This window comes from Oncorhynchus kisutch, linkage group LG7, assembly GCF_002021735.2.
Source record: "Oncorhynchus kisutch isolate 150728-3 linkage group LG7, Okis_V2, whole genome shotgun sequence".
Taxonomy (NCBI): Eukaryota; Metazoa; Chordata; class Actinopteri; order Salmoniformes; family Salmonidae; genus Oncorhynchus; species Oncorhynchus kisutch.
The window spans coordinates 48,387,047-48,512,524 of record NC_034180.2 but is presented as its reverse complement, the minus strand read 5'-3'; the positions used below and the strand labels follow the sequence as shown (position 1 = coordinate 48,512,524).

Sequence of the window (125,478 nt, the reverse complement as noted above, 5' to 3'; positions counted from 1 at the left end):
GTTATCTGTGATGGTTTAGTGTAGTTTCTTAATCATTGTACCTGAACTGTATGTGTAAACATGTATAAGCAGTGCCCAGCTTTAAAATAGACCTTGGTCTCAGTCTGTGCTCCTTGTGAAATAAAGATATGATAATCATATCCACATAATTTCCCCTCCTCATGATGGCATCCATTTTGTGAAGTGCACCAGTCCCCTCTGCAGCAAAGCACCCCACAACATGATGCTACCACCCCCGTGCTTCACGGTTGGGATGGTGTTCTTTGGCTTGCAAGCCCCCCCCCCCCTTTTCCTCCAAACATAACTATGGTCATTATGGACAAACATTTTCATCAGACCAGAGGACATTTCTCCAAAAAGTACAATCTTTGTCCCCATGTGCAGTTGCAAACTGTAGTCTGGCTTTTTAATGGTGGTTTTGGAGCAGTGGCTTCTTCCTTGCTGAGTGGCCTTTCAGGTGATGTCGATATAGGACTCGTTTTACTGTGGATATAGATACTTTTGTACCTGTTTCCTCCAGCATCTTCACAAAGTCCTTTGATGTTGTTCTGAGATTGATTTGCACTTTTCGCACCCAAGTACGTTCATTTCTAGGAGACAGAATGTGTCTCCTTCCTGAGCGGAATGACGACTGCGTGGTCCCATGGTGTTTATACTTGCGTACTATTGTTTGTACAGATGAACGTGATACCTTCAGGCGTTTGGAAATTGCTCCCAATGATTATGAACCAGATTTGTGGAGGTCTACACATTCTTTTCTGAGGTCTTGGCTGATTTCTTTTGATTTTCCCAAGATGTTAAGCAAAGAGGCACTAAGTTTGAAGGTAGGCCTTGAAATACATCCACATCCACAATACCTCCAATTGACTCAAATTATATCAATTAGCCTATCATTTTCTGGAATTTTCCAAGCTGTTTAAAGGCACAGTCAATTTAGTGTATGTAAACTTCTGACCCACTGGAATTGTGATACAGTGAATAATAAGTGAAATAATCTGTCTGTAAACTATTGTTGGAAAGATCACTTGTGTCATGCACACAGTAGATGTCCTAACCGACTTGACAAAACTATAGTTTGAAATGTGTACAAGAAATGTGTGGAGTGGTTGAAAAACGAGTTTTAATTACTCCAACCTAAGTATATGTAAACTTCCGACTTCAACTGTGTGTATATATATATATACTGAACAAAAATATAAATATAAACACAACATGTAACGTGTTGGTCCCATGTTTCATAAACTGAAATAAAATAGCCCAGAATTAGCCCAAAAACTGATTAAACAGCATGGTCATTACACAGGTGCACCTTGTGCTGGGGACAAAAGGCCACTAAAATGGTCAGTTTTGTCAACAATGCCACAGATGTCTTTAGTTTTGAGGGTGTGTAGAATTGTCATGCTGACTGCAGCAAGGTCCATCAGAGCTGTTGCCGGAGAATGTCATGTTTATTTTTATACCGTAAGCCACCTCTAACGTTGTTTTAGAGAATTTGGCAGTATGTCCAACTGGCCTAACAACCGTAGACCATGCCAGCCCGGGATCGACATCCGGCTTCTTCACCTGCGGGATCATGTGAGACCAGCCACGCAGACAGCTGATGAAACCTAGGAGTATTTCTGTCTGTAATATAGCCCTTATGTGGGGAAAAACGTTTTCTGATTGTCTGGGCCTGACTCTCCGGTTGTTCGGGCCTAGCTCCCAACTGGGTAGGGCCTATGCCCACCCAATTGTTGCAAATTGCGTTTATATTTTTGTTCTGCATAGATAGCCAGCCACTGTACCGCCTCAATCACACGCAATTTGGGACATCAGAAGTACATTAATTTCCAATGGAACGCTGCGTGTGCTTTGCACTATTGCGTTACAGAGGACTAATCTGTACGTTCTGTGTACGTTGGATGTTTCTAACTTGCGTAGACGGTTTGATAAAGATGGTAGCAGAATGTTATTAATGTTGAACTTTTGTTGCACACATATCCAAATTGTGCCGCGTACCATTTTTAAAAATTCCTAGCAATGTCGGTGTGATCGAGGCGTAACCATTGTAACGAGACAAATTTATTGTTTTCAATCATCCACCTTTTAGGTCAGAGAGTTGAGGGTGCGGTGTGCCTGGTTACCAGCTAACATGGCTACCTAGAGCAGCGAGGCGGTTTTTTCTTCTCTCTATACAACCTTTCAATCTTGGGGGAGCTATCTCGATCAGCCAACTAGCAATCTTTTCACAACACGGCTGTTCCATGAAATTATCGCAATGTTTTATTTAAATATAGGACTAGTATGGATAATCTACTTCTGTGCAGTGAACACTTTGAAGAATGGATAGTACGTTACTAGCTATCGTTAGCTAACCTTACATTGGCTAGGAAATATCGTGGCATGTTAAATTCTGTTCCAGGGAACTTTTCATATTCTCATATTTATACAGCTAACGTTAGATAGCTGCTAGCTAGAGCTGCATGTTTTTTATTGTATTATTATTACAAGAGTAACGTTAGCTACATGTCTAAACGATGTTTTGTTATGCAGATTACAAGATAATCAACAAAATTGGAGAAGGGACATTTTCAGAAGTGGTGAAGGCTCAAAGCCTGAAAGATGGGAAATATTATGCGTGTAAAACGATGAAGCAGTCACTCAGCAGGTAACTAACGATCAGGTGTGCTGCCTTATAATTGTTCTGCCTGCTGTTTGCCTTGAGCTGCTCTACGTCCTCTGTGTGTGTGTGGACCCTTGCCTTGAAACTTGAGCTAGCCTGCCTATCCAACTGGAAGTCACTGTCAACATACCCTGACTGTGACCTTGCGAGGTTGAGTTCGGCTAGGGACAATGTTGCTTTTTAGAACCGATTTTTCTAAGCCTGTACATTAACCTGTATAGCTAACTACTCTTAACTCTCAATTTTGTGAATCGTCTTTGAAAATAAGTCATGACATGATGATACATGTTCTGGTTATCAGTCAGTTACAGAGTTAATAACAGGTTTCGCTACATGGTTTTGTTTGTTGCTCAGCCTGGAACAGGCCAACAACCTGCGAGAAGTCCAGGCCATGAAAAGACTAAACCCTCACCCAAACATCATTCAGCTGCATGAATTGATATTGTGAGTACAATGTTTGTCCCTGTCTTTTGAATTGTTTGTGCGAAGCCTCAACTGAACAATAACATGATCATTTTTGTCTGATTCATTCAATGTGTTACAGTGACAAAGAGTCAGGGACTCTGTCCTTGATATGTGAGCTGATGGAGATGAACATCTATGAGTTCATACGAGGTCAGAGACACGGTGAAACTGCTACTGTGAATGACATAAAACCTCTACCACAACTGTAACTACAGCACATCAAATTCTATTCCCCATTCAGTTATCTTGTGCATTCCTAACTTGTCTCACTTGCAGGGAGGCAGCAACCTTTGCCAGAAAGTAAAATCAGACATTACATGTACCAACTTTGCAAGTCACTCGATCATATGCATAGGTAAGAATGAAAATATGGAGTCGGGATCTTGTCCGTGTATAAATACATTTCCTACAGACCTTTTCACTGGCACAGAGGGGGTTTTAAGGGTCTGTTTTTGTTGTTGTTGTTGCTTCCCCTAAAACTGAACAGTTGTACTGTGTTGTTATCTTGGTACAGCAACGGGATCTTTCACCGGGACGTTAAACCAGAGAACATTCTAATCAAAGTAAGTAAACATTTTTAATTTTAATTTTAAATTATGATGCTAAAAACCTTGCCTGCTGATTTGGTAAACCAGAACTGTTACATTGTTTACCATATGTTGTCCATGACTTGGTTGGTTGCTTCCATAGCATGACGTGCTCAAACTTGGAGACTTTGGCTCGTGCAGGAGTTTGCACTCCAAACCTCCCCACACAGAGTACATCTCCACCCGCTGGTACAGAGCCCCAGAGTGCCTCCTCACAGACGGCTATTACACACACAAGATGGACATGTGGAGTGTAGGATGTGTTTTCTACGAGATCATCAGGTACCTTTCATCTATCATCAAATCGGATACAGAACTGCTTATGTCCATTCTAGTAGGAGACTTTGGTTATGGCCTTAGCGTTGTGTTCCTCTACGGTCGACGCCACAGACATTCGTGAACAGCTGCTGTCGTGTAAATAGCCTTGATGACATCACAGACGATCATGTTTGTGTATTTCAGTCTCAGCCCTCTGTTTCCGGGAAGCAATGAGTTGGATCAGGTGACCAAGATCCATGATGTTTTGGGTACACCTGACAACAGTCTCCTTCAAAAATTCCCTCAGTACGTTTGTTCGATACACTTATCATGTAATAAAGACCAAAGACTTACAGTATGTTCAGTGGAAACTATTGTCCTCAGTGTACATACATTTTTTGACAGGTCTAGGGCGATGCGTTTTGACTTCCCTCTGCGGAAAGGCAGTGGAATATCTCAGCTCATCCCAAACTGTTCGGCACCCAGTCTGTCGTTGCTCTACCAGATGCTGACCTACGACCCAGAGGAGCGCATTGGCGCAAGAGCGGCACTACAGCACATCTTTTTTAGAGAGCTACGGTAAGCACACAAACTGTACTGTATAAAAACACATAGGCATACTGTGCTTTATAATTGTAGTATGTGTAGTGTGAGAGATAAAGTATTTAATTTAATTCATATGGTAAATGCTATCTTCCCTCCTGTCCTTGTCTCAGGCTGGCGGAGAGGAGAGCTGATAGTTTGCGCAGGGCCATTGTGACTGTAGAGGGAGGAGAGAGCAGTGGGACCCCCAACTCTGTGGATCACCTGCGGCGCATGGCCAGACAGGGCAGGAGGCAGGTAAGAGACAGACACATCTCCTAAAAACGTTGACCCTGCATCACATTTTGAGTAATCAACCACATTACAAAAGGTAGGATAAAATGTCTTAATATGCTACATACTGGGAAAATGACAAAACATTCCATAATTTGGATGTACTTTGCCCTACTATGATGGTAGGTCCCTTATGATGGAATAATATTCTTCTGTTTTTCAGCACAACATAAAGCACGTTGCCGAGCCTCTGATCAGACGCAACGCCCCACATGTGGAATTACCAAAGCTCAATGTGGTAGTGCCTGCACCCCAGATTACCTACCCTGTTAGCACAGTGCCAGTTCTCACCATCACTCACCGTGGGTCCCTCCCAGCCATCACATCAAAAAAGTGCCACTCCCGGTTGGCTAAGGTAAACACACTGTATTACGGTGTACATTTTAGGACATCCCTATGGGAAAGGGGGATACGTAGTCAGTTGTACAACTGAAATGTGTCTTTTGCATTTAACCCAACCCCTCTGAATCAGAGAGATGCGGGGGGCTGCCTTAATCGACATCCACGTCTTCGGCGCCCGGGGAACAGTGGGTTAACTGTCTTGCTCAGGGGCAGAACGACAGATTTAAAATAAAAATGTATTACCTTGTCAGCTCGGGATTTGATCCAGCAACTTTTCGGTTACTGGCCCCAACGCTCTAATCACTAGTATGTCTACTCCCTTCGACAAAATGTCCTGTACAGACATGACTTTATTGCCCATCTTAAATAACATCGGAGGCTGTATGTGTCAAGAATCTCAGAGTAGGAGTGCTGGTCTAGGATCAGACCCCATCTGTCCATGTAATCCTATTCATTATGATCTAAAAAGCTACACACATCCTAGATCAGCATTCCTACTCTGAGACCCTTGATTTACAGCCTCAGGACTCAATAGAATAGCGTGTTGTTCATATATTTCTTTTAACCCCGTTTTTTTCTCTCTACCCAACAGCCAAGGGATGAATCCCACTGCTCTGCTTTCAAGACCTACTACATGCCTCCTCTGGATAGGAAACCTGGTGGCTACTGAGAGCCCCAATTCTTAAGAACTGTTGCTGTTCAACAGACCTGTTGTACCTGCTGTACATACTCTGATCTGATTCTTTTGATTTGGTTAGACATTGTTGAACAAAGCTACTTAGCTACTTCAAAGCCGGCTGCTTTCTTGTGAGCAATGCTAACATGGTGTTGGACAAAGGAATGTCCCATAGCAATAATTACCAGGGTTAATTTGTATAAGTCATCATTCTGGCAGATGAAATACAACATGATCCACAAAGTATATTTGACTCTGTCATCAGTGTTAGGCAAATGAGAAGATGCCTATTGACCGTTAATAACCTAACCATTTCCTAACTAGTTGTGTCATGTTCTTAACGGTTGTTGATAAATTTGCTCAAAAGTGAGCAAATGACTACTCACATGCAAAGCAGAACTTCAAGGACGAGCTCTGATATACTGAATGTACAAAACATTAGGAACACCTGCTCTTTCCATGACAGACTGACAATGTGAATCCAGGTGAAAGCTAAGATCCCTTATTGATGTCACTTGTTAAATCCACTTCAATCAGTGTAGATGAAGGGGAGGAGACATGTTAAAGAAGGATTTTTAAGCCTTGAGACATGGATTGTGTATGTGCCATTCAGTGGGTGAAGGGGCAAAACAAAATATTTAAGTGTCTTTGAACAGGGTATGGTAGTAGGTGCCAGGCGCACCAGTTTGATTGTGTCAGGAACTGCAACAATGCTCGGTTTTTCCACGCTCAACAGTTTCCCGTGTGTATCAAGAATGGTCCACCACCCAAAGGACATCCATCCAACTTGACAACTGTGGGAAGCATTAAAGTCAACATGGGACAGCATCCTTGCAAAACACTTTCAACAACTTGTAGATTCCATTCAATTAGAAATATGAGGCTGTTCTGAGGGCAAAAGCAGGGGCTGCAACTCAATATGTTCCTAATGTTTTGTACACAGTGTATTTATTACAAATCTTATGAAAGATCAGGTGTTAGTTCCTTGGTAAGTTCATTGATTCAGCACAGTGCATTGTATCCCAGTGCTAGATCAAATCTGATTTTTGGAAATTCTCTTTTTTTTTGCTCACAGAGCATATCTTCATGATCCAATTAAAATTGTAGATTTCCTACACCACCTGCGACTTCCAAAGCAATAGTCAAGTACATTGTTTAAGTATCGCCCCTGGGTCTGGAGGGCCGCAGGCACGTCATATTTTTGATTTAACCAAGCCGGAAGACCAGGTGGGTTGAATTATATCACTAAACTGATCAATTACCTCAGTTGATCAGGTGTGGTGCCTAGTTGGAACAAAATCCTTCAGTTCCATCAGAAACAGGGTTGCCTACCCCTGTATGACTGCATTGCCATAAGAGTATAACAAACTATTGAGAAAAAGCAACACATTTTGTAAGTTCTGTGAATGCTTTGCCTTTTGTTCTATGACATATTACATAAGATTTTCCAATACCGTGACAGACTGTTTAAGTCATTTGAGACAGAGGTATTATTGTACATATGCAATGACAAGGCATATACAGTGTACGCCCATACTTATCCCAGCACGTATTGTATGGGAACAAGCAATGTGAAAGTGTGTTTCATGATGTGTATCTTATCTTTACAACCCAAATGTAAAGACATGTACTTATAAAAATCAATCTGCACAATAAAATGGACAAACAAAATCAGTAACAATACAAGTGTAATAGAATATATACCTTTTTAATGAAGAATAAAAAAATGTGTCATGTTAACCACAATCAAAAAATATATTTACTTCACCATTCGTTCCTTCTGTGGTTAGTGTGGAGTCACTTAACTCTTTAAATAGGTGTCACAGGGAACAAGGTCCTACTGTGGGTCTTTTGGGACACATAGAAAAGCATTGCTGATGGTAAGCAAAATATATATTTTCTTTATCATAGTCTAAGACTTCCTGAGCTTCATAATATTTGTGAAGTTGACAGCAGCTTTGTCTGACTTCTGCACATTGTGATTATTTTAAGCGTTTATTTCGAGCATTTAATACATTAATCTCGTATATCAAAATACATCTGGATTCATTTTGTACAAGAGAAAAGAAAACTGCATACTCAAGATTTTAATATAATGTATATTTTTCTGCATTAGAACGTACACTACAGTAATAATTTGCTATTACCCCGATCACTCACTGAATTCCAATAATACGATAGAGCAGGTTTAAATTTGAAATAATTACAATAAATGCTTAAAGGAAAACCCTACACAGAAAAAAATATTTTGGTATTTGTTTCATTAGTCCATTGATGATATAGTCCGAAAATGTTTTGCATGTTAAGATATACAGTACCAGTCAAAGGTTTGGACACACCTACTCAATCCAGGGTTTTTCAGATTTTTTAAAACTATTTTCTACATTGTAGAATAATAGTGAAGACACCAAAACTATGAAATAACACTTATGGAATCATGTAGTAACCAAAAAAAGTGTTAAACAAATCAAAATATATTTGCGATTCCTCAAAGTAGCCACCCTTTGCCTTTGACAGCTTTGCACACTCTGGGCATTCTCTCAGCCAGCTTCATGAGGTAGTCACCTGGAATGCATTTCAATTAACAGGTGTGCCTTGTTAAAAGTTAATTTGTGGAATTCTTTCCTTCTTAAGTTTGAGCCAATCAGTTGTGCTGTGACAAGGTATACAGAAGATAGACCTATTTGGGAAAACACCAAGTCTATATTATGGCAAGAGCAGATCAAATAAGCAAAGATCAAACATTACATCATTACTTTAAGACATACGGAACATTTCAAGAACTTTGAACGTTTCTTCAAGTGCAGTCGCTAAAACAATCAAGCGCTATGATGAAACTGGCTCTCGTGAGGACCGCCACAGGAAAGGAAGACCCAGAGTTACCTCTGCTGCAGAGGATAGGTTCATTAGAGTTCCCAAATAAATAATTCACGGAGTTCAAGTAACAGACATCAACATTAGGGAAAGGAGGATACCTAGTCAGTTGTACAACAGAATGACTTCAACTGAAATGTGTCATCTGCATTTAACCCAAACCCTCTGAAATCAGAGAGGTGCGGGGGGCTGCCTTAAATTGGCATCCACGTTTTCTGCGCCTTCCTCAGGCAGAATGACAGATTTTTGTTTTTGGTCTACCATCTGCCACACTGATTTTTTACCTTGTCAGCTCGGGGATTTGGTTACTGGCCCAACGCTCTAACCACTAGGCTACCTGCCACCCCTTGCAGCAAAGAAACCACTACTAAAGTACACCAATAAGAAGAAGAGACTTGCTTGGGCCAAGAAACACGAGTAATGGACATTAGACCGGTAGAAATTTGTCCTTTGGTCTGATGAGTCCAAATGGGAGATTTTTGGTTTCAACCGCCGTGTCTTTGTGAGACACAGAGTAGGTGAACGGTCTCTGAATGTGTGGTTCCCACCGTGAAGCACAGAGGAGGTGGTGTGATGGTGCTTTGTGGGTGACACTGATTTATTTAGAATTCAAGGCACACTTAACCAGCATGGCTACCACAGCATTCTGCAGCGATACGCTATCCCATCTGGTTTGTGCTTAGTGGGACTATCATTTGTTTTTCAACAGGACAATGACCCAACGCACCTCCAGACTGTGTGAGGGCTATTCGACCAGTAAGGAAAGTGATGGAGTGCTGCATCAGATGACCTGGCCTCCACAATAACCTGACCTCAACACAATTGAGATGGTTTGGGATGAGTTGGACCGCAGAGTGAAGAAAAAGCAGCCAACAAGTGCTCAGCATGTGGGAACTCCTTCAAGACTGTTGGAAAAGCATTCCCGGTGAAGCTGGTTGAGAGAATGCCAAGCGTGTGCAAAGCTGTCATCAAGGTAAAGGGTGGCTACTTTGAAGTATCTCAAATATGTTTTGATTTGTTTAACATTTTAGTTACTATATGATTCCATATGTGTTATGTAATCGTTTATGTCTTTACTATTATTCTACAATGGAGAAAATAGCAAAAATAAAGAAAAACCCTTAAATGAGTAGGTGTCTAAACCTTTGACTTGTACTGTATAACTTAAAAGTACAGAAATACAGCCAGGAAATATTTAATTTAGAAAGTTACACATCTTGAAAACTTGATTGCTGACATGCAAAACATTGGGACTATATAAAACAAAAATACCAAAATATAGTTTTCGGGTAGGGTTTCTTTACTAGATATAAAAGGTTTTTAATAATTTCTCCTAACAGCTGTCAGAGTTATTGCACACCCAAAATGTAAAGCCATTTTCCTCTAATAAACTATACTGAACAAAAATAAAACATAACATGCTACAATTTAAGGATTTTTACTGAGTTACAGTTCATAGAAGGAAATCAGTCAATTGAAATACATCCATTAGGCCCTAAACTATGGATTGCACATGACTGGATAGGGGCGCAGCCATGAGTGGGCATAGGCCCACCCACTTGGGAGCTAGGACCGGCCAATCAGAATACGTTTTTCCCCACAAAAGGGCTTTATTACAGACAGAAATACTTCTGAGAATCCCCCACCCTTCCTCAGATGATCCCACAGGTGAAGAAGCCGGATGTGGAGGTCCTGGGATGATGTGGTCAACCTACGGTTGTGAGGCCAGTTGGCTGTACTGCCAAATGCTCTAAAACCACGTTGGAGGCAGCTTATGGTAGAGAAATGAACATTACATTCTCTGGCAACAGCTCTGTTGGACATTTCTGCATGCCAATCGCACACTCCTTCAAAACTTGAGACATCAGTGGCATTGTGTTGTGTGACAAATCTGCACATTTTAAAGTGGCCTTTTACTGTCCACAGTACATGGTGCACCTGTGTAATGATCATGCTGTTAAATCAGCTTCTTGATATGCCACAGCTGTCAGGTGGATGGATTATCTTGGCAAAGGAGAAATGCTCACTAACAGGGATGTAAACTAATATGCGCACAAGATTTGAGAGAAATAAGCTTTTTGTGCATATGGAACATTTCTGGAATCTTATTTCAGCTCATTAAAAATGGGACCAACATGTTGCGTTACTCACCAGACATGTCACCCATTGAGCATGTTCGGGATGCTCTGGATCAACAGCGTGTTCCAGTTCCCGCCAATATCCAGCAACTTCGACACAGCCATTGAGGGGCAACATTCCACAGGCCACAATCGACAGCCTGATCAACTCTATGTGAAGGAGATGTGTCGCGCTGCATGAGGCAAATGGAGGTCACACCAGATACCGACTGGTTTTCCGATCCACGCCCCTACTTTTTTTGTTTGTTGGCATCTGACCAACAGATGCATGTCTGTATTCCCAGTAATGTGAAATCCATAGATTAGGGCCTTATTGAATTTATTTAAATGGACTGATTTCCTTATATGAACTGTAACACAATAAAATAGTTTAAATCGTTTCATGTTGTATTTATATTTTTGTTTTGTATTGACCGAGCTACAGACGATCACAGGTTTCGGTGTGCCTTGTCTTCCATTCAGAAGAGTCTGTCATCGTAGGTGTGGTTTTTGCAGTCAATGTAACTAAATCTGTGCAAAGTTCTCAATGGGGAGATTCTATAAAAATAAATAAAAACACATGTAAAGAATTTGGTTAGAGGCAAATCCTTGGATGCTAACGGAAGGCAAGGCACACCGAAACCTGTGATCGTCTGTAGCTCGGTTAACAAAATAGTTGGGACTCTAGCAACTTAAGATACCTTTTGACAGTGCACATCTTCAAAATCATAAAGGCTAAACAAATTGATTTTTGTGTGCAGTTTTTAGACTATGGTTGGTAAGCAACTCATGGAACTCCATTACTTTACTGTTTTGGCTGGTGGCAGTCACTCCTGGTCCATGGACCACTTGCATAGGAATTATAAAAGTTGGGTGAACTCTCATTTTAAAACACAAGCATAATTTGATTGGTTTGCATCTAACTAAGCCAAGCTCAAAGTCCAGATGTGGGAGCGAAAAGAGAAAAACAAAAAAAACATTTAAAAAATCCAGAAAATACATTAGAATTACTGTCCAAAATGTCTCCACACTCTTTCAATTTCTGTATTCGAATACTTCTACCATCTAGACCATGTGAATGATAACCAAAAAATAAAGAGAGAATAGAAAAAGTAACAAGAGAAAGGAAAAAACTTGCAATGCATTGTGGGGTGAAGAGCAGCACCAGGCTCTGGTGTAAATGCAGGTTTCTTAGCAGCAGAAATAGTGTTGGCTATATTATCGTTCCACTGGGAGAGACTGCTTGCTTTTGGGATGACAAACCCTGGAAAGGAAAACAAGGAGATTTGACACTGGGGAAAGTTTTCAAAGCATCAAATGAATCAACCCCCCCATCTTCCTTCTCCCACTTTCCTGCATTCAAATGGCCTTTGCACAGCAGTTAGTGAGTGCACGATGCAGTGAATATAATGCATTAACGTAGAAAGCTGAAAGAATCTGTGTAGTGGGCGAGGGATGGATTGTGGGATGGTAATGAGTCAAAATGTGTGTTTTCGAGCCGATGCACACAAACACCCTCAGTTGTGATCAATGTCTTCTTTCCACTGATAAGGAGGGCTGCCTAAGTGCACTTACTTATCCACCAGGTGACTTGATTGTACATAATACAAGTGTCTAACCATTATTCATATTTTGAAAATGTATGGGCTTTGCATGGGGTGGCAGATGAACACAAAACTTACACACACACATACAGACAGATTTGAGATGGGATCTCCTACACATGCAGTATGTCACAACACAATGCTGTCCAAAATGTTCACAAATATACGAAAGTTTTCAAAATGGATCCTTGCAGTGCCCAAACTAACCACAAAGAGAAATGCATGGGTATTATGCAGAACTTAAATTCTATTCAAAAAGAACTTACCACTTTTCCAGGCCTCGCCCATGTCCAAATAAATCCCTCCTGACAAGCTGTCACTATACAGTCCTCAAGAAATATTAAGACAGTCAGTCTCTCATGTGCTATCTTTTTACAGATAAGAGGCTCTAGTAGGGGTAGGTCTTCCATGCGGGGACAGAGCGGTGTCCCCAGAGTCTTTGCAGGGTCTGTTCTGGATTTGGTGAGCATGTTGAGCTTGTCACTGCTCTTGCTGCTAATGTGACCCATGCTGTGGTTCCGTTTGTGGTCAGTCTCCTGGTGCTGCTCTTTGCGATCGTGAAGGGAGAGCGTTGCGAACTTGCTGACACCCGAGGCGATGGCACTGCTCTTGTTGTTGGCAGTCATAGCTGGCGAGTGCGGTAAGCTGTTGGAGCGTGGCAGGGGAGAGGAGAGGGAGTTACTGGGGGTGTTGGCGCCGCTATCGTTCGTGCTAGGGTTATTACTCACATTGTTCACTATGTCACCAGCGACTTCACCTCCCGCCGGGGGGCTGGTAGCGTTCATCACATTGGTGTGTGTTCTTGTCCGGGAAAGCGGGAGGTGGGGGAAAAGTATATCTTCTGTGAGGTCCCACAAGCACAGCTGAGTGTCCTGGCCCACTGAGCCAAACCTGTACGTGGTGTGTACTGTCCGACTGTCTGTGGAGTTGCGTTTGGAGAGCCGGGACTGTGTACTGTTGGCCCGGTCGCGACCAAAGTGGAGGCCCTGGAAGTCCTCGTCGCTGCCGTTGAACTCCATAGGGTCTGCATCCTCCACACTGGTTGTGTAGTGGTCAAACGCCACCACGCTGACCCATGATTTATGTCCGTGTCCGCGCGCGATAACCCGGCAGTCCACAAACGACCACACGGTCACCAGATCATCCTCGCCCCCGGCGACAATGTACTTTCCGTCCGGACTCCAGCACATGCACAGCAGACCCCCAAAGTAGCTTTTCATGGTCCCGTGCAGCTCCACCGCGTCAAAGTTGAAGACCCGAAGGAAGCCGTCCTGGCTGACACACGCCAGAAACTTCCCGTCGGGTGAAAAGGCAAACTCGTTGAGCGCTCCCTCGCCCACCGTCCATTTGAGCAAAGGGTTGCGCGTGGATTTGCTCTTACACGTGTGCACCGAGTAGTTCTTGCCCTGTTTGAGCAACTGGTAGTGAGGCGTCGTGGTGCCACACGTGTTTTCTACGTTGTACAAGTACATGTTTCCACTGGAATGAGCGACTAGGAACAACCTCTCTAAGCCGGGCACCCATTTTACACAAGTTACTCTGGATTTGTCTATTAGTCTCTGGGGAAAGCATTTCGGGAGAGAAAGGGAGGAGGGAGAGAAGGAACAAAACATGTTCAAATGCAAATGTAAGCAACAATGGCTTGAGTTATGTCACAAAATGTACATTTGAAGTCAGTAACTAAACACCCTTTCTCTCTCTACCCCAATCTATGGTGGTTTTGGACAATCACAGCTTTATGTGCCTTTACATTTCATTTGGAGACTTTCATGACAACTTACTTCCTCATTGAAGAGCTTGCTGGTCTCCCTCTTGATGGGGTCGATGAGCTGCACTTGGCCTGCCGAGAAGCCCACCAGCAGGGAGACGCTGTCCGCCGTGGCCGTCAGGTGGTTGAAGTCATGACATGTGGGTTGTGTTCCCTTGTATATCCTCTTGTCGATAGGCTTGCTCAAGTCAGCCGCCTGAAAGAAAAGAAAAAAAACAGTGAGATACGGTTACTGCCCTAATCTTTTCAGTGTTGTGTGTATTCGGCTCCTGGTCAAATCGCAGATCAAAGCATCAAGGGTGGCATGCAAAAGCAACGAAGCCAACCTGAGTAGAGCGCTCATGACGACACAGAATTCTTTGAACATGACAGCAACCACAAAATGCCTTTTGAAGTGGTAACTAGGTCTATGACGCGGCGTTTGAAGTCAATAGTTTAATTGCGTTACAGTACAATCAATTGTAATAATCAGAGGACATCAAAAAGACACCCTTAAAAAAATATCTTCCTGAAATAAAGGCCTAACATAACAATGTAGTGTCTCGGGGGGGGGGGGGGGGGGGGGGGGGGGGCTTGATGCGGTGTGTTATGAACAATACTGACATAAAGAATCAGACCAGGGCATGCAACTCTAGCCTTTTAAGTTTGTGCTCTATTCAAAATGCCTCAGGGGCACAGTGAGTTTACTAGCACAACAGTCACACACAGCAGATCGGAAAGTTTTAGAGTGGAAAGTTTTCTTGTGACTCCAGACAGCTCAGCTGTTTTTCCAACCATAGGCCCATATGGCATATTCCAGTTAGGGAATGCCAGAAACGTACACGTTTTTAGCATTGTAAAAATATAAAATTACTTTATTTAACTAGGCAAGTCAGTTAAGAACAAATTCTTATTTACAATGAGGGCCTACCAAAAGGCCTCCTGCCGGGAGGAGATTATTATTTTTTAAATAATAAAATATAGGACAAAACACATAGCACGACAAGAGAGACTTAAGACAACAACTTAGCAAGGCAGCAACACATGACAACACAACATGCTAGCAACACAACATGGTAGCAGCACAAAACATGGTACAAACATTATTGGGCACAGACAGCAGCACAAAAGGCAAGAAGGTAGAGACAACAATACATCACGCAAAGCAGCCACAACTGTCAGTAAGAGTGTCCACGATTGAATCTTTGAATGAAGAGTTTCAGATAAAACTGTCCAGTTTGAGTGTTTCTTGCAGCTCGTTCCAGTCACTAGCTGCAGCAAACTGAAAAGAGGAGGGACCCAGGGATGTGTGTGCTTTGCGAACATTAAACAGAATGTGACTGGCAGAACTGGTGTTGTATGTGGAGGATGAGGGCTGCAGTAGATATCTGATAGGGGGAGTGAAGCCTAAGAGGGTTTTATAAATAAGCATCAACCAGTGGGTCTTGCGACAGGTAAACAGAGATGACCAGTTTACAGAGGAGTATAGAGTGCAGTGAAGTGTCCTATAAGGAGCATTGGTGGCAAATGTGATGGCCGAATGGTAAGAACATCAAGCCGCTCGAGAGCACCCTTACCTGCCGATCTATAAATTACGTCTCCGTAATCTAGCATGGGTAGGATGGTCATCTGAATCAGGGTTAGTTTGGCAGCTGGGGTGAAAGAGGAGGGATTACAATAGAGGAAACCAAGTCTAGATGCAACCTTAGCCTGCAGCTTTGATATGTGCTGAGAGAAGGACAGTGTACGGTCTAGCCATACTCCCAAGTACTTGTATGAGGTGACTACTTCAAGCTCTAAACCATCAGAGGTAGTAATCACACCAGTGAAGAGAGGGGCATTCTTCTTATCAAACCACAATACCTTTGTTTTGGAGGTGTTCAAAACAAGGTTAAGGGTAGAGAAAGCTTGTTGGACACTAAGAAAGCTTTGTTGTAGAGCATTTAACACAAAATCCGGGGAGGGGCCAGCTGAGTATAAGACTATCATTTGCACAAAAATGGATGAGAGAGCTTCCTACTGCCTGAGCTATGTTGTTGATGTAAATTGAGAAGAGCGTGGGGCCTAGGACCAAGCCTTGTGGTACACCCTTGGTGATAGGCAGTGGCTGAGACAGCAGATGTTCTGACTTTATACACTGCACTCTTTGAGGGATCTTTGGCTTGGTTTACTAACTACCTCTCTCAGAGACACTAACACTCCTTAGCCGGCCCACAAGAATGGAATGGTCGCCCGTATCAAATTCAATAAAAATAGCAGCACAACATTGCTTAGAATCAAGGGCAATGACGACATCATTAAGGTACCTCTTGAAGCTAGGGTGCACTATTTTTATGTTTGGAAAAATTGCGTTCCAAAGTAAACAGCCTATTTCTCAGGAACAGATGCTAGAATATGGATATAATTGACAGATTGGGATAGAAAACACTCTAAAGTTTCCAAAATGGTCAAAATTGTGTCTGTGAGTTAAACAGAACTGATATTGCAGGCTAAAACCTGAGGAAAATCCAATCAGGAAGTGCCCCTGTTTTTGAAGTCTCTCAGTTCTTATGCATCCCTATTGCGCATTTAAAGGGATATCAACCATATTCCTTTTTCTGTGGCTTCCCTAAGGTGTCAACAGTCTTTAGACATAGTTTCAGGCTTTGATATATTATCGAATATATATTTTAAAAACTACCTGAGGAATGATTATAAAAAACGTTTGACATGTTTATGTGGACATTATGGAGACTATTTGGAATTTCCGTCTGCGTTGTCGTGACCGCTCTTTCCTGTGGATTTCGGAACATAAATACCGACGTTTGTTTGTCGCGTTTGGGTATAAAAATAATCTTTATGGAACAAAAGGAACATTTGCTGTGTAACTGGGAGTCTCGTGAGTAAAAACATCCAAAGATCAAAGGTAAATGGTTAATTTGATTGCTTTTCTGATTTTCGTGACCAAGCTTCCTGATGCTAAGTGTACATAATGCCATGCTAGGCTATCGATAAACTTACAAACGCTTGGATTGCTTTCGCTGTAAAGCATAATTTCAAAATCTGAGACGACAGGGTGATTAACAAAAGGCTAAGCTGTGTTTTCCTATATTGCACTTGTGATTTCATGAATATGAATATTTTCTAGTAATATTATTTGACTGTTGCGCTATGCTATTCAGAGTTGCTGATGACAATTATCCCGGATCCGGGAGGGGTGGTTCAAAGAGGTTTTAAGGGACATTTAAGGTTGCAGTGACACAATCCATAACCTGAGCGGAAACCAGATTGCATACCAGAGAGAATACTATAGACATCAAGAAAGCCAGTCAGTTGATTATTGACATGTTTTGATAAACAGGGCAAAATAGAATTTATGCACCTGTATAGTCCTTGTGAATATTGTAGATGTTTAGATCTGTTTACACACTTGGAAGAAATGAAAAACTATAGACTTGGTCTACTATCTGCCACACTGAGGAAAATAGGATCAAGCACCTGTAGTCCTGCATTATCAACTTGTCATGTCCAAAAGTTCACAGCAACTTACTCACGAAGATGCCCCTCTGTCTGACTGAACTCCAGGAAGCACTTCCTGTCACCACACTGACACATCATTGGAAGTTAATGCAAAACCATTCAATGGAAATCTTGTATGCAGATTTAGATTCGGGTTATATAACATCTTCATATGTATGTACATTTCAAGTAATTGTGCAAATTAATTCACAACAACACCTTGTTCTTGACGCCACAACTGTTGTTTAAGCAGTCATGTAGCTAGCTTAACACCTTTCAAGGCTAGATTTCCTAGGTCACATCAGACAGGGCATCCGTGCACTGTAAGTCATCACCCAAGTGGAAGTACAAATAGAGGTCACACTTGTGATTTCACGAGCATGCATTCACTGCCAATATTGGGATTCTAGCCAAATGTCCACCATGTCCATGGTGCGTTGATAGGTGTTACAACCTAACAGTGACTGTCAGATTAGAGTTAGCCAGTCTGCTAGCTGGCTCGCTGTGCATACCACAACACTTTTGGACGAGGTGGACTGTGCAGTGAGAACAGACTGGTGGTGCTATTAGGACACAGTGCTGTGCATTAGTCATAAACCATGAAAATTGGACAACACTGACCTGTGGTCATCAATTAAGACACATGAATTATAAGCAAGCTGTCATAATAATGTTTAGCTACCAACCTTTCTAACGCCTTTGTAGATGTAGAAGTACAGTTCCCGGCCCACATTAAAACATATTCTGTCGCCGTTACCAGACTGATCATTGACGTTGACGAAGGAGACTTTGACGGGGTTTGAACCCTGGGAATTAAAAGGCACCCTGTTGGGGCGGCTATATTCGGAGTGAGTGAGGAGTTTATAGACGCCTTCCCGTGTATTGAACTGAGTTTTAATTTCGTTCAACTCCTTCCCTCCTCCCTCCGCCGCCATCTTTAAAATGAACAATAACATTCATCCTTCCTCGAGCCCGGATCTTACGCATGGAGCATGCGCATAACCGTTCATGGGTAGCTTGGAGTCGACTCGCGCTAGTGAGTGTGACCTATTCAAATGGCCAGGGGTTGAACAGATGAGAACCATTAAAACATGTTTTTTGTTCCAATTGAAGTTTAATACTGGCAAACTCACGTTTATCTCCTTGGTAAACGAGGCATGAAGGTAAAATTACCTGTTTGAAATGAACCAATGAAAACTAATAAACTAGTCAATCAATTCACAGCAGTCAGCTGAGATGCTGACAAGGCGCACCTGCCCAAATCTGTGAAGTTGGTCAATCAAAGAACCATGGCGACAACGAACCGGCAGCAGCAACACTCACTTCCAGGTAATTTTGGATGAATTGAGTGTCAGTGTTTACAGATGATAGTGAGCAATGTAAATCAAATGCATACAGACTTATGCACACTATGTTTTCATCCGAATAGACGTGCGTTTCTATAGAAAAACCTAGTTTTTAAACGTGACGAGTTTAACCAATGTTTTTACAAAAACGTGGGTCTTTTATCACAGAAGGCCAATTGAGGTGACGTTATGAATTGGGATGACAGAAAAAAAAACTAATTAGGCCTACTGATGGTTTACCTTAAAATATACATATGGATTTATTTTATTCGCAGGTTTTCCTGATGACGGTCTTGTTGAAAGTGGCCCCAGTAGTATGGATACGCTTGCATTCAAATACATGGTGAGGAAATTCAAAGATGCAGTTGTATGCACATTTTGTATATTCTAGACGGTTAAAGTCAACGCCTGTAGCATAGGTAAACATTATTGTGCCACAACTTTGAGGTGAGTAATATGTAATAGCTCTTTCTTCCCCTATTTTATTGTAGGAGCTGTGTAAAGTGGAGTCCAGTACTGATTCCGAATCAGATGTCAGTCCAAGATGGTCTGATACCAGCACCATGGTAATAGTCTCATTGTATGTCCTTTTGACTGACAGTAAGTGTTATGGTAGGCAGTCTACAATAATTATGAGGATGCATGCCGTTAACTCTCAAACTCTACCCTTATGAAAGACTGCAGTCTTTTTTTTTTGTATGGATAGGCAGCATTCATCCACGAAATGACTTCCGCTACACTTTGAGTTACGCTGACGCACAGGTGGTGGCCTCTTGTCTTCCGTAAACAAACGCAATAACATGGAGATATGACCGTGTGGGAACACTAGACCTATCAATGTGTATCAAATCAACTTTTTTCTTACTGATATGAAAGTTAAGTTCCTTATGCTTCCAAAAACTTACGCAAGTGACTCATGTCAATGTTCAGAGCATCGTGCTCTTAAACGCCTTTGTGCAATGGAACTGAGTCATGACCAAGAACTAGCATGCCCTCACCTTTGATACAAGTTAAAAACCCTTATTTATTTTATAACATTTGAAGTTACCAGACTACAAAGTTATGAACTTTAACTAGTTTCTACAATGTTACTCTGATCAGGGATGTGGAAGTAGTGCGGCAGAGAGCAGACAACCCATTCAAAGGATGCTAACATGTTCACACAAGCCGGTGGGACGATATTCGTGGCTTTCTTTGGTAAGTAGGATTGCAATTCACAAGCATTGATGAGCAAATCACTTACATTCATACTATACTTAACAGTATAAAATACCCGTCTCGCTTCAGTCCTTGGACCCATATGACGGGAGCTCAGAAGATTCGGACGAGTCTATAGCTGGCCCCAGGCGACCGAGGCAGGGGAGCTGCAGGTATTGGGGCAGGAGCCAAAGAAGGAACAATCCCACTCCCACTCTCAAAGAAGTGATCAAAAGTGGTGGTCCAACAGAGCCTCATCTCATTGATGTCCAGATGAGGTCAGCAAGTGACTCTGAGCTATGGACATGCAGCCACATGGATACCATGTCATCCTGCAGCCACAGCAAGGGGCGGGGCCCTGTGGCAGAGACATCTGCAGACTCAGTGCTCAATACTAAATCTTCACCTTGCACACTTGTGTTTCCCACTTTTGTGGGGGCAGCAACCTTAGTCCCCAAAGTCCAGATACCAGAGAAATCTCCCGACAGTACTATCCCCCTCAGGGGTGTCTTCAAAAGGAAGTTAAGTCTTCCAGGAGCAGAGGCACTACAAGATTGTTACCACAGGAAGAAGCAGTGTGTAACCAAAATGGAGGCTGGGGATTCTCCTCCTGAGGTGAGCTGGTCCATGACCAGAAACACCCCCCTAGCCTAGAGACACTATTGCTTATACTTGCTTATCTACACAGGTGGCTAGGAGCGGTTTCTGGACAGGGTCATGACACTGGGAAAAACGGGGACACTTGACCTTTCTCTGCAGAACAAGTAGACTAGGTGATAATACATTGATGTTGAGGCTATTCAAGTTAACTAGGAGAATGTGTCACGTTATTTCTTCACTTAGATACACTTTTTTTTTACACTAAATTTAATAACTTCATTCTCACGCATGTAAGGAATAACATTCCATATTAATTTGCATTGCTATATTGTTCATTGGTGCTGTATATTTTGGGGGACTGAATAAATCATGCATTTGTTAGTTCTAGTGTATGGTAGTGGTAGACAGATTTGCTTTAGACTAATATTAAATAAAGCTGTACTACCAAATTGACTACATTTTTATGAGTCCTTAATTATTACAAGGCATCTCTCCAGACAGCTCCCCTCAATGTCAATTCATTGGGTGCATTCCAAATGAGAATGGCAGACTACAAAGAATCATCTGTAGATATGAAAGGCTTGAACAATTATCCTATTGAGAAAATTCCACATTCCAAGGGGCTAGTGTGCATGTAATTCAGCCTACAGAATGCGGAACGATGAATCTAATCCCACAGTGGAAGTAAAATGCTCGGGTTTAGCTGCTATGCATTTTAAAGATCATGGACCATAGTCAAAAACAAACTATACCCAGTCTGTTAGCCATGTTAAACCATTGATACTTTATTTTCCATGTCCTTTACGCCATCATAACATACAGAATCCTTCATATAAAAATTGTTACCTCTTTCCAACTTCCCTTTCACAATCCAACTGACCACATTACTCAAGACTTTCTTCCACTTACCAATGACTTAATGTTACTTCTCCAACTAGTTACTTGACTACATTACCCTGTGGACTACACTAGGAATAAGTGATTAATAGGAATGATGAATAAAATAAATTTCCAGAGTCTACTCTGTGCAGAGCACTGCCACTCCACGCTCGTAGAAGTTGTGAGGGTCTTCCTTGGTGGCGATGTCAAAGTCCACGGTGAAGATGAGATCAGCTCTGGTGAAGTTCAGATACACGGGGAGAGTGACCTGTGGGAATGACAGATATACAAGCAAGTGGTTATTAACAGTACAATGTTCATGGTGTTTGGAGAATGACAAACTCCCAACATTCTATGAACCATCTATTGAAGGGAATTGTGAGGTCTGGTCTAGCATCTGTGGAGAAAATTGATATGTAGTCTAGCAATACCCCCGAGGGGATATTGAAAGTGTTGTGCTCAAGCTTCACATTTGTATGTGGCTCAGACTATACCATGTGCTTCTTCTCGGCGCTCAATTGCTTCACCCAACGCAGCTGAGTCAGTGGCAACTCCGTGGAGATGTCATTGGAGAGAGACAGCTTGTTGTTGCCGTGGGTGGCTCCCTGCAGCTTCAGACCTGTCGGGGAGAAAGAGGGATTCGTAAAGGTCACTTGGGTTGATAATGTATACTGGATGGATAAATAATCCAGGCCCTGCAGGATCACAGCCAGACCATAACTATTAAAAGTAGCTTTGGTGTTAATTCTTGCTTTCTGGTACTGTATACTAATATAGATGAGAGTGACTGGTGAGCTGACCTTTGATGCCGAAGCTGCAGGCATCAAGCGCAGCCCCCTGGGCGGTGGTGACGTTGACCTCCAGACACAGCTCCTCCAGGGACCAGCTGTTGGCCTGGGCCACGTACTGACGAGTGGCCGTGATGTAGGCCTCAGGGACAAACAGGCTGCCTAGGCACACATGGATGTTCTGGACAGGAAAAGACACTGATTCAGAGTTGGTGGAGAGTTATGGGTAACACTACTGCTAAAAGTCCAATACCTTGTCTAATGTCAAGTTCCCGGGGTCAATTATGGTATAATTTCATTGCAAAGCACCCCCATTAATGGGCCGGCTTTATTTTTAACTCTTAAAGTGACAACTTGTTCATGGACTTTACAGTAGTTTGTCATTCAGAATTAAATGAATAAAATCCAATGGGATGCTAACATTAGCAATATTCCAACCTAACGAATTAGGTAAACCAGCTGTCTACAATCATGGAATCATTTTAAGGCAACACCAAATCCACTTATGTCTTCCTATCTCTTTGATATAGGAGGTCAGATGAACAACCCCTTTAATATAGGTCAGATGAACAACCCCTTTAATATAGGAGGTCAGATGAAGGCACCTTGAGCTCCTTAGCGCCCCCGCTGGCGGCTCCCTGGGAGATGGCCTGCAGCTGTTTGACACGCTCGCTGAAGTCGGCCACCCACTGGATAACAGTCATGGACGCAGGCACGGTGTAGCGACACCAGCTACGAGGCAGGATACCTGGACGAGACACACCGTTAGCACTGGGAAGCCTTGTAGAAACTACATGCCAAATCTTAACTCCTGTTGCATGAGTATAACTTTTGACCATTAAGTAGAAACATCCATTGATGTCAATGGAAGACTTGTATAAAAACAACAAAGTACCACACATGGCCATTAACTATTACTGTAATCCTCACACATTGTCACGATGCAGCCATATTAGATAATGAAACCAAGAGCTTGTGTAGAGAATGAGAGGAGAACCTTTGACGAGGTCGTTGATGAGGGTGCGCAGGTCGTTGGTCTGTTTCTTCTTGCCCTCGCACACCTGCACCACGTCAGTCAGGTCCTGACGCACTTCCTGCAGCATGCGGGCGCCCATCTTCACCTCACGTTCAAAGAAGCGGAACAGAGGATCCTGTGTGTGTGTGTGTGTGTGGGGGGGGGGATTAAATATATAGAAGTTGATTAAACAATATATTTTCACCTGTATAGTCCTTGAAGACACCCACACAGTGTTTGAATTGCATATCAGAAGTCAGATCCATATGAGTTTCATTCACATGAAATCAGGTTTGGGATAGATTCATCACTTACTGCATAAAGGGGGAAAAAAGCATTATGTAAGAGAGATTGCAGTGTGTGTAGGTTGTGAATAATTTTTTTTTTTAAAGGCATCAGAATGCTCATCAGATCCCAGGCGTCACACTGACCAGATGAGACGTTGCCGGGACATTACCTTAATGTTCTCCACGGTGCGCTTCAGGTGGTTGACCACCTGCGGGATGAGCGTCAGCCAGTTGGTGGCGGTGGTGAGCAGCGTGCGCATCCATGCGGGCTGGGCTTCAGCCGAGGTGGACGCCGTGCGCTCGCGCTTAGTCTCCTTCTCGTAGGCCAGATCATCCTCATCCTCCAGCATCTGCATTTTCAGCATCTTACCCATCATGTCAGTGCCTGAAGCAGCCAGCAAGGGGAGCAGGAGAGGGGTAAGGGAGGAGAGAAGAGGGGTGGAAGAGGAGGGGGAGAGGGGTGGAAGAGGAGGGGGAGAGGTGAGACAAGCCCGGGGGAGGAGTGTGGGAAGAAGATATCAACGGTGGACCAAGAACATAGCCTTGTACTGCCTCATCCTCATAGACGTGTTAATGAAAGGGTTGTTGTGTTTCACAATCAAAAACAAGGGATTACAAGTCAAAGACAGACACAGTAAAACAACAAATCAACATCTGACAAAAACAAGTCAGTACCAACAAAATGGAGGGAGACCATGCAATAATTCTTTAAGGAGGACCTATAGAAGTGAACACATTTTCTGGGGCTCTCTGAGGAAAAATCAGTTGTAACCAAAGGATGGATGAAGAGGATGAGAGGATGGATTGAGGGGTGGATGGGAGGGATGGATGCATCAACAGCTGGGAGTTGGAACTGGAAGCCAAGCGAGACACGATAAATGTGAAATACAGCTGCTGGAGGGTGAGAACACCCCTCTGCTGGACAGAACACTCCCATGGGTAAGGCTACCACACGGGGGGGCCTTCGGTTAGAACACTGGAACTGCTATGAGGAAAGGAATAAGGAAAGGAAAAGGGGCCTACAACCACGTTACTGGAAGCAGTGAGAGAATATGCTCTGTATCAATGGTAGTCATCAGGGCATAAAATGAACACCTGTCAAATGCAGGTAGATCTAGGCGTTGGTGGGTAAGAATACCCATTTTACTAGCGGGTAGGAGCACAAGTGCTGGTTGTGATTTAACACACAAAATAAGCTGCAGTAGCTGTTTTCAAAGTACTGCTGCCATTTTGTTTCATAGCTGCTAATCTCACCTATCAGAGCTGTGTGCTCTGAGGGAAGTGCTGATAGATTCATTTTAGGAGGCACTGTGCACAGGCATCAAAGTTTGTCTAATTTACTCTAAAGTCTACAAGGTGAGACTTCGTCCTTGTGTTTCTTGGCCATTTCAATTGTTTTGTTCACAAGCTTGGTTGTTTTTCAACGTTAGTTTGACTCTGCTGCTTCAACTGATAGCTTAGAGACGCCCTAGTCAGATCCCAAATCTCTCGCGCACACAGACACGACTCAAGTGGCCAAAGTGGGTTAACAACCCCCCTCTGCCCTTAAAAGGGGCAGCTGAATATTTTGTATAATCTGATATTTTGGTTAAAAAAACTCAAGTCGTTACTTCTTACTAAAAACATTATTTGTTTTAGAAACATGGTCATCAGTTTATTATTTATGTCATTAAGGTGAAAAGATATTTGGGCTGGTGGACCAAACCTGCCACAGTCGCTGGTGGACCAAAAAGTACATTTTAGGCCCTGGTAGTCCTTCCTGCAGTTCAGATGAAGGCAACCCTGTTCCTGGAGTGCCACTGCAGGACTAGGATCCATACAATACCAATGGAGGTAATTAAATCAGTGATTTCCTGAATTCAACACACCTGGTCTTCCAGGTCGGTTAAATAAAAAAAACATGGTGCCTGCGGCCCCTCCAGGGCCAGGGTTGCCTATCCTTGCCCAAGTTAGAATATGCTCTACACCAAATGGTAGTCATTTCTCTAGTTAGATGAGAATGAGGCCTGTGGAAATAAGATGTGTTACAACAGATATGGAGAGAGGAGAAACCAAAGATGAGTGATGAATTTCGGCAGTCTCCTTCGCTGCAGACAAAGGATCCCACAGACCAAACCGGACAAGCCGCTTGAGTGCAGCTGCAGCCGGGGCCAACCAGCTGTAGCCAATAGCATACCCTGAGTGGTGAGCAGGACCTTCTCAGCGTTGCTAGGCAGGCCCAGCCAGGACGGGGTCTGGGTGTCTGGCAGCATCTCCACCCAGTGCATGAACTCCTCACGCCTGGAACCAAAGACAGAACAGTGTTACTGAGAGAGGAGGGAGGAGACAGAACAGTGTTACTGAGAGAGGAGGGAGGAGAGAGAACAGCATTACTGAGGGAGGGAAGAGAGAGAGAACAGCGTTACTGAGGGAGGAGGGAAGAGAGAGAGAACAGCGTTACTGAGGGAGGAGGGAAGAGAGAGAGAACAGCATTACTGAGGGAGGAGGGAAGAGAGAGAGAACAGCATTACTGAGGGAGGAGGGAAGAGAGAGAGAACAGCATTACTGAGGGAGGAGGGAAGAGAGAGAGAACAGCATTACTGAGGGAGGGAAGAGAGAGAACAGCATTACTGAGAGAGGAGGGAGGAGAGAGAACAGCATTACTGAGGGAGGAGGGAAGAGAGAGAGAACAGCATTACTGAGGGGGGAAGAGAGAGAGAACAGCATTACTGAGGGAGGAGGGAAGAGAGAGAGAACAGCATTACTGAGGGAGGAGGGAAGAGAGAGAGAACAGCATTACTGAGGGAGGGAAGAGAGAACAGCATTACTGAGGGAAGATGTTAGAAAATCACCTGAAATGCCTAAATGTGTGAATTTCCCCTGAATTTCTTTATGACAAACATTTGACATGAGAATTGATCACAATATATTTTTTTGTATGTACTGTATACTACACCTTAGTTTTCAGTTGATACACACACGAAAAACATAAACGCAACCATTTCAAAGATTTTACTGCATTACAGTTGGATCTATGGATTTCACATGACTGGGCAGGGAGCCAGGTCCAGTCAGAATTCGTGTTACCCCACAAAAGAGCTTTCTGACAGAAATACTCCTGTTGCGTTTATATTTTTTGTAATATCACTAAAGTAAATCTACCACCCCAACCCCAGCCACTGACCGGATGCCATCGGGCATCTTGATGTCCTTGTGACCGTCCACCTTGAAGGCCAGCTTGAACTCTGAGTCGAAGCTGCCCGTGGTGAAGATGCGATCCAGGAAGGTGTTGAGCAGGCGCTGGTCAAACTCGTTGTCGATGCGGCCGCCGTAGATGGACTGGGCCATCAGGGTCTTCAGGGCTGCCCAGGGGATCTTGTCAGGGGAGATGTTCTGACGGCCCTGGGGGTTTGGAGGAAGAGGAGAACAGAAGGTTACCACCATAGAATACCTGTTCTATTGTCACCACACCCATCCAACTTAGACTAGTACATTTTTAGTTTTTATTGAGTGACCTTCAACTTCATTCCTAATTGCAAGAATGTATATATTATGTGTGTATTGCATATCAGCAGTCAGATCCGTCTAAGAGTTTCATTCACATGAAATCAGATTCGGGATAGATTCATCATGTAATGTAAGAGACGTTCTGCATACAGAAAGAACCCAACCTAAGAGTCAACAGCGTGTGACTGACCTTAGCGGTGTCGTCCAGCCAGGTGTCCACGGTGTCGCAGGCCGAGCGCAGGTCCGACTCTCCGAACTCGTACTTCTTGGACCAGCCCAGCGGAGCATAGCGCAGACGCTCCTGGATGACGGCGTGGAACCAGGCCAACAGGAAGTAGAGGCGGGCACGCTCGTTGGGTGCCTGCAGAGGATGACAGACAAGTAGAAGAGTTTGTTTTTATAGGGGCAATCTGAAGTTCAAACAAAGTGGCCACTCCACCACTGTTTCGGTAAATAGCTGAGGAATGGGTTTGGAGCTCTCAAATTCAGACAAGAGCTATGCATGCAAGGACTGCCCATCCACAATAATAAAATTATAGTTTTAACCATGTTGTTTCAAGGTGAGACAACGTTAGTTTTCAATTACATTGTTTACAAACAATGGCGTAAAACATGCTTATATCTTGGGTTCTTGATGGGGTAGGACACTTAAACTAAGCTCAATAGGCCTTAGTTATACTCAATAGGCCTTAGTTATAGAACCTATGGGTATATAATATAAATATATAATTAATTTAACCTCGAGTGTAGGGGGCAGTATTTTGATGTTTGGATAAAAACATTTAAAAAAAACATTCCTGAAAGCTCTGTTCCATTGCCTGCCTTCGCTCCATTTAAAGGGATATCAACCAGATTCCTTTTCCTATGGCTTCCCCATGGTGTGAACAGTCTTTAAACATTGTTTCAGGCTTTTATTTTGGAAAATGAGCGAGAAAGATCACATCGCATCATTGTATGGCTGGGTGCCAGCAGCGTTTTGCATGCGCAACAGCTTGGAGCAGACATTACTCTCTCTCTCCTATTGAAGAAGCTACAGTCCCAGTTGTAATATTATCGATTATATATTGTAAAAACAACCTGAGGATTGATTATAAAAAACTTTTGACATGTTTCTACTAACTTTACGGATACTATTTGGAATTTTTGTCTGCGATGTCGTGACCGTTCTGAACGCGCCAACCAAATGGAGGCATTCTGGATATAAAAATATTCCTCATGGAACATTTATTGTGTAACTGGGAGTCTCGTGAGTGCAAACATCTGAAGATCAAAAGGTAAGAGATTCATTTTATTGCTTTTCTGACCAATCTACTTGGCTGCTAGCTGTTTGTAATGTTTTGTCTACTGAGAGAGATGTCCTTACATAAACGCTTGGTATGCTTTCGCCAGGTGGATTAACAACAAGCTAAGCTGTGTTTCGCTATATTGCACCTGTGATGTTTAGTAATTTAATTAGAATTTGGCGCTCTGCAATTCAGCGGATGTTGATGAACCCGCTAACGGGATGGGTGCATCAAGAAGTTAAAAGTCCCCCCCAAAAAATAGTCACAATTGCAAGATTGACCCTTTAATAGTCAAGGTAAAAATAAATAATTCATCCAAGTTTATGGAGGAAGAAGGTGTGAGACGAACAGAGGGGCAAAAATTGACAGGAGAGAAAAGGAGCGAGAGAGTAATCAGTTTTCATATAGTTTTGTTGGTCACCTTGCACATGCGAGCCACAGGGATGCTGCTGAAGGTCCTCAGCATGTTGGCCTTGACACCAGGAGGAGGTTCAAACACAAAGATACGTCCAGCACGCAGCAGGTTCACTGGCACCTGAGAGGAACAGAGAAAACACATTTAGATCTCTCAACAGTCAAGACATTCATAACTGTGCCACATGGCGAGAAAAAGCTTGAGGTTAACCAATCAGTGATAAGTTATACTTCAAGTAACAACGTGGATATTTTTTAAATCACCGTTTTTAAAAACATTTTTTTTAGTAACAATTGAGTGAGCTTGAACTTTCTTCAAAAACCCCTTTCTAGCACTCATTAAGTTTACTGTTATGTTTTTATAGTCCTCAATACAGAGTAAAACATTGTCATACTCGCTATCTTGTTTATTTTTTCTAAGGAAGTTGAAAGTGTAATGTGACCTTGGGGTTGATCTCCATGGTGAGGAAGAGACGGAAGCTGGCGTGGGGCTGCATGGAGTGGAGCTTCTTCTCCAGCTGCATCAGCCAACCAGGAGCCAGGTGTACGTTCTCCAGCATCACCCACCTGCCGGACTTGACAGCGGTGTTGATGTCGCGGTCGGCCTTGTTGAAGCCCTCAGCAGAACCTGAGAGAGCGAGAGAGAGGAACCAGGTTTCTAAGATGCCAGTAGATGTTTCATACTTCCTCCTGGGCTGTTTTCAAACTAAACTGACTAAACCCTGCTGTAGGCTACCTACCAATGGAGATGGAGGTGATGTGTTTGTTTTCCTCAGCTGCCAGGTCCCGGACCAGGCCGCTGGCGTCGTACCCGGGTACGGAGCACATCAGAACAGGGGTACTGGGTTTCACCTAGGCGGGTAGGAGAACAAGTTTCACGAGGAGATGAGCGGTTGTAATACGCAATGGTACGTAGAACAGTGACCCTTAAAAACACTGTACAAATAACACACTATATCCGAGATTGTCGATTCAGGGATGTCCAGTCTTCTGTACCATAAATATGAAATGACTACGATGGTAGATTCTATTTCTATGCTCTGTTACCTCGCTCTCCACGATGTTGCCCAGGTCAAGGGGCTGCTCGATTATGGCCATGAAGGTGTCTCCCAGGACCTTCGATACAAAGATGTGGGCCATGGCCAGCATGCGGTCCGGACGGAAGGCTTGGATCAGGAGCAGCTGGTGCACTGCCTGACCGATGGAGGCTGTCGAGGACAGACAAAGTACATTTTTGACATGGACTCCATTGCAGTCGGGACTGCACAGAATCCCCGTAGCACTCTTTACCACCACCACCACCACTGAACCACAAACTACCCATATTCTCTACATTCATTTTGTATTTTTAATGCAAATTCTATCAAGAGCATAATTGGGATCTCGACAATGCATAGCAGCCTCTGAACGTCATGGGTTTCTATGCTTCCCCTAAAGTAAATCGGATTGAAATACTCACTTGACTGTTTCTCCTCTGTCCACAGGTAGGGCACGGACAGCTCAGGGGAGTTGCTCTCAATCCACATGAAGAATTGCTGCAATGGTAAAAAAAAAAACAACAACATGTCAACCTTGACGACAACTTAAATATTCCTTTCTTACCCTTTTCTTCTAAAAAATAATTGTAACGCTCTTCTGCTTAACAAACAGTTTAGTAAAGAGTCAGTTTAACAAACGGTTTATTAAAGAGCTTCACATTGCTAGTCATTTTCTTCCCCTTCTTTCCCTCCAAGTTTCTCACCTCATCAGCTTCCACCTTGGAGACCAGGTCCTTGAAGGCGGGGAGACGGCTGAGAATGATCATGGCCTCACACTGCTCCGTGGTCAGGCCCTTCACCTTGGGCACCGCTGTACCCTTCAGCACCATCTCCGCACCACGCAGGAAGTGCTGGAACTCCGCGTCGTAGGACGGCTCGCTGAGGGCAACAGGAAATGGTTATCAATGACATGCAGGGGCAACGCCACAGTGTCCACACTAGTATATCACTTAGAATGCATCCTCAATACATTGTGGTAGTGTAGATTTTGGAGCTGAACCATGGACCTTATCCTTCACATTATAACCTGGAATGTGTAGAAAGTTAAATACCTTGTCATGCCTTTCAGGTTGATCCTGGCTAAGAGCATGGCGAAGGTGATGTGATCCTGGTTACACATGCCTCTGGCCACTCTGTTGAACGCCCCCTGAAAACGAGAAAATGGGATTGGTGATTTTGCACTAGAAAACCTCCAAACAAAAACCCATAAACTTAATATTTGAAGAAAACTCCAACTCTAGATGTGAGTTTTTTTAGACATTCTAGGTTCTAGTGGGTGTTTGAGAAGTGCGCTTACCTGAAAGAGGTCCTTGGTGATGTGGGTGAGGCGCTGGGTGTGGTCGCTAACACTCTTGAGGTTAGCGTTCTCGTACAGCACCGTGTGGTAGATATCCAGGAAGAAGTGCAGCGAGTACTGGTACAGGAAGTGCATCTGGAGACGGACAGGTACAGTACTTTTTGGTTCACTACTAGAAGGTTTTTAAGAGTGTCACCACCATAGAAACAGAACTAGAAGAGACTTGCATATCAGAAGTCAGATCCGTATAAGAGTTTCATTCACATGAACTCAGGTTTGGGATATATTCATCATTTAATGCAAGACGCTGTCTGCACAAGGGATAATCTTTATAAGAGATAGCAGTGTGTGTACCTGGTTCAGGGCCTCCATGGTGAAGTAGATGGAGCTGCAGGCCGAAGAGAGGGACAGGTACTGCTGCGACACCGCCTCCACCTCAGCCATCACAATGTCAGTCTCCTCCACCTTCCTGGTCACCTCCGCCGCCTCCTTCTTCAGGTTCTCCAGGGTGGTGATGATGGTGTCGTCGTCCAGGATACGACCCTTGACCTCGTTCAGGGCCTGCAGCAGGGACTTCTCCAGTTGGCGCAGACGCACCTGGAACTCACCTGGTGGAGGGAGGGAGGGTTAATGGATAAAATAGGACTAAGAGTAGAGAGTAGATACTTTCGTGTGCATTGCATATCAGCAGTCAGATCCGTAAACGAGTTTCATTCACGTGAAATCAGGTTCTGGATAGATTCATCATCTAATGCAAGAGACTGTCAGCACACGGAACAAGAGTTGCGCAAGCAAGCGTCTCACCTTGCAGTTTGAGGAGGTCGGAACGCTTCTCGTCCACGTCGGGCCTCTCGGCCTTAAGCACCTCGTTGAGACACTGGCTCTGCAGACTGCTGCGTGTCACTGTGAAGTTGACAAAGGTCACACGAGAACACAGGTCTGGAGGGAACTCCACTGTGGGGTCGCGTGTGGAGAGGAAGATGACGAAGGATGGCGACAAGTCAATGTCCTGGTCGCCAAGGGTGATGAGCACGCGTCCGCCGGTCCTGCGCACCTCTCTGTTGAGCACCGGGTTCAGGATGGGGTCGTAGCTCTCTACATCCTGGGGGAGACATTGTTACATATTACTATTAGTTACATGGAAGCTAAATGGTTTTATCCAAATGAACCAGGGTTGGCTAGCCCAACAGTAATCTTGGAACACAGAACCAAACGTTGCATTCGCTAGCTGGCTACTGGACCTAACATTTACGTTAAAGCTTATGCTACATATAGTTACAATGTTACCAGTCTCAAGGGAGATCATATTTCACGGCAGAAGCAGAGTACTACCTCCCAATGTATTCAGATTAATAGCATGTGTTACTAGCATGCTATTATAGAGGTACACATGGTCTGGAACATGCTGGATCGACCTAGAAGTCTGTTCTGACCTGCACAAGCAGAGGGTTTCCGAAACGCAGGGCGCTCTCCAGGTTCTTCCGGAAGGCGTCGTCCAGGAAGCTGGTCCTGGTGATCTTCCGGTCCTTGTACTCGTTCATGATGAACTCTGTGGCCTGGCCGGATGGGTCGATGATCAGTGGATACCTGGGAAAGGTTTAATTTTTTGATGTATTAAGAATCTCATTTAGTCCAAAGAAATGGACAGCTTTTTTTTTTTTAAATAAGTCTATCCATCACACTCTTGGATGCACCATGGAACTAGGATAGGCATTCATTATACAAACATTTCCATGGTAAAGTTTTGTATCTTCTGACAGGATCCGCAGTGAAGTGTTTAGCTTTCTATAGAGGTTTATGATAGAACTATCATCCTCTACCACTCTGTGTTGGTCATTTAGAACACTTAAACTCCTAGACGTGGAAAAAAAGTGGATGATATTGTGATTCGGATGGACACACTCACCTGTTGAACCTCTTGAGCATGATGGCGTTCTCGGTGCAGAGGTCGTCCGCCGGGAGGGAGTTAGCCTGCCAGCGCAGCCTCTCGTCCGCATTGGACAGGTACTCAGTCCTGGCGATGTCCGTACGGAACTAGTGGGGGTTACAGATCTGCTTAGCCATACAAAATGGAGTCTTGAACATTACATAGAATAAGGCCTTGAGTTATAGATGACTGCCAGAGTAGGCGTAAAAGTCTGGGTTTCGAACTTGGGTTGTCCATGCGACTCAAAACAGTTAGCCGTCTGAACTAAAGCCTAGGAAATAGTTGTGGGAGCCAACACAATTCTCCACATCTCCGGCAAGGTCATTTATCATTAAGGCCAGTATTTTTAATCCTCATCATCCCTCATTTGACATGGAAAAACTCATGGCCCCTCCCCTTCTCATGATGTCAACGAAAGCCTAGTGCTGAGAACTAAACCCATTACATGAGCCACTGAACAACCCACCCCCCCCAGTACCAAGATGTTAGCCTGCTACAGGTGACCTACACCCCCCCAGTACCTGGATGTTAGCCTGCTACAGGTGACCTACACCCCCCCCAGTACCTGGATGTTAGCCTGCTGCAGGTGACCTACACCCCCACCCCCAGTACCCGGATGTTAGCCTGCTGCAGGTGACCTACACCCCCACCCCCAATACCCGGATGTTAGCCTGCTGCAGGTGACCTACACCCCCCCAGTACCTGGATGTTAGCCTGCTGCAGGTGGTGCAACCAGGTAGTGAAGAGGTTCTGCCTCATCTGCTGCTCGAAGTAGCCCGCGTAAGCGATGAAGGCTGCGGACAGCAGGCAGTCCCCAGCGATGGTAGCCATCTGGTTCTTGAACGTCTCGCTGGACTTCTCCCAGCGCTCGCTCTCGGCAGACAGGCTCTTGAGCAGGGCTGTGCTGCGGTTCACCTGCAATCACAGAAGACGGTCAAGGTCGGACTTAACAATGAGAACAATGATGGATTGGATTGATACAGCGCTTTTCCACCTAGTCTTCAATTGCTTTACATTGGAATGGAGTTTTAAACTGAACACTCATCCCATTGGGCAACATTCTACTGTCAAGTCTAGGGCATTGACTTTCAGAATGTTCATAGTTGAGATGCCACGCCTTTTTCTTTGAAAAAACACTATTTGCTCAAAAACGTATTTCCTAAATCTCTTGCTTTTTCCTAAGGTTATGGAGAAATGGTATCTCTTGCTAATTCCTAAGGTTATGGAGAAATGGTATCTCTTGCTAATTCCTAAGGTTATAGAGATGGTGAAATGGTTGTTTTAATGGGTGGATGGACTTCCCTACCTTCGCCTCGACGGCAGCCAGATCTGCCTTAATGGCCTGGGCCTCAGAGATGAGCACGGCGTACTCCTCCTTGTAACGGGCGATGCTGGACTCCAGGTCGTGGATCATCTGCTCCACCTCCTCTGCCTTGGACTTGTTGTCCATGGCATCGTCCTCCAGCTTCTGCAGCTCGTTCCTCAGCGGCTCCACTCGCTTTAACATGTCAGCGTAGTTCAGCTAGAAGAGGGGGAAGAGATGGGTCAATATAATTGCAGGCTATAATTGCAGGTTATAAGTACGGTGCAGATTTGTATTATTATTATTATTTTTTACACATGGTAAGGAAGAATTTACTCCTGGGACTCATTAGACATGAATCTCAAATACGTCCTCTCCAAATGCATTGGAAGATCCAAGAATCCTCCTCTATGACATTCTCCTCCAATGTGTTTTGAGAAGGAGACGAGGAGAGAGGATGCAAGGAATCGAGGAGAGACTTTAGATTCACCCTTACACTGTTCCCATGGTGCGGCAGGGTAGCCTAGTGGTTAGAGCATTGGACTAGTAACCGAAAGGTTGCAAGTTCAAATCCCCGAGCTGACAAGGTACAATATCTGTCGTTCTGCCCCTGAACAGGCAGTTAACCCACTTTTCCTAGGCAGTCATTGAAAATAAGAATTTGTTCTTAACTGACTTGCCTAGTAAAATAAAGGTAAAATAAAAAGTCAGTGAGTGGTGGTTTCCTTGCCTGAGCGATGGCCCATTTGACCATGGGGCCACAGGCCAGGGAGGCCCTGTTGACCATCTCGTAGTTGAAGTTGGGGTTGGACATGTAATTCTTCTTCATCTTCTCACGGATTGACTCACTGCATTTACAATAGAGGTCACAGGGTTAGGACAGAGCAACAGGCAATTGTATAAAAAAAATGTCAAATGAATTAAATATTCAAAAATGATTAGGATGAAATTATGTACGAAAAGGGGGCGGCGTGCAAGGAAGCAAACATTTAATAAAAGCCTTGGTTGTTACAGCTTTTAAAGGGAAATTTCACCAAAATATGACTGGGTTTGTTTGGATCGTGTCTGAAACACTTCTAGCAGTGAGAAGTGTTTCACATATATTTGACCACAAAGGCAGCAGGTCTGGGTTTCACGTGCTGAACAATACACCCGATGACAACATCCGGTGTATTGATGTGATGGATGAGATCTAAAAAGGCATTTCACAAAGCCTCTATGTTATATCAACCACACTATACATCTGGGTGTAGATGTGGTTGTCTTTGTTTGACAGAGCCATTAGATGTCTTTTCAGCGATGCTCCTATTGGCCGATTCACTGAGAGACTACAGCTTGGTGTGGAGTGGTGCTTCCTGCTCTGGCCCCGTTGTGCATCGTGCATTCGCTATGAATGCCGGAGTGGTGGTACACTTGGAGTAGACGAATACACAGGAAGTTTGATTCTACCGGTGAAATGAAAATGCACTTGTTGTAGCTTGTACTGAGGATATTTTTGATGGACAGATGACATAGTGGGTAGTAATGACTGACAGAGCTAGGGTGAAATTGCCCTTCAACTGGAAAATTGCATTCTATTTAGTATGAATCAATTTGAAATGTTTCATCCAAATGGATACAGATCGTTGTGACTGATTTCAGACTAACTGTTATTCGACCAACTACAGTCCGAAAACATATCTAGCCAACTGCTGGACATGCTAACTTGATTCAATGAGCATAATCATGCCAAGATTGGTCTACTATCAATAAATCAGTACATTACTCTTCTGATTTCTCAAGACAACCACTTGGCAATTAACAATAACACAGTGAATCACAACTGCGTGAGGAAGATTGCGATCAGAGTAATATAAAACGGATGAGCACAGTACCTCATGTCCTCTGAGACAAAGTTGACTATGTTGGTGATGAAATTGTCCCTGACAATAACTTGTCTGATCTTTTTCCAGTCATTAGTCTCCTCGCCCAGCAGTAAGCAGATAGACTCTAAGGCCAGCTTAACCGTGGGAGGGGGGTTGGTCATGGCACGCACTTCAACAAGATGGTGACGCTTAATAGAGCTGACGGCTGGGGGAGGGATGGATGGGGGGAGGGAAAAAGAGGGGGGGGGGGGGGCCACTCTTTAGGAACCATGCAGGACAGAAGGGGTGGGAGGAGGGGGGGTTTGACAGCAGCAGGGTTGGAAGAGGGGGGCAAAGGGACTGTGTTTCAGGGCAGAGGTGATTAGGTATTTGAACTCCATTGAAGAAAGAGGCCATTTTGGATCTCTTAAAACTTGCTAGCAGGAATGCGTCTTGCTCTAGATTTTACTGCAGAAGTGCCAAACCGCTCTGTAATTGGTTCAATCAAATGTCAAATCACACAACTCCTCTCTGCCATTGAACAATCAGACACCCCTTCCCTCGGTCACGCAAACCCCACCGCCGCAATCTTCCCCCTCCAACAAAACACTCATGGTCACCTGATCTCATCGGCAGAAAAGTTAACAATGGTGGGGATGAAGTTCTCCCTCATTATGATGGAGCGGATCTGCTTCCAGTCTGTGGTGCTCTCCCCCAGGAGCAGGCAGATGGACTCCAGGGCCAGCTTGACCGCTCCCGGCGGGTTGGCCATGGAACGCACCTCCACCAGATGCTGCTTCTTAATGGACTTAACGGCTAACCCCGGCCAGAGGAGGGGGGGGGGGGGGGGGGGGGGGTGGCACAAGAGGACGGAGGGGAGAATCAACAGCAAAGAGGGAAAGCGAGAAGAAAAGCAGAGAAGTTAGATTAAGAAGAGATATCCATCTCGTACCGGGAGACCGCGGGAGAGAGGACAAAGAACTTGGAAAGAAAAAGAAATCTGCTCAAAAAGAACAATGTTGTTTCTATCAGCTGGGCATCTCATAATCTAAACTTGTTGTTTCTATCAGCTGGGCATCTCATAATCTAAACTTGTTGTTTCTATCAGCTGGGCATCTCATAATCAGCTGGTCATCTCATAATCTAAACTTGTTGTTTCTATCAGCTGGGCATCTCATAATGTAAACTTGGGGATACAATCATTCAACAGCAGCAGTGACATTGCGAATATGAACGCTCCCAAAACAATACTGCTTGTTAAATAGATCAGTCTGCCTCTAAGCTGATTTTGCAACAATGTCTAAAGCAGTCATCAGAAGTGTAAGGAAATTAAATTCAAAATAAAACAGAAAGGAGACGTACCATTCTGGGCCTCAATAACAGCGGGCTCCACCTGATCCAGGTCTACCTTGACACTCAGCTGTTTGTCTTTGATCTTCTCCTGTTGCTTGTACACAGACTCCTGGATTTCCTGACTCATCACCTAGAAATCCCAATGGAAAACACACAGGTCTAATACAACCACCATCTACTTCCACAGAGGTTAGTATACAGCAGATCTGAAAGTCCCAGCCCGGGAGCCACATCAGGACCTGATCTGCTTATTTCTTGGCCCAGCGGGACGGAATTGTCAGACCACTGGTATACAGTGAAATAGTTCCTCTCTCTTACCTTCTTCTTCTCCGCCTCCTGCTGGTCTTTGACCATCTTTTTAAGCTTGTCGTTGGCATCCGCGTTCTTCACCTCCAGCTCCTGGCTCTTGATCCTCAGGTCGTGACGCAGCTCCTCCACCTATGGGTGAAGATCAAGATACAGACTGTGGTGACAAACAACTGAACGGACAATAAAAATCCAAACAGATCTACCATAATCTTGAAACACTGAGCCAAATTGTACGTCTGCAAGCTAGCTCTATCCACGTCTTAAGTTTGTTTGTCAGGAAAGACCATTATGGAAGGAAGCGTCACCTGGTCCACAGTCTCCTTGATTTTCCTCAGGCCCACGTTGAGATGCATCTGCTGCTCCTCCAGCTCGCTGCGCTTCTCGTTGAACAGGTCGGCGTAGTGGTTGATGAAGTCCAGGTAGTGGCGCGGGGTGATAGCCATGGTGCGCCCGCCACGCTTGGACAGCCGGCTGTTAGCCTGAGGAGGAAGAACGCCATCGTAAGCAAACGTGAGTACCATTTCACAGTCATATGATCGACAGACCTGGTTTAAAATGTTGTCCCAGTCCCAAATCGTACCTCTAAGCCCACTTGTGGAGATCTGAGAGGAATTGACAGGTAGTTTCACTATATTGCTTACACCAATCAAATCCTCTCAGATCTCCACAAGTGCATAGGCCTGGTATTTCTATTCTTTCAAATACTTTAAGGGTTTGTTTGAGCCTGCCTGGAGTGCCAGATGGGCCGTGTTTTGCACTTTTGGGACTATTCCATTGGTTCCATTGCACTAGGCGAGCTCAGCTGAGGTATTTGAAAAAATAATTTAAAAACAAATACAATTTGAACCCAGGTCTGATTACCAAAGCATGAGTCTTACCTGGTGCAGCGTCTGGTGGACAAACACGCAGCCGTTGACGATGGCCTCACGGTGAGATGGTGGCTGGGGCAGCTTGTCGTACACCACCGGCATGTAGTCAGGCACCTTGTAGTTGGGTTTCTCCAGGTCCAGTTTGATGGTGAACTCTTTGCCCACTTGGTAGAGGGCCTCAGTTGACCAGTCTCCAAACCAATTCAACACACACCTGTGGAAGGGAAGGGAGAGAGTTATGAGAGTCCAACACAGACACTGCAGTGGAAGGCTACAATCATGACAGATCTGAAAACGACTGGGGGGGATTGAGTGCAGTGTGTCTTGTCTATCCAAAAGGGATCCCAAAGAATCAATTCAACAAAAACAAAAAAGTTTTTTTTTCTAAGAGTTCCGAATCAGCCACTACTCGGGACCAGTGACAGTGTGCAAATCTGTTCAATGGAAATATTTGAGTAGGTTTAGAGTCAGCTACTAAGGTAATACCAGCGCCACTGTACTGTCGGCTGGGCATAACATTAGCACCTGCCAAATGCGGTAGATTTAGGTTTTGGCAGGTAAGAATGTGTATTTCACCAGCCACCTAGGTGGGTGGTCAATTTGCAGGGCTCTACAGAGAGAGCATTACATTTGCAAATAAAAATTTTGTACAAAAAGTCAAGTAGGAGCACATTTGCTAGTTGTGATTTATAAAATGTTGCAGCAGCTGTTTTTCTGCTGTTTCATAGCTGCTAATCGCACAAAGAAATACAAAATCTATATCCCACCTCACGCAGTAACAAGGCCTGGCTGGGGAGCTTTGTGCTGATAGATTCATTTTTGGAGGCTCTGAGTGATAGTGAAGAGATGCGGGGTCTACTAGTCAGATCCAAAAATCACAGCCACGTGACATGACTCGAGTGGTCCCGTTACCACGGTAACCTCCCGCCCTTAAAGTGGCAGCTGAATATTTTGTCTCATCTGATATTTTGGTTAATAAAAGACTTGGGTCACAAAAAAATGTAACGAAATTGAGCAATTTATCACATTACTTCTTACTAATATTTTTTTTGCATTAGAATCATTAAGCATGGTCATCTGTTTTTTGTGTTTGTTAATTATGGCAAAGCAACATTTCGGCTGGTAAAAAAAATCTAAGTGGCTGATAGATTTTATCCATCTACCTTCCACAGTGGTTGGTGGAACAAAAAGTACATTTTAGGCCTTGACTGCAGGTGTGGATATAGGAGGCCCCCACCTGTTGAAGAGGGCAGGGGAGGTGGCGGCACGGTCCTTCAGGCCCTCAGATGAGGGGTTCATGGTGAAGACCACATGTAGGTTTCTGATGACCTGGCTGGTAAACCACTTGTAGAGCTCCTCATGAGTGTCCAGCATCATGCCCTCCTTCTGGGCGCCCTCCTTACACTGGGTCATCAGGGCGGCGTACTCGTCACCCTCAAACAGACCTGGCACCTGGGCAGGGACACATGTTAGAGAATATACGCACACAAAAAGTATGTGGACCTAGTGGATTTGGCTATTTCAGCCACACCCGTTGCTGTCTGGTGTATAAAATTGAGCACACCGCCATGCAATCTCCATTGACAAACATTGACAGTAGAATGACCTTACTGAAGAGTTCAGAGTGACTTTCAACTAGGCACCGTCATAGGATGCCACTTTTCCAACAAATCAAGTCATCAAATTTCTGCCCTGCTAGAGCATGAAACACCTTTGGGATGAATTGGAACGCCGACTGAAAGCAAGAACTTATCGCCCGACCTCATGTAACAGTATAACTTTAGACCGTCCCCTCGCCCATACCCGGGAGCGAACCAGGGACCCTCTGCACACATCAACAACAGTCACCCACGAAGCATCATTACCCGTCGCTCCACAAAAGCCGCGGCCCTTGCAGAGCAAGGGGAACCACTACTTCAAGGTCTCAGAGCAAGTGACGTCACCGATTGAAACACTATTTAGCGCGCACCGCTAACTAAGCTAACAGTTTCACATCCGTTACACTCACTAATGCTCGTGGCTGAATGGAAGCAAGTCCCTGCAGCAATGTTTCAACATCTAGTGGAAAGCCTTCTCAGAAGAGTGAAGGCTGTTATAGCAGCATCGAGGGTCCAACTCCATATTTATGCCCATGACTTTGGAATGAGATGTTGGATGAGCAGGTGTCCACATACCTTTGGTCATGTATATAGGAACTTGAGGGTATGGTATTTCCTAACAAGTTTCTCAATAGCAGTATTTAGGTAGGAACCAATGGAAGAGGCGACAGGGGATCTGTTTAAAGTGACTACCTTCTCCTTGTCCCTTCTGCTCTGAGCTGACAAGATAGGTAAAAGCAATATGATCTTGATTTGGCCTTCACCCCATCCTGTCTCTTCAACGTCAATGCAGACAGAGGAACGGGGACTGTTCTATTTTTGAGTATTAAAGTGTAAGCTTGGTTTGGCGGTCTCTACCTCTCCGTTGGCCAGCAGGGTGTTCATGCGCTCCAGGAAGCCAGAGTCCAGGACGTTGGACTCGTCCATGATGAAGGCGATCTTCTCGTTCTTGCAGCCGGAGCGACGCAGCACCGTCCGCAGGTCCTCGTCAAAGTCGTCACCCGTGTATCTCCTGTGGACCTGGACACAGACATCACAATGCAGTCAGCACCTCATTCAACCACTCAACTCATTAGAACCTACATATCGACTTGTTCCATTTTTACATTGACTTGTTTATTGTTTACTCCATGTGTAACTCTGTGTTGCTGTCTGTTCACACTGCTTTGCTTTATCTTGGCCAGGTCGCAGTTGTAAATGAGAACTTGTTCTCAACTGGCCTACCTGGTTAAATAAAGGTGAAATAAGAAAATTTAATTTAAAAAACATCCGGTGGATTCCAGACCTAAAAAAATATAAAAAATATTTAAAAAACACTTCTGAAACACTACTTTTCCCACCCATAATATTTTGTCGTATTGTGTCGAGATGACGATTCAGATAGCTTTAAAAATGGTAATTCAAAAAGGAACAGTTAGATTTACAGTTAGCCATTACCACATGACTTTTCTTTACTAACCTTGATCTGATAGACACTCAGGCCGTTCATCCAGGCCACAAAACGGGACAGGGTGGTCTTTCCTGCTCCACTGACTCCAATCAGGAGGAGATGACCCTGGGGTTGTCGGAAGATTCTGGAAAAGGACAAGAATTGGCCGTTTTTAACAGTGTCAAGTAAGGAGTCATTTCAACAACAAAAAACTCAAGTGTATCCACGTGCTAAATTTCACAATGTTGAAGCAGAGAAGTATTTTTATTCATTAATTTACCGGTCGATTCGGAGGACATGGTCCAGAACCTCGTTGAAGAGCACCAGCGGCACGTCCAGCTCCTCCTCGTAGAAGACCCTCAGACGGGCCTTGACGTAGTCTCGCAGCTCCTCCTGTTCCACTGGGATATAATCCTGAGGATGGGGACAGACAGCCATTAACACAAAAACATCTTTCATTCAACCGACACAAGCCATGATTGTCAATTTCTTGGCTCTACATTTACAGTGGGTATGTCTATGGTAGTTCGGTGATGCTGCAACATATGCAGAATTAAACAGAACCATGTTATATTGCATCTCAAATCAAAATCACATTTTATTGGTCACATACACATGTTTAGCAAAAGGGACAGTGCAGTAATATATATATATATATATATATATAAAAATTACTTATATTGCATCTGTATAAACAGAACCGTATTATATTGCTACTATGGGCAGGAAGCTCACCTTAGAGAGCCAGTTGCTGTAGAGGATAGGCCTGTTGAGGGCCTTTTCACGGTCAATGTTGGGGAAGTGCTTGAGGGCCACCATGTCAATGTTTTCGTCTGTCCAGCGCCTCTCCTCATCCTCCACCAACCTGTGCACGGGAGAGAATAATTTAACAGGTCAACTTAGACAACAACATTGAATCTCTTTGCATCCAACTTTTAAAATCAAATCAGGTCACACAATCAAGAAAACTCAGGGCCTTGGTTACAGCCTGGAACAAGCACCTGGTGTTATTCCTGGCAAGGGAAAACTCCAAGCCATATTAATAACGCTAAACAATCTTTCCCCCAAAGATTCTACTAGGCTACTTTGGGGGAGTCTGGCTACTTCCCTAAGGACTGAACACACACACACCTGTCCTGGAAGAGGCGCAGGGCCTCATGGGCCCAGATGCGGATGAGACCCTCCACAGGGAGTGTCTCCAGGGGCCGCAGGGCCTCGAAGATGCCCCTCACCCAGCGGGACATCTCACGGGGAGAGTAGATGTAGTGGGGCTGGGTGTCTTGGGTGAAGCGTTCCTGTAGTGGACAGAGGGACATGCTCCATGAGGACAAAAAGGTCAGTTCCCTTACATCACATCCAATCTACCCTGGTCCCAGATCAGTTTGTGACGTTTTACTAACAACCTGAGGTTTTAACAAGATGGCATAAACTGATCTGGGACTAGGTTACATCCTATCCTACCATTGTGTTCAGCACAAAAAAAAATCTGACATTATGAGTGATTCATATAGTGGCTCTTATACAAGACATATTTGTGATGTACCATAGAAATGGCTACTACTGTAGATAACTGTAAATACTACATTAGATAATACTACTGTTGATAATACTGGTGCAACTCAGTCAGGGTCTCAACTTACTGTTTAGAGTCAGAATAGTAGAATACACCATTTTAAAATTAGATTTTGCATCAGCAGTTTCTCTTGTTTCGTCAGTCACTGACAGGTAACCATTTTTAGATGAGCATGTTAGTCTACGCCAGCCATCTAAACTAATTGTTGTCGAATACGGACCGGGCACACGCCCAGGGGCCCTGACCTCCAGGGGGCCCCCATTGATCTTGTTAGTCAGTCAGATATCAAAATAACATGGCATAAGTCACGGCAAAATTTGATAACTCAAAATACTACTGTAAATACTTCTACTACTGCAGATAACTGTAAATACCTCTACTACTGTAGATACTTCTACTACTGCAAATACCTCTACTATTTTATCGGTCTGTTTGATATGTAAGCTCTTACCTGAGACATGGTGTAGAACTCCACCATGGCGGCGGTGAGTGGCTCAGCGAAGGTACGCAGCGAGGGGATGAGACGCAGCATGGCCCGGTTGAAGGTGCCGTAGATCTGAGTGAGGGAGGCAGGCCCGGGGTAGTCCACGTACACCACTGGCACGTGGCGCAGGAACCTGGAATAAAAAAAAAAAATCACAACAGTTACTCATCATTCAAAACCGACCACAGTGAGTAGAGTCCGGGGTCGTATTCATTAGGCACCAAACGGTAGAAAACTGACTGAAAACGGGTAGGGGACTACTTTACCTATACAAAACACTTGTTTTCCCGTTTCAAAACGCTTTGCTAGAGTTCGTCACATCGCTCCCTTGCTGTGTACCATGTGAGTCACTACTACTAAACAAGACCTAGGAAAAAGCTACATGGTCTCAAAATGGACATAAGTCATGTTGACAGTACCTGTGGGTGAGGGGCTTCCTGCCGGGGTCGGTGGGGGGGTTACAGGCTCCCACAAACTGGATCCTCTCCAGCTTGACCCAGGTCTGGTCTGAGGTACGGTAGAAGCCTCCATGCTCCACCATCTGCAGGGGAAAACACCAGAGGAAGGTGAGCTAATGCTCTTGCAGAAACTCAGCATAACATAGTGCAGGGGTAGGAAACCCTGTTCCTGGAGTGCTGCAGCCAACACACCTGACCAACAGATAATTGATCAATTCAGTGATTTCCTAAATTCAACACAGGTCGGTTAAATAAAAAAATGGATGTGCCTGCGGTCCAGGACCAGGGTTGCCCATCCTTGCCTTTGTGTTTAACTTCAGAACACACCGGCCCATTCTCAAATGGCATCCTTCCTGGTCTCCTTTACTTCAGTACCACTGATAGGTAGAAAGGTCATTGAGGAAGGAGTCATGTTAAACCTATTGAGACACAGCCAGTACGTGTGTATGCATGTACACGCTGAGACCGCCTCACCTGTCTGAGGAAGGAGATGACCCTCTGGGTACCATATTTGTCCATATCAGGCAAGTTGATCTCATCACAAAAGAGCACCAGCCACTTGCCCAGCTGCACGGGGGCCAGGACCACACCGTTGGGCGTGCGACGGTACTCGCAGTAGTGATCGAAGGTCTTTAGCAGCAGCTCCGGGGTGGTGGCACTGGAGAAGTTCAGACCCACAACCTGAGAGCAGAGGTGAAAGGGTTAACTTCGGCAGGAAGACCTATTATTCATTTGAAAGACTCATTGGCACACTTGAAGATTTAGCCTCTGGTCCAATGTCCACACTAGCATACTTATTGTGGAATTAGCAATGTATTAGGTTTTGCATTCCAAGTGGTATGCATTCCAAGTGGACATTGGAAGCTGACCTAAGTCCATCTCTATGGTGACCAGCTGAAGGGATGCAGGGTGCGCCGGGTTTTTGTTCCAATTCAGCACAACAAAAATATGCACACTACCGTGTTCCGAGTGCATTCTCCGAGGACGTTCTTGCACGGAGAACGCATAAAACATTACATTGATTTTAATACATTGTGTCATTTTCTTTTACACGTTTGCCTCTTATTTCTTTGCATACTTCCAGTTGAAGCTTGCAACGATACATGTGTCAAAATACGTACTAAAGAGTACGCATTTGATAACTGTACTCCTACTTTGATTTGGACTTACTCCGACCCTCGAGTGCTCAGAGCACGGTAGTATGCATTTTGAGAATCACCCCATGACTCAGACCAGGTCAGCTTAGACTACAATTCAAACCCACAGGTCTAGCGCCATCTAACCCCAGTAAACAGCGTTCCTGATGGGACCACACTTACCTCCATGTCAGGCAGAGCTCGGAGGGCGCTGAACAAGGTCATGGTTTTACCCGAGCCGGGCGGGCCACAGAGGACCAGGGGCTTGTGCTCAGCCAGCCAGGTGTAGAGCAGGGCTTCGTGGCGCACCGTGTCCAGGGTGGGTACCACAACATCCGGGCTAGCCACCTTGTGGGTCTCCACTTCGATCTGTGGCACCTTGCCCTGCCAAGACTGCCACTCGCCCGAGATGGTGACCTGACGGGACCAAAAACAAGGAGGGTTGTGGTATAATTCTAGGGACAAGAAGTTCCTAGTTCCTAGCTCATATGGTCAGGAAAACAGGAAAAACTCAGGGCTCCTGTCAGGGTCTAACACGCGCCACATGCTGATACATTTTGGCATCGGCGGGTAAAAATGATATTACACCAGGCACATTGGCGGGTGGTCGGGGCTCCACAGTGCAAGTATTTCACTAGTCAAGTATGATCACATTTATAGTAATATCAATGCTGCAGTAGCAGTCTTACAAGTATTTGTCGTATTGTTTCATAGCTGGTAAATGAAATCGCACAAAGAACTACGACTCCTCACACTGCCTCGCTTGGGGCTGTGCACATGTGAAGAGCTGAGTGAGAGATTCATTTTTAGAATGAAAAATCTACTGAAGTGAGACCTTGTCCTTGTGTTTCTCAGCTGTTTACATAGTTTGTTCACAAGCTAGGATGTTTTTCTATTTTTGAGTTTCAACAGAATCTCACGGGCACAAACATGACTTGTTACGTTACTGCGGTAACCCCCTGCCCTTAAAGGGGCAGGTGAACATTTGTCTCATCTGTGATATTTTGGTTAAAATACTCAAGGTCCAAAAAAATGAAATTAAACATATCACACTACTTCTAACTAGTAATACATATGTTTTAGAAACATTACAAAGCATGCTCATACCGTTGTGTTTTGTTGGTGTAATTTTAGTGGCAATTTTTTATTTTTACATTTGTCTGGTAAAAAATGTCTTGTAGATTTTTTTTTATATACCTGCCAGACCAAAAAGTTTATTCATTTAATAGTTAAAGTTAATGTTATGCCCTGGCTCCAGTTCTACCACAGGATAGGACAAAAAAATGTAATAAATAAACTTTAGAATTTTAATGAGAGTTAAATGGGTGAGCCACTTTGTTATTCAGCTTGATGATCTGAGATTCAAGAGCATGTCCATTCCTACCTCGTAGTCGATGATGGGCACGTTGGGCGCCGAAGGCAGGGGCACAGTGGTGATGCGGCGGATATATTCACCCAGCTCGCCACGTATCTTCAGCCGGCCGTCGCCTGAGAAGGACCACAGCACGGCGTATATCAAGTACCTCTGTGGACCCAAACGGCAGAAATATGGTTTAACATTTATAAAACCCATTCATTATTTTTTTGAATATTTTTTTTTGTACAAAAATCAAGTTTACAATTAGTGCAGCATTGTTACAAACCCATGTAGTATTATGGTTTGGATTCTTGAAAAGCACTCAATAATAATAATGACGCTTAGTGTGACAGGAGAGGAGCTGCTTAGTGCAATGTTCTCTGGATTCATCAGAAAACAAGTCTCCAGTCTAACAGGATAGTTTCAACTCAATCAATCCACCAAGTAAATTGAAAAAAACATTTGCCTGCCCCCCCCCCCCCAACTACTCGATTCTTGAACCACAATTTCAATTAACATCCTAAACTTAAATGAATTCAAATGGAATTGACACCAAGCCCTGAGGGACTCCATTTAGCCTCCCCACAAGCAGGAGGCGCTGTGGCACCGCTGACTGACCTGCATGTAGCGCTCCAGCTGGTCGTTGGGCATGGGGAAGTCTGAGTGGTTGTTGTTGTAGAGCGCCACATTGCGGCAGGCCTGGTGTAGCATGGAGAACAGGGAACCCATACAACGCAGCCGCGTGAAATCCATGATGTGCTCCATCTTGGAGGCATGCTCCAGGGTCTTGATCACCAGCCCAGTGGAGGTGAAGTAGGGCTGTAGGATGGCCGCTGTGTCCCTCTGGATCTGGAGAGGGGGAGAGAGAGGACAATGGGGGGTGTTATAAGACTGTTAATGTAACGCTAGATGAGCCAGGGCTGTGTTCAATAGGGAGAAAATGTTTTCCAACAGAGTGAAACAAGTGTTTTGTTGCGCCCTACTGAACAGGACCCGGGTAGCAACAGTACCAACCTGCAGCATGGGGGAGGCGGTCTCCTCGCCCTCGTCCTCGGTGCCCTTGTGCATGCGGAAAGCCTCATCTTCGCCCTCGTCCAATGGGATGCTGCGCAGACGCGCCAGGAAGTGGTTGAAGATCATGTCAGTGCTGAGCACGTCTTCGCTGAACCAGACCATGCCACAACGTGACACAGTGGCCAGGGTGGCATACTTCAGATCCTGCACCTCGAACATGATGCGCACCTACAGACACCACATTATGGAGAGGAATGCAGATGTCACAGATCCAAATGTAAATCGTTTTAATGGTAGTCCCCTTTGGACCAATAAAAAGCTGGAGCACACCCAGAGAAAATTGTTTAGTGTGGAGGTGCTGACTAACGGTGAATAAACTGTAAACTATATAAATAAGAGTTGCACACATTCTTTCTAGATCTTTTTTTTTGGACTAAAAGATAATGACCAGTTTTACTCAATGGCGCAGTTTCACACTCAAATTAAGCCTCCACCTGGACTAAAACTGAATTAGTATGTGCAAGTGTGTTTCAAAAGTGGACTTCACAGGGTGACCAATGGTATTACAGATTTAAAGCTCGTGTCATGGTTCTGGATTTTTTTTATTTATTAAAAAGGGATCTGGCTCGGGGGACACAACATACATTTGGCGGCAGGCTGAGACGCTCTCCGTTGGGCAAGGTGAGCAACTTGTTGTCGTCCAGCACAGAGTTGAGATTCTCTACCCACTCGGGGTCCACGTCACCATCAAAGATGATCCATTGCCGTTTCTGCAACTCGCCTCTCACGTTGTCAATGATCCTGGGATGAAAAATCCCCAAAACAATCGATTAATTGACTAGATTTGTAATACAAAAAGAGAAAAACTTTTGCAGGGTCATCAACCTGACAAGGACAAGAGACACCAAGAGGGCTTAGTACGGAGCCCTGGGGGACACCAGTTGTGTCGCGAGACCACGTGGTGCTTAGAATAAGCACACTACATAGAATAGCTTGAACAACAATACATTACATTGAAGCCTGCTAATACTTACTTCCTGAGCACGTGCGTGAAGAGCCCATCGGTCCACTCACGGGTGTTGGGGTCTAGGGTTCCGTACAGGTGGTCCTTGCTGATGGCCTTGGGGTCGATGATGTGGGCCACACCCTCCATCCCCTCCAGGCGCTCCAGGGCTTTGAGCAGCACCCTCCAGGCCATGGTCTTGCCACTGCCAGAGGGTCCCACCATCATCAGGCCGTGGTTGATCTGGGTGATCTGGTACAGTTGGAGCACCTGGAATGATATGGTTTAACATTACAGACTTGACACTTAACTGACATCTTGGGAGTGCAGACAAACTTGGTTTCAAATTCAGACATTTTAATCAATGTCGGCACCAAAGGTTCTACGGGAATTACATTCAAGTTAGAGTTCAAAGTAGTAACAACACTGTCAGATGTAACAATTGACATCAGGATAAAGAAAGAGTTTGGTTTTGCCAATCTACACTACAGGTCAAAAGTTTTAGAACACCGACTCATTTAAGGGTTTTTCTCTATTTGTACTATTTTCTACATTGTAGAATAATAGTGAAGACATCACAACTATGAACACATATGGAATCATGTCGTAACCAAAAAAGTGTTGAACAGATCAAAATATATTTTATATTTGAGATTCTTCAAAATAGCCACCCTTTGACTTAATGACAGCCTTGCACACCTTGAATGAGTAGGTGTATATTTCTGGGTGAAACCACACAGAGTGAATAATTGGGGACGACATTACGTACCTTCTCAACCCACATGCTGCCCACGTCGTCTCCGTCACCATAGGTGAGGAACATCTCGGCGCAGACCTTGCGGAGCTCTTCGCGCAGAGCTGTCATCTCGCCGCGCATATACTGCACGCCGGGGAAGACGTCCGACAGCAGGCTGAACAGCAGGGGGATGTCCTCAGCCACCAGCTTGGGTACCATGGTCTCACACACACTCTGGATCAGGATCTGAACACAGACAGACAGAGACACACAGAGGTTAGGTGACATTCCTTCTAGAGGTCCTATCACTTCCACAGGGACACAGAGGAAAGGGGACTTATCTTCTAGGTTAGGCGACAACCCCTTCATGCCATACATGCAATATTGGCAGTCCTTTTAATCTTTATACTTTGGGTGGCATGGTCTCCTAACCCAATGTAAAGAAATATGGCTCATGGGATTAGCTGGTGGTCATAAAACTGGAAGTGTATTGTGACTGTAGTTTTAGTATGTTTTTAATAATGCAGAAAACTGAAGAGAGAAAACCAAAAGATATTTCAGTTCCTTTACCTCCTGTTCGGGGAGGTTCTCCGCGATCTCGTTCTCGTCCACGTTCTCGCCGCGCTCGCGCTTATCCTTCTTGATCCTCTGGATGCGCTCCCGCTTCACGTTGCCGGCGCTGACCAGCACGCTCTTGAGAGCTCGCAGGCCAAAGTCGTAGTGACTCTGGGAGGACAGCTGTTCGTCGCACAGCCTGCAGGTGCACAGAGAGAAAAATAGATTTTCAGTCAATGAGAAGGAACACAAAACCAATAGAGCTTTCAGGGGTAGTAGTGCTGGCATGCATGAAATATTTCACATTATTTGATCTCTCAAATGTTGTTGGAAATATAGTACATACTACATAATAGTAGATAATATAGTACATACTTGAAGAAGGGCACGATCTTCTTGGCCAGGATCTCCGCGGTGCGGAAGCCCTGTGAGTAGAGCATGACCTGGGCGATGAGTTGGCGGTCAGGCTTGGTCATGGCCAAGGAGCGGAACAGCTTCTTCAGATTGTCGGGCAGGTTTGAGCGGCCGGCGTAGCCGGGGTTCATGGTGATGAAGATGGCCATGTCGGGGCTCACCTTCACCTGCTTGTTGAGCAGCTCGCAGGTGACAGGAGCACCTGGAGAAGGGGGAAATGGCGACATTGATTAACTTACATTCTTAAGTGCACCGCCATATGAAAACATGCGTGGTTTGAAATGAACGATGCAATATTGTCAGCAGTCATTCAACATTCGATGTTATTTTATTTTTATAACATAAGGCCTCTCGGACAACACATTTTCATGGACTAAAAACACTTTCAAATGAAATTCTTAGAAGCTTTTAATGAGTCTGTGGAGATACGTACTGCGGTCTCGGTTGGGGTTGCTGTGCTCCCTCAGGGCCACCTGGATGAACTGGACCTGCTGTGAGACGGCCGATAGCATCCTCTCCTCCAGACGATTGAACTCGTCAAAACAGCCCCAGGCGCCTACCTGGCACAAGCCCACGAAGATACGACCCATCGCCTGGAGACAGATAAACAGATCTTTATTAAAAATAAATAAAAGAAAGGCTTCTCTGATTCTGAAAATAACATTAATCCAAAATTAGCCTCTTTTAGTGTAAAGTATCAGTCAGTATTAGCGTACCTGGAAGTCGAAAGTCTCGTCACAGTTGAAGACCAGGACGAAGCGTCCCAGCTGGTGACCCAGAGCCTTCACAGACTCTGTCTTTCCAGTTCCAGCGGGCCCTGGAAATAAAGAGGAAAAAAAATAAAAAATATGAGGATATGCTATAAAGTTACAACTCAGTTTGACTTTCAGAATTTAAACTGTCTACTTTATTGGCTATGTAGAGTCTAGAGCAGGCCTGGGCAATTCCAGTCCTCAGGGGCCTGATTGGTGTCACTTTCCCCCCCCATCCCTAACAAACACACCTGATTTAAACTAACTACATGTTTAACTGAAGATCGTGATTAGTTGATTATTGGAGTCAGGTGTGTTAGCTGGGGCAAAAGTGTGACAGCAATCAGGCCCCTGAGGACTGGAGTTGCCCAGGCCTCGTCTAGAGAGTGGCATGCAGTTCTTGGAGCGTACCAAAGGGAGCTCCACCGAACCTGGCCTCCAGGGCCTGGGTCATGGTCAGGTAGCAGCGGTCAGTCAGCGGAGTCTGGACCAGCTTGTCCTGGACTCCGAGGTACTCAAAGCCATAGTTGAACTTGGCGTTGGCCATCTGGATGGACAGCTGCTGCAGCACATCTGTCTGCTTGGGGTCAAAGTAAAAGCGCATCTGGCTGAGCCACTCAAACGACTTGGGGTTGTCGACCTTGTTTTTGATCAGTTGCCTGGTCACGTCCCTCTGGTGGACCAGCTCAGTGATCTATAGGAAAGGAGCACAAACAGTTTACTTTATCATCCGTTTGGATAGTGGGACTATACTTCTAAATGCTTAGAATTGGACTGACAGAAAAGCTTGATGCCAAAGTCTGTGCATTTAACAATTAATCATCTTTAAAATCTTATTTGGAGGACGCTCTTCTCAAAAGCTACACCCATTCTTCCAAACCAACTTGTCCAGAATGTCTGCCGATGTGTCATCTCCCACTCACCAGGTGTTCCAGCTTCCTCCTGCGGAGTGGAGGCTGCTCCATCAGCACGGTGTCGGCCAGCACGTTCAGGGTGGCCTCCACATTGGTCAGCACGCTCGACATGGGCGACATGTCCCCGCCACCCGAGATGGTGGTCAGAGCGGCATCCACTTTCTCAGACCAGTCGATCTGAGCAGACAGCACTACCAGCTGAGCCTGGAGTTAGTAGAGAAAGAGAGAGAGAGGTTTTTCAATATGTTTAATTGGTTTCAAGATCTTTGTGGGCATTACAGGTCAGACTACAATTTTCATGGATATTCTTTCGGGGCTACTGACCGGATTACTATCGGTTAACCACTGTGACAAATATTTTTCTGAAAAGGGCTATGTTGATAAAATTGATTGATTGTGGCCAATTTCTGTTGTGTCATTGCCGACTCAACATGATCATGGCTGACTGCTGGATGAACAATAGCCCACTGCGATGTTCCGTACCTGGTATCGGTCGATCCAATCGATGTATTTATCGAGTTCGATGGAGTTGCCCTTGTTGAACGCGCCCACCTCTGTGACCGACTCGGCCAGCAGCTTGGCCAGCGTGACCCGCATCTCCTTCTCCACCAGGGTCAGCCAGTCGTTGATCTTGGGGTGCTCTAGGAGGTCCACGGGGGTCTTGTAGAAGATCTCCTCGCCCTCACGGGATGAGATGCCCAGCACCACCGTGTTTTCCTCATTCAGCAGGATGCTGGAGACGCCGGCGAACATCTTCTTGAAGTGCTTCTGTAGCTTGGCAACGTTCTTGCTGTTTCCGATGATCTCCAGTAAGTCTTCATCACCAACGAAGTAGAACCTGGTAAACATAAATGAACATCCTGAATGTGTTGACCCTCAGTCACTTTACAGTGTGCATACAGGACTAAATGACCATACTAAATGAACATCCTGAATGTGTTGACCCTCAGTCACTTTACAGTGTGCATACAGGACTAAATGACCATACTAAATGAACATCCTGAATGTGTTGACCCTCAGTCACTTTACAGTGTGCATACAGGACTAAATGACCATACTAAATGAACATCCTGAATGTGTTGACCCTCAGTCACTTTACAGTGTGCATACAGGACTAAATGACCATACTAAATAAACATCCTGAATGTGTTGACCCTCAGTCACTTTACAGTGTGCATACAGGACTAAATGACCATACTAAATAAACATCCTGAATGTGTTGACCCTCAGTCACTTTACAGTGTGCATACAGGACTAAATGACCATACTAAATGAACAGCAACTACTAATTTCTTCAATGGGGGGCTAAATATTACAGATTAAAAAGCTAAGCTTTGCTTAGCCTGCTAAGATATATTAAGATATATATATATATATATACACACACACACACACAATCAAATAAATATATAATTTTATTTAAAAATAGTAAGAGTCAACGATACTTTATAGCTATAATATAGCTAACGTTAGCCAGCTAATGAGAAGCTGATCGCCGCTGGATGCTTTCACGTTTAGTTTGTCTGGGTTTGTTGTTGTTAGCTAGCACATGGACAAGCAGTACTGCAGTAGTCGGACATGACACAAATAACCAACACAGGTGGATCCGTCATTTATTTTTGCACTACACAAACATTTACAAGAAAAGTCGGCCCTCAAATGCTAGCTAACGTTAGCTTGCGAATCAGAGTTGAAAAATGCTGGCTAGCAAATGTGAGATAGCAGGGATTTTAGTGAGCTATCAAACCTGTCTGGTGTGTTGTTTGCCTGCCAGCTAGTAGCCAGTGACATGAGAAGCAAAGTTGGGCATTCAGCTAGCTAGCCTGTTATGTAGGCGACGAAGCTAAACATTTGGCTAGCAAACTAAACATTTGGCTAGCTGGCGTCGGGAGTATAAGGTAACTTTAGTTACAGCGTGGTGAGCGTTAATGTAATTATTTCTTCAACATTGCTAGCAAGTTTATTAAGCTAGTTGTTGCGAAAGGACTGCAAAATGTTTTAGTTTTCTAGCTAGCACCATTAGCAAAGCTGGCTGCACAGTCATATTGGCTAGCTAGCAACATTACATAATTTCTCTAACCAAGGTAGTGGAAACGCAATTCGAGCTAGCCCACCAAGGCCAGCCCAACCCAGGGTTGACTTTAAAGTGCGAAGCTTTTGATACGGCCATGTTTTTTCAGAATTCAAACCAAGAGGTACGCTACAACAGGACTTGCTCTTGGTTTGAGCCATTTCTATTGAGAAAAGACCCTACACTTTAGACCGGATATAGGATTTCCCAGATTTTCCCAAAAACGGAAATGAGAGACAGGCCTATGGCAGATGCCACTATTAGAGACATGGATAACATCTTACCTGGGGAATGAGGACCTCTCCCTCTCCAGGTACTCTCCCAGAGCCTTCTGGATCTTTCCCAGCAGGTCGGCCAGCCTCTCCAGAGACCTCTGCACCCCCTGGATGTTCAGCACGTCCATCACCAAAGGAGACTTGGTTACCTTCTTCATCAGAGCCAGGAACTCTGTGCTGATGCTATATGGGAGAGAGAAATAAAAGGTTGAGCAATGTTATCTTGGGGTGGCAGGTAGCCTGGCGGGTAGGAGCGTTGGGCCAGTAACCGAAAGGTTGCTGGATCGAATCCCTGAGCTGACAAAGTAAAAATCTGTTGTTCGGCCCCAGAGCAAAGCGCAGTTGCCGATGAAGTTGATGTCAATTAAAGTAACTCCGCCACACCTCTGATTCAGAGGGATTGGGTTAAACGCAGAAGACACATTTCAGTTGAACTGACTAGGTATCCCCTTTCCCCTAAAAGCTTACCAAGATCTTTACCAAGTCCTCCTTACCACAGACAAGGTTCTTTGGCCTATTCCCCATCTTAGGTGACAAGGGGGAACCACAAATATTTCCTTGATTCAGTCACAAAATGTATCGGAGGAGAAGATCAGAAGAGAAGAACTACGGATCTTACCTCGAGAACCTCTGGGTCTCCACAGGCAGCAGGTGTTTGATGTCAGCACTGCCAGTGAAGATGCCTTCCAGGTAGACCCAGCGGCGCTGGACATCGATCCACACGTCAAACAAGGCCATGATCCGGTTCAGCTTGTCCTCCCAGCTCATAGCATCTTCCTCAAACACCTGATGGCACACAGAAGGAACCATTAAAGCCTCATGGAGACTAAGACCGTACCATGTAAACTGTGTGTTCTTATAATATCCGACAAGAACCAGAGACCGAGTTAAGACAGGAACTCGAGATCCAGACCAAGACCAGTCCAGATCCCTTGAGATCCAGGCCCAACCTCTTAAGAAACCAGATCCCATCACGAGACCAAGACTGCATTTATATGATGTAAAGACGACAAGATCAAGAGTACATCTCTGGCAAGAACCCTTTTGAATTTAAAAGTCCACCGACCTTGTAGTAAGGTGACAGCTTCATGGCCGACACGCTGTTGATGTGCTCCTTGACCTTGTTGAAGAGGTCGTCCCAGCCGCGGATCAGACGGCACTTGTTCTGGTAGTTGATCAGGTCCAGCTCATAGGCGTTCCAGACCTCACGGATCTGTCCCGGACCAATGGAAAAATACATCAATATTGCCACTTACTGTCTCATAGACATGACTTGATCACCAATTGGTCGAAAGGTGCACTAATATTGCACTCTCTATGGACATACTTGACTACCCAGATTTTAAATCCTTTATCATTTTGGTAATTGCGCTGCAGGGAACAAACATTTGTTTAAGTGGAATGTTGTAGTTACCTGTTTGAGGAACTCCTCCAGGGCCATCTCTCCCTGGGCCACCAGCAGCACGTCTCTCACCACCATCTCGTTCCTCTGCAGGTCCACATCCCAGATCTGACCCAGAGTCAGCTCCGACAGCACCCAGTTCACGTGCAGACGCTTCATCAACTGCTTCCAGTGGCGATCCTTCAGGGCCTCCGACTTCAGCTCGATCACCAGCATGTTGATCTGAGTGACGAGACAAAAAGGACCGTTTAGTGTTAGGATAGGAAACTTGATTCAGGTATATTGTAGACGCGATCAGGATGTTATTCAACATTAACAAGTACAACGTTTTTGTCCAAGCTTTTCCCATCCAAGAGGAATGTCAACCAGACATGGTTCAATCTTTTGTCTCAAGGAACTACTTTTCAATTGCAACAATGCAATGTCTAGTTTCGACTAGTACCGAGGGAAATACAGGGTCTCACCTTCATGTAACTCTTGAGAAGCCTCTGGACGTGCTCGTAGGACGCATACTGCCTCAGTCGAGCTGGGAAGTTCTTCAGCTCATTTAGCAGGCCGTCTAAACTCTGACGCAGCTACAACATTTTGAAATACAGATACACATTACACTAACAGACTTGGCCCAATAGATGGGCCCAAAACAGACATGGTCCACAGTGTCCTTGAACACAAAGACAAATTAATCTTACCTTGCGTGGTTGAACAGAGACCCAGGGCTGCTCCTTGGCCTGGTCAATCTGCTCCCACACCTTGGACAGCTCTGACCACACCCCCTTCAGGTCCTGCAGCTCCTCCAGAGCCACCTACAGCACATAGAAACAGATCAAACTTTAGCACCACAGAGGAGCATGAGGACATCTTACTGGGAAGTGACATGTTTGTATCGACAGATATACCAAGACTCCAGGCACAATGAGGCAAGGGGAACAACGATGTCATATGCCGAGTTGCTCTTGCACGGACTAATGAACAGTCCAAAATGCAGTAGCGGTTGGCTGCAGATACCATAGTGCTTAAAAGATAACACCTCTAGTTTAAAAAGACAGAGGTGTGACAATCATACCTGGACTCTCTCTTCGCTGCCGCTCAGCAGGCCAGTGTCGGTCAGCTCCAAGGCCTCTTTGGCTCGGGAACACTTATCCCGATCATCCTTCAGCCGGCCAAACTTTCCCTCGTAGATGGTGAGAGACTGGAGGGCCTCCTCTGGACGCAGGGCCCCCTATGGAACAACAGATCTAGGATCAGCTTATACCCTCACCAAAATTCCAAGTGCAAAACTCATGAAAGATTTATGCAAAGATCAAATTAAACAAAACCCTCCTTTACACATCAATCTTTCAAACAAAAATGTATCTTAAATAATTTTATCTTACAGCCACCGGTTTGGTCTTCTCCCAGTCCGCAAGGAGATCGATGGTGCGACCCTCCACAGCTTTGTCTTCCTGGACGATCTTCATCTGCAAGTTGGCCACTTGCTGCTGGATGGCCGTGTCCTTGCGCTTCATGATGTCGCTGAAGGCACCCCACTCGCCCTCGATGTTGTCGATGTACAGCCACGATGGCGGGAACTGGAAGCGCTGCTTCTCGAGAAGCCGCTGACCGTTGCGGAAAAGCTGCGAAGAAAGAAGTCAGGATTTTAAAGATCCATCAATCTTTTCATTTAAAAAAAATCTAATCAAATGTACTCATCACATACAGTTAACAGCAGGAAAAAAAAAAAAAGGGCAGTGAAATACTTGTGCTAGCGCCATCAACAACGCAGTACATTAATCAATACTTTCAATTTTAAAAATGACAAGTATTAGAAGTAATAGAAGAGGGAGATGCGTAATAGTAATGGAATGTATTTAAACATAGAAAGTGGGTAGTGGAATCAATAGTGTATAATCGAACAGCAGCATTGACTGCGCGTGCTTGTGTACGAGTTCTCACCTATGACAACGATTTGAGGTCACAGCTTGTGAGGATCGTATGAAAAATCATTTAGACGGTACTTACATCCACGTTCTTCTCAAACTGCTTGATCTTGCGTTTGAGCGTCTGGACATAGGTGATGAAGGTCACAGCGTCCGAAGTGCTGGCGGTGTCCACTGAGTGCTGCTCCAGCTCTTGGCGGGACTGTGGTGGGACAGATGAAGGACAGGGGAGTTGAAATCAGATAGAGACAAATAGTCTGCTCCAACAACCACACTAACATGCCACTTAGAATGAAGCAATGTATTGGGCATGCATTCTAAGTTTCATGCTAGTTATGACAATGAAACCAGTTTCTCTTGGCAGAGAGGGGGCTTACCTTGGAGATCTGGGAGTGGAAGTCCTGCATGTTGTTGCCCAGCATCTGGCCGAACCTGCTGAGAACCTCTTTGTGCCAGGAGTCATACTTCAGGTTCACCTTGGACTGGACCTGGAGTTGAACAAAGTATATAACCAATCCGCATCACCACACTTCTAGGCAACAATGCATCTCACCAGCGCACAACTGAACAGAACAACAGAAATTGCTCTACTCTATTGCTGAATCGTCAGTCTCTTTACCTTGCCATAGTCAATGACCACAGGCCCAAACTCCTTCTTGGTCTCAGCGTTGTCGAAGGTCCCCCTGGCTTTGCGGATCTGGACCAACAGGGCCTGCCACTTGGTCAGATCCTCCCCCAGGCGGTTGTAGATGTTCTCTGCCTGCATGTCCCACAGGCATTGGTACTGCAGCCACACCTACACAACAGAGACACATGGGTGAGTGACAGAACCAATAGCTGAAGTGAACTCCATCTTGGGATTAATCTCAATAATCATTATTTGCTTCTTGTGCTCAAAAGACATTGGAGGACAAGGTACAAGGGGAGGAACCAAGGACACAAAAAAAGACAATTGAGAAAAAGATCCAGTATAATTTCTGGGTGTTTCAAATAGCTAGCTAAATCTGGACACATACAGAAATGTTAAGGACACCAATACATCAACACGATTGATTGCATACCTTGACGTACTGCTCCACCTCGTTGACGTTGTCCTTGACCGAGTTGTAAGCCTCCTCCAGGGCAGCTGGGCCATCTGGCATTCTTGTCAGTGCGTTCCTGTAGAACTTCTCCTCCTCAGACAGCTCATAGTGGACGCCCACCTAGTGGCCAGGACACCAATACATCAACTATAGCAACCTATACCAAAACATCCCATGTACTTGTACCCAGCATGCTAGAGAGGCTAGCTTGATGATATCACGGAATTCAATACTAACTTGCTAAAGCAGTTAGCTAGGTGATGGCAATGAATTGAATATATAAAAGTGCTCTGCATGGCCTCCAGACCTGGTATCTCTGGCTCTGGATCCTGGGCAGAGAGAGGATGACCATCTTCCAGGCAAACATCTCCTGGTAGAGCTTGTAGCGACAGTCTTCAATGGGCGGGTTTAGGTAGATCACTTGGTTGGTGATCCTCAGCTCATGTACAACGTTCTTTCACAAGTAGAAAAAAAAAAAGTTTCATAAACTGCAATTTGTGCCTTTGGGACTTTTTCTTAGTTATATTCTCATCAAATCAATCCTCCTACTGCAGTCTTGGACCCTTACCTTGATCTTGGGCTCTCCGCCAGGCTTGTGGCTGACTTGAGGGGCCTCTGTGTCCATGTCCACATCAGCCTTGTCCTCCATCTGACCCCGGAGAACCTGGGTCCAGGCCCTGAGCCCAGCCTGCAGACGCACCCCGAGGATCCTTTCAATCTACACAAAGGGAAAATAACATTTGTAATGAATATTGATTCAATAAACCACTTTTTTTTTTCATTTTCTACCAGAATAGGGACCAACAGCAACAGAATATGTGCTGGTATTTGTGGGCCCTACTGGTCATGTTCCAGGACAACTATCCGGCTCAAAGGACCATGAAAAAGAGTGCCAACTTGTAATTGGAGTACTCAGAGGGAAGTGCAGTTTTAAATAGGAATAGGAATTTCCTCAGGAATGTGAACAGTAGGACACAGGGTAAGAGCCTCAAGACAACACAGAAAGTACACTAGAGAGTGTTGTAAGGGTTTTGCACAGACCTCTATGTCCAGCTTGTTGACCCAGATGGGTAAGTTAGAATAGGAGTGCAGGTTGAGGTCATCCACAGCTTTCTGCACGCGGTTGAGGATCTCTGTGAAGGTCTTGTGTTCGTACATGCAGGTCTCGAGAGAGCGCACTTCAAGGTCGATCTTCTCCTCGATGAGCAGGAGGTCGTCCACCTGGAAAACAAAATACATGAATATCATACATTCATTCAGGGCAGAATCCGAACATACGATCTTCAAGTGCGGAATGCAAGTCTTGCAACTGCACACTTAAAATAACAATTGCCAGGTGAGATCCAACCTTATGGTTACAAAAAACACTGACCTTCTCCTGGAAGTTGAAGACTGTCTCGGCCAGGCGCTGGACGTAGGGGTCCAGTTTGTAGGACTCCCAGACCAGGGCAATGCCCTCTGTGACCAGAGCCTGCACTTCCTTCTTGAGGCCAGCCACCAGCAGCGAGATGGAGATGCGCTCCTCCACCTTCTCGCAGGTGCGCTCGTATGTGCGCACGCTCTCGATCAGGGAGATGGCGAATGGATAGAGCTGGTTGGCCTGGTGTGCCTTGTTGACGATGGCAAGCGGCACACGGAAGCTCAGCCACTTGAGGTTGCGCACCTCCTTAGACAGCGTGATGATCTCGGGCAAGAAGTTGACCTTGAGCTTCAGCATGTTTCCTGTGCGACCGCGGGCCCGGCTGGTCTCAATGGTGAAGATGCGGCCCGACACGCCCAGGTTGCGCTGCTGCACCTTGCGTGCCCAATCGTCAAAGATCTCCTGGGTGTTGAGCTTGGCGCGGAAGCTGTCGCCATCCTGCTTCAACTTGAGGCCCTCCACGTGGTTCTCCCAGCCTTTGCCCAGCACGTCTTCCACACGCTTCATGTAGGCGGTCAGCTGCCGGTCAATCTGCTTGGCCCAGATGATGGAGCCCGACACAGGTGGCAGGTCACGCACGTGGCTCATCTTGCATGATTGGCTCTGTGGGTACTGCACCTTGAACTTGTCGTGCAGTGACTCAATGTCATCTTTGACGCGCTGGATGAGCTGCGTCTGGTACTCGCGGATGGCGCCGCGGATGTGGGGGCGCACGAACAGCGCGTTGAAACGTGAGAAGATACGGAACATCTCGTTGGCATTCTTGGCCGTTCCCAGCTGGTCACGGAGGCGGGCGGTGATGCGGGTCTCCACGCGGTCAATGCGCTCGTCGTAACGCTTCATTGCCGCCTCCCAGGCCTCCATGCCCTCCTTGGACACATCCAAGCCGTCAACCTCCTTAACGTTCTCATAGGCCAGGTTCACCTCCTCAATAGCGTTGGCGTCCGCAGCGTCGAACAGCACCTCCGCCACCTTCATCTCAGTGGGCTCCACCGCCTCGCCTGGGGCATGCTGGGGCACCGCAGACACCTTGACAAGACATAGTGAGAAAGAAAACCTTTTAGCAATGACGTATGATATTACCACTTAGAAACCAGCAAGGGCAACTCTTGACCAAAACTGCAAGTCATTGTGGGGGGGGAATGTATGCTCAATAGAGAATCTCCATCAAAAGTGGTTACTCCAGATATAAACTTAATCTGGGCCCATAATACCAACCCTCGGGGGCACTAACCATTGACAAATCTGTCTCTTTCTTACCTGAGGCCTGAGTACACGAACGATGACGGCCCTCAGCTGCTCGTGCTGCCTGCGGAAGCGCCTCATGTGGTCGAGACGGGCCTGGAGCTTGCGGTGGGCTGGGCTCAGGCGCCACACCATCTTCAGGTTTTCCTCCCTCTTCCTCTTCACGATGTCTCTCAGCAAGACCTGGAGCTTCTCATATTCATCCTCCCAGGTCTGGAAGACCTCGAAGCACGCTACCATCACCTACAATGGGATAGAAATAAGTATCAACTAAATGCTACTATCAACTAAGTAATGTCAATACAACAATATAGAAGAGTATAGGAATGTATAGATGGGTTTGTTGACAACGACACAAAAACCATATGCACCCATCCATGGGGCATAAGTCAGTGTGTTGTTGTGAATCTGGATGGCCAGATTTCTAGCAAGAACGACAAGAAACTGCCGTGTGGGGAATCGTAAATAGCTCATTTAATCTTGTTATTGGTACCATGTCTTGTTTTGACTGATGTCATGTCAATGCTAATATGGCTAAAATTCGCTTGCTAGCTAGCCAACCAACTACTAACAATGTATTTGAAAGACAAGTGGTCAATGTGTAAACGTATTCATGTTATCAAAAAAACATTGGGAGACGAAATATAGCTTACATGTTGTCAACAAGCTACGCTAACTCTGTCCGTTTGACCCCATAGTTGCACACGTCTCGGTTTTCTTGCCAAACAACCAACTCGTCTATGGAGTATTTGTCACAGCTGCCACTGTAGACTCACCTTTTCAAACTCCTCATAGGCCACGTGCATGAGCTTCCTGGTGCCCAGCACTTTGAGGAGCTGGGAGCTGAGGTCTCGGGAGATGGCCTCCACCAGCCGCAGGGCTCGCTGAATGGGGTACTTGGTGTTACGGATTTTCCTTAGGTGGGTGAAGATGGCCACCAGCGCCTGGCGGATCTTATCCAGCTCAGTGGCTGACAGCAGGTCGTTCAGGGGGAAGTCCTTCATCAGGGGGTTGTAGTCGTTGACCGTCTCCACTGCCTGCTTCAGACCTGGGAAAAATATTCAAGTCGTTAAGTCTAATAAAATGATGGCACGTTCTAAACATAGAATTAGAATACAATAGGATCTCCATGGTTCTAAAGTAGTGATGTCAATCAAAGTGGAAAATGTATATTGACCGGAGGTTTGAGTGACAAGTCCTCAAACAAATAAAAGAAAAAGGTTCCTTGTAATATCCAATTCATAAAGAGGTATTGGGGCTTGTTTCATCAAACAAAACTCACCGGTGTCAGTGTCAAAGCTGACGGTGGCGTGGAAGCGCTTGCCGTGCTTTAGGATGTCCAGAGTGAGCAGCACTTCGGGGCTCTCCCTCTTCTCCTGGATGCGGTTCAGGGCGCGCTCCAGGTTCAACCAGAAACTGATCTCCTGCAGTGCCGTCCCAGAGGCCGGGTCACGGTCCAGCTTGGTCACCTGACAGGAAGAGGAGAGTATTCAAAAAACAACCATTCAGACTAGCCGGAGAACACAAAAACCACAGTAAGAGATGCCAAATGCAACCAGCAAGCCATGGTCATGTTCAGTCGGTGGCAAGCAGTTCAAAATGGAGTGAAGCGGGGGAGGTACTAACTTAACTTGTTCAATATAAACTTTATTTTTCTTTGTAAAATGTTTTGCTTGGATGGCCTGCTACTGAACACTACCTGGCATCCAATTTCTCAGACAAGTCATTGTTTCTACCCTCACCTTCTGGATTTCCCGGATCCAACGGTTGACCCCCGACTGCAGCTGGTTGAGGAAGGTGGGGTCCTCCACCTTGTCGCCAAAGTCAGTGACCTTGGGCTTCTCACCACGTTCGTAGCACGCCTTGGCGATGTTGAGGATGATGGGGTGGATGATAAGGCTGATCTCTGGGATTTCGATGTTCTGCTGCAGGTGAAGCAGGCCCATCTCCAGCTCTGCAATCTTCTTCTCCACAGAGGGAGCCATCTTGTCGCCATCCCTGGACCAGGACAAAATGGAGCCATTATTAACCCACTGGGTATAAACGAGATGCGCAAAATATGAAAGCAAAGTACAGTTTTACAAATCTATCATGATAGTCCACTTAATTCCTGGTTTACCTGTCTGCCTTGCCAGATTCACGGATGTAGGACTTGAAGAAGGGAGCAACAGCATTGCTGATGAAAGAGTGCAGGGTCTCGTAGGGAGAATCCTCACTCAGAGTCAACACGCGCACCTGGGTCGATATGGGCTTGTCAGCATCAATCACTCCAGTCCTCTTGATGAAAGCCAGGCTGAAAAACAAAGTTGTAAAATGTCATAATCCACATATGAATAAACAGGGATATAGGCTAGTTGATGTAGTATTATGCAATGTTAGGAACTGTTTCACCACAGTTTGATACAGAAAGGTAACATGTAGGGCAGGCCTATCTAACTGGTAAAATAATCAGTCTAACTATCCCTAGGCCCGTCTTAAAATGGAAATCATATGCCATCACAATCTTAAAATGGATATCACTTGATGATCTTGTGGTCAAGGATGACTCAGGGCTTAAAACAGACTCAGAGACATGACATTGCCACGAGCGGCTGGGTGAACCAAAGATATTGCAGACTGCAAGACAACGCACTCAGAGTGCACGCTTCACTCTCCTACAATATGATACCTTCCCAACAACTGGGAGGGGGGAGATTAGGTTCTTGCTTCACACTCAGTTGTTGCTTAAATTCTCCCTGATACTGTCATTTACTTCCTGTATCATAAAAGTTCTTGCCTGTTGGACTTAAGCCCATAGTGGATGTCAATGTTGATGTTGTAAGAGATGCACTCCTTCTCTTCCTCTCCTTCATCCCCAACATCCTCTGAGGAGAGAAAAACAAGAATTTGTCCTGGGATATAAACATTGAGCTGTTATTTTACCTGAAATGCACAAGGTCCTCTACTCCTCCAATTAATCCACACTTAAAATGGTCAACCAAATTGTTCCTTGTCATCTCTTCCTTCCAGGCCTTTTCTTCTCTTGACTTTATATTGGGATTGGCAACTTTCATAAATTAGGTGCATTATCGCCGCTGACCTCATTCGTCTTTCAGTCACCCACGTGGGTATAACCAATGAGGAAATGGCACGTGGGTACCTGCTTTTATTAACCAATGAGTAGATGGGATAGGCAGGACTTGCAGCGCAATCTGCATCAGAAATATAACTGATTTCTATTTTTAGCCCTTGGCAAAGCAGATGCTCGTTGGCACGCGCGAGCAGTGTGGGTGCAATAATAGAATAACATAGATTTCTGAATTTATTTTTGCAGCGCACGCGACACGAGCAGTGTTGTCAGCCTGTTACCGGGGGTGAAATGTTTTCCATACACATAGCTACGTTAAGCCTACTTGGACGCCGGGTCCTCACATCTCCCACACTTAATAACCTGAAGCCACAGCACAGGGTTCTTCTCGCAAGGTCTTTTTCCTTACATGGGAGCATTGTGAACTGTAGGCAGATTTTTTAAATACCTGGTTACATGTACATTGAACACAGCAGATTTTCGGCATGCTTTGCAATTTCTGTATAACAAAAAAAAAAAAAAAAAACATTACAAAACAAAAATGTTGACAATTGGGGTCAATGGGAAAGAATATCCCCCCCAATATGTTGGCGTGGTCGAGGCAAATTCCTTCTGATGAGGTCTATATGGACTAAGGGTACACGTAGGCCTATAGCCTATTATTTGCCGTTTGGTTTGGAATTTTCTGACTGCACAATTGATTTTGCATACACTCTGGTCAAGTAAAGCAGAAACATATAAAGTTTGTTTAAACTTCCAATTTGATTAGTCCATATTGCAATTGTTTGTTCCCCCTCTCATTACTACTATTGTTACTTATTTAGGTGGCTATTGGCAAACAACTGAAATGGAAATACGTTAGGCAAATATATTCATTTGATGGTTGATCATGAAAGAGTTGGCTATGCCTAGGCCAACAAGTCATATTCAAATCGAATGGCGATTGAGAAATTAAGATTGTAAAACAATAACCAAGACAACTAAATTGAAAAGGCCCATGATCATCCGACATGGGGGGAGGGGGATGTCAGGCGCTGACATCTCTCCGCTCTCATTACAATATTTTTATTTAACTAGTTAAGTCACGGTTCTCTTGCATTATGTTAATAGTCTAACTAAAACACACATGTGGTGCTCTGCCAGACTTCGGAGGTGCAGTCAAGTTCAAATATGTTGATGACATCGCGATGTTTTCACCATCGACGATGGCTGTCAAACGTAGTCGATAGATGACGCCTTCGTAAAATTGTCTATCGCCGATGGCTGTCAAACCTAGTCGATAGGCAATTTTACGAATGCGTCATCTATCGACGATGGCTGTCAAACCTAGTCGATAGATGATACATTCGTAAAATCGCCCAACCCTACTGAGCGCATGACACTGCTTTCAGAGATGACTCAAATCTTTTGTGCTCCCCTCCCTGCAATGTGAGGTCACTCACTGCTGCTAGAGATAAAAATCTGCATTGCAGCATTCATACAAATATTCACTTTCTGTCTGTGCATCCCAACCAAGCCTACAGAAAACAATCAAAGTCCATTACTCGAATGGAGACATTTCTACTCCTCATCACTGTAGCCAGATAACTATATGATCAGCACAGATAACTATCTAATTTCCTTAGTTAAGTGTGCCACGCCTAGATGATAAAAGGAATATAGACGTGCGTGTGTGACTGAAATGGCATTTCTATCTGGCACAGTGGTCTAGGACTAACAGGAGCCTGATTTTCACATGATCCTATAGCTGAGGGCAAAACTATAGAACAACGGAGCCGTTCATTGAACCGCGCATCCACTGTTAGCGTTATCTGCTTTTGGCAGTCAAGACTGCCTTGTATTTTCTATAAGATTGTACCTCTGACATTTTAACTTAGCTACGTAAACCGCCAGTAAATGTTTGGGTGAGAGGAATCCTCTGACGGATGCTGCAGCAGCATGAGTACATTTCATTTGACTGGTTAGATAACGTTAAGATGTAGCCTACGAAGGTGCAGTCTATTAGCTAGCAATTTTTTTTTTTAACAATTAGCTAGCAATTTCTTAAACGAACTATCTAGTTAGTTAACTAACTACCTTAGTTTAATCAGACTGACCTTTGAGTGTGCTTCTCTCAACCAGAATGGTGTGAATTTGGGGGTCCGAAAGAAACTTCCTCATTTGCTCTATGGAGCTCTTCTCTTCTAGGGCGGTTTCCAAGGAGGCCGGAGCATCGCCGCCATCTTCCAGGAGCAGAGGGACAAGTTTACGAATATGCTTCTGCAGCACCGCGGCATCAGCAACCGTTTGTACGGCAGTAGACACCTCCATGGTGCCGGAGCTATCGTCGCCCCCGCCACCGTCCGACATTTTCCGAAATAACGACCAACAGTCGGTCGTAGACTGAACAAAGAAACGTCTGGTGAAACCACATCAACTGGTAACGTGTCAATGCGGAGGTACATTCGCTACCCTTCAGACGTATTCATGCAGGGCATGCTGGTATTTGTAGTACCAGATGACGAATTTGAAGCTTTAAGTCGAAATGTCCCATAAAACTACTACGCTACCCACAATGCAATTCAGACCGGTCTCAACTTTTGTCTGAAGGGGGGGAAATGGGAGTTGGCTGATAAACTCATATTGTTTTACTGCCTGAACTAATAGTAACCTAAACTACAGTATTACCTAACCTTTGTGGTATATTTGGAACAAGAAACAATCAGATTTTCGCGAAAATTCATGTCTCTGTGATAAAACAATCTTTGAACAAATGCGGTTTCAGAAAGAGCATTTACAAGCTAATTGTACCACTAGGGGGCGGTATTGCTATTCAAGAATGTGTCAGTCACGGAAAACATTTCAATTAAACTCTTTTAGACAGGTTTATATTTATCTAGGCACCTACTAAATCAAATGTCCTTTCTCTTACCTTCTATCTACCTACTAAATCAAATGTCCTTTCTCTTACCTTCTATTAATATATTTTGATGTGAATAAACTGAAATCCCTGTCGTTTTATGACATATTACAAATTTAGTACGGACTAGCTTGATATTATAGCCTATCACAGTCTGTCTGACACCCCTATTGAGTTGGCACACGGTCGTTAAGGATTATGACAGTGCAGTAACCATAGGCAGTGACGGTAAATGAAGTGGAGAGCTGTGTGGATGGATTTTAAAGTCACATGACCGAAGTCAACGACTCAAACCTCCATGGACGAAAACAGAGGTGTGGGCTACTTTTGTCACACGGAGGGATCAGAGGCATTGAGGGAGCGAACGGAGTTTTCAGAAGGACGGGGGGGCACCGACTCCTCGCCTAAAAATGCCGAATAAAGGGAAAAAATATAAGGTGAGTAGGCTAGATGTAAAGATATTATTGAATAACAAAACTGTTAGGATTCATAGGTGAAATAGCCTAATTGGTTATTGAATGAGTCTCTCTCAATTCAATTAAATTCAAAGGGATCTTTATTAGCATGGGAAACATATTGCCAAAGCAAGTGAAATAGATAAACTAAAGTTAAATAAACAATCACAAATGAACAGTATAGACATTTAAATATATGCAGTGTTGTGACGATGTGGAAATAGTTAAAGTACAAAAGGGAAAATAAATACATAAATATGGGTTGTATTTACAATGGTGTGTTCTTCACTGGTTGTCAGTGGAGGAAAAGGAGCTAATTAACTCAGAAAAAAAAATTAAGGTCCCTTTTTCAGGACCCTGTCTTTCAAATATAATTCTTAAAAATCCAAATAACTTCACAGATATTTATTGTAAAAGGTTTAAACACTGTCCCATGCATTTCCCATGCTTGTTCAATGAACCATAAACAATTCATGAACATGCACCTGTGGAACGGTCGTTAAGACACTAACAGCTTATAGACAGTAGGCAATTAAGGTCAGTTATGAAAACGTAGGACACTAAAGAGGCCTTTCTAATAACTCTTAAAAACACCAAAAGAAAGATGCCCAGGGTCCCTGCTCATCTGCGTGAACGTGTCTTAGGTATGCTGCAAGTGTAACAGTATAGCTTCCGTCCCTCTCCTTGCCCCTACCTGGGCTTGAACCAGGGACCTTCTGCACATATCAACAACTGCCTCCCACAAAGCATCGTTACCCATCGCTCCACAAAACCCATGGCCCTCGCAGAGCAAGGGGAGCAACTACTTCAGGTTTCAGAGCGAGTGACATCACCCGATTGAAACGCTATTAGCGCACACCACCGCTAACTAGCTAGACATTTCACATCGGTTATACTCACCCCCCTTTTGACCTCCTCCTTTTCCGCAGCAACCAGTGATCCGGGTCAACAGCATCAATGTAACAGTTTAGCTTCCTCCCCTCCCCGGGCTCGAACCAGGAACCCTCTGCACACATCAACAACTGACACCCATGAAGCATCGTGCCACAAAAGCCACAGAGCAAGGGGAACAACAACTTCTGGTCTCAGAGCTAGGGACATCACCGAGTGAAACACTATTAGCGCGCACACCGCTAACTAGCTAGCCAGTAACCAGCATCAATGTGGCTCGGACCAGGGACCCTCTGCACACATCGACAACTGACACCCATCAAGCATTGTTACCCATCGCGCCACAAACGCTATTAGCGCGCACACCGCTAACTAGCTAGCCATTTCACATTGGTTACACAAGGAGGCATGAGGACTGCAGGTGTGGCCAGGGCAATAAATTGCAATGTCCGTACTGTGAGACGCCTAAGACAGTGCTACAGGGAGACAGGACGGACAGCTGATCGTCCTCACAATGGCAGCCCATGTATAACACCTGCACAGGATCGGTACATCCGAACATCACACCTGCGGGACAGAACCAGGATGGCAACAACAACTGCCCGAGTTACACCAGGAACCCACAATCCCTCCATCAGTGCTCAGACTGTCCGCAATAGGCTGAGAGAGGCTGGACTGAGGGCTTGTAGGCCTGTTGTAAGGCAGGTCCTCACCAGACATCACCGGCAACAACGTCGCCTATGGGCACAAACCCACCGTCACTGGACCAGACAGGACTGGCAAAAGTGCTCTTCACTGACGAGTCGCCGTTTTGTCTCACCAGGGGTGATGGTCGGATTTGTGTTCATCGTCGAAGGAATGAGCGTTACACCAAAGCCTGTACTCTGGATTGGGATCGATTTGGAGGTGGAGGGTCCGTCATGATCTGGGGCAGTGTGTCACAGCATCATCCGACTTAACTTGTTGTCATTGCAGGCAATATCAATGCTGTGCGCTACAGGGAAGACATCCTCCCTCATGTGGTACACTTCCTGTAGGCTCATCCTGACATGACCCTCCAGCATGACAATGCCACCAGCCATACTGCTCGTTCTGTGCGTGATTTCCGGCAAGACAGGAATGTCAGTGTTCTGCCATGGCCAACGAAGAGCCTGGATCTCAATCCCGTTGAGCACATCTGGGACCTGTTGGGTCGGAGGGTGAGGGCTAGGGCCATTCCCCACAGAAATGTCCGGGAACTTGCAGGTGCCTTGGTGGAAGGGTGCGGTAACATCTCACAGCAAGAACTGGCAAATCTGGTGCAGTCCATGAGGAGGAGATGCACTGCAGTACTTAATGCAGCTGGTGGCCACACCAGATACTGACTGTTACTTTTGATTTTGACCCCCCCCTTTGTTCAGGTACACATGTCTGTGGAATATGTTCAGTTTATGTCTCAGTTGTTGAATCTTATGTTCATACAAATATTTACACATGTTAAGTTTGCTGAGAATAAACACAGTTGACAGTGCTGAGTTTAGTATTACTTGAGTAAAAGTAAAGATAGCTTGATAGAAAATGACTCAAGTGAAAGTCCCCCAGTGACATACTACTTGAGTAAAAGTATTTTGATCAGATGCAGTAGGGATGACCAGAGTTGCTCTCTTGATAAGTGTGTGAATTTGACCATTTTCCTGTCCTGCTAAGCATTCAAATGTAACGAGTACTTTTGGATGTCAGGGAAAATATATGGAGTAAAACATACATTATTTTCTTTAGGAATGCACAGATACCCCCCCAAAAACAAGTTAAGAAGTACTTGAAAGTATTTTTACTTAAGTACTTTACACCACTGCTGGTTGCCCTTATCTTGTGGCAACAGGTCACAAATGTTGCTACTTTGATGGCACACTGTGGTATTTCACCCAGTAGATATGGGAGTTTATCAAAATTGGATTTGTTTTCAAATTCTTTGTGGGACTGTGTAATCTGAAGGAAATATGTGTCTCTAATATGGTCATACATTGGGCAGGAGGTTAGGAAGTGCAGCTCAGTTTCCACCTCATTTTTTTGGATAGTGTTCACATAGCCTGTCTTCTCTTGAGAGCCAGGTCTACCAACAGCAGCCTCTCTCAATAGCAAGGCTATTTTCTGGATTTGGATAATTAGTGGGTATTGGCCTAATTCTGCTCTGCATGCATTATTTGGTGTTTTACATTGTAGACTGTTTTTGCAGAATTCTGCATGCAGAGTCTCAATTTGGTGTTTGTCCCATTTTGTGAATTCTTGGTTGGTGAGTGGACCCCAGACCTCACAACCATAAAGGGCAATGTGTTCTCTAACTGATTCAAGTACTTTTTTGCTAGATCTATCTGTCTATCTAACCTGGGCCTACTGTTACTCACACAGTTTGTCTGTCTTATGTAGGAATCTTCCAAGCCTGTGAAATCAAGCAAACCTGGATGCAAAAATGGACATTCCAACTCTGACCATGAGGTAGGAAGCAGTCCAACCTGTATTTTCTTAGTTTTGCCACCATACTTCAAAGACATGTTTAAAAAGTTGGAAAGTACTGATGAACAATGATACTGATGAACCTTTTGATTTGAAAACAGAGTTGGGCCCATCTTTGTTCTGTTCTGTTATATTCTATCTACACCCATCAAGTACTTATCAAGCAATGTGAAAATCAATTGACTTTTACACTCATGTGTGAAACAAACTGCATGGATTCTTCTAAAATAGGCAAAGGAAGGTGTCTTTTCGGGAAGCTGTACAAGTACTCAATGAGCCAAGGAATATATGACTTTATCTGGGGTTAATTGGGGTTAGTGGAAAGAACAAACCGGTCTAATGAGAGATGTCATGAATCCTCTTTCACATTTTTAGAGCCTTTCTAGCTCCAGACTTCTGGCTCTATAAATACACTGTCAGTGTTTCCAAAATGGTACCCTATTCCCTATCTAGTGCACGGGGGCATATAAGGCTCTGACCAAAAGTCAGAGAAAAGGGAAAAGGTGCCATTTGGAACAAAGCCACAGGGTTCCTCTGGCATGCAGAGTTCTTAGAAAACCTACTAATCAATATTAGTGTTATGCATTGTAAGTGTTTTTTTAATACACTGTCAGTTGATCGACTGTTAGGTACTGACTAGAACTAGACAGTCACGTCTGGCTGTCTACAGTCTATCCGTATGGTCCTACAGTATGGTACTGTAGTATTTTATTTAGACTTAAAACATATGTATATCTGCTGAAACAGCATGAGGAAGCAGAGCTAAGTCCCTTGACCAAGAGGCTCTTGTGCTGTATAATTACCACACCAGTGTGAACATGAATACTGATTAGAAGAGAATCGTAGCAGCAAGCCTATTGACTGTTATTACTTTTTATCTGTAGTCACAATGAAGTGATACGATATTGATAACACACAGTTGTCACTGTTAAACAAAATTATTGTGTATCATATAGCATTTATTGCATAGTAATCCTGATTTTTATCTGGGGTGTGTTTTGTGGTTATCACTACCTGGAAAATACGCCCAGGATATTGCAGAGGGTGAGATGAGAACAACTCTGTCCATATTCGTAATTTACACTTCCAGACAACTTTTGAACCTTGAGAAGACAGACAGACCGGCAGACAGACAGACCGGCAGACAGACAGACCGGCAGACAGACAGACCGGCAGACAGACAGACCGGCAGACAGACAGACCGGCAGACAGACAGACAGACAGACAGCATGATGCCACTATCACTGCCTGTACAGCTCTATCAGTTATCTGTCTCTGTGGGACTCCATTACACACCCTGTGTCAACAGAGACCGTATATACACACACACACACACACAGACACAGACACACAGACAGCACCTCTGATCAGGTTCCCTCACAGGGAAACATCTGATTTCGAAGAGGAACATGACCCTTAACCACAACTCCACATCATCACTGACTCCTCCCCGTGGAAACAATTTGGGTAATTGTGATCCCTGGCTTCCTTGGGCAGGAAACTGCTGGCCAGTAACGGGAACCCTCGCTTTGCGACTCTTGTTTCCACAGGGTTCCAATAAGAAGAGCGCGCAGCCGCCTAACACCCAGCTAATGAGGGTGAAACCTGGCTCAAACTCAGCAGTCAAGAGGGAGCGGAGGCTGAGTGCGTCTGTCTTCCCCATCAGCACCAATAGGAAGCTGCAGACGCTGCCTGCTATTAAAGGTACTCTTGAGATGCACATATACAGTCCACGTGACAGACTCAGGTGGTTCAAACTCGAGTCTCCGAGTTAACAAGACTGTGTTAGCCCACTGAGCTAAAGCCTAGGTATTAGCTTAGGGAGCCAATGTAAGTCTTCAGGTCTCAGGCAAGGTTACTTATCACAAGAGTATGGTTCCAAACAAACACTGTCTCTCACTTCCAATATGGCCTCAAAGATGACGTTTTAGAATCGGAGTAGGACAAGAAGTTAGTGACTCTTCTTAAATATTCACTGTTCTCAGTTTATCATTGTACAGTTCAGTGCAATATGTCTCAAGGGCTCACACATTCTGTGTTTACCGGTAATCACATGCATGACATTAGCGTAGCACCGTTAGTTCTGACCTATTAGGATCAGGGGAGGTTATATTAACAATTCATAGGCTCCTAGGATTCTCATAACCAGCTTTTTAACCTTCAGGACTTAGCGTGCTACATTATTTAGACCATAGCGGATGGTAGTTCATGTCTATCGCCAATGCTAATCATCTGCACTCAACTGTATCTCAAGTCTTATCTTGAAGAAACAGATAGTCCCTAGAGAGGGAATGCACATCATGTCTAGGGTAACAGGGATTCAAATGGAGTCTTGAGACAAAGATCGGTCATTAGTGGGATTGGTGCCACTATGGAATCGGCACAGTTAAGGTAAGAGTGTTGACCATGGTTGCTTCTGTGGATCACTCTAGATGGGTCTGTTAGATGACTGAATGTAATATAATCTTGAGCAGCTTCACTGCAGGTAGATTTGTATGTTTTAATATTCAATAAAATGAAACAAATTACAAAATAGAGTGCTGATCTAGTATCAGCTGCCCCCTTGTTTATATAATGTTATTCGTATCAGTTTTGCTATTCAGATCTTATCTCAGCACACATATGGGCCCTGGGCCCATATCCACAAAGTGTCTCTGAGTAGGAGTGCTGATCTAGGATCAGTTTAGCTTTTTTAGATAAAAATGAATTGATCCGCAATCCTACTCTGAGATGCTTTCGGTATAGGGCCCTGTATTGCTTCTTGGAAATAATTTACCTGAGAAATAGACTCTCCGCAAATCTAGATAAAAATCCTTTATTTCCACTGTTTTGTTTCCATTTATTGTTTTAAAAAAAAAAGTTTAATAATTTAAGTATAGATTGTTATGTAATATTCGAGGGAGCAGAGTGACATAATGTAACATTCGACATGCTGCCCACCAACAGTGATTGAAAGGACTGACAGTGATTTTATATTTTGTACAGATACTTGGCAGTTGTTGTTTGGTCTTATGATGCACTCGATGAGATATAGGGGGTTGAGGTTTACACCTTTACATGACTCATTTGTTTACACAGAGCATTACAGACAAGATCGTTTGCTTTCAGAAAAGTATCCTACAGTGCGCTCCCCATTGGGGCCAAACAAATTGGTTAAATCAATGTTGTTTCCACGTCATTTCAGACCAAAAAGTATATGTGATGACGTTGAATGGTAAACTGATTGGATTTGGCAACAAGTCATCAACGTAAGGGAATTTTATATTTTTGTTTTCATCTGAGCCCAGTGGGTCTCTTCTTCTTACCCGCAGAAGAAAGACATTGATTGGTTGAATGACTGATTGATTGACAACAAAGAACCACAAACAGAGGTATTACTTTTCTATAGAGGAATTATGTTGATCATACACGATCAACCAGGCACATTCAAAGCTTATACCGTGTTTAAACAGTGCTTGGTGCTGTGCCAATATCCATACAATAGCATACTACATAGAATGCAGTGTATTGGCATTGCATTCCAAGTTGTAGCCGATGCTAATATGGATATCAGAGCACAACATGTTTTGTCCCCCCAGACCACAAACACAACTCTCCTTCCTACTGATCCAACATTACTATCATATCTTACTACGTACAGAGAAGCAGTGTACTGGCCATGCATTCTACACTTAGACGCCAGTATGGATATTGTTTTTCTCTACCAGACAACACTAAGGCATTGGTGTTGTCCTTGGTTTGTTTTGCAGGAACCACTCTAAACAAAGGTGGGAGCAACCGGAGCATGTCTGAGCAAGCCAAACCTTTTAATGTCATCACACAAATCACACCTGACATGTTTAAGGACTGCACTGTGGCTGTACAGGACTGCCCCCCCCCCCCCCCCACGCATCACTATGTATTGTTGACAGTCCACTATTCCCTGGAAAATAACTTATATGACTTTATATGTATGTCATTAGCTATCTGCTAACTAACTGCATCTGATAGGCGAGCAGGGAGCTTCTCTCAAAACATTTGAATACCTACATACCTACAAATGTAAAGATACAGTATGTCAGACTACAATGGTTTATGTGTTCTTACTTGTTGCAGTACATTCACCCACTTGGCAGGCACCAATAACCCCACTAAACGGATAGGCGTCATAAATCTCTAAATGTTATTCACCTGTGTCGGACGACTTAGAAGTCATATACAGTGGGGCAAAAAAGTATTTAGTCAGCCACCAATTGTGCAAGTTCTCCCACTTAAAAAGATGAGAGAGGCCTGTACTTTTCATCATAGGTACACTTCAACTATGACAGACAAAATTAGGAAAGAAATTCCAGAAAATCACATTGCAGGATTTTTAATGAATTTATTTGCAAGTTATGGTGGAAAATAAGTATTTGGTCAATAACAAAAGTTTATGTCAATACTTTGTTATATACCCTTTGTTGGCAATGACAGAGGTCAAATGTTTTCTGTAAGTCTTCACAAGGTTTTCACACACTGTTGCTGGTATTTTGGCCCATTCCTCCATGCAGATCTCCTCTAGAGCAGTGATGTTTTGGGACTGTTGCTGGGCAACACAGACTTTCAACTCCCTCCAAATATTTTCTATGGGGTTGAGATCTGGAGACTGGCTAGGCCACTCCAGGACCTTGAAATGCTTCTTTCGAAGCCACTCCTTCATTGCCTGGGCGGTGTGTTTGGGATCATTGTCATGCTGAAAGACCTTGCTGATGGAAGGAGGTTTTCACTCAAAATCTCACGATACATGGCCCCATTCATTCTTTCCTTTACACGGATCAGTCGTCCTGGTCCCTTTGTAGAAAAACAGCCCCAAAACATGATGTTTCCACCCCCATGCTTCACAGTAGGTATGGTGTTCTTTGGATGCAACTCAGCATTCTTTGTCCTCCAAACACAACGAGCTGAGTTTTTACCAAAAAGTTATATTTTGGTTTCATCTGACCATATGACATTCTCCCAATCTTCTTCTGGATCATCCAAATGCTCTCTAGCAAACTTCAGACGGGCCTGGATATGTCCCCCTGCTTAAACCAGTACATGTCTGGCACTGCAGGATTTGAGTCCCTGGCGGCGTAGTGTGTAACTGATGGTAGGCTTTGTTACTTTGGTCCCAGCTCTCTGCAGGTCATTCACTAGGTCCCCCCGTGTGGTTCTGGGATTTTTGCTCACTGTTCTTGTGATCATTTTGACCCCACGGGGTGAGATCTTGCGTGGAGCCCCAGATCGAGGGAGATTATCAGTGGTCTTGTATGTCTTCCATTTCCTAATAATTGCTCCCACAGTTGATTTCTTCAAACCAAGCTGCTTACCTATTGCAGATTCAGTCTTCCCAGCCTGGTGCAGGTCTACAATTTTGTTTCTGGTGTCCTTTGACAGCTCTTTGGTCTTGGCCATAGTGGAGTTTGGAGTGTGACTGTTTGAGGTTGTGGACAGGTGTCTTTTTATACTGATAACAAGTTCAAACAGGTGCCATTAATACAGGTAACGAGTGGAGGACAGAGGAGCCTCTTAAAGAAGAAGTTACAGGTCTGTGAGAGCCAGAAATCTTGCTTGTTTGTAGGTGACCAAATACTTATTTTCCACCATAATTTGCAAATAAATTCATAAAAAATCCTACAATGTGATTTTCTGGATTTTTTTTCTCATTTTGTCTGTCATAGTTGAAGTGTACCTATGATGAAAATTACAGGCCTCTATCATCTTTTTAAGTGGGAGAACTTGCCCAATTGGTGGCTGACTAAATACTTTTTGGCCCCACTGTAAACATTTGGAAGCTGCAATCGGGAGACTTGGATGAATGGTAAATGCCTATTTTTAAAGTCTAGTCCTAAAATGAATCTTTAATGCTCCAGGCCTTTAGCGTAGATTGGAACGTACATATGCATTAGGAAAGACACCTTTAGAAATAAGGAACAAGATGGTATTCTGTTAGCCTATACCGTCTCATGAGTTTCCCTATTGGAGAGGCTTCTCTTATGGTGGTAGAATATCAGCAAATCAGGGCTGGGGTCAATTTCATTTGGATTTATGTTAATTAAATTCTCCTTAGTTACATTTCTGAAATGTCAGTTTACTTCCTGAATTGACTGAACAGCAATGGAATTGACCCCAACCCAGTTTCCAATGGAGCTCACACCCTGTACTGTGTTTCCTCTATTGTGGCAGGTAGGCTGCCCTCCTCTATTGCAGCAGGTAGGCTGCCCTCCTCTATTGCGGCCGGTAGGCTGCCCTCCTCTATTGCGGCAGGTAGGCTGCCCTCCTCTATTGCGGCAGGTAGGCTGCCCTCCTCTATTTCGGCAGGTAGGCTTCCCTCCTCTATTTCGGCAGGTAGGCTGCCCTCCTCTATTGCGGCCGGTAGGCTGCCCTCCTCTATTGCGGCCGGTAGGCTGCCCTCCTCTATTTCGGCAGGTAGGCTGCCCTCCTCTATTTCGGCAGGTAGGCTGCCCTCCTCTATTTCGGCAGGTAGGCTGCCCTCCTCTATTTCGGCAGGTAGGCTGCCCTCCTCTATTGCGGCCGGTATGCTGCCCTCTTCTATTGCGGCCGGTAGGCTGCCCTCTTCTATTGCGGCAGGTAGGCTGCCCTCTTCTATTGCGGCAGGTAGGCTGCCCTCCTCTATTGCGGCAGGTAGGCTGCCCTCTTCTAATGCGGCCGGTAGGCTGCCCTCTTCTATTGCGGCAGGTAGGCTGCCCTCCCCTATTGCGGCAGGTAGGCTGCCCTCCTCTATTTCGGCAGGTAGGCTGCCCTCCTCTATTTCGGCAGGTAGGCTGCCCTCCTCTATTTCGGCAGGTAGGCTGCCCTCCTCTATTTCGGCAGGTAGGCTGCCCTCCTCTATTTCGGCAGGTAGGCTGCCCTCCTCTATTTCGGCAGGTAGGCTGCCCTCCTCTATTTCGGCAGGTAGGCTGCCCTCCTCTATTTCGGCAGGTAGGCTGCCCTCCTCTATTGCGGCAGGTAGGCTGCCCTCCTCTATTGCGGCAGGTAGGCTGCCCTCCTCTATTGCGGCAGGTAGGCTGCCCTCCTCTATTGCGGCAGGTAGGCTGCCCTCCTCTATTGCGGCAGGTAGGCTGCCCTCCTTTAATAACCTTAACCCTGGCTCGTAGAGTATAATTAGAAAGAGGTGCAGACTGTTAAGTTCTCTCTTCAGAGATCCATGTGATCCGCAATTATGCTAATTGTCGTTACTCAGCCCTATTCTTGCCATCTCAGCGCTGCAATCTATGGGTTTTGATTAACAGGTGTATTATTGCTTGGCTACTCATGAAATGTCAGCACTTTAACCTTTTTGGCAAGATAAAACACAGTCCATAAAAACACATCGGACTGTCTTTTCCAGATCAGAAGCAAACAAGACAACACACTGAAAGCATAATGTGCAGGTTGAGGAGGAAAAGTGTTAGTAGGCTGAAACAAACACGTGGTGGAGGCTGAAACAAGGACGTGGTGGAGGCTGAAACAAGGACAACGACAATTTACTCTTGTCTAGTTACCCTCTCCAACTTCAATGGTCAGTTGGCATTTAATGCCCTGCTTGTGAGTTCTCTGCTACTTGGCTCAACTGAAGTTTTCCCACTACTCTTTTCACTTGTGTAGAGAAGACAATATTTTTTGTGCAGACCAAATAGGGTTTTCTAAAACATATAATGCACCGACAAATAATTCCCATGTTTCATAAGTTATTATTGACTGTCAAACTGTCCTGATGATAACACTTCTGACAGCAGAGCTACATAAAATTGTCAGACTCCAGCCACCCATGTCAGACCGTTATCTCTGCTACTGCATGGCAAGCAGTACCGATGCACCAAATCTGGAACCAACAGGACCCTGAACAGCTTCTTCCCCCAAGCTGTAAGACTGCTAAATAGTTAACTAATAGCTACCCGGAATATCTGCAAATACCCTTTTTGCACTAATCTCTTTTGACTCATCAGATACGCTGTTACTGTTTATGATCTATCCCATTGCCAAAGCAGCAGCTACTCTTCCTGGGGGCCAACAAAATGAAGGCAGTTTATACAATTGTGTGCCCTCAGGCCCCTACTCCCCCACTACCACATAACTATAGGTGTGTGTGTGTGTGTGTGTTTATGCTGCTTCACAGTCCCCGCTGTACCGTGAGGTGTTTTTTCAATCTAATTTACCTGATGTGGAATAGAGTTCCATGTATTCATGGCTCTATGTAGTACTGTGTGCCTCCCATAGTCTGTTGGACTATGGGAAGACTTGGGGACTGTGAAGAGACATCTTGCGGGCATGTCTTGTGGGGTATGCATGGGTGTCCGAGCTGTGTGCCAGTAGTTTAGACTGACAGCTCGGTGCATTCAACATGTCAATACCTCTCATAAATATAAGTAGTGATGAAGTCAATTGCTCCTCCACTATTAGCCAGGAGAGATTGACATGCATATTATGAATATTAGCTCTCTGTTTACATCAAAGGGCCATCCGTGCTGCCCTGTTCTGAGGGCCATCCGTGCTGCCCTGTTCTGAGGGCCAGCCGTGCTGCCCTGTTCTGAGCCAAATGCAATTTTCCTAAGTCTCTTTTTTTTGTGGCACCTGACCACACGACTGAACAGTAGTCAAATTGCGACAAAACTAGGGCCTGTAGGACCTGCCTTGTTGATAGTGTTGTTAAAAAGGTAGAAACTAGGGCCTGTAGGACCTGCCTTGTTGATAGTGCTATTAAGAAGGTAGAAACTAGGGCCTGTAGGACCTGCCTTGTTGATAGTGCTGTTAAGAAGGTGGAAACTAGGACCTGCCTTGTTGATAGTGCTGCTAAGAAGGTAGAAACTAGGGCCTGTAGGACCTGCCTTGTTGATAGTGCTGCTAAGAAGGTAGAAACTAGGGCCTGTAGGACCTGCCTTGTTGATAGTGCTGTTAAGAAGGTAGAAACTAGGGCCTGTAGGACCTGCCTTGTTGATAGTGCTGTTAAGAAGGTGGAAACTAGGACCTGCCTTGTTGATAGTGCTGCTAAGAAGGTAGAAACTAGGGCCTGTAGGACCTGCCTTGTTGATAGTGCTGCTAAGAAGGTAGAAACTAGGGCCTGTAGGACCTGCCTTGTTGATAGTGCTGTTAAGAAGGTAGAAACTAGGGCCTGTAGGACCTGCCTTGTTGATAGTGCTGTTAAGAAGGTAGAAACTAGGACCTGCCTTGTTGATAGTGCTGCTAAGAAGGTAGAAACTAGGGCCTGTAGGACCTGCCTTGTTGATAGTGTTGTTAAGAAGGCAGAGCATCGCTTTATTATAGACAGACTTCTCTCCATCTCAGCTACTAGTGCATCAATATGTTTTGACCATGACAGTTTACAATCTAGTGTTGCTCCAAGCAGTTTAGTCATTTCACCTTGCTCAATTTCCACATGATTCATTACAAGATTTAGTTGAGGTTTAGTGAGTGTTTTGTTCCAAATACAATGCTTTTAGAATTATTTCGGGCTAACTTATTCCTTGCCACCAACTCTGAAGCTAACTGCAGCTCTTTGTTGAGTGTTGCAGTCATTTCAGTCGCTGTAGTAGCTGATGTGTATAGTGTTGAGTCATTCACATACATAGACACTCTGACTTTACTCAAAGTCAGTGGCATGTTGTTAGTAAAAATTCCGGATTCTTCTGATTCTTGATTCTAACTGGATTATATTTGAGAGACTTCCATTAAAGAACACCCTCTGTGTTCTGTCAGACAAGTAACTCTTTATACATATTATAGCAGGGGGTGTAAAGCCATAACTCATACATTTTTCCAGCCACAGACTATGATCAATAATGTCAAAAGCTGCACTGAAGTCTAACAAGACAGCCCCCACAATCATTCTATCATCAATTTCTCTCAGCCAATCATCAATATCGTCTGCTATTATCCTCCAGTAATTTTCCATCCAGATTGTCAGACCCCGGTGGCTTGTCATTGTTGATAGACAACAATAATCTTTTTACCTTTTCCACACTGACTTTACAGAATTCAAAAATACAATTCTTGTCTTTCATAATTTGGTCATATACTGGTGATATATTTGGTGATATACTTGGATGTGTAGTGTCAGCGTTTGTTGCTGGCATGTCATCCCCAAGTTTGCGTATCTTGCCAATGAAAAGTCATTAAAGTACTTTGCAATATCAGTGGGCTTTGTGGTGAATGAGCAATCTGATTCAATGAATGAAGGAGCCGAGTTGGCTTTTTCTCCCAAAATGTCATTTAAGGTGCCCCAAAGCTGTTTACTATCATTCTTAATATAATTTATCTTTGTTTCATAGTGTAGTTTCATTTTCTTTAGTTTAGTCACATGATTTCTTAATTTGCAGTACGTTTGCCAATCAGTTGGGCTGCCAGACTTCATTGCCATACCTTTTGCCACATCCCTCTCAACCATACAATTTTTAAATTCCTCATCAATCCAAGGGGATTTAACAGTTTTTACAGTAATTTTCTTAAGGTCTGCGTGCTTATTAATAACTGGAATAAGTAATCTCATAAATGCGTTAAGTGCAGCGTCTGGTTGCTCCTCATTACACACCACAGACCAGCAAATATTCTTTACATCATCAACATATGAATCACTACAAAACATATTGTATGACCTCTTATACACTATATTAGGCCCAGCCTGACCTCTTATACACTATATTAGGCCCAGCCTGTCCTCTTATACACTATATTAGGCCCAGCCTGACCTCTTATACACTATATTAGGCCCAGCCTGACCTCTTATACACTATATTAGGCCCAGCCTGACCTCTTATACACTATATTAGGCCCAGCCTCTGGAACTGTGGTTTTCCTAGATATGGCTACTCTATTGTGATCACTACATCCTATGGATTTGGATACTGCTTTAAAGCAAATATCTGCAGCGTCAGTAAAAAACGTGATCAATACATGTCTATGATTTAATTCCTGTGCTGTTTGTAACTACTCTGGTAGGTTGACTGACAACCTGATCCAGGTTGCAGGCACTAGTTACAGTTTGAAGTTTTTTCCTGAGTGGGCAGCTTGATGATAGCCAGTCAATATTTAAATTACCCAGAAAATATATTTCTCTGTTGATATCACATGCATTTCACACACATTATCCAGATACTGACTGTTAGCACTTGGTGGTCTATAGCAGCTTCCAACAAGAATGGGGCTTTAGGTGAGGCAAATGAACCTGTAGCCTGTAATACCTGTAATATTACTTCAATAGTATTTAACATGAAATCGTCTCTAAGCTTTACAGGAATGTGGTTCTGAATATAGACAGCAATACTGCCTCTGTTGGCATTTCTGTCTTTTCGGTAGATGTTATAACCATGTATTACTACTAGAGGTCGACCAAATATGATTTTTCAACGCCGATACCGATTATTGGAGGACCCCAAAAAAAATTGGCCGACGTAAAACTTTTTAAAAAATTTAAATTTTAAATTTTAAATGTATTTGTAATAATGACAATTACAACAATACTGAATGAACATTTTAAGTTAATATAATACATCAATAAAATCTATTTAGCCTCAAATAATGAAACATGTTCAATTTGGTTTAAATAATGCAAAAACTAAGTGTTGGAGAAGAAAGTAAAAGTGCAATATGTGCCATGTAAGAAAGCTAACGTGTAAGTTACTTGCTCAGAACATGAGAACAGGTAAGAAGTTTTAGATTGTAGTTATTATAGGAATTATAGGACTATTTCTCACTCTACGATTTGTATTTCATTAACCTTTGGCTATTGGATGTTCTTATAGGCACTTTAGTATTGCCAGTGTAACAGTATAGCTTCCATCCCTCTCCTCGCTCCTACCTGGGCTTGAACCAGGAACACATCGACAACAGCCACCCTCGAAGCAGCGTTACCCACGTAGAGAAAGGAGAACAACTACTCCAAGTCTCAGAGCGAGTGACGTTTGTAACGCTATTAGTGCGCACCCCGCTAACTAGCTAGCCATTTCACATCGGTTACACCAGCCTAATCTCGGGAGTTGATAGGCTTGAAGCCATAAACAGCGCAATGCTTGAAGCATTGCGAAGAGCTGCTGGCAAAACGCACGAAAGTGCTGTTTGAATGAATGCTTACGAGCCTGCTGGTGCCTACCATCGCTCATCCAGACTGCTCTCTCAAATCATAGATTTAATTATAACATAACAACACACAGAAATACGAGCCTTAGGTCATTAATATGGTCGAATCCAGAAACTATCATCTCGAAAACAAAACGTTTATTCTTTCAGTGAAATACGGAACCGTTTGGTATTTTATCTAACGGGTGGCATCCCTAAGTCTAAATATTCTTGTTACATTGTACAAACTTCAATGTTATGTCATAATTATGTGAAATTCTCGCAAATTAGTTCACAAAGAGCCAGGCGGCCCAAACTGTTGCATATACCCTGACCCTACGTGCAATGAACGCAAGAGAAGTGACACAATTTCACCTGGTTAATATTGCCTGCTAACCTGGATTTCTTTTAGCTAAATATGCAGGTTTAAAAATATATACTTCTGTGTATTGATTTTAAGAAAGGCATTGATGTTTATGGTTAGGTACACATTGGAGCAACGACGGTCCTTTTTCGCGAATGCGCACCGAATCGATTATATGCAACGCAGGACACGCTAGATAAACTAGTAATATCATCAACCATGTGTAGTTATAACTAGTGATTTATGATTGATTGTTTTTTATGAGAAGTTTAATGCTAGCTAGCAACTTACCTTGGCTTCTTACTGCATTCGCGTAACAGGCAGGCTCCTTGTGAGACAGGTGGTTAGAGTGTTGGACTAGTTAACTGTAAGGTTGTAAGATTGAATCCCCAGGCTGACAAGGTAAAAATCTGTCGTTCTGCCCCTGAACAAGGCAGTTAACCAACTGTTCCTAGGCCGTCATTGAAAATAAGAATGTGTTCTTAACTGACTTGCCTCGTTAAATAAAGGTTAAATAAATAAATAATACATGTAAAAAATAGAGTTCCATGTATTCATGGCTCTATGTAGTACTGTGTGCCTCCCATAGTCTGTTGGACTATGGGAAGACTTGGGGACTGTGAAGAGACATCTTGCGGGCATGTCTTGTGGGGTATGCATGGGTGTCCGAGCTGTGTGCCAGTAGTTTAGACTGACAGCTCGGTGCATTCAACATGTCAATACCTCTCATAAATATAAGTAGTGATGAAGTCAATTGCTCCTCCACTATTAGCCAGGAGAGATTGACATGCATATTATGAATATTAGCTCTCTGTTTACATCAAAGGGCCATCCGTGCTGCCCTGTTCTGAGGGCCATCCGTGCTGCCCTGTTCTGAGGGCCAGCCGTGCTGCCCTGTTCTGAGGGCCAGCCGTGCTGCCCTGTTCTGAGCCAAATGCAATTTTCCTAAGTCTCTTTTTTTTGTGGCACCTGACCACACGACTGAACAGTAGTCAAATTGCGACAAAACTAGGGCCTGTAGGACCTGCCTTGTTGATAGTGCTGTTAAAAAGGTAGAAACTAGGGCCTGTAGGACCTGCCTTGTTGATAGTGCTGTTAAGAAGGTGGAAACTAGGACCTGCCTTGTTGATAGTGCTGCTAAGAAGGTATAAACTAGGGCCTGTAGGACCTGCCTTGTTGATAGTGTTGTTAAGAAGGTAGAAACTAGGGCCTGTAGGACCTGCCTTGTTGATAGTGCTGTTAAGAAGGTGGAAACTAGGACCTGCCTTGTTGATAGTGCTGCTAAGAAGGTAGAAACTAGGGCCTGTAGGACCTGCCTTGTTGATAGTGTTGTTAAGAAGGCAGAGCATCGCTTTATTATAGACAGACTTCTCTCCATCTCAGCTACTAGTGCATCAATATGTTTTGACCATGACAGTTTACAATCTAGTGTTGCTCCAAGCAGTTTAGTCATCTCACCTTGCTCAATTTCCACATGATTCATTACAAGATTTAGTTGAGGTTTAGTGAGTGTTTTGTTCCAAATACAATGCTTTTAGAATTATTTCGGGCTAACTTATTCCTTGCCACCAACTCTGAAGCTAACTGCAGCTCTTTGTTGAGTGTTGCAGTCATTTCAGTCGCTGTAGTAGCTGATGTGTATAGTGTTGAGTCATTCACATACATAGACACTCTGACTTTACTCAAAGTCAGTGGCATGTTGTTAGTAAAAATTCCGGATTCTTCTGATTCTTGATTCTAACTGGATTATATTTGAGAGACTTCCATTAAAGAACACCCTCTGTGTTCTGTCAGACAAGTAACTCTTTATACATATTATAGCAGGGGGTGTAAAGCCATAACTCATACATTTTTCCAGCCACAGACTATGATCAATAATGTCAAAAGCTGCACTGAAGTCTAACAAGACAGCCCCCACAATCATTCTATCATCAATTTCTCTCAGCCAATCATCAATATCGTCTGCTATTATCCTCCAGTAATTTTCCATCCAGATTGTCAGACCCCGGTGGCTTGTCATTGTTGATAGACAACAATAATCTTTTTACCTTTTCCACACTGACTTTACAGAATTCAAAAGTACAATTCTTGTCTTTCATAATTTGGTCATATACTGGTGATATATTTGGTGATATACTTGGATGTGTAGTGTCAGCGTTTGTTGCTGGCATGTCATCCCCAAGTTTGCGTATCTTGCCAATGAAAAGTCATTAAAGTACTTTGCAATATCAGTGGGCTTTGTGGTGAATGAGCCATCTGATTCAATGAATGAAGGAGCCGAGTTGGCTTTTTCTCCCAAAATGTCATTTAAGGTGCCCCAAAGCTGTTTACTATCATTCTTAATATAATTTATCTTTGTTTCATAGTGTAGTTTCATTTTCTTTAGTTTAGTCACATGATTTCTTAATTTGCAGTACGTTTGCCAATCAGTTGGGCTGCCAGACTTCATTGCCATACCTTTTGCCACATCCCTCTCAACCATACAATTTTTAAATTCCTCATCAATCCAAGGGGATTTAACAGTTTTTACAGTAATTTTCTTAAGGTCTGCGTGCTTATTAATAACTGGAATAAGTAATCTCATAAATGCGTTAAGTGCAGCGTCTGGTTGCTCCTCATTACACACCACAGACCAGCAAATATTCTTTACATCATCAACATATGAATCACTACAAAACGTATTGTATGACCTCTTATACACTATATTAGGCCCAGCCTGACCTCTTATACACTATATTAGGCCCAGCCTGACCTCTTATACACTATATTAGGCCCAGCCTGACCTCTTATACACTATATTAGGCCCAGCCTGACCTCTTATACACTATATTAGGCCCAGCCTGACCTCTTATACACTATATTAGGCCCAGCCTGTCCTCTTATACACTATATTAGGCCCAGCCTGACCTCTTATACACTATATTAGGCCCAGCCTGACCTCTTATACACTATATTAGGCCCAGCCTCTGGAACTGTGGTTTTCCTAGATATGGCTACTCTATTGTGATCACTACATCCTATGGATTTGGATACTGCTTTAAAGCAAATATCTGCAGCGTCAGTAAAAAACGTGATCAATACATGTCTATGATTTAAATCCTGTGCTGTTTGTAACTACTCTGGTAGGTTGACTGACAACCTGATCCAGGTTGCAGGCACTAGTTACAGTTTGAAGTTTTTTCCTGAGTGGGCAGCTTGATGATAGCCAGTCAATATTTAAATTACCCAGAAAATATATTTCTCTGTTGATATCACATGCATTTCACACACATTATCCAGATACTGACTGTTAGCACTTGGTGGTCTATAGCAGCTTCCAACAAGAATGGGGCTTTAGGTGAGGCAAATGAACCTGTAGCCTGTAATACCTGTAATATTACTTCAATAGTATTTAACATGAAATCGTCTCTAAGCTTTACAGGAATGTGGTTCTGAATATAGACAGCAATACTGCCTCTGTTGGCATTTCTGTCTTTTCGGTAGATGTTATAACCATGTATTACTACTAGAGGTCGACCAAATATGATTTTTCAACGCCGATACCGATTATTGGAGGACCCCCCAAAAAAATTGGCCGACGTAAAACTTTTTTAATTTTTAAAATTTAAAATTTTAAATGTATTTGTAATAATGACAATTACAACAATACTGAATGAACATTTTAAGTTAATATAATACATCAATAAAATCTATTTAGCCTCAAATAATGAAACATGTTCAATTTGGTTTAAATAATGCAAAAACAAAGTGTTGGAGAAGAAAGTAAAAGTGCAATATGTGCCATGTAAGAAAGCTAACGTGTAAGTTACTTGCTCAGAACATGAGAACAGGTAAGAAGTTTTAGATTGTAGTTATTATAGGAATTATAGGACTATTTCTCTCTCTACGATTTGTATTTCATTAACCTTTGGCTATTGGATGTTCTTATAGGCACTTTAGTATTGCCAGTGTAACAGTATAGCTTCCATCCCTCTCCTCGTTCCTACCTGGGCTTGAACCAGGAACACATCGACAACAGCCACCCTCGAAGCAGCGTTACCCACGTAGAGAAAGGAGAACAACTACTCCAAGTCTCAGAGCGAGTGACGTTTGTAACGCTATTAGTGCGCACCCCGCTAACTAGCTAGCCATTTCACATCGGTTACACCAGCCTAATCTCGGGAGTTGATAGGCTTGAAGCCATAAACAGCGCAATGCTTGAAGCATTGCGAAGAGCTGCTGGCAAAACGCACGAAAGTGCTGTTTGAATGAATGCTTACGAGCCTGCTGGTGCCTACCATCGCTCATCCAGACTGCTCTCTCAAATCATAGACTTAATTATAACATAATAACACACAGAAATACGAGCCTTAGGTCATTAATATGGTAGAATCTGGAAACTATCATCTCGAAAACAAAACGTTTATTATTTCAGTGAAATACGGAACCGTTTGGTATTTTATCTAACGGGTGGCATCCCTAAGTCTAAATATTCTTGTTACATTGTACAAACTTCAATGTTATGTCATAATTATGTGAAATTCTCGCAAATTAGTTCACAAAGAGCCAGGCGGCCCAAACTGTTGCATATACCCTGACCCTACGTGCAATGAACGCAAGAGAAGTGACACAATTTCACCTGGTTAATATTGCCTGCTAACCTGGATTTCTTTTAGCTAAATATGCAGGTTTAAAAATATATACTTCTGTGTATTGATTTTAAGAAAGGCATTGATGTTTATGGTTAGGTACACATTGGAGCAACGACGGTCCTTTTTCGCGAATGCGCACCGAATCGATTATATGCAACGCAGGACACGCTAGATAAACTAGTAATATCATCAACCATGTGTAGTTATAACTAGTGATTTATGATTGATTTTTTATGAGAAGTTTAATGCTAGCTAGCAACTTACCTTGGCTTCTTACTGCATTCGCGTAACAGGCAGGCTCCTTGTGAGACAGGTGGTTAGAGTGTTGGACTAGTTAACTGTAAGGTTGTAAGATTGAATCCCCAGGCTGACAAGGTAAAAATCTGTCGTTCTGCCCCTGAACAGGCAGTTAACCCACTGTTCCTAGGCCGTCATTGTAAATAAGAATGTGTTCTTAACTGACTTGCCTCGTTAAATAAAGGTGTAAAATAAATGTAAAAAATAATCTGCAAAATCAGAGTCCAAAAAAACAGATTTTCGATTGTTATGAAAACTTGAAATCGGCCCTAATTAATCGGCCATTCCGATTAATCGGTCAACCTCTAATTGCTACCACTGTATCATCAAAGGTATTATCTAAGTGAGTTTCATAGCTAGTCAGAATGTGAATGTCATCGCTTACAAGCAAGTTATTGACTTCATGGACTTTGTTTCTCACAGTTGTGAGTCTGTCAAGGTAAGTCCCACACCTGGATTGTGCAACATTTGCCCATTATTCTTTTCAGAATTCTTCAAGCTCTGTCAAGTTGTTTGTTGATCATTGCTAGCCAACCATTTAAGTCTTGCCATAGATTTTCCAAGTAGATTTAAGCTATAACTGTATGTCGGCCACTCAGGAAAATTCACTGTCTTCTTGTTAAGCAACTCCAGTGTAGATTTGGCCTTGTGTTTTAGGTTATTGTCCTACTAAAAGGTGAATTAATCTCCCAGTATCTGGTAGAAAGCAGACTGAACCAGATTTTCCTCTAGGATTATGCCTGTGTGTAGCTCCATTCAATTTTTTTTTTTAAATCCTGAAAAACTCCCCAGTCCTTAACCATTACAAGCATACTCATAATATGATGCAGCCACCACCGTGTTTGAAAATATGTGGAGTCGTACTCAGTGATGTGTTGTGTTGGATTTGCCCCAAACATAACGCTTTGTAATCAGGACAAAAAGTTAATTGCTTTGCCACATTTTTGTCAGTATTAATTTAGTGCCTTGTTCCAAACAGGATGCATGTTTTGGAATATTTTAATTATTTACAGGCTTCCTTCTTTTCACTCTGTCAATTAGGTTAATAATGTGGAGTAACTACAATGTTGTTGATCCATCCTCAGTTTGCTCCATCCTCAGTTTTTTCCTATCACAGCCATTAAACTCTAACTGTTTTAAAGTCCGCATTGGCCTCAAGGTGAAATCCCCAAGCACTTTCCTTCCTATCCGGCAACTGAGTTAGGAAGGAAGCCTGTATCTTTGAAGTAACTGGGTGTATTGATACACCATCCAAAGTGCAATTAATGACGTCACCATGCTCAAACGGATATTCAATGTCTACTTTTTATATTTTCACACATCTACCAATAGGTGCCCCTCTTTGACTTGCATTGGAAAACCTCCCTGGTCTTTGTGGTTGAATCTGTGTTTGCAATTCACTGCTCAACTGAGGGACCTTACAATTATCTGTATGTGTGGGGTACAGAGATGAGGTAGTCATTCAAAAATCATGTTGAACAATATTATTGGTGCTTACCTATGGAACAGCAAGAGGAACTTCCCCTCCTCCCTACCTTCAGGCTATGCTCAAACCCTACACCTCAACCCGAGCAGTCCGTTCTGCCACCTCTGGTCTCATGGCCCTCCCACCCCTACAGGAATGCAGCTCCTGCTCAGCCCAGTCAAAAGCTCTTCTCTGTCCTGGCTCACAAGTGATGGAATCAGCTTCCCCCTGAAGCTAGGATAGCATAGTCTCTGCCCATCTTCTGAAAACATCTGAAACCCTACTTCTTCTAACAGTATCTTTAATAAATCCATCATGTGTATATACCTTTTGTCATTCAAATTGAGAATTTTACCAACCATTAGGCACTTGGAGTCATATTCAGTAATGTCTGGATTAGAATACAGTGAATTTGTAGAGTTCCTAGTCCTTAAAGAAGGCAGGGCCAAGCTCAAAACGGTTCTGAACAATCACAGACCAATATATTGTCTCTGCAAGTCCTGCCCCCTACTCTCTGTTTACCAATCAACATCCGCTTCCCGAGCTGCCTGCCCACGTCACTTTATGTGCCTGGGTTCAGCCAACCGGCTTGCTTCTTACCGCTGACGTCACTAACTAGACAGTTCCCTCCAGCAGCAGAGCGCTTCATTTTCTCATCTGCTTTTGTGCTAAAATGGAGGCTGGCCCCTTACCTTAAGTGGATTGCCTTCCTGGTCGAGTTTAGATGTTGACATGCAATAAAGCTGGAATCAGGATGGTTGTGGATGCACCTAATTCCAATGGGCCTTTCCAGCCGGTGGCTCTTATGCACTTCAGAGGTACGTAGGAACCATTGTTACATTTTGTCCTCGAGAACAGACAGCATTTCTCTATCTGTTCCCCTCCGTTGGTTATTGGCTGATTTGTTACCAAGATGGGAAGATAAGCTTTAAGGTTCTTTGTTTCAGAAGGATAGCCGTTTGGAAAGGGTTTTATTGTTTCCTTATAGTGGATCAGGGGATGGTTTTCTTAGGGATTGCAGGCAGAGCTACATGAAAAGATTGAGGAAAAAGCTGGTTTTTCTACTCCCTCTGCCCATCCCCCGCACAGCCCAGTGAGGTCATAGCCTAGGGAAGGTTTTCATTATGTTTCCCTCTGTGTGTTTTGAGAGTGTGATTTTTGTATATCTTTGTAAGAGTTTTAAGAGGTTCTACGGCAGACTCGGCCTGTGTTCGTTACCTCTTTTTTTCTGGCCCATGGTTTGTCACACTCTAGTTAATCTGGGCACAAATTGTCCAGAGGTGTGTAGATTACTGCCTCCGCTGCAGTAGCCCCTTTTCTGCTTCTGCTGCCTCCCCGCCCTTATCTGTCTTCCTTCCTCTTCCCAACGGAGGAGAGGTCGCCACCGCCAAAGATGGGCAAAAGCCTGGTATTTCCCTCCCCTGAAACAACAAACCTTTGAGAGTCAGTTAGTAGGCTAATAGGCTAGCAGTAGGCTAATAGGCTAGCAGTAGGCTAATAGGCTAGCAGTAGGCTAATAGGCTAGCAGTAGGCTAATAGGCTAGCAGTAGGCTAATAGGCCCACAGTAGGCTAATAGGCTAGCAGTAGGCTAATAGGCTAGCAGTAGGCTAATAGGCTAGCAGTAGGCTAATAGGCTAGCAGTAGGCTAATAGGCTAGCAGTAGGCTAATAGGCTAGCAGTAGGCTAATAGGCTAGCAGTAGGCTAATAGGCTAGCAGTAGGCTAATAGGCTAGCAGTAGGCTAATAGGCTAGCTGCTAGAGCATTTACTAAGCTCTGGGCTAGCCAGCACACTAAGTCAATAGCACGCAGACATGGCCTGTTCTGGAAAGGTGGGCCTATGCCCCCAACTGTTCTGTGAAAGCCAATGGAGTTGGTGGTTTTGAATAAGATCCATTATGCCGTGGGGAGTTATTGATTTGGTTCTGAATTGGAGTCGACCAACACCCCTACATTGAATGACATTCATTTGTTTTGAACAATCAAGTGGTCTCTCTCCCTCTTCTCCCCAGTGTCCTTGTAAGACATCGGAGGCTCCCTCTTGCTAATATACTAGGGGAAAAGGCAGTAGAAAGGCCTTAGGTGTATTATTCAGAAAGAAAGGTACAATGGAAATGTGGAGAATGCGATGGGTGCATTGTGTTTTGCTTATGAGGCATGCTTGACCTATTCAGAGCCCATGTCTTTGCCAGTGACCTGTCAAAGTAATACAAAAAGTACATTTCACTGGTCCTCTGTGGCTGTTGGTAAAGCATGGCACTTGCAACGTCAGGGTCATGGGTTTGATTCCTGTTGGGGCCACCCATATGAGAAGAAGAAAAAAAACATGCATGTATGGCTGTAAATTGCTTTGGACTAAAGTTTCTACTAAATGACATTATAAACCGGGTAGTTTGAGTCCTAGATGCTGATTTGGCTGAAAGCCGTTGTATATTTAAGCAATAAGGCACGAGGTGTGGTATATGGCCAATATACCACCGCTAAGGGCTGTTCTTATGTACACCACGGAGTGACTGGATACAGCCCTTAGCCCTGGTATTTTGGCCATATACCACAAACCCCTGAGGTGCCTTATTGATATTATAAACTGGTTACCAACGTAATTAGCAGTAAAAATAAATATTTTGTCATACCCGTGGTATAGCACAGCTGTCAGCCAGTCAGTATTTAAGGCTCGAACCACTCAGTTTATAACAGACCTTATGTCACATTGGCGCTCCTTGCTAAACCCGTTTTAAAGGTTGTAATGCCGCTATCTTGAAATAAACAAACTTTCCAGGCAAACATTTTGGTTTTCACAACGTAAAGTAGCCCCTACTGAAACAGATTGCGATTTTTTTGTTGTTGTTAACTATTATGTGATTATGACCTACGGAAATGTCACTCTTAACCCCATGTGACTCCCATTACTGCTGTTATTATAGTCACGTAAAGATGATCAAGGCTGCCTCTGTGACACTATTGTGTCCTATAGTAATGGGGGTTACATCAGGGTGCTTTTATCTCTCTTGCACATCCCATTAGAGGGTATTTTAGGCACATGTACAGAAACTTTATCAGCAAGCGTTTTTGTAATTGGAGTAGTCTGCACATGACATAGGCAAGGTAAGGGTGCATGCAGGGCTGGTGATTTAACTGACAGTGGCACTGTTAGATTACTTTAGAATGCATTATTGATCCTTCATTCTGTCCCTTGTTTCCTTGCGATGAACACAAATCTGTAAGTGATTGGATGGCTGAAAGAAATGTCACTGCCTTATTACTTTGCCCAATCCAAACAATGTGGATTTGTGAGTCCTTTCTGATGTATTCGAACTGAGTCTTTGCCTAGTGTCAAATACCCACCAGTAGAAATGGAATGCCGTTTGAATCTTTGCGTGTCAACTAACTTGTTGACCAATCAAAACCTGAATGATGTCACAATCATTTAACACATTCATACATTTTTTTACGTAGTTATTACTCATTTATTACAATCACTTGTATTTCATGTCTCAACGACACACATGCTATGATGCTGGTAAAATTTGTCTCGTGCACCTGCCGCACGAGCGCAAACACACTTCCCCCAAGCTCTGGACAGTGCTGGTCATAAAGCTAGCAAAATGACACTCTGTTTTAGTAGCTATAGTTAGTTTGCTTGCTATCTAGCAAGGTGTAATCATTTGAAATACCCCTGATTTATAAGACCGTTCTTATTTGATTAATGGTGGTCGGACCCACCTATGTGAAGCTAGCCACAATAGTGGAATTTGCAGTTTGCCTTCAAAAATAAGTCTCTATATGAAAGTGATGCACTTTAATACAAATAGTGGAATAGATCGTGCAAAACGATATAAAAACAAACGACAAATTGTTGACATCTGTTGAAATCCTGCTGGATGTATTAGACTTTTAGAATTGTATTGGTGGCATACTTATTTCACTGTACAGCCTTAACCTATGGATGGTGGGTCAGTCTACTCCATGACACCCAGAGAACATTAGTGTTCATGGGCAGAACGACAGATTTGTACCTTATGAAAACTTGAAATCGGCCCTAATTAATCGACCGTTCCGATTAATCGGTAGACCTCTACTTTCTAAGAGTGATTTATTTTGAATGGCGAAATACAAATTCCACTATTCTCTAATCCTTATTGTGGCTAGTTTCACAACACACAACCCGGTCCGGTCAAGCCACACTAGCTAGATGGCTGCTTGTAACGCTAGTTTTGGGCAACAAGGCTAACTAGCTGGCTAGCTAGTTATTTCAATAGAAGAACAAGTGGCTACCAAGCTAATACTTACTCGCATGGATTCCTAAATCATTGCAAAGAATATTGACAATGACAGCCTTTTCTACTGATCTTTGTTTTCAGGCTGGTTGTATTGGTGCTAGCTAGCTAGCTACCCCAGAAGTTGCTAATATCATCTGTATCAAAGTTATTTGCAAACATTTTTGATCCTTGTCATTTTGGTCCTGATCTAATTTCAAATGCTCACACAGTTGAACAAATAATGCCTTATTAGCAACATAGTATTGTACAGCTTTGACAGAGATGGTGGTGCTTGGCTTGCACATGCAAATTCGACACACACAACATTCTATAATAGAACAGTGTTTGACGTATCTTTTTTGACACGCGATGACCCATACGGCGTTCCATAGCTTTAAACACACACCGCCTTCACCTGCAAGGCCTGCTTTAAACCACAATTATTTTCCAATCGTTTAGTTTTTTTCAATCCATTCTGCAGTATCGAACTGCAAAATAAATTTCTGAACCCGTTATAACTAACAAAAAAGTACCCGTTTATATGATTCCTTCCTTTTTAGACTTTACATGAAATCGACAATTAAATTACTTGACCAATCAGTGTTTTGCATGTGTAAAGCTCAAGATGTGACTAATTTTGCGGGTGGGGAAAGAGCTAGAGGGTGGAGGAGGCTTGTCTTGAAGTGCTGGGAATCTTATGACGTACATTATCTGAATTAGGCCCACATAATTCTAGCTATTTTTTTCCCCCTAACTTCAGACACTCTCCAGTGGTTGGAGGATTAAATCACTTTGAGCTCAACATTTTAAATGGCCTGAATATAACCGTACGTTTTGCGATGGACTGCCACTTTGTTTACATAACCTACACTACTCATTTCATATGTATATACTGTACTCGATACCATCTACTGCATCTTGCCTATGCCGTTCTGTACCATCACTCATTCATATATCTTTATGTACATGTTCTTTATCCCTTTACACTTGTGTGCGTGTGTGTGTATAAGGTAGTAGTTTTGGAATTGTTAGGTTAGATTACTCGTTGGTTATTACGGCATTGTCGAGACTAAACACAAGCATTTCGCTACACTCGCATTAACATCTGCTGACCATGTGTATGTGACAAATTTTTAATTTGATTTGAAGGCACCCTTCTAGCTAGAAGACCACCGATTTTCATTGCAGTTTTTGCAAGTTAAACTTTTTTTGAAAACTCTCAAAACCTATGTATGTATATGCTGTGTATTGTAAAATGTCTGTGCAACAGACCACATAATTTAATATCCTACTTTTTACCTACATTATTCATACTCATGTGTTAGTATTAAACATATCTACTTTCTTAACATAAGATTAGTCTGTAAAACATATGAGACATTATTTGGTTCCCACACTGAAGATGAAGAAGACAGGGTTGAAGAACCATTAAGTCTACAGGAGGGCGCACCAGGCTAAGCAGTGAAAAGTTGACAGGCATTTTTTTTTTTTCTGGTTGGCTAGCCAACTATCTAGTAAGCGTGTCGGATACGAGCCTGGTGACCTGTAAAAATAATAATAATAATTATATATTTTAACATCAATCGGATATCTTGTAATTGAACAAAATAGTAAGGTGGCCAATAACTGGGGACCGTATGCCGTTAATGTGGGACCTATTTTTATTTTATTTTTTTAAACCGCTTATCAAAAAGCTGATGAGTATTTCCACTGAAATGTCAAACATGCTAATTGCTAACCCAGCTAACATTTTTTACCACACCAATAATCACAAAATATTGATGGTTTGATCTCAAGATAACACTGTTGAAGGTAATATTTCTTAAACGCTGTTGAATATGCCGATAATACGGGGTGCTACACTACCTACGGAGGAGCGGCTTCTGTGAAGGGCTTTTGTCTTTGAACTTCTGAGAGTTGGCTTAACGTTGGACCGGAGCTACCTAGCTAACAAGTTTGTGTGTGCAGAGTGGCACCAGATTTAAGAATTCTTATTTTTTTGTAGTTTAATAAATCCAATGTGAAACATAATATATATATATATATCTCATTGTGAATCCATTCTTCTGTCATTTAAAAATCTATCCCTAATTTCTGAATCACACTTGTAACGTCAGTAGGCTATAACCTAGCGTTTCCCAAACACGGTGCACGTTTTTGTCTTTGCCCAAACACTACACAGCTGACTCAAATGATCAATGCTTGTTGATTTATTTGAATCAGCTGTGAAGTGCTAGGGCAAAAACCAAACATTTATTAAAGTGACCACTGTTCAATGACTATGTACATAGGATAGCCATCTCTAAGGTGCAGGGTTGCATACCGGGTGGTAGCCGGCAAGTAACAGTGACTAAAGTTCAGGGCAGGGTACTGGGCGGATGCTGGCTAGTGGTGACTACAGTGCATTTGGAAAGTATTCAGACCCCTTGACTTTTTCCACATTTTGTTACTTTACAGCCTTATTCTGGAATGGATAAAATCAAATCTAAAAAATGCTATTCAATCTACGCACAGTACCCCATAATGACAAAGGAAAACACTTATTTATTATAACCCCCCCCCCCCCCCCCCCCCATACACACACACACACACACACCTTATTTACATAAGTATCCAGGCCCTTTGCTTTGAGACTTGAAATTGAGTTCAGGTGCATCTTGTTTCTGAATTTCTTCAGCTTCCTGAGGTTGAAGAGGCGCAGTTGCGCATTAACCACGCTGTCTGTGTGGATGCAACATTTCAGGTTGTCAGGGATGCGCACAGCGAGGAACTTAACTTTTCACCCTCTTCGCTGCGGCCCCGTCAATGTGGATGGGGGCGTGCTCCTTCTGCTGTTTCCTGAAGTCCACAGTCAGCTTCTTCGTTTTTGTTGAGGAAGAGGTTATTTTCCTGGAATCACTCTGCCAGATCTCTCTTCTCCAGCCTGTAGGCTGTCATGTCATTGTTGGTAATCGGGCCTAATCATTAGCCTTCATCAAGACCGTTTACAGCCTATAGAAAGTAATTGTGTACTCACTTGGAAAGAATACATTGCACTGTGTTGTAAAAATGTAGGCCTAATCAATAGTGGAGCGTTGCATGCCCGGGCACCACTGAGCATAGCCTGGAGGAACAGACAGATATGCCATTTCATAATCTGTTGACTTTTTTTTGTGCACTTTGACAGGTAAATATTTGGCCTTTAGCCCTAATATTTAGCTTTTTACTTTGGCTACACACATCTCTGGCCTCTTCTAGCTGTTCCCATGCGCAATAGGCTACGTAAGCCTCTCCACCATAGGCCATTCCTCATATTGTGAAATGCCAGGTAAAGTGACTGTGCACAGATTATAAACAGTGAGTAGCTGCAGTGTTAGAATAAAGGGGGGAGGGGGGGGGGGGGGTCAATGTAAATAGTCCAGGTGGCCATTTTATTAATTTTTCAGCAGTCTTATGGCTTGGGTGTAGAAGCTTTTTAAGGAGCCTTTTGGACCTAGACTTGGCGCTCCGGTACCGCTTGCCATACGGTAGCAGAGAGAACAGCCTGACTTGGGTGACTAGAGTCTTTGACAATGTTTTGGGCCTTCCTCTGACACCGCCTAGTGTCTGACACTGGCCATTTTGAGCCTGTAATTGAACCCACAAATGCTGATGCTCCAAATACTCAACTAGTCTAAGAAGGCGAGTTTTATTGCTTCTTTAATCAGAACAACAGTTTTCAGCTCTGCTAACATAATTGCAAAATGGTTTTCTAATGATCAATTAGCCTTTTTAAAATCATAAACTTGGATTAGCTAACACAACGTGCCATTGGAACACAGGAGTTGATGGTTGCTGATAATGGGCCTATGTAGATTTTCCATTAAAAAAATCTGCCGTTTCCAGCTACAATAGTCATTTACAACATTAACAATGTCTACACTGTATTTCTGATCAATATGATGCTATTTTAATGGACCAATTTTTGGGGTCTTTTCTTTCAAAAACAAGGACATATTTAAGTGACCCCAAACTTTTGAACGGTAGTGTAGGTCCTGGATGTCAGGAAGCTTGGCCCCAGTGATGTTGTGGGCTTTATGCACTACCCTCTGTAGCACCTTACAGTCGGATTCCGAGAAGTTGCCATATCAGGCGGTGATGCAACTGGTCAGGATGCAACTGGTCAGGATGCAACAGGTCAGAAAGCACCCAATGGTCTTGTGTTACCACCTTATTAATAGGCAGCGTGCAGTAGAATGCGTTGATCAGTTGATTGACAGGTGTAGGCCTGTAGAGCAGAAGTTACCAACCTTTTTCGGTTACTGTACCACCAACTGAATTTTGTTTTGACCGGAGTACCCCCTCGTGTTAATTTATATATATATATATATATACATACACACGCACACACACACACACACACAGTGGGCCTATGATCTCATTAGGCTTCTCAAGTACCCCCCCCCCCCAGGGTCCTAGTACACTCTGTGGATAGACAAAGTACCCCCAGGGTCCTAGTACCCCTGGTTGGGAACCACTGCTCTAGAACAATACATTTTCCTCTGGTGTGGATGCTCATCAACGTGTTATAGTGATGTAGCCTATAGTTGATCACTATCGCCGAGTCATCATTGTATAGTTATTGGCTTGGTGGCTGGCCCTTAACTCTGTCACATCTACTTGTGGGTAGGTCTAACTAACGTTAGCAAACTTGAGTGAAATAAATATAAAATGGCACTTGTTTACTTCTACTGGCTACTTAAGTCGAATCCATCCCTTCCATTGTTTGGCTGTGCCCATGGCAACATATTAAGAACATTTGGTGGACAGTATGTTTATTGCCAGCTCTCTGCGTCAAAACTGACATGGTGCTCCCTCCCCCCACCAATACATTAAATAATGTGCCCCAAGTTGTGTATGTGTTGGCATGTTCTACTGACATTATCTCTAGGGCTGGGCCATATGGCCTAAATCAGATCTCCATTTATTATTTTGTGTAACTGATGGACAATTTGCAGCATCTCGATCTTTTAAAATGACAAATACATTTCTCAAAGCTGTGTTGTACAAGAGGTCAAATACACTGCATTTCCAAAAAGCAAGAAAAAAAAATTGGGTGAAATGATTCCTAAATTAAGCCTTCCACAACCACAAGGCCTGCTAATTATGTCATTATTTTATCTAAATGGTTTAACCTCCTTTCTTTGCCATAATTACTGATCTCTCTTTGAAAATATTTTTGTTCAATTTAACCAGAACCATGCATAATGCACATTCACTTCTCGTAGCAGGCACGATAGAAAAGTAACACAGGTCTCATCAACCATCTTTCAAGCACAAGCGCACGTGCTAGTGATAGGCCAGCTAATGTTTTATATTTGCTAACAAGGCAGAACAGTTGGATAGAAGAGTGTGTTCATAACAATCCATCTCCAACAGTTTGAACAGCATGTTAGCCTGTCCACTTTGTTAAGATGTTGAAATCAAGTGGCCTACCTTATTTCTCAGAATGGGAACGAGTTTCCAATTCCTTTTATATAATTGTGTTTATATGCTTATTGCACACTTTGTAAAAAAGAAAAAAGACGAGGCTAGTATTCGTCTTTGGCTAAAATGCTACTAGCAGCATGTGGTACCGAAATGCCACGAGAGACAACCTGAGCATACATTTCCCATCATCAATGTTAATTGATACTCCTGTTTCAGAAGTGTCTACTCTGCAATTTGATGAGTTGAGACATAAAAAGGATATCGTTAGGAAAGTGACCTTCTCGTATTACCGTAAAATAATGTGTTTTGGTGTCCATATGACTGATTTTCTGTTGGAATCAAACTTCAAATGGAAGTAGTGAGTTGAAACCACTTGTCAGGGAGGAAGGAGTGATCTGTCATCGTTGTTGTGTGTGAGACGGGGGAGGGGCTTGGCATGTGTTCGTGTTAATGGAGAGGTGCCCACCCCACACAAGGAGAGACAGAAACGTGACCAAAAAGACATTAGAACAAACATACATCAATGATACAAAATACTTTTTTGTTCATTGGAATTAATCAAATAAATTTATTGCCCAGCCCTATTTCTCTGTCATGCTGACTGCCTACCACCCTGCCATGGCAAATGGGGGATTAGTGATGACATATGTGCTTATTTGCCTGCTGTCTTTGTTTACAATAGCAGTGTTGTTATTGGTGACTTTGGGACATGGTGCAGGCTGTGCAGCAAGAGTGTGTGTTCTGGGCATTTCGGTGACCAAGGTGGAAACAATGTTCTTAGCTCTGTATTGTACATACACAACTGAAAAGGCATCACTTCCTGTATTTGACCAAATGAAGTGACCTGACTGCACATTTGTAGGCTCTTACATATTGTTCCCCCCCCCCCCCCCCCCCTCTCTCTACACATCTGTTGGCTTTTATATTGGAGGTCGACCGATTTTAATCGGAATAGCCGAAAGATCCTACTGTTTTCATAACAATCGGAAATCAGTATTTTTGGGCGCCGATGTGCTGATTTAATTTTTTTTATTTTTATATGCCTTTATTTAACTAGGCAAGTCAGTTAAAGAACACATTCTTATTTTCAATGACGGCCTAAGAACGGTGGGTTAACTGCCTTGTTCAGAGGCAGAACGACAGATTTCTACCTTGTCAGCCCTGGGGACCCAATCTTGCAACCTTACAGTTAACTAGTCCACGGCAATAACGACCTGCCTCTCTCTCGTTGCACTCCACAAGGAGACTGCCTGTTACGCGAACGCAGTAAGCCAAGGTAAGTTGCTAGCTAGCATTAAACTTATCTTGTAAAAAAACAATCATAATCACTAGTTAACTACACATGGCTGATGATATTACTAGATATTATCTAGCGTGTCCTGCGTTGCATATAATCTTACTGAGCATACAAGTATCTGACTGAGCGGTGGTAGGCAGAAGCAGGCGCGTAAACATTCATTCAAACAGCTCTTTTGTGTTTATTGCCAGCAGCTCTTCGTTGTGCGTCAAGCATTGTGCTGTTTATGACTTCAAGCCTATCAACTCCCGAGATGAGGCTGGTGTAACCGAAGTGAAATGGCTAGTTAGTTAGCGTGCGCTAATAGAGTTTCAAAAGTCACTCGCTCTGAGCCTTCTAGTGGTTTTTTCCCCTTGCTCTGCATGGGTAACGCTGCTTCGATGGTGGCTGTTGTCGTTATGTTGCTGGTTCGAGCCCAGGGATGAGCAAGGAGAGGGACGGAAGCTATACTGTTACACTGGCAATACTAAAGTGCCTATAAGAACATCCAATAGTCAAAGGTTAATGAAATACAAATGGTATAGAGGGAAGTAGTCCTATAATTCCTATAATAACTACAACCTAAAACTTCTTACCTGGGAATATTGAAGACTCATGTTAAAAGGAACCACCAGCTTTCATATGTTCTCATGTTCTGAGCAAGGAACTAAAATGATAGCTTTCTTACATGGCACATATTGCACTTTTACTTTCTTCCCCAACACTTTGTTTTTGCATTATTTAAACCAAATGGAACATGTTTCGTTATTTACTTGAGGCTAAATAGATTTTTATTGATGTATTATATTAAGTTAAAATAAGTGTTCATTCAGTATTGTTGTAATTGTCATTATTACAATTAAATAAATAAAAATTTGGCCGATTTAATCGGTATCGGCTTTTTTGGTCCTCCAATAATCGGTATCGGCGTCGAAAAATCATAATCGGTCGTCCTCCTATTTTATATATCCCCCCCCCCCCCCCCCCCCCCCCCAAAAAAAAAAATCTCCTTCTTTTTGGGAACAGGCAAAGATGGCTTTTTATATGAGGGGACATGACATTAAGTCCGGTCAAGCAGGGATTTGAACTAGAATTTTGAGCAATGATTTAACTTAGTTTCAAATTCTAATGAAGGACCTCACCAGCTGTAAGACCAAATGGGGTTATAAGGAAGTTGACTCAAGTTAACAGGGTCAAAACTGGAATGTGTTCTTCAGTTGAGCGTGTTTTGTTTTTGACTTTTTTTCTGTATGTAGTTTGTTGCATGCAGCGAGCACTTTATTACATTGAAAATGACTTTTTCACAAAAATATTTTAAATGAAACATTATTTTCTCTCTCCTCTCAGACTGTGCTCCGGCAGAGCAGGAGAAGCTCTTTGTGCAGAAGCTGCGCCAGTGCTGCGTGCTCTTTGACTTCCTGTCAGACCCACTAAGTGACCTGAAATGGAAGGAGGTGAAGCGGGCGGCGCTGAGCGAGATGGTGGAGTACATCACGCACAACCGGAATGTCATCACAGAGCCCATCTACCCAGAGGTGGTGCACGTGGTGAGTGTCAGCAGACTGAGGAGAGGAGACACCCCTAAGGCCAGCTCGATCGGGGTGTCTCTATGGCTAGTGCTATGATCATCTCTGCTACTGCCCAGAAAGTGCTACTTTCTGACAGTCTGAGCTCTCCATCAGAATGTGCTATTATTGTGTCTCTACTGTTCAGAATTGAATACAAAGGGTAGGGTAGCACATATTTCAATATTACCGAATGTGCTAACATAATCTCTCATCTCTATTGGGGGTCGCACATTCAGAGTGGGTAGGACAAACAACCTTCTGACAATCTGACTTACTGTTCAGGATGTGCTACCCCCAATTATTGAAAGCAATGACAGTGAGAAAGAGCCGAAGCGAGATGTTTTACTGCACCCCAAAACCCGTCCCATGAAAATCCGAATTTAGGATATTCTGTATGGAGGTCAATGAGTTGAATTTGGTCAACAAAAAAAGAAAAATGCTAAAATCCTACACAAGGCTTATTTGATCAAATAGAACATTCATAATGGTTAGGTTGTTATGAATGCACTGATGTAAGTGGACACATGGAATTTCGTCAACTTTAGAAAAATATGTACTTCATAATGGCGCTGTTCCTGTGTTCATAGAGATGAATAGAGGACCTATAATGGATATAACCTGTTTTTAGCATGGGCGTTTCCATTGAGGGCTTCCGCCATTTTAAAGTAATCAACTGGGTGGGGATTCCTATGAGTTTTGAGCGATCAGCCAATGAATAAAATGACCTCAATGGCGCTGCCCATTAGGTTTGGCCAGTATACCGAGGTTATTTCAAAATGCCGACGATATGAGTTTAGCCACTGCTTATAAGTTAAGTATAACTATAAGAAATCTAACGTGTCAAAATAATTATATCAAGCTCAGGGCGCCATGCATTTGGTTTTCTGACTTGCTAGCTTGATGCCAAGATCAAGCTTCTTGGTGACCGCAGAGACATTCAATCCCCTCCTGGATCAATATCCCTGTTGCCTAAATTGTTTTGTGCACCCAAAAAAATTGTGCAATAAAGTATGTGTGTATACAGTGGAAGTCGGAAGTTTACATGCACCTTAGCCAAATACATTTAAACTCAGTTTTTCACAATTCCTGACATTTAATCACAGTAAAAATTCCCTGTCTTAGGTCAGTTAAGATCAGCACTTTATTTTAAGAATGTGAAATGTCAGAATAATAGTAGAGAGAATGATTTGTTTCAGCTTTTTATTTCTTTCATCACATTCCCAGTGGGTCAGATGTTTACATACACTCAATTAGTATGTGGCAGCATTGCCTTTAAATTGTTTAACTTGGGTCAAATGTTACGGGTAGCCTTCCACAAGCTTACCACAATAAGTTGGGTGAATTTTTGTCCCATTCCTCCTGACAGAGCTGGTGTAATTGAGTCAGGTTTGTAGGCCTCCTTGCTCGCGCACGCTTTTTCAGTTCTGCACACAAATCTTCCTTGGGATTGAGGTCAGGGCTTTGTGCTGGCCACTCCAATACCTTGACTTTGTTGTCCTTAAGCCATTTTGCCACAACTTTGGAAGTATGCTTGGGGACATTGTCCATTTGGAAGACCCATTTGTGACCAAGCTTTAACTTCCATGCAGCGAGCACTTTATTACAAGACTGATGTCTTGAGATGCTGCTTCATTATATCCACATAATTTTCCTACCTCATGATGCCATCTATTTTCTGAAGTGCACCAGTCCCTCCTGCAGCAAAGCACCCCCACAGCATGATGCCGCCACTCCCGTGCTTCACGGTTGGGATGGTGTTCTTCGGCTTGCGAGAATCCCCCTTTTTCCTCCAAACATAATGATGACTAAACGGTTCTATTTTTGTTTCATCAGACCAGAGGACATTTCTCCAAAAAGTATGATCTTTGTTCCCATGTGCAGTTGCAGTTGCAACTGGTTTTTAATCCGAAATGTCATTGACTCAGCATAAGGCTTTCATGAATAAGTGTAAATGCAGCAGGCCTTTTCATGTGTCAAAATCTTCCGTTTAGTCCTGATTTAAAAAAATATATATATACATATTCATGTCATAATTCTTCGCCCTGGATTCCTAATCTCCTACTCTACGCTTCCTTGTCTGTCTGACGTCATCACCCATGTCCAGTCTGAAATGTTTCTCTATTATAGAGAATAGAGCGGGGTAGCCTAGTGGTTAGAGCGTTGGACTAGTAACCGAAAGGTTGCAGGTTCAAACCCCCGAGCTGACAAGGTACAAATCTGTCGTTCTGCCCCTGAACAGGCAGTTAACCCACTGTTCCTAGGCCGTTATTGAAAATAAGAATTTGTTCTTACCTTTTATTTAACTAGGCAAGTCAGTTAAAATTAAAAAATGCAAAATATAGATCTAAGCTTCCATATGTAGCTGGGCAGCTAATGAGTTATTATAATAATTCGACAGTGCTTTAAGAAAACGTCCTTCTTTGAATGACTGGATCTTCAGATCCGGAGAACTTTTAAATATCTTCAAAAGGCAGTTCATTATTCGAATTACATACAGACAAGATGACATATTAAAATGTAAAACACATCTCTTTTTTTTTTTTTTCAAAGCTAAATGTAGGCTTGAACATAGCGTACCTAGCTATCAGCCCAACAGAAATAGCAGTGTTCTGTTCCTCAAGCCAACTGCACTGTCTCATGATCTGTCTTCACTGCCAGAAGCAGTTATAGCACCCCACACGCAGAGTCAGTTGATGTTCAGAGACAAATGGTAACCCGCTTGGGTCAAAGGATTGAACAGTGTTAGACTTTGCCAAGTGGATACTAACTAGGGACGTGTTTGGAATACTTCAGACACCCCCTCCCTTCCTTGGTCCCTTGAGGTAAACACAGATCTAGAAGTGATTTTAGATGGGATAATGTGCTCTCCTCTATCACTTTCACTAATTCAGATCTGTGATTAGTTTAGGGCTATGCAACTGGCTGTCCGCAGGCCAAATCCAGACTGTTTTAATTGATTTAGACTGGCCCTTTGATCAATTCTGAACATTAAAAAATATCTCATCCAAAATCTGACTTTCCGTGCCGAAATGACAAGTACTATAGTGGGTCGTCTTAGTCTGTGTTTTTAGCCGTTTCTAGCGCCTCTGTTGCATGTTGACCATTTTTTTCTTTATTTTGAATTTGGCTCTTATCGTTTTGAATGGTTTAAGCTACAAAATATTTCTGAAAGCTATGACTCTTAAGGAACACGTACGTGCCTTTTTGTTTCCCCCTCTGACGCTCACAAGGACTTGTTTGAAGGGAGTGAGACAAACAATGCACAAAATGACTGAGGGGAATTAATTCAAAGCATACTTCCTTCAGACTGGAATTTGGCATTGCCTGATTTGACATATTTTTGTTTATTGAGATGCTTAGTTTAAATTTAAAAAAGAGATTACTTAAAGTTTTAGGACGCTTTTAATAGTTTAAATTTAAAAAATAACAACGGTTGCTTTTCCTTTTCAGTTATGATCTAATTGTTGGGTTGCGACCATCTTTCTAAATTACTTTTAGCAACGTTTAAGACGACTCCTTTTATTGGTGTGTTGCTTTAAAAAAAAGATTAATTTTTACATCTAGCCCCAGTAAGAATATAGTTGAATAGCCCTGGTTTAAGGTATGACGGAAAGGTCAAGTATGTGTTCTTGGCAATCCTGTTACATTCGATGTAAAACAACAGGTACTGAAGCAATTTGACTCCATACTGGCCTTCATCACTGTGGTCTACTGACTCTGAATATACTCTTTTTGCTTCTCCCCCCTTAGTTTGCGGTGAACATGTTCCGAACGTTGCCTCCGTCGTCCAACCCCACAGGAGCAGAGTTCGACCCCGAGGAGGACGAGCCTACACTTGAGGCTGCATGGCCACATCTCCAGGTACCTAAGGATATTTACTAACCCAGTTCACATGGCCTGGGTCGTGTTAATTACCCACCAAAATGAAGAAAACAGACTTAAAACCGAAGGTACTATCTGGACTTTTACCCGGCTATTTTTTGTTTTCTGTTGCTTGTCCTAATGAACACACGAACCTGCTGTTTGAGTAAGAATGAAGTGTTGCAGACATTCTCTCAAGTACAGTGCTGTATAATTAAAGTATCTAATCAGCATAAACCATGGTTGGACCTTCCTTACCTCTCGGCTTGGACAAAAAGAGCACGGCTGTTTTTATTATGGATCATTATGATACGATGTTATATACAGATATTACCCACCAAATTACTGACGCTGTTATGTGATCTAATGAAATTTAGGTTGTCTAATTATGTGATCTAATGAAACATATTTTAGATTTTTACCAAGCATTTTTGTAAGGAAGGGCACTCTTGCTATGCATTCTGCAAATTATGCATTTTAAAAATGTTTTCTTTCCAGCTCGTCTACGAATTTTTCCTTCGGTTTTTAGAATCTCCTGACTTTCAACCGAACATAGCGAAGAAGTACATCGACCAGAAGTTTGTGATGCAGGTAAGAGCTGAAAGAAACACAGATTATACATTTTAAATTGTCCGAATGGACAAGGTAAACAAAATCACTCAAATCACAATATCCCGAGTGGCGCAGCGGTCTAAGGCACTGTATCGCAGTGCTTGAGGCGTCACTACAGACCCGGGTTCAATCCCAGGCTGTGTCACAACCGGCTGTGACCGGGAGTCCTATAGGGTGGCGCACAATTCTCCCGGCATCATCCGGATTAGGGGAGGGTTTAGCAGGGGGGGGCTTTACTCAGCTCATTCAGTGACTCCATGTGGCGGGCCGGGTGCCTGCAGGCTGATTTGGGTCGTTTCCTTTGACACATTGGTGCTTCCGGGTTAAGCGGGTGGGTGTTGAGCGAGGTTTGGTGGGTTATGTTTCGGAGGACGCATGACTCAACCTTCACCTCTCCCGAGCCTGTTGGCGAGTTGCTGCGAGGAGGCAAGATCCAATTACTATATCATGAAATTAAGAGAAAGGGGGGGGTAAAATAAAATAAACATTTTATTCCCCCAGTTATAGCAATGAAAATCCTAGAAAAGTAATGGTGTGTGCATCACCTGTGTGTGGGCTGTTGCCAGAGGGGGGAGAGACATTTGCCCAGCAGGTAAAATAAAGATGACTAACTTAACTACATGGCCAATTCAAAATACTGTATATTGTGTAGTTTAGCTAGTTAACTATTTAGCTATTAGCATGTATTTAATCTTATGTCCCAGGTCCTAAAATAACTTTCCACCGAAACTCATGTAGAACTGCAAATGCCCGACACCCAGTTGGTACAGGTGCTCGTGTGGAACCACAATTCCCGACTACTCCAATTGTAAAACCTTCTCAAGCGCTTAAAATTGGCCAGGAGTCCCCTCCTAACATACACTGAATTCTGTCAAAGTGACTAATTGACAAGTAACTCCTATGACTTATGTTGTCAAGATTTCACCTGAATATTTTTACCTTTTTAGAAATGGATAAACATCTTTGTTAGCTACCTCATCCTCCTTCGCCATTTGCTCCCTGGTTCACCGAATGAGGGAATTATTTTATAAAGACCAAGTATTTGGTTGTAATTGTAATGTTGCTGGGAGACCAACGCTCCGGGGTATGAAGGCATTTGCTCCAGACCTGCTCTACCACAGCTCATTTTGTTAAAAAAAATTATCACCTGCTCAACAGGACCTTGATAAGCTAACTCTTGTGTTTGAGCAGGGTTGGATCAAAGGCCTGCACGCCCAGTAGCTCTCCAGGTGGGTGGGGCTTGACAGACCACGTGTTTTATACTGTAGCCTATCAGTGTAATATTTAACTTTGGGGAGGGTTAAGTGCCTTGCTCATGGCACAACGGCAAGAGATGCACTACATGGGATCAGAGACCAGCAGTCTTCCATTGTCAACACCAGTGGTACTAATGAAGGATATTTTTATTCAAGCGTTTCCTTGCATCACACAACACAATTTTCAGTCACATTTTTGGCACATGGTCTTTGTTACAAGCCATTTTATTTACTAAAGAAATCTTTTCTAAAACAAAAGTGAATATTAAGTGCTGGAGGGATGTCATGTGTCCACAGCTTTTAGACCTGTTTGACAGTGAAGACCCGCGGGAGAGGGACTTCCTCAAAACCACTCTCCACAGGATATATGGGAAGTTCCTGGGACTACGGGCCTACATCAGAAAACACATCAATAATATATTTTATAGGTAAGTTTAATCTTAGCCGTTTTCGTTTTTTTTATGTCAGATAGTTTATTAACACATCAAATCAATTGCTAAAGATTCAATGGTGACTTGTGGTTGTTTTTAGTTTCATACCACTAAGAAATGGATGTTTGGTTGTGTAACTAAAATCTCTGTGTTTTTTGACAGGTTTATCTATGAGACTGAGCACCATAATGGAATAGCAGAATTACTGGAGATACTTGGAAGGTACACTTTAAGCTGTAACTCGGCGTGTATTGTTATTTTGGACTTTTATCCAGTCTCACAATGTCTTCTGGACTGCAGATAGGATCTCTAACCATTGCTCTGCTGCTGTTTTATCTGGTTTTATGTGTTTCATATTCATTACTATTTTGAGTTCAGTTGAAGTGATTTATATTAGAATCATTTGAATTGTTTCTCTCTCTTTCACAGTATAATCAATGGGTTTGCCTTACCACTAAAAGAAGAGCACAAGATATTCCTTTTAAAGGTCCTGTTGCCTTTGCACAAAGTCAAATCACTTAGTGTCTACCATCCGCAGGTAAGCTCTTGTGTCTGTTTAGGGGCTGGGTCGTGTTCATTGGGTACGAAATGGAAGAAAACAGACTGGAACGGGGAGGGACTTCCTTGTCCAATAAGAAACGTATGTTTTCGTTTTCCGTTGAAAGATTTGATTTAATCTTTTTTCATCTCAATTAGCTCACGCCAATGGCGACAGCTAGTCTTACTGGGGTCTGACGATAACGAAAAGAACATTACAAAATACTTTACAATTTACATACATTTAACATGTAGTGTGTGTGGACATTTTAAAACGTTTTCCATTGTGTGACCGTAATGAACACGACACAGCTCTGATTGTTCTATCAGCCATGCTACCCTGGGCTCATTTCAAGAGGGTGCGACGTTACAGAATGTTTCACACAGAAATACAGTGTATACAACAGACATGATTCTCTGCCAACAATAATAGGGAGTTTCAGCTCTATTTAATCCCTTTCTATCTGCCACATTCTGATTGTCCTGCCCCTTTTGCCCTATTGAATGCACACTATGGAAATGACTGATATTAGGTGTAGGTGGGGCTTATTTCCAATGGGGCCTGGCCTGTTCAGGCAGTGTGGAAGGTGAGGGCAGTAGCCTGGCTGCTACAAGCTAGCTGGAATCAGATATCTGCTACTCACAAGCCAGAATTACTATGAAGACAAAGGTCCTTGTCAGGGGCCTCTCCCTCTTTCTGGGCCAGCTTCTCGCTCGCAGTGTTTCTCTTGGTGTCTGCCGGACAGTTTCACTAGATAGATGGATAGAGATATATCTATATTCTCGCATACATATATATATCGTGAAACTGCTGTGCTATACATTGCTCTATGGACCATGGCATAATATCTACATTACAGCTTGATCAACTGTGTTAGAGCTAGCCTAATGCAAAATGAGAACACCTCACAAAAAGTAATTTTGTTACATTGCAGTTATACTGCAAGTATTACAGTTGCTGCAACTTCATGACTGCAATTATTTGTCAGTGACTATTGTCGTTGATAATGTCAACACAATTAGGCTGACAGGACCGGCCAGTGTCACCAGTAATTGTGTCCTATCGTTGTGAATGTCAACACAATTAGTCTGATTTTTAGGATCAGACAGTAATTGTGTTCCATTTGTCTTTTTCTCCCCCCCCTAGTTGGCATACTGTGTGGTGCAGTTTCTAGAGAAGGACAGCACTCTCACTGAACCAGTAAGTAATGACATTTCTGCTCACAAGTAAGATGTATTGATTACCCCTTCAGTGACGTCATATTCCGTCTTCTCTGAAGATTTTTGTATTGCAATGCATATCGACCCATTGATCAAAACGGATCGGTTACACTTTATAATCCTACTACACCGGCTGATGCTTGTCAGATGTGGCAGGGCTTGCAAACTATTACGTATTACAAAGGGAAACTGAGCTGCCCAGTGACCAGATGGGCTAAATGCCTTTTTTTATGCACGCTTCGAGGCAAGCAACACTGAAGCGTGCATGAGAGCACTAGCTGTTCCCGACTGCTGTGTGATCACGCTTTCCATAGCCGATGCGAGCAAGACCTTTTTAAACAGGTCAACATTCACAAGGCTGCGGGGCCAGACGGATTCTCAGGACAGGTACTCCAAGCATCACGCGGACCAACTGGCAGGTGGTTTCACTGACATGTTCAACCTCTCTCTGTCCGAGTCTGTAATACCAACATGTTTCAAGCAGACCACCATAGTCCCTGTGCCCAAGATTGCGAAGGTAACCTGCCTAAAAGATTACCGCTCATAGCACTCACGTCGGTTGCCATGAAGTACTTTGAAAGGGTGGTCATGGCTCACATCAACACCATCATCCCGGAAACCCTATACCCACTCCAATTCGCATACCACCCTAACAGATCCACAGATGACGCAATCACACTTGCACTCCACACTGCCCTTTCACACCCGGACAAAAGGAACACCTACAGTTGAAGTCGGAAGTTTACATACACCTTAGCCAAATACATTTAAACTCAGGTTTTCACAATTCCTGACATTTTAATCATAGTTAAAATTCCCTGTCTTAGGTCAGTTAGGATAACCACTTTATTTTTATGAATGTGAAATGTCAGAATAATAGTGATTTTATTTCAGCTTTTATTTCTTTCATCACATTCCCAGTGGGTCAGAAGTTTACATACACTCAATTAGTATTTGGCAGCATTGCCTTTAAATTGTTTAACTTGGGTAGCCTTCCACAAGTTTCCCACGATAAGTTGGGTGAATTTTGGCCTATTCCGCCTGACAGCTTGTGTAACTGAGTCAGGTTTGTGGGCGTCCTTGCTCGCACATGCTTTTTCAGTTCTGCCCAAATTTTCTATAGGAGTGAGGTCAGGGCTTTGTGATGGCCACTCCAATACCTTGACTTTTTCGTCCTTAAGCCGTTTTTCCACAACTTTGAAAGTATGCTTGGGGTCATTGTCCATTTGGAAGATCCATTTGCAACCAAGCTTTATATAGATACTTTTGTACCTGTTTCCTCCAGCATCTTCACAAGGTCCTTTGCTGCTGTTCTGGGATTGACTTGCACTTTTCACATCAAAGTACGTTCCTCTCTAGGAGACAGAACGCGTCTCCTTCCTGAGCGGTATGACGGCTGAGTGGTCCCATGATGTTTATACGTACTATTGTTTGTATAGATGAACGTGGTACCTTCAGGCGTTTGGAAATTGCTCCCACTGTTGAACCAGACTTGTGGAGGTCTACAAAAAAAAACATTCTGAGGTCTTGTCTGATTCTTTTTGTGTGTGTTGATTTTTCCCATGATGTCAAGCAAAGAGGCACTGAGTTTGAAGGTAGGCCTTTAAATACATCTACAGGTTCACCTCCAATTGATTCAAATGATGTCAATTAGCCTATCAGAAGCTTCTAAAGCCATAACACCATTTTCTGGAGTTTTCCAAGCTGTTTAAAGTTAGTTAACTTAGTGTATGTAAACTTCTGACCCACTGGACTTGTGATACAGTGAAATAATCTGTCTGTAAACAATTGTTGGAAAAATTGTGTCATGCACAAAGTAGATGTCCTAACCGACTTGCCAAACTATAGTTTGTTAACAAGACATTTGAGGAGTGGTTGAGAAACCAATTTTAATGACTTTAACCTAAGTGTATGTAACCTTCTGACTTCAACTGTATGTGAGATTGCTGTTCATTGACTACAGCTCAGTGTTCACCACTGTAGTGCCCACAAAGCTCATCACTAAGCTAAGGACTCTGGGACTAAACACCTCCCGCTGCAACTCTGGGACTTCCTGACGGGCCGCCCCCAGGTAGTAAGGGTAGGTAACAACACATCCACCATGCTGACCCTCAACACGTGGGCCCCTAAGGGGTGCATGCTTAGTCCCCCCCTGTTCACCCAAGGCTGCACTGCCACGCACGACTCCAACATCATTAAGTTGGCTGACGACAACGGTGGTAGGCCTGATCACCAACAACAATGAGACAGACTGTAGGGAGGAGGTCCGAGACCTGGCAGTGTGGGTACAAGGGCAACAACTTCTCCTTGACGTGAGCAAGACAAAGGAGCTGATCGTGGCCTACAGGAAAAGATGGGCCGAACACGCCCCCATTCACATCGACGGGGCTGTAGTGGAGTGTGTCGAGAGCTTGGCGTCTACATCACCAACAAACTATCATGGTCCAAATTAGAGGTCGACTGAGTGATTTTTTTTTCAATGCCGATACCTATTATTGGATGACCCAAAAAGTTGATTTAATAATTTTTTTTATATCATGTATTTGTAGTTGTGACAATTACAACAATACTGAATGAACAATGAACACTTATTTTAACTTAATATAATAAATAAATAAAAATATATTTAGTCTCAAATAAATAAACATGTTCAATTTGGTTTAAATAATGCAAAAACGGTGTTGGAGAAAGTAAAAGTGCATTATGTGCCATCTAAAAAAGCTAACGTGTAAGTTCCTTGCTCAGAACATGAGAACATATGAAAGCTGGTGGTTCCTTTTAACATGAGTCTTCAATATTCCCAGGTAAGAAGATTTAGGTTGTAGTTATTATAGGAATTATAGGACTATTTCTCTCTAAACCATTTGTATTTCATATATTTGACTTTTGAATGTTCATATAGGCACTAGAGTATTTCCAGCCTAATCTCGGGAGTTGATAGGCTTGAAGTCATGAACAGCACTGTGATTTAAGCATTGCGAAAGGCTGCTGGCAAACGCAGGAAAGTGCTTTTTGGGTGAATGATTACGAGCATGCAGCTGCCTTCCACCGCTCAGTGAGACTGCTCTATCAAATCAGACTTATAATACACACAGAAATACGAGCCTTAGGTCTTTCATATGGTTTTGGTAAAATACTATATTATGGCAAGAATGGCTCAAATAAGAAAATTGAAATGACAGTCCACCATTACTTTCAGACATGAAGCTCAGTCAATCTGGAACATTTCAAGAACTTTGAACAGTTATTCAAGTGCAGTCGCAAAAACCATCAAGTGCTATGATGAATCTGACTCTCATGAGGACGGTCACAGGAAAGGAAGACCAAGAGTTACCTCTGCTGCACCAGAAAAGTTCATTAGTTACCAGCCTCAGAAATTGCAGCCCAAAGGCTTCAGAGTTCAAGTAACCGACACCTCTTAACATCAACTGTTCAGAGGAGACTGAATGATGCCTTCATGGTGAAATTGCTGCAAAGAAATCATCTCTAAAGGACACCAATAAGAAGAAGAGACTTGCTTGGGCCAAGAAACACGAGCAATGGACATTAGACCGGTGGAAATTTGTCCTTTTGGTCTGATGAGTCCATGTGTGGTTCCCACTCTGAAGCATGGATGTGGGGGTGCTTTGCTGGTGACACTCTGTGATTTATTTAGAATTTCAAGGCACACTTAACCAGCATGGCTACCACAGCATTCTGCCGCGATACCCCATCCCATCTGGTTTGCGCTTAGTGGGACTATCATTTTATTTTTCAACAGGACAATGACCCAAAACACACCTCCAGGCTGTGTAAGGGCTATTTGTTCAAGAAAGTGATGGAGTGCTGCATCAGATGACTTGGCCTACACAATCACCTGACCTCAACCCAATTGAGATGGTTTGGGATGAGTTGGACCGCAGAGTGAAGGAAAAGCAGCCAACAAGTGCTCAGCATATGTGGGAACTCCTTTAAGACTGTTGGAAAAGCATTCCAGGTGAAGCTGGTTGAGAGAATGCCAAGAGTGTGCAAAGCTGTCAAGGCAAAGGGTGGCCTCTTTGAAGAATCTCAAATATATTTTGATTTGTTTAACTTTTTTTGTGGTTACTACGTGATTCCATATGTGTTATTTCATAGTTTGTCTTAACTATTATTATACAATGTATGAAATAGTGAAACTAAAGAAAACCCCTAGAATAAGTAGGTGTGTCCAAAAGTAAAGAACCCCTAGAATGAGTAGGTGTGTCCAAAAGTAAAGAACCCCTAGAATGAGTAGGTGTGTCCAAAAGTAAAGAACCCCTAGAATGAGTAGGTGTGTCCAAAAGTAAAGAACCCCTAGAATGAGTAGGTGTGTCCAAATGTTTTGACTGGTGCTGTACATGTACAAATGACCTCGACTAACCTGTATCCCCGTACATTGACTTGGTACCGATACTCCCTGTATATAGCCTTTGTTATTTTAACTAGGCTAGTCAGTTGAGAACAAATTCATATTTACAATGACGGCATACCCAAGCCAAACCCGGATGCCCCCGTGCCAATTGTGCACTGCCCTATGAGACTCTCAATCATGGCCAGATGTGATACAGGCTGGATTCGAACCAGGGACTGTAGTTTTGTCTCTTGCACTAAGATGCAGTGCCTTAGACTGCTGCACCACTCGAGAGCTTTTATTGTTACTTTAGTCTATTTAGTAAATATTTTCTTAACTGTTTTACGGGCTTTTAAGTAAGCATTTCACGGTAAGGTCTTGTTGTTGTATTCGGCGCATGTGACATAATTTATTTAGACTTTAATGAACAGCAATGTGTGTAAATGCTCTTTGCATGTAAACCTAAACGATTTTATAAAAAGTTAAATTTATAGTTAAAGTAATGTTTTTGCTTATTCATGAACGTTACTGTATATGTTACTCACTGATCTGTTGGTCAAGATCCACTCCACTCCCTGCTCATTGTGTCTCCCAGGTGGTCATGGCCCTTCTGAAATACTGGCCCAAGACTCACTCCCCCAAAGAGGTGATGTTCCTTAACGAGCTGGAGGAGATTCTAGACGTCATCGAGCCATCCGAGTTCGTCAAGGTCATGGAGCCACTGTTCAGGCAGCTGGCCAAGTGTGTGTCCAGCCCACACTTCCAGGTGACTGACCCCATGCCATGGGAACCCTGTTATTGGTGTCCTTTAACTTTTAGTCATTACGGTTATGTGGGAAAGTGAATTTGAGTAGTGAAATGTTTCTAGTTGGTTCCTAGAACTAAGCAGTCCATTGAAACAGAACAAGATCCAGGATGTAATGAGCGTACCGCCTGGTTCGACCTTGTAGTGGAAACCAACATGAGGGGTTCTAGAGATCTTATTTTTAGGCTTAATAGAAGGATGTTTCACCAATCAAGTGTGTTTCTCTATCTCTCAACAGTCGTGGCCAAAAGTTTTAAATGACACAAATTTTAATTTTCACTAAGTCTGCTGCCTCAGTTTGTATGATGGCAATTTGCATATAGTCCAGAATGTTATGAAGATTGATCAGATGAATAACAATTCATTGCAAAGTCCCTCTTTGCCATGCAAATGAACTGAATCCCCAAAAAACATTTCCACTGCATTTCAGAACTGCCACAAAAGGACCAACTTACATCATGTCAGTGAGTCTCTCGTTAACACAGGTGTGAGTGTTGATGAGGACAAGGCTGGAGATCACTCTGACAAGCTGATTGAGTTCAAATAACAGATAACTTGAAGCTTCAAAAGGAGGGTGGTGCTGGGAATCATTGTTCTTCCTCTGTCAATCATGGTTAACTGCAAGGAAACACGTGCTGTCATCATTGCTTTGCACAAAAAGGGCTTCATAGGCAAGGATATTGCTGCCAGTAAGATTGCACATAAATCAACCATTTATCGGATCATCAAGAACTTCAAGGAGAGCGGTTAAATTGTTGTGAAGAAGGCTTCAGGGTGCCCAAGAAAGTCCAGCAAGAGCCAGAACCGTCTCCTAAAGTTGATTCAGCTGCGGGATCAGGGCACCACCAGTACAGAGCTTGCTCAGGAATGGCAGCAGGCAGGTGTGAGTGCATCTGCACGCACAGTGAGGCGAAGACTTTTGGTGGGTGGCCTGGTGTCAAGAATGGCAGCAAAGAAGCCACTTCTTTCTAGGAAAAACATCAGGGACTGACTGATATTCTGAAAAAGGTACAGGGATTGGATTGCTGAGGACTGGGATAAAGTAATTTTCTCTGAATCCCCTTTCCGATTGTTTGGGGCATCTGGAAAAAAGCTTGTCCGGAGAAGACAAGGTGAGCATTACCACTAGTCCTGTGTCATGCCAACAGTAAAGCATCCTGAGACCATTCATGTGTAGGCTTCTCAGCCAAGGGAGTGGGCTCACTCACAATTTTGCCTAAGATCACAGTCATGAATAAAGAATGGTACCAACACATCCTCAGAGAGCAACATCTCCCAACCATCCAGGAACAGTTTGACGAACAATGCCTTTTCCAGCATGATGGAGCACCTTGCCATAAGGCAAAAGTTATAACTAAGTGTCTCGGGGAACCAAACATCGATATTTTGGGTCCATGGCCAGGAAACCCCCCAGACCTTAATCCCATTGAGAACTTGTGGTCAATCCTCAAGAGGCTGGTGGACAAACAAAAACCCACACATTCTGACAAACTCCAAGCATTGATTATGCAAGAATGGGCTGCCATCAGTCAGCATGTGGCCCAGAAGTTAATTGACAGCATGCCAGGGTGGATTGCAGAGGTCTTGAAAAAGAAGTGTTGACACTGCAAATATTGACTCTTTGCATCAACTTCATGTAATTGTCAATAAAAGCCTTTGACACTTATGAATTGCTTGTAATTATACACTAGTATTTGATTAGTAACATCTGACAAAAATATCTAAAGACACTGGAGCAGCAAACTTTGTTGAAATTAATATTTGTGTCATACTCAACTTTTGGCCACGACTGTATATACTGCGCCTCCTGCCATCACCATTATGGGTGAGCTGTCCTCATCGATGGTGCTGTGTGCTTTGGGTCATTGTGCAGGTAGCAGAGAGAGCTCTGTACTACTGGAACAACGAGTACATCATGAGTCTGATCAGCGACAACGCAGCCAAAATCCTGCCCATCATGTTCCCGGCGCTCTACCGCAACTCCAAGACCCACTGGAACAAGTAAGTAGCCCCTCTTCAAAAAGAGCCGTGTTCATTCGGTACCAAAAGAAAGACCACAAACTAAGATATAGAGCGATTACCTGGTCCAGGAAGACATTTTTCATTTTCAGCTGTAACACCTAATAACAGTGACCTTGATCTGCCCTCATATGCCACTCACTCCAAGATCTCAGAACATGTAGTGTTAGCAAGACCTGAGTTTAAATACTATACTATACACTTTTTAGCTGCTCTTGATTGAGCTTGCCTGGCTTTTTTAAATTTTTCTTAGCTTTTTTTGTGAGCTTGCCTAGCTGTTTTTGTGAGCTTGCCTGGCGCAAAATAACCAGTGGCAAAAGTGCACAGCCATCTGGCATTACAGGCAGGTTATATCAAACAGATGACCAATAAAACACATTCTGTTCTTTGGAGGCATATTTAATTAACAAACAAACTAACTAAATATATGATTAGAAAGTTCAACACCTTACCAAACTGTTTTATGTGGAACAAGACTTTTAATATTAAGCTGCTCTGAAAGTGCTAGTGTTGACTGCAGGGAGCTCAACAGTGGTTCAGACTTACTTTAGTCATTCACTGGAATCTAATTTTTGGTTTGGGCTGGAGGACAGGGCTCCCCTTTATAGACATGACGGGCAGACTGACTCTCGCTGCTGTCTTTGCCCGTGTGTCTGTCTCTCTGCAGGACCATCCATGGCCTAATCTACAACGCTCTCAAGCTCTTCATGGAGATGAACCAGAAGTTGTTTGATGACTGCACACAGCAGTTCAGAGCAGAGAAAAACAAGTATGTAATATGCTAATCTGAAATGAGAATATTGTATATCTCAAATCTTGACTACAGATTGTAGTTAGTACATCATATTCTAGTCTTAATGTGAATGATAATATTACATTTAAAATGTGGAACCTGTTCAGTAAATATTCTCATTCAGATTAGCATGTATCAAATCTTATATGACTATATATTGTAATGGTAAATAGATTATGATAATATATTTTCTTCCAGATTAGCATGTCTCAAAGTTTAGACAGTATTGTAATGATTATTACATATGCAAATCTGAATGATAATATATCATATATACATTGTACTGACTGTAGAGGGGGGGTTACTGTAGGGGGGGCTGAGGTTATGATTGTAGATGTTTGTTTCCTCCTATAGAGAGAAGGCTAAGTCAAAAGACCGGGAAGAGGCTTGGATCAAGATTGAGAACCTTGCCAAATCCAACCCACAGGTGTGTGTGTGTGTGAGGGACACACAGCAGTGTATACATGTGTGGCATCTAAAGAGCTGAAGTAGTTTCCTTTCCGTCTTCTCTCTGAGGACTGTTTGCTGTGCAGAGTATGCCCAGTCTTTTCTACCACATGCTCTGCATCACCCTTTCCTGGTTAAGATCAGGAGGTTGATCAGGAGATTGGTTGGTTGCTGAATGATATATTGGCATACGATCTCCGTGACCAACCCTGTACTAAGTCAAGTGAAATGTCAGTTGGCTGAATGGTCTTCCTAAACTGCATTCCTATTTTATATTGCTTAATTTCTGGTCTCAGTAAATACAAACTAAGGTGGAAGTACCTACTGTGAACTGCATTGCCAATGTCTTGTTTTATTATAGGTAGTCTTCTAGGGTGGATGTTGAACAGTCCTAGTATAAGGTAAAATCTACTCTTAATGACCGTACTAACGATCAGTTGAATTAGTCTGTCTGCACCGCATCATTTTCTACTCTCACCAGATATCTAATAGAAGCCATGACTCCAGCATCCAATTTCAAAACTTTTCTGTTTATCTAAACTCTCTCTCTGAATCTTTCGTCTTTGCATGCGACTTAAGTCTCTTTCTCCCATTTTCTTTTTGTGTGTTCGTTTCCTGTTAACATTAGTCTCTTATCCGTGTTGATTCCACTGGCCTCAACGGTCCAGTAGCAATGGCGTCTGATGGTCCATTAACCTATGAGGAAGTTCACAGGTTAAAAAAGACTGTAACGGAAGAAGTCGCCCAGGTAACTGTCCGTCTTCGGTCTGTCCGTCAGTGCTGATCTTGGATCAGGTCCCCCCCTGCACCTGTCATCTTAATCATTATGATCTACTCTGAGACGTGTTATGACATTGGGCCCTGATCACTCTTTTCAAAATGGGTCCTGGACTGTTTCTCCTATAGAGGAGGGATGACTCATCAACTGTTTCTCCTATAGAGGAGGGATGACTCATCAGACCATGGACTGAACACTGGAATCAACTACTTTTGTTATTGTCTGTTCTCTCTTCGACTCTCACCTTTCCTTCCTTCCTTCCCTTCTTTCTTTCTTTTTCTTTCTTTCTGTTAAATGTCATGAGGGTAGTCCTGGTAGCTAACATTTCACCAACTCTTTTCTCACCGTCCTGTTTGGTGCATGGCTGCCTTAGTTCATTAGCATGACGCATGGTGAGCGGTTTTCTGTCAATTGGTGATTCTCTAAACATGACTTTGTAATGTGAAAAAAGGAGTGGTACTTGTGGCAAACACGTAGTAGACCATACTCAGGAGGATACTGTAGTTACAAGCAAAGCATTTTTATTCCATTGGACCGAACTCTCTCTAACACTCTCCCCTTCCCCTGTTGCAGTTACGAACGAGAGACCAGAGGAAAGACCGGCCTATGATGCGGCGTAAGTCTGATCTCCCTCAGGACATCTACACCGCAAAAGCCTTGGAGACCCGTCGCCGAGCCGACGTCATGATCACTACCCGCGATGGGCTCTAGGTCTGCCCCTCTCTCTCTAGTTTCCAGTCCCATCTTCTCTCTTTCCTCTAGTGTCCAGTCCCCTCTTCTCTCCACCCTCATCCACACAGCACATTCAGATTACTGGCCCAGTTTCCTCATCGTCGCCAGTACACCCCCCCCCCCCCCCTGGATTTCTGCTTTCTCAGGTGTTTCTTTTTGGGAGGGGTGGGGCCGCAACTTTCTTTTTTAGTCTTGCCATCAATTTTTTTTGCTTAATCGTGCATAACAGTATCAGCTCATCCCTCCAGGCTCTTACTGTACAAATGAAAATGGGGAAGTTCCGTTCCACTAGCAACATGACAAGCTCCTATGTTCCCCCATTGAGCGCAGTTGGTAGAGAGCAGAAACAGAATGAGGGAGGCTCCTCTCGTTTCCTGTTAAGGGGAAACTAAACTAAGAACAGCCATTGTTGGATGGTGGGGGGTGACTGGATCGACTTTTCGGAAGTTTTGTTTGTTCTCTAGTTTATGTTTTGTTTTTGTAATCCCAGGGACATTTGCCAGTGCCAAGACTGTTTGTTCTTTCTGTGTCTGTTTTTCTGTGTGAGACAAACCAGGATGACTATCTAGGTAGACAGCCTGTGTCGTTTGCCTTCGTTTTTTTGGAGCCTTAGATGATTCAAATGTTGTTTTTTAATGTTTTTTTAATAAGCTGAAGAGCAACAGGACTTTCTGAAGTGACTGATCCATCTGTTCTGATGAAGTCACTTTATGACTAGGATGGAGGGCAGGACGGGAGGTTCTCTGTGGACACTGGACTCTTTACACCCTACACTTTGTGCCATGCACATTCTTTCGTTGGATTGATTTCCCTTCTGTTGAAGTCCATTGGCAATATGTGAGCCAGATCACAATGAAATATTGACAGTTCAAACAATGGTACTTATTTCATACGGAGAAACACATTGGGTGGTTGTTAGTCTGCACCCAGTTTGTCATATTCAAAAGCCCTTTTTAGACATGTCAGTCTCCTTAATTCATACATAATGCATGTCCCCACTTCTTACTGCTATTGGGAGGCTTCATTTAACTCTCAATGGCCAGCTAGGAAGTGTTTGGTTTGACACAGAGTCCATCAAGACACCTGTAGCCACACACACTGTAATGCTACGTTATGCAGAACATTCCACAAACGTTCCAACTGAAATGACATTATGACACTTTATCTGGGGGTGTCAGTTTGAGGAAGGCGAGGTGCAGAATTACTCATCTCGATCACATAATACGTTATTTGGGATGTAGGGTGACGTTGTAGAACTGTGATTCTGCACAGCCCGACTGTAATGAAGTCCTTCTCAAAAGCACACCTTGTCCTCAGATGCAGGCTTTTCAGAAGCCCTGGCGCTGCTTGCTAGTCAAGCATGTTCCAGAAGTACACATGGTATCACATGCCCTGAAGCCCCCCCCCCCCCCCCACAGCGTTCTCACGTTTCCCTGTGTTGGTTTTTACCAGTGCCCTCCTACCCAGAGGTGCTTTGCTGTGGAGCTGAAAGGACTGTTACTTGTCTTGTTGTGAAGTACTGAACAAATGGGGATCAGAGAGCTGTTTATCGAATGGCGGAATGCTACACGATGAGAACAGCAACACTGTTTGGATGACAACCGTTTCATGTGACAGTTGAATGAGCAGAGGAAGAGGCTATTTCAAACCTGAATACCTCTTTGGATGATATCTGTAACCGTTAAGAATAAGTCTATTGAAAAAGCACTTCCTGAAACTTGAAAGATGTGACATGTTTGTGTATCTTCAATGAAGCGCTCTTCAGTGTCCCGTTGAGTCTATATGTACAGTCTGTTCTGCTTCCTCAAGTTCAGGAAGCTGTCCATTTCCTGGACTGGACAAGGAAACGACCCATAAGTAAGCATTTCAGTGTTAGTCCGCGCCTGTTGTTTACGAAGCATGTGACGAATACAATTTAATTTGATTGGGGCCCCATTGTAAATGTTGGTCTTTCTCTGGTACCATTGTTTGAACTTGCAAATCTAGTATGTGTATCCAATCTGTATTGTCTTTTCTGTTTCTAGTCTCTGGCAACTGGTAGCCTGGATGCTCGTTTTAGCATTGTAGCTGCCAATGGAAAAGGCCAATGTTGAACGACTGACATCCAGGCTTGGCTTGGTAACTACATTATTAATACTTAAATGCAAAAAGGTGTTCATTTATCTTTTGTCCTGGACGAATGGCACTCGCCGAAACAATTTGACCCCCCCCCCCCCCCCCCCCCCCACAAAAAAAAGAAATCTTCACTTTTATATAACAGTATCATTTGGAAAGATGTTTGATCAGTTTGCTTTTTATCTGTGTTCAAACTGTTGTTTTTTTTAAGACACATCAATTACTCGTATGACAAGTTAGACAACAAATGATTTGGATTGTTTTCCGGAATTGTTTGCTTGGCCTCTGCAGGTTTTTAGTTAGAACATGTACTTTCCAGAATATAATAACTTGACAAGTGTCCTTTTGTCTGTGATCTGTACTATGTGGCTTCATTTAATATTGTACATATGATTTACTTTGTTTTATGTAGTGTTATATCTAGATTAATTTTGTATAAAATTGTCCTCTGTACAGAATAAAACATCAATAGCAATGACAAAGAAGTCAATGTGGCACATAACTTCTCTCTCCCCTGTAACTTTCTGCATTATTAGAAATAACACATCTAATATTTTCTTTAATTCCCTCTTCCCAATTATCTGTGACCAGATTTCAGTCCGTAGCCTTTTGTGTGCTTTTATCACAATCTCAAGTGGTGTTCATCTGTAATAGAATGAATAAAGAGAATATTTGAATTTTATATTTTCAACCATACATCAATTCTGGAGGCATTTTACTTCACGGAAGTCTCAAAACGCAGTCGGTTATTATATGTTTTGACAGTTAAGTGTATATGATTTGATCTGAGGGAAAATGGATATGGCTAAAAATGATTTCTTCCTCCTCACTTACTGTATAGACACCCCTTTTGGGTGGTGGACCATTCTTGACACACACACAGCCGGCAGTGTTGCCGTTCTTGATACAAACCGATGCGCCTGGCACCTACTAGCATACCCCGTTAAGACATTTAAATCTTGCCCATTCACTCTCTGAATGGCACAGTTTTTTTTAAAATGTTTATTTTATTTCACCTTGTATTTAACCAGGTAAGCTATTTGATAACAAGTTCTCATTTACAACTGGGACCTGGCCAAGATAAAGCAAAGCAATGCGACACAAACAACACCACAAAGTTACATGGAATAAACAAACGTACAGTCAATAACACAATAGAAAAAAAAGTCTATATACAGTGTGTGCAAATGGCATAAGGAGGTATGGCAATAAATAGGCCATAGTAGCAAAGTAATTACAATTTAGCAGATTAACACTGGAGTGATAGATGAGCAGGTGGTGTGTAAGTAGTGATACTGGTGTGCAAAAGAGCAGCAAAGTAAAAAAAAATTATAATAATAATATGGGGATGAGGTAGGTAGATTGGATGGGCTATTTACAGATGGACTATGTACAGCTGCAGCGATCGGTTAGCTACTCAGATTAGCTGATGTTTAAAGTTAGTGAGGGAAATGGAAGTCTTCAGCTTTATATTTTTTAATACATTTATTTATTTAGGCAATTCGTTCCAGTCATTGGCAGCAGAGAACTGGAAGGAAAGGAGGCCAAAGGTGGTTGTGGCTTTTGGGATGACCAGTGAGATATACCTGCAGGAGCGTGTGCTACGTGTGAGCGTGAAGGCAGAGCTTTACCTAGCATAGACTTGTTGATGACCTGGAGCCAGTGGGTCTGGCGACGAATATGTAGCGAGGGCCAGCCGACTAGAGCATACAGGCCGCAGTGGTTGGTGATATAAGGCTCTTTGGTAACAAAACTGATGGTACTGTGATAAACTGCATCCAATTTGCTGAGTAGAGTATTGAAGCTATTTTGTAGATGACATCGCCGAAGTCTAGGATCGATAGGATAGTCAGTTTTACTAGGGTAAGTTTGGCGGCGTGAGTGAAGGAGGCTTTGTTGAGAAATAGGAAGCCGATTTATAGATTTAATTTTGGATTGGAGATGTTTGATATGAGTCTGGAAGGAGAGTTTAGTCTAGCCAGACACCTAGATAGTTGTCCACGTATTCTAGGTCAGAACCGTCCAGAGTAGTGATGCTAGTTGGACGGGCGTGTGTGGGCAGGGAATGGTTGCAAGCATGCATTTTGGTTTTGCTAGTGTTTAAGAGCAGTTGGAGGCCACGGAAGGAGTGTTGTATGGCATTGAAGCTCGTTTGGAGGTTAGATAGCACAGTGTCCAAAGAAGGGCCAGATGTATACAGAATGGTGTCGTCTGCGAAGAGGTGGATCGGGGAATCACCCGCAGCAACCTCAACATCGTTGATATATACAGAGAAAAGAGTCGGCCCGAGAATTGAACCCTGTGGCACCCCCATAGAGACTAGGTCCGGACAACAGACCCTCTGATTTTACACACTGAACTCAATCTGCGAAGTAGTTGGTGAACCAGGCGAGGCAGTCATTTGAGATTCCAAGGCTATTGAGTCTGTCAATCACCGTATTCATATTGGCAGAGTCGAGCCGTGGCCAGGTCGATGAAGACTGCTGCACAGTACGGTCTTTTATTGATGGGTTATAATATCGTTTAGTACCTTGAGCGTGGCTGAGGTGCATCCGTGACCAGCTCGGAAACCGGATTGCACAGCGG

General features: G+C 43.5%; 5 protein-coding genes and 4 non-coding genes across 21 annotated transcripts; 3 read left to right on the top strand and 6 right to left on the bottom strand.

The window, feature by feature from the left end:
- Nucleotides 1–1,417: 1,417 nt before the first annotated feature.
- Nucleotides 1,418–7,547, top strand: LOC109894696 (MAPK/MAK/MRK overlapping kinase). 5 transcript variants are annotated; one of them, XM_020488365.2, is made up of 12 exons: nucleotides 1,418–1,575; nucleotides 2,533–2,647; nucleotides 3,017–3,106; nucleotides 3,207–3,277; nucleotides 3,404–3,482; nucleotides 3,642–3,690; nucleotides 3,818–3,996; nucleotides 4,177–4,278; nucleotides 4,378–4,551; nucleotides 4,689–4,812; nucleotides 5,012–5,203; nucleotides 5,783–7,547. In XM_020488365.2, the coding sequence occupies exons 1-12, from the start codon at nucleotides 1,530–1,532 to the stop codon at nucleotides 5,858–5,860; spliced, it is 1,299 nt and encodes a 432-aa protein (XP_020343954.1). In that variant the 5' UTR covers nucleotides 1,418–1,529; the 3' UTR covers nucleotides 5,861–7,547. The 5 variants fall into 5 exon arrangements, with proteins under 5 accessions (XP_020343954.1, XP_020343953.1, XP_020343956.1 ...); XM_020488364.2 differs by lacking the exon at nucleotides 1,418–1,575 and adding an exon at nucleotides 1,588–1,881; XM_031829215.1 differs by lacking the exon at nucleotides 1,418–1,575 and adding an exon at nucleotides 1,669–1,892.
- Nucleotides 7,548–11,191: 3,644 nt separating this feature from the next.
- Nucleotides 11,192–18,748, bottom strand: wdr20a (WD repeat domain 20a). 3 transcript variants are annotated; one of them, XM_020488361.2, is made up of 4 exons: nucleotides 18,393–18,671; nucleotides 14,243–14,425; nucleotides 12,728–14,020; nucleotides 11,192–12,121 (listed from the first exon to the last, which is right to left on the bottom strand). In XM_020488361.2, exons 1-4 carry the CDS (start codon nucleotides 18,660–18,662, stop codon nucleotides 12,071–12,073), a joined length of 1,797 nt encoding a protein of 598 aa, XP_020343950.2. In that variant the 5' UTR covers nucleotides 18,663–18,671; the 3' UTR covers nucleotides 11,192–12,070. The 3 variants fall into 3 exon arrangements, with proteins under 3 accessions (XP_020343950.2, XP_031685073.1, XP_020343951.2); XM_031829213.1 differs by lacking the exon at nucleotides 18,393–18,671 and adding an exon at nucleotides 15,786–15,838; XM_020488362.2 differs by lacking the exon at nucleotides 12,728–14,020 and having other exon boundaries at nucleotides 18,393–18,748.
- Nucleotides 18,685–21,302, top strand: LOC109894694 (uncharacterized). 2 transcript variants are annotated; one of them, XM_020488359.2, is made up of 6 exons: nucleotides 18,685–18,742; nucleotides 18,931–19,035; nucleotides 19,328–19,395; nucleotides 19,544–19,618; nucleotides 20,154–20,249; nucleotides 20,340–21,302. In XM_020488359.2, exons 2-6 carry the CDS (start codon nucleotides 18,996–18,998, stop codon nucleotides 20,901–20,903), a joined length of 843 nt encoding a protein of 280 aa, XP_020343948.1. In that variant the 5' UTR covers nucleotides 18,685–18,742; nucleotides 18,931–18,995; the 3' UTR covers nucleotides 20,904–21,302. The 2 variants fall into 2 exon arrangements, with proteins under 2 accessions (XP_020343948.1, XP_020343949.1); XM_020488360.2 differs by lacking the exons at nucleotides 18,685–18,742; nucleotides 18,931–19,035 and adding an exon at nucleotides 19,061–19,233.
- A 307-nt stretch (nucleotides 21,303–21,609) lies between these two features.
- On the bottom strand, nucleotides 21,610–67,305 carry dync1h1 (dynein, cytoplasmic 1, heavy chain 1). Of its 2 annotated transcripts, none has more exons than XM_020488358.2 (75): nucleotides 66,938–67,305; nucleotides 64,551–64,638; nucleotides 63,894–64,067; nucleotides 63,517–63,772; nucleotides 63,057–63,243; nucleotides 62,551–62,822; nucleotides 61,790–62,017; nucleotides 60,482–61,558; nucleotides 60,151–60,330; nucleotides 59,678–59,827; nucleotides 59,417–59,563; nucleotides 59,089–59,229; nucleotides 58,647–58,823; nucleotides 58,405–58,515; nucleotides 58,110–58,229; nucleotides 57,485–57,724; nucleotides 57,175–57,330; nucleotides 56,801–56,914; nucleotides 56,576–56,686; nucleotides 56,124–56,333; nucleotides 55,776–55,922; nucleotides 55,329–55,495; nucleotides 54,719–54,892; nucleotides 52,847–53,201; nucleotides 52,373–52,567; nucleotides 51,861–52,143; nucleotides 51,414–51,514; nucleotides 51,131–51,290; nucleotides 50,659–50,899; nucleotides 50,299–50,482; nucleotides 49,762–49,974; nucleotides 49,024–49,262; nucleotides 48,634–48,790; nucleotides 47,990–48,217; nucleotides 47,594–47,824; nucleotides 47,003–47,143; nucleotides 45,802–46,035; nucleotides 44,957–45,163; nucleotides 44,444–44,565; nucleotides 43,992–44,157; nucleotides 43,099–43,262; nucleotides 42,703–42,832; nucleotides 42,248–42,381; nucleotides 41,998–42,112; nucleotides 41,397–41,558; nucleotides 40,178–40,392; nucleotides 38,950–39,154; nucleotides 38,377–38,550; nucleotides 38,081–38,200; nucleotides 37,772–37,892; nucleotides 37,030–37,225; nucleotides 35,296–35,413; nucleotides 34,569–34,784; nucleotides 33,965–34,177; nucleotides 33,242–33,369; nucleotides 32,769–32,922; nucleotides 32,140–32,437; nucleotides 31,690–31,943; nucleotides 31,336–31,470; nucleotides 31,091–31,185; nucleotides 30,743–30,917; nucleotides 30,461–30,536; nucleotides 30,049–30,209; nucleotides 29,742–29,853; nucleotides 29,445–29,629; nucleotides 29,009–29,122; nucleotides 27,495–27,665; nucleotides 26,982–27,199; nucleotides 25,995–26,098; nucleotides 23,989–24,203; nucleotides 23,514–23,667; nucleotides 23,122–23,264; nucleotides 22,529–22,697; nucleotides 22,223–22,347; nucleotides 21,610–21,996 (listed from the first exon to the last, which is right to left on the bottom strand). In XM_020488358.2, the coding sequence occupies exons 1-75, from the start codon at nucleotides 67,188–67,190 to the stop codon at nucleotides 21,868–21,870; spliced, it is 13,935 nt and encodes a 4,644-aa protein (XP_020343947.2). In that variant the 5' UTR covers nucleotides 67,191–67,305; the 3' UTR covers nucleotides 21,610–21,867. The 2 variants fall into 2 exon arrangements, with proteins under 2 accessions (XP_020343947.2, XP_031685072.1); XM_031829212.1 differs by lacking the exon at nucleotides 37,030–37,225 and adding an exon at nucleotides 36,440–36,635 and having other exon boundaries at nucleotides 21,613–21,996.
- Nucleotides 23,778–23,847, bottom strand: LOC116374732 (small nucleolar RNA SNORD50). Its single transcript, XR_004210693.1, has one exon. It is a non-coding gene; the product is annotated as a small nucleolar RNA SNORD50 (small nucleolar RNA).
- Nucleotides 27,363–27,434, bottom strand: LOC116374733 (small nucleolar RNA SNORD50). The gene has a single exon (XR_004210694.1). It is a non-coding gene; the product is annotated as a small nucleolar RNA SNORD50 (small nucleolar RNA).
- LOC116374731 (small nucleolar RNA SNORD50) lies at nucleotides 31,563–31,634 on the bottom strand. The gene has a single exon (XR_004210692.1). It is a non-coding gene; the product is annotated as a small nucleolar RNA SNORD50 (small nucleolar RNA).
- On the bottom strand, nucleotides 32,017–32,088 carry LOC116374734 (small nucleolar RNA SNORD50). Its single transcript, XR_004210695.1, has one exon. It is a non-coding gene; the product is annotated as a small nucleolar RNA SNORD50 (small nucleolar RNA).
- A 659-nt stretch (nucleotides 67,306–67,964) lies between the features above and the next one.
- Nucleotides 67,965–123,588, top strand: ppp2r5ca (protein phosphatase 2, regulatory subunit B', gamma a). 5 transcript variants are annotated; one of them, XM_020488354.2, is made up of 16 exons: nucleotides 67,972–68,177; nucleotides 71,493–71,561; nucleotides 73,130–73,283; nucleotides 102,714–102,913; nucleotides 106,685–106,795; nucleotides 107,294–107,386; nucleotides 108,961–109,091; nucleotides 109,257–109,316; nucleotides 109,524–109,632; nucleotides 110,779–110,832; nucleotides 115,799–115,969; nucleotides 117,882–118,009; nucleotides 118,695–118,796; nucleotides 119,175–119,247; nucleotides 119,629–119,668; nucleotides 120,619–123,588. In XM_020488354.2, the coding sequence occupies exons 1-15, from the start codon at nucleotides 68,151–68,153 to the stop codon at nucleotides 119,638–119,640; spliced, it is 1,494 nt and encodes a 497-aa protein (XP_020343943.1). In that variant the 5' UTR covers nucleotides 67,972–68,150; the 3' UTR covers nucleotides 119,641–119,668; nucleotides 120,619–123,588. The 5 variants fall into 5 exon arrangements, with proteins under 5 accessions (XP_020343942.1, XP_020343943.1, XP_031685074.1 ...); XM_020488353.2 differs by lacking the exon at nucleotides 119,629–119,668 and having other exon boundaries at nucleotides 67,965–68,177; XM_031829214.1 differs by lacking the exons at nucleotides 67,972–68,177; nucleotides 71,493–71,561; nucleotides 73,130–73,283 and adding an exon at nucleotides 91,011–91,202.
- Nucleotides 123,589–125,478: the final 1,890 nt, after the last annotated feature.

Excerpts from the sequence above, each read along its gene's own strand:
- ppp2r5ca (XM_020488353.2), top strand. The coding sequence starts at position 68,151 with ATGCCGAATAAAGGGAAAAAATATAAG. Across the intron at positions 71,562-73,129 it reads ATTCCAACTCTGACCATGAG|GGTTCCAATAAGAAGAGCGC; the intron begins GTAGGAAGCAGT and ends TTGTTTCCACAG. Across the intron at positions 109,317-109,523 it reads TTACTGGAGATACTTGGAAG|TATAATCAATGGGTTTGCCT; the intron begins GTACACTTTAAG and ends TCTCTTTCACAG.
- wdr20a (XM_020488361.2), bottom strand. The coding sequence starts at position 18,662 with ATGTTATTGTTCATTTTAAAGATGGCGGCGGAGGGAGGAGGGAAGGAG. Across the intron at positions 14,426-18,392 it reads TCTACAAAGGCGTTAGAAAG|GCGGCTGACTTGAGCAAGCC; the intron begins GTTGGTAGCTAA and ends CTTTTCTTTCAG. Across the intron at positions 12,122-12,727 it reads GGGCGAGGCCTGGAAAAGTG|GGTTTGTCATCCCAAAAGCA; the intron begins GTAAGTTCTTTT and ends TTTCCTTTCCAG.
- dync1h1 (XM_020488358.2), bottom strand. The coding sequence starts at position 67,190 with ATGTCGGACGGTGGCGGGGGCGACGATAGCTCCGGCACCATGGAGGTG. Across the intron at positions 55,923-56,123 it reads TGGAGGAGTTCCTCAAACAG|ATCCGTGAGGTCTGGAACGC; the intron begins GTAACTACAACA and ends GGTCCGGGACAG. Across the intron at positions 42,113-42,247 it reads CATGTCCTCCGAATCGACCG|AATCTTCCGACAACCCCAGG; the intron begins GTAAATTAATGA and ends GTCCTTTTCCAG.
- LOC109894696 (XM_020488364.2), top strand. The coding sequence starts at position 1,833 with ATGGAACGCTGCGTGTGCTTTGCACTATTGCGTTACAGAGGACTAATC. Across the intron at positions 3,107-3,206 it reads CAGCTGCATGAATTGATATT|TGACAAAGAGTCAGGGACTC; the intron begins GTGAGTACAATG and ends AATGTGTTACAG. Across the intron at positions 3,483-3,641 it reads TCACTCGATCATATGCATAG|CAACGGGATCTTTCACCGGG; the intron begins GTAAGAATGAAA and ends ATCTTGGTACAG.
- LOC109894694 (XM_020488359.2), top strand. The coding sequence starts at position 18,996 with ATGGCGACAACGAACCGGCAGCAGCAACACTCACTTCCAG. Across the intron at positions 19,036-19,327 it reads GCAGCAACACTCACTTCCAG|GTTTTCCTGATGACGGTCTT; the intron begins GTAATTTTGGAT and ends TTTTATTCGCAG. Across the intron at positions 19,396-19,543 it reads CGCTTGCATTCAAATACATG|GAGCTGTGTAAAGTGGAGTC; the intron begins GTGAGGAAATTC and ends ATTTTATTGTAG.